The sequence below is a fragment of the Hippopotamus amphibius genome, chromosome 2, assembly GCF_030028045.1.
Source record: "Hippopotamus amphibius kiboko isolate mHipAmp2 chromosome 2, mHipAmp2.hap2, whole genome shotgun sequence".
In the NCBI taxonomy this organism is placed as follows: domain Eukaryota; kingdom Metazoa; phylum Chordata; class Mammalia; order Artiodactyla; family Hippopotamidae; genus Hippopotamus; species Hippopotamus amphibius.
This window is the reverse complement of record NC_080187.1, coordinates 199,789,258-199,933,436: the sequence shown is the minus strand read 5'-3', so window position 1 is coordinate 199,933,436 and position 144,179 is coordinate 199,789,258. Positions and strand designations below refer to the sequence as shown.

Sequence of the window (144,179 nt, the reverse complement as noted above, 5' to 3'; positions counted from 1 at the left end):
ATTTGTTCATTACCTTTAAACCTGGGTAAATAAAAGAAAAAATAAAAGAAAAAAAACTCAAGAATTTACGCTGTTCACCAATATGAACTATACCACAGGGTAAATAATATATGAGGTGAGTGTCTCCCTATAAATTTAATCTAGTTAATACACGAAAACAAAGTGATAGAATTAGACTGTCACCACTCTGCAACCTCCAATGAATTAATGGATCTAGGCATTGAGGAACAATGGCTGCTAATATGAAAAAAAAAAAAAAGAGTGAAAACTAGACATTATGTGCCTCCTAGTGAAAGAACACAATGTCACATATAACTTTGCCAAAGAGATTGTTAAAAAATAAATGTTTAACGTGCTCATTTGATTGATTGAGTATAAGAATGACTGCATGAACGAACAGATGAGAAGTCTAACAAGCTGTGAGGCCCTAAGAATAGCTTTCGATTCTGTGAGCTTTGATTCCCAGATTTGTGAAATGAACTGCTTAGACAATAAACTTGAGGCCCTTCCAATTCTGTCACTCTAATAGCTAATGCTTCCAATAGCACATCTGTTGATTACTTACCAGGTGCTAACTGCCTTGTATATGTTGTCATTGAATCTTCATAAAAGCCAAGGCTTAGAGAGTATGTAACTTGTCCAAAGACACTGAGCTTGTAACTGGCCCGCAGATCCCTAAAGTTACCTTGCTATGTTGAGATACTTTATGCTGAGATGCTTTGCTGAGATGCTGTGATAGTGATAGTTGTTTTGTAATATGGTATTCTTCCTAGATATCAAATTAAAAGTGCAATGGTTAGGAGATCAGATTCTAGAGACTGATCTTGTGAATTCTAATCCCATCTTCACTTAACAATTGCCTGACTTCGGGCATATAATTTATACTTGCTATGCCTCAGTTTCTTTGTCTGTAAAATGGAAGTGATTATGGTATCTACCTCAGAGGAATGTTGTGACAATTAAGTAAAGTGCCTCGCATGATACCTGGCACATAGTAAGCATTGTTCATTATTTTCATTAAATAATCCATTCTTATTAATTGGGCTCATATGTAATTGCTATTAAGTATGTCGAATTAGACCAGGGCTAAACTTTTGACTTTTAAAAATATCTAATAAGTTTATTCTTTACCCAGTTTCAAAGATACAAAGTTTTAAATTGCTCAGTTTTGTATTAGACAGGTTGACTTTAATAGCAACAGGATACTACTTTTGGTTCCACTAGCTGTTTCTCTATGGAAAAAACATTCAACTGGGCAGTTAAATGCATAAATTGTCCTTTTGCCCTTCTGTTTTATTTTGCATCTTGTATTTGGTAATGCTACTTGGATAGTGAACATTGGCATGATTTACTTGGGCTTTGATCCATTTTGCCCAGCACCTAGATAAAATTTAAAATTTTTAAATTTTTAAAATTTTATTGAGGTATAGTTGATTTACAATGTTGTGTTAATTTCTCCTGTATGGCAACGTAACTCAGTTATACAACTATATATATATATATATATATTCTTTTTCATATTCTTTTCCATTATGGTTTGTCATAGGATATTGAATATAGTTCCCTGTGCTATACAGTAGGACCTTGTTGTGTATCCATCCTATATATAATAGTTTGTATCTGCTAGTCCCAAACTCCCAATCCTTCCCTCACCTGCTTCGCTCCCCCTTTGGCAACCACAAGTCTGTTCTTGATATCTGTGAGTCTGTTTTTGTTCTGTAGATATGTTAGTTCATATTGTATTTTAGATTCCACATATAAATGGTATCATATGGTATTTGTTTTTCTCTTTCTGACTTACTTCACTTAGTATGATAATCTCTAGGTCCATCCATGTTGCTGCAAATGGCATTATTTCATTCTTTTTGATGGCTGAGTAATATTCCATTTTATATATATTTATATAAATATACACATATAGAAGATTTATATACATCAAGAAGATGTTTTTAAAAAGGAATCTACTGACTTATTAACTGTAGACCACTGATAAGTACAAAGCAAACAAAACCAGTTTTCTAATTGAAAGAAATACAAAGCATTTAATTAACAACACAAAAAATTGTTCAGTAACTAATCAAGAACCTAATTTTATTATCTTCTGCTTTATACTGTATATAAAAGCCCTGTCTCCTTGCTGCTGCCACTGCTCTCAATGCAGACACGTCTTGGGGACTCTGCTTCTATGAGCTAGAGTAGAATTATCCCCGCCAAGCGATTACAACTCTTTCGACCAAGTTTTAGACTGTCAAACCTTTGAATGACCTGAGAGTGCACTGATGTTTTACATGAGGAAAGTCAAATGTTGGCCCCTGCTCTAATCCAGTACTATATAAATTATGATCAGGAGAAATTCCTGTACAATAACTAATATTTGAATGTCACCCTTTACAAGTTTCTAGTGCTGATTCAGATTTATTTTTTAATGTTTACATCCCATTGATGATCCAATCACCATCTTACCAGGAGTTCATTTTACTTATCTTTATATTCCTTTTGCCCAGCATAAAGCCAGGCTCTTAGTCCTATACATGTTGAATGAATAAATGAATGAGTGAATGAATGAATGAATGACATCTGTAAGCAAATTTGAGGTGCTAACAGGAAAAGAAGAAGTGAAAAATATTGTGGGTACTCACTTTTCATTGTTTCTCATTGCTTCATGGTCCTGTTTTTGTGGAAATTCCACTCAATCTCAAAGGTGCAAGGAACTTCTAAGTTTCTCAAAAAGATAAATTACTAGACTAAAAAGGACACTTTGATGGAAATCTATAAAATACTCACTCAGCAGTGAAAGCTATAGGTGAGGGGATACTAGGGATCATAAGATAGTCTACCTTCTGATACAAGGAAACACCTGGGGGGAGTAGGTGGCAGCCCTTTTTCTTAACTTACCCTGTAAACAGATGCCCTGGCCTGGTTGACTCCTGGCTGTCACAGCAAAGCTTTCTTCTGCAATGCATCAAGCACCAGGTCTCTTCCTCCCTTCCCCAGACTGCTGTACATTTAGAGTAATAAAGAGAAACTATGAACATTTAAAATTCTTTATTCTTCCTTTATCTTGGCCTTAAACATTTGCTTGGGGTCCTATATCAATCTCTGCCCAACGTATCTCATCTTAATAGTTTGGACCAATACAGGCATCTTTAAAAATAAAATCATCAGGCGTACGAAAAGATTTTGCTTTAAAAAAAAAATAAGAAACACTTTGTGTAATAGGAGCACATTTTTCTTATGAAAAAGTTTCCTTCTTATTTTTAAAAAGATAATTTTGGATAACTTTTTTTAAGCATCATGCTTTATTACAAATTCAGTTCTACTTAAGACAATTTTTTTCCCAATCAATATTTTAGAACATATTTTTCACTGTGATGGAACATTTCCCCCACCTTATGCCACCATAATAATGGGGATTCTAGTCTTTTTAGAAATTCGGATAAATTGTCTCACCAAAGCTCAAGCACTTTCCATAGACTCATTTACTTATGCTTGGCTTTCATAGAGAATGTTTACTCTTATGTCTGACCTCTCCTTTCTGATGGTGACTGAATAAAGCCCACCTTGTGAGTAGACAGGTCCGTATTACAGGATTTCAGGGGTATCTAAAAGTCTTTCTTTCTCAAACATATTGCCTGCCTGCTCACTGATACCAAAATTCTTTTAAACAAAAAGGGGAAAACATCTTTCCACAGTTGTAATTAAGATTGTGGGAGAATATAACATTGATAAGTCCCAGTCACTACAAATTGGTGGTGGAGAAGGTTTAAACAAAAGCCTGGGGAGTGGGGGTGAGGAAGAGGGATTATCAGGGGAAAGGTAAGGGGCAGATATCAACGCAACCTTTGCATATTTCACCATACTGCCCTGGTCCTTAAGAGAAGGAGCAGTGAATCACCAGGTGTGGCAGAAATGGCTACCTGACTGGACCATCTGGGTTTCCATTTCCTATTTTCCCATCATTTTCAACTTTCTGTATAGCGTTGGCCAAAAAGTTCAGTTGGTTTTAAGTAAAAATAAAAGACGTATTTTTCATTTTCACCAAGAATTTTATTGAACAACATATTCACTAACTGAATGAACTTTTTGGCCAACCCAATATCTATATATGTGTATATACATATATAACCTCTTATTGCTGAGCTTCTAAATTGCATTGTACTCACCGTGCAAAGACACCATAGTTCATTGTGACTAACGATGTCATCTCAAGAAAGTCATAGACAACAAATTTTAAATAGTTCTTTTTTTAAAAATTATTTTATTTTTATTTATCGGCTGTGTTGTGTCTTCATTACTGCACACGGGCTTTCTCTAGTTGCAGCGAGCGGGACCAACTCTTCCTTGTGGTGCACGGGCTTCTCAGTGCAGTGGCTTTTCTTGTTGCGAAGCATGGGCCCTAGGCTCTCGGGCTTCAGTAGTTGCGGCACATGGGCTCATTAGTTGTGGCTCACGGGCTCTAGAGCACAGGCTCAGTAATTGTGGCACACGGGCTTAGTTGCTCTGTGGCATGTGGGATCTTCCCAGACCAGGGCTCAAACCCGTGACCCCTGCCTTGGCAGGCCAGTTCTTAACCACTGCACCACCAGGGAAGCCCTAGACAACAGATTTTGAAAGATATAAGAAAATGACAACAGAGGTACCAAGTGAACCAGTGATGAGAACTAGTAGAAGTAACCATGAACTGTTTACAAAGTTGCCAAAACTGCAAACAGATGGATATACTACTTAACAATGGAAATATCTGACAATTCTGTTAGACACATGAATTTAAAATTCTTTCATTTTATATTTCTGTTGTTTTTTTTCAAAAAGATTTTCAACAAAAATCTTTAAATAAAGATGACACAGAGACCCATAATATTGAACTCTGATGTTTGCCTCTCCATTTCATATACTGTCACAGAACACAAGTCTCAGAGGGCAGCTGACACAGCCTGATCTACCGTTATGTTCTGTGTTAGGTACCACTGTACATACCACCTCTATCTCATGTGTCCTTTTAGGTAAAAAAGTAACAGCCATCAGCTGCACCCAAACACCATTCCTTCAAATGCTGAGTTCAATGTAAATCACAGATAAGATTGAGTTTACCTGACATAACTATTAAAGATTTAGAAGGTTAGAAATAAAGTCTCAATATTTTATATATTTCTTAGTTTTAAAAAACTTGGCTGAATAATCTCCTACTTTGGTCTCATATAAGATGAGCTAACCACAAAATTATGGGGGTGGGGTGGGAGGAATTGGGAGATTGAGATTGACATATGTATACCATTGATACTATGTATAAAATAGACAACAAATGAGAACACACTGTTTAGCACAAACTTTACTTAATGCACGATGGCAACCTAAATGGGAAAAAAGTCCAAAAGGGAGAGGATATTTGTAGATATATGGCTGATTCATTTTGCTGTACAGTAGAAACTAATACAACATTGTAAAGCAACTATACTCCAGTAAAAATTAATTTTAAAGAAGTATATTAGGTTAAGTTTTCCTGTCATCGGTTCAATTCTTAAATAGATGTTTCTTAATTTTTAACATTAATTTCCAAAAGTCTAAAAGAAAAGGAGACACATGTAAGTATCACTTCATTTTTAAACATTTCTTCTACCTGTAGAAAAACTCTTACTGAAGATCTATAGCTACAGCCAGTTTCAAAATCCAAGTATTTGACAAGATAGGTAACAGGAATTTAAAATCTTACAGTAACCATTCTCAAAGTTTATAATTTTTTTTTTGCTAAAAACAAGTGTTTTAGTGCCTTTCAATTTTTAAAAAAAATTTTTATTGTGGTAAAAGTCACATAATATAAAACATAACTATTTTAACAGCTCAGTGGTACTAAGTACATTCACATTGTTGTGCAACACTCACCATCACTCATCTCCCGAATTTTTCATCTTCCTAAACTGAAACTCAGTCCACATTAAACACTAACTCCCCATTGCCCCTCCCCAACCCCTCCACCCCTCAGCCCCTGGCATCTACCATTGTACTTTCTAACTCTATGAATTTGACTATTTAGGTACCTCACGTAAGTGGAATCAAACAGGATTTTTCTGTACCTAATGTATATTGGAATGTATTTTTAAGGTTAACTTAATATATGTCCTGCAAACAGATTGTGCCTTCTTTTTTTTCTTTCCCCTGTGCTATACAGTAGGCCCTCACTAGCCATCTACTTCATACATAGTGCTGCACATATGTCAATCCCAATCTCCCAATCCATTCAATCCCTCCTCTTGGTGTCCATATATTTGTTCTCTACCTCCATGTCTCTATTTCTGCTTTGCAGATAGGTTCATCTGTACCATTTTTCTAAATTCCACATATATGTGTTAATATACGATATTTGTTTTTCTCTTTCTGACTCACTTCACTTTGTATACACTCTCTAGGTCCATCCACATCTCTTCAAATGACACAATTTCATTCCTTTTTATGGCTGAGTAGTATTCCATTGTATATATGTACCACATCTTCTTTATCCATTCCTCTGTTGATGGACATTTAAGTTGCTTCCATGTCCTGGCTATCATAAATAGTGCTGCAATGAACATCAGGGTGCATGTATCTTTTGGAATTGTGGTTTTCTCCAGGTATATGCCCAAGGTTAGTAACCATAATTTCTCCAGGTATATTGCTGGGTCATATGATAGTTATTTTTAGATTTTTAAGGAATTGCTATACTGTTCTCCATAGTGGCTGTATCAATTTACATCCCTACTAACACTGCAAGAGGGTTCCCTTTTCTCCACACCCTCTCCAGCATTTATTGTTCCTAGATTTTTTGATGATGGCCATTCTGACTGGTGTGAGGTGGTTCCTCATTGTAGTTTTGATTTACATTTCTCTGATAATTAATGATGTTCAGCATCTTTTCATGTGCCTTTTGGCCATCCATATGTCTTCTTGGAGAAATGTCTATTTAGATCTCCTGCCCATTTTTTGATTGGATTGTTTGTATTTTGATATTGAGCTGCATGAGCTGTTTCTACACTTTGGAGATTAATCCCTTGTTAGTTGCTTCATTTGCAAATATTTTCTCGCATTCTGAGAGTTGTCTTTTTGTCTTGTTTATGCTTCTTTAAGCTTTGCTGTGAAAAAGCTTTTGAGTTTAATTAGGCCTCATTTGTTTCTTTCTGTTTTTATTTTCATTACTGTAGGAGGTGGGTCAAAAAATATCTTGCTGCAATTTATGTCAAAGAGTATTCTGCCTACATTTTCCTCTAAGAGTTTTATAGTGTCTGGCCTTACGTTTCGGTCTTTAATCCATTTTGAGTTTATTTTTGTGTATGGTGTTAGGGAATGTTCTAATTTCATTCTTTTACATGTAGCTGTCCAGTTTTCCCAGCACCACTTATTGAAGAGACTGTCTTTTCTCCATTGTATGTTCTTGCTTCCTTTGTCATAGTGACATAGGTGACCATATGTATGTGGGTTTATCTCTGGGCTTTCTATCCTGTTCCATTGATCTGTATTTCTGGTTTTGTGCCACTACCATACTGTCTTGATTACCGTAGGTTACTGAATAATTTGTGGCCACAAATTCAAGCCACATTTCTCCATCCATCAAAAAGCTAAATTTAAAAAAATCTTTGTCTATAAAACTCCTGTGTCTTTTTTCTCCATTGGTTCTGAACTTTGCCTCCTAAAATCCCTGGTTTCCAGCTTACCTAGAAATCTTAAATAGATAAGCAAGGACTGACACTATGGAGTCTAAAATATCACGCAGTAGTTGAGGTACCCATGTGAGGCACTTTAGGACTTCATGTTTGAGGGCACATGGTTTTCACCTTTGACAGTTTGAGGGAATTTGTAGGCTGGCAAGTTTTTGCAGTTATGTGGCTGTTGGTAACTGGAAAGGGCCAGCACAGCCTTAGAAAGTATTTTTGGTATATGGTCCTTTATGGTGGACTTTGATGTGATCTAGGCAGGCCTAACTTTGGCCTAAACAGATTCAGTTTCGCTTCAGCCTGGCTGAAATGTTAAATTATTAAATTGTTATTAAATATTAAATTATTGGGAAATATGTCTTACAGATCCAGGGAAACTTTGCCTCAAAATAGGTAGAGCTTCAAAAGATGAGTGTTTTAGACATTGGTTTAAAGAACAATTTTAATTGTCTTTACTTAGTTTATTGGTGAGGTTAGTAACCATGATTTTAAACTAGAAAGATAGCTATTTCAGTTCTGCCTGAGTTACAGAACACTAATATATGAGTTTCTTGCCAGGCCCCGTTAGGAAGAGCCAGAGAAGCCCCTTTGTGTTCAACCTGTAACTAGGACTGAGAAACGTAGTGGTAGATGGCCTAGCCTCTTGGAATCACATAGTTTGTAGGCTCAGGTGATCTTAAGTTGGCTCTGATTTTGTTAGCTCTATCAGTTATGACTGTGGTTTGAGATCTGGCTTATTCCACCAAATGGCGGATGATTTTATTCATGAACAAATCAAAAGGAATAGAAGCTTTTCTCATACAGAGATTATGGTATGCTTCTTGGGTTGAGGAAGGGAAATAACTCAATGAAATTATTACAAACCTAAAGATTAGGAAGTAAATACAAAACGCCTGTATCTAGAATACCATTTTGGGAATAAAGTTTGCTTAGGAAATAAAGAAGGTATTGTTTGAAAAGACTAGGTGTGGATCCAGGCTTGGTGGTCCCTGCGGATACACAATTTGGATGCCTTCTTTGAGAAAAAGAATACAAAATTTTTAATACAAAATTAATGACGAAAAATTCTTAACTTTAAATGGGATTCAATTTATCAGTCTTTCCTTTTACAGTTTTTTTTATATCTTTTTTGAGAAATCCTTCCCAAATCCTAAGGTCACGAAGATAGTGTTTTACATAATGTTAGAGATGACTAATTTTGCTTTTTGCATTTGATTTTTAATCATCATGTATTTATTTTTCTGTCTGGTACAGGGTAGGAGTATGATTTCATTTTTCTTTACTTGACAATTGTTCTAGCCCTACTTGTTTCAAAAGTATCTCTTTTTCCCCACTGCTCTGCAGTACCCCTCGGTCAGTCCTCACATAGATCTGCTTCTGGACTTTAGAGGTCTATTCATTCTAGAGATCTATTTCTTTATCCCCAAACAAATATCACATGAACTCAATTACTATAGCTTTGTAATAAATCTTAATATGTGGTAGAGCAAGTCCTCTCATCTTGTTCATCTTCAAGACTGTCTCTGATGTTTCTTCATGATTCAATGGAGAAAGAACACAATACATCGGGCAAGATTCTGGGACTGAGAGCAGAAAGTGAGTTCAGGTGGAGAGTCAAACCCTGGCCCCAAAGAATGCCTTTCTTCAGAAATAACATTAATGAGAAGATTTTTAAAAATTAATGTTGAGGCTGAGTAGGGGGAAGTTGGAGGAGCTCGTGTCCTATGGTTTCGTCTTTCATGGCCAGACTTCCTCCCCACCCACTCACTTCTGCTTCCATCATTTCAGAGAAGTAATTCCTTTATGAAAGATCACCAGTGAACTTATAAAATCCTATAGCCCTTTTTCAGTATTCATCCTTCTTGGTCTTCCTGCAAAAACTGATGCTACAGACAACTCCCTTCACCATTTTTTTCTTAAGCAGCTAGGTTGAGATATAATTCACACATCATATAATTCATCCAGACAAAGTATATAAGCCAGCAGCTTTTAATATATTTACAGAGCTGTGCACTGATCATCACAATTCATTTTAGGACACATCATTACCCCAAAAAGAAACCTCATTCTCCTTAGTTGTCATCCCACTATTCCCCCACCTACCCCCTGGCCCTAGGCAACCACTAATTACTTTCTGTCTCTATGGATTTGTCTATTTTGCATATTTTATATAAATAGAATAATATGTGTTGTCCTTTATGACTGGCTTATCTTACTTAACCTGTTTCCAAGGTTCATCCATATGATAATGTGTTTCAGTCCTTCAAATTCCTTTTTACGGGTGAGTAATATTCCATTGTATGGATTTACCACATGTGTTTATCCATTCAATAGTTAATGGACATTTGAGTTGTTACCACTTTACAACTATTGTGAATAATGCTGCTTTCCTTCCTCTCCTTTTTTGGCTTTGATACCTCTGCATATCATCTTATTTTAATAGTTTTCTGTTACCTTCTGAATTAAAAAGGTAAGAAATAAAGAAGGAAGGAAAGAAAGAGAGAGACAGAGGAAGGAAGGGAGGAAGGAAGGAAAGAAGGGCCAGCTTGATGTTCAGTAATCTCCATTATATCAATCTGCTTTTCTGTCTCTATCTCCTGTCTCATCTCTTTAACTAGAGGCAAACTATATCCAGTGATTTCAAGCCTGGATTTTTAGATTTGTTTGTTTGTTTATTCATTCCTGCCAAAGCCATGGTTCCCCATCTTTCAAGAACCAAAAAGTTCTACCGAATCTTCAAGGTTCATCTCAAATGTCACCAAAAATTTTTCCAAAACCTTTCTAAACTAAACTTTTAATGCTTTATTTTTGCCACTATTATGTCACACACTTGACACTAAAACTATTTACATATTCACTGTCCTCCCTACTAAACTTAGTCCTTGAGGACAGGTACTATGTCTTATCTTCCCTACCAAAGCTAGTCTTTCAGGGCAGGTACTATGTCTTATCTTGGTATGTTTGTAGCACCTCCCAAACTTAACCTATTCAAAGTAGTGGTACAATAAATACTTTTTGTGAAAGTACTTAAGGGGAACCATGTGAATTGACTCAACATTTCAAAATGATATCTAGATAATTGGAGGAAAGCTCTTTCGGAATTCTGAATTATCCTGAATCAAAAACTTCAGTTATCTTTAATTTAAGGCATGACCACAGAGAAGATGATTATTGTCTTCTGAATAATTCCTATTGTATTCTATTTGGGGAAATGACTCATTCTTTTAAATATACTTGACTGAGCACTAATTCTAACTAAATATCTGTATATGAAATGAATGGTGAGTGACTTAAAAAAGTAGTTGATTCACTAGAGTTAGGGGCATCATAGTTTCCAAAACAATACTAGATCATAGTCTTTAAACACACACACACACACACACACACACACACACACACACAAAACAAAGAAAACCCAGCCACATCCAGTGGTAATGTAAGCTAAAGGAGTTATGTAGTCAACCACAGGGAACTACCACCAAGATCATGATGTGCCTCGGTTTGTGGCAGAGGAGGATTTCTGAGACTGATTTTCAAATAAAGATACATCATTAGTCATCCTCAAAAGATTATTAACTCTAGCACCACTTATGAGTGTTCTTGTCTATAAAATTTGACATGAATGTAATCAAGGCTTAGGTCCAATTTATATAAAATGTGGGAGATAGGGGAACAAGTTCAATAACAGCATGAATTCAGAACAGCAGTTGAATCCAGAGCAGAAATCATTCCATGACACAAGTAACATGTTTGTTTGTTTTTAATAAATCGATGTCATAAAGTAAAAAAAACAAACAAAAACAAAACAAAATAACAACAAAAAAACCCACGAGAGATTGGAGACTATTTTAAAATAAACTTAAGATACACAGTAAAGGCAACATGTGGGCCTTATTTGGATCCTTATTTCAACAAATTGACTGTAAAAAAATACCTTTAAGATAATCAAAAATGTTTACATATCAACTGATGTTAGATGATATTAAGGAATCACTCAATTATAGGTGATATTAAGGAATCACTCAATTATAGGTGATATTAAGGAATCACTCAATTCTGTTAGGTATAATAATGTTATGGTGATAAGTTAGAGATGCATACTGAAGTATTTACATGTGACATAACATAATGTCTAGTTTTGCTTTAAAATACCCAGGAACAAAAAGTGTTGAGAAAAAGGTAAAATGAGTTTGGCAGACTGTTAACACATGTTGAGCAGTGGGTAATGGGCATGTTAGGGTTGGTTAGAATTCATCTTCTCCTTTTGTGTTTGTTTGAAATTTTTCATTATAAAATTTTCTTTTAAAAATTACAAATAGGACAAATTTGGATTTAAGCAAAATATGTCATGTACTTTCTATAGGAAAGACCCTGTGCTAGGCTTAACACTTCCATAAACTCTACCTTACACAATTCTCAGTATAATCCTGGAAGAGGTATCCCTCTCCCCATTTTATATATGAGGAAGCAGAGGCTCAGAGAGATTAAAGAATGGACCTGGGCTCACAGAGTTGGTAAACAGTGGAATTAAAATGCAAATCCAGATCCTATAATTCTAAATCCAAAACTCATGGTTACATCACAGCCATTTCATAATCTTATCAATAATTTTAACATGGTTTAGCCAGATAAATTAACTGCTCCTACCCTTATGTTATGATGGGAAGACAGAAAAGAAAAATATGAAAAAATTCAGAGGTTTATTTCTTTCTGTAAGAGGATAAAGTCTTAGAAATAAAAGGTGAGGAAGCATTGAGTATTATTGATCAAAAGGGATATCTACTTTAGGGAAGGCAAAACAAGAATATCTGAAGTCAGTGAACTCTGAGGAAACATAAAGGATGTCAGACGAGATAATTTTGAAGATTGTTGATGTTGAACTGCACTGACTCCTTTCCCGATGGCCTGGTTACACCCCCCTCTTCTTATGTTAGTGATATTTTCATTTTATCACTTGCAAAACATGACTAGGGGCCAAGCAACATGTGATCTAGCTATCTCCACCTTGGGGCAGGTCTGCAGAGGGTGTTGCTGAAGTTTTATGCAGTGGAGAAAAGATGAGACCACAAGAAGATGAACTTGATTTGTAAGTCAAAATAATAGTCATGTAGCTGCAAGCCTGAGGGTCTCAGGGTCTTCAATGCTGTTGTCTTTTCCACTGTTGCCATCATAGTCAATGTAGACAAGCTCAGTGTTTGTGAATCCACCTTGCCCCCTCAGCTAAAAATAGGCCACTGGGGCGTAGGGAGAAATGCTAGCATTGGGCCACTTTCACCTGGTCTACTACTCTTTGAATTAATTTATCAACGACTGATGGTAATTTGCTTTTGTTAGCTTGGGTCATTAGTAACTAATAACTAGTGGTAGCCTGCTGCCTTAATTGCTTAGCCTGCTATTTGTTGCTACCAAGAAGTGTCAAGACCCCAGCATTGTTATGACAGACAGCAGGCTGATTAGAGCTATTTGATTAAGCCATTGCAGGAGCTTGTGCTGGTACATCCCAGGGCTGACTGATATACAAGATGTGAACCCAGCATTTCCTTGCCGTAGTGCCAGCACATTCTTAGCTGCTCCCCCCAATCTCTTTTCTTTTTTAATTTTTATTTTATATGGAGCACAGTTGATTAACAATGTTGTGTTAGTTTCAGGTGTACAGCAAACTGATTCAGTTATACATATACATGTATCTATTATTTTTCAAATTCTTTTCCCATTTAGGTTATTACAGAACATTGAGCAGCGTTCCCTGTGCTATACAGTAGGTCCTTGTTGGTTATCTATTTTAAATATAGTAGTGTGTACATGTCAATCCCAAACTCCTAATCTATCCCTCCCCTCCCCCACCCTTCCTCTCTGGTAACAATAAGTTTGTTCTCTAAGTCTGTGAGTCCATTTCTGTTTTATAAATAAGTTCATTTGTATCATTTTTTTAGATTCTGCATATAAGTGATATCATATGATATTTGTCTTTCTCTGTCTGAATTACTTTACTTAGTATGATAACTTCCAGGTCCATCCACCCCCCACTCTATTCCTCCCCCAATGCCTTCCCCCTTGGTAACAACCAGTCTGTTCTCTATGTCCACAATTCTGTTTCTATTTCATACATAGATTCATTTGTGTCGTATTTTAGATTCCACATATAAGTGATATCATATGGTATTTGTCTTTTTCTTTCTGACTTACTTCATTTAGTATGATAATCTCTAGTTGCATCCCTGTGTCTACGAATGGCATTACAGTAAGTCCCCCACATATGAGCCTTCAAGTTATGAACATTCAAAGATGTGAACGTGTGTTCGTGTGTCCAATCACATAAGTTAGTTCACATGTCTGGTGTACATTGTCACGTGCATGCATCCTCTACAAATGGTTGTGCTTTTGTGAACTTTACTGTACAGTACTGTATAAAGTACAGTAGTGCAGTATTTTTATTTCAAGCCCAGGATGTTCGGAAGCAAGCATACAAGCAGCAAGGATGTAGCTGGTAGTGCTAAGAGGTGCTAAACGATAACAATGGAAACAAAAGTGAAATAATTGAGAGAGCGGAGCGAGGCAAAAAGATGGCAGACGTTGCTCGTTCTTATAACATGAATCGTTCAACCATCAGCATGATTCTAAGGAACAAGGACAAGATCATGGAACATGTGAAGTCTGCCGTGCTGATGATGTCAACAGTGATACTGAAGAAGCATGAAAAAGTAATGGAGGAGATGGAGAGACTTCTCAGTGTGTGGACGCAGGATCACCATCAGTGTCAAGTCCCGCTCAGCTTAATGCTGATTCAAGAGAAAGCTAAAAGCCTTTACGAAGACTTGAAGAAACATGGCAAAGAATCAGAGGGCGCATCTTTTAATGCCAGCCATGGCAGCTTTCATCAGTTCAAGACTAGAGCCGATCTTCACAATGTAAGAGTAAGTGGCAAGGCAGCGAGTGCAGATACGGTAGCTGCCAGAGAATTTCTTCAAACACTTCAAGAAATTATTGATGAAGGTGCATATTTTCCCGAGCAGGTTTTTAATGTGAATGAGACAGAACTATACTGGAAGAGGTTACCAGCCGAAGTTATATCGGTAAGGAGCAAAAGTTGATGCCAGGCGATAAAGCAGCAAAGGATGGGCTAACTGTTGTTTGGTGGCAATGCTTCTGGCAATATGAAGTTGAAGCCTCTCTTAGTTTATCATTCAGAGACCCCAAGACCCCTTAGAAACATAGCCAAGGACTCTCTTCCTGTTGTGTGGAAGAATAAGTCAAAGCCTGCGTTACACAGACCATTTTCCAGGACTGGTTTTTCCAACAGTTTATTCCAGAGGTAGAGAAATATTGCTTGGAGAAGGACATCCCATTCGAGCTTCTTTTGTTGCTTGACAGTGTTCCGGGCCACCCCCCATTCACAGAGAACTTTCATCCCACAACACAGTAGTGCATCTGCCACTGAATACCGCATCACTCGTCCAACCTATGGACCAGGGAGTTATAGCAACTTTCAAGAAATATTTACATCACACTTTTCATCAGGCAGTAAAGGTGAGTGATGAATCAGGAACAAACTTGGGACAGTTTTGGAAGGATTATAACATCTACAAGGTCACAAAAAACATTGACTTTGCTCGGCATGATATTACAGCTGTCACCATGAATGGGGTTTGGAAGAGCATTTGCCCGCAGTTTGTTCACGATTTTTGTGGATTTGAGAAGGAGGATGAGGAGTCCAAAGAGGTCTTCAGTGACTTAGTGGCCCTCAGTGAGAAGCTGGAGCTAGATCTGCAAGCGGACAACTTCAGTGAACTCCTTGTTGTGCAAATCGAGGTGCTTACTAATGAAGACCTGATGGAATTGGAGGCCCAGAGAAAGGACAAAGAGAGACAAGAGGAAGAAGTAACTGAAGAACCAAGAACTCAGGAAATGGCCAAGGAATTTTCTTTATTTGAGGAGGTACTGTCAGCTTTTGAGGCACAGGACCCAAACATAGAATGGTACATGAGGTTTGCAGCAGCCGTTCAGAATACAATCCAGTGCTACCGTGTCATCTATGATGAGGAAAAAAAAATTACTACCCAGACATCACTGGATCATTTTTTCATGAGGGTATATAGACTTGAATCCAGCAAGGAACCAGAACCTGTGCCATCAATGTCAGGTGTGAGTGAAGTTGCAGCTTGCCCTCCGTCTCGTACTGCTGTCGATCCTTCAGCTCTACCATCTCCCACCTCCTCTCCCTCCTCCGGTCAGTAACTCTTCTTGCCTGTACACTTGATGCCAGCCCCCTTGCCAGCTGTTGTACTGTACTACTGTACTTTTCAAGGTACTGTATTGTAAGATTAAAAATGTTTTCTTTATTTTGTTTGTTTGTTTTGTATGTATTATTTTTGTGAAAAGTATTATAAACCTATTACAGTACAGTACGATATAGCTGATTGTGTTAATTGGTACCTAAGCTAACTTTGTTGGACTTATGAACAAATTGGGCTTAAGAATGTGCTCTCAGAATGGAACTCGTTCACATGTAGGGGACTTACTGTATTTTGCTCTTTTTTATGGCTGAGTAATATTCCATTGTATGTATGTACCACATCTTCTTTATCCATTTATTTGTCGGTGAAAATTTAGGTTGCTTCCATGTCTTGGTTATTGTAAACAGTGCTGCAGTGAATATTGGGGTGTGTGTATCCTTTACAACCATGTTTTTCTCCAGATATATGCCCAGGAGTGGGATTGCTGGATCATATGGTAGCTCTATTTTTAGCTTCTTTTTTTTTAATAAGACTTTTAAAAAATTAATTAATTTTTATTGGACTGCATTAGGTCTTCGTTGCTGCAGAGGGGCTTTCTAGTTGCAGTGAGAAGAGGCTACTCTTCATTGCAGTATGTGGACTTCTCATTGCAGTGGCTTCTCTTGTTGTGGAGCACCAGCTCTAGACCCATGGGTTCAACAGTTTTGGCTCACAGGCTCTAGAGTGCAGGTTCAGTAGTTGCGGCGCACAGGATTAGTTGCTTTGAGGCACATGGGGTCTTCCCAGACCAGGGATTGAACCAGTGTCCCCTGCACTGGCAGGCAGATTCTTAACCACTGCACCACCAGGGAAGTCCCTATTTTTAGTTTCTTATGGAACCTCCATACTGTTCTCCATAGTAGCTGTACTAATTTACATTCTCACCAACAGTGTAGGAGGGTTCCCTTTTCTTCACACCCTCTCCAGCATTTATTGTTTGTAAGCTTTTTGATCATGGTCATTCTGACTGGTGTGAGGTAATAGCTCATTGTAGTTTTGTTTTCTTTATTTTTTATTTTTTAAAATTTATTTATTTATTTATTTATTTAATTGGCTGTGTTGGGTCTTTTTTTGCCATGCGCAGGCTTTCTTTTAGTTGCAGTGAGTGGGGGCTACTCATTGTTGTGGTGCATGGGCTCCTCATTGCCATGTCTTCTCTTGTTGCAGAGCACGGGCTTTAGGCATGTGGGCTTCAGTAGTTGCAACACATGGGCTCAATAGTTGTGACTCACGGGCTTTAAAGCTCAGGCTCGATAGTTGTGGCGCACGGGCTTAGTTGCTCTGAGGCGTGTGGGATCTTCCTGGAGCAGGGATGGAACCCATATCACCTGCATTGGCAGGCAGATTCTTAACCACTGAGCCACCTAGGAAGCCCTCACTGTAGTTTTGATTTGCATTTCTCTTATAACTAGCAATGTTGAGCATGTTTTCATATGCCTTTTGGCCATCTGTGTGTCTTCTTTGGATAAATGTCTATTTGGATCTTCTGCCCATTTTCTAACTGGGTTGTTGTTTTTGGGGTTTTGGGTTTTTTTTTTTTATTATTGACCTATATGAGCTATATGTATATTTTAGAGATGATTAATCCCTTGTCAGTTGCATCATTTGCAAATATTTTCTCCCATTCTGTAGGTTGTCTTTTCATTTTGTTTCTGCTTTCCTTTGCTGTGCAAAAGCTTTTAAGTATTAGGTCCCATTTTTTATTTTGTTTTTGTTTTCTTTAGGAGATGGATCGAAAAAGATGTTGCAGCAATTTATGTCAAAGAGTATTCTGCCAGTGTTTTTCTCTAGGAGTTTCATACTATTTGGGCTTACATTTAGGTCTTTAAGCTACAAGGGTGAATCAAAAATTATCCACACTCTGGTTATATTAAAACTTCTGTTGCCTGCACTGTCTTATCAGTGCTTTCCATTCAAGGCTACTGTCTCCCCAGTCACTGCTGTGCAGGTGTGAACATGTTATATCCGTTCATTTGTAACTGTGGTGCAAGCAAAAATGGATACCCCACTTGTGATTTGTACGAAAGAAGAGCAGCATGCAGTGATTTATTTTCTGTGGTCTGAGGGTGAAAACGTCCACACACTTCTGCCCACACTGTCAGCACTCTGCAAACACTTCGTTTTGAGATGTTAAAGCATCCTCCCTATAGTCCTGATCTTGCTCCATCGGACTTTCACCTGTTTGGTTCCCTGAAAGCAGCCCTATGAAGATGAAGATTCATTTCTAATGAAGGAGTGAAGACAGTGTTGCGTTCATGGCTCACAACCCAGCCTAAAACATGTTTTAATGAGGAAATATGAAAACTTGTTGACAGATGGACAAAGTGTATTGAAAAGCAAGGAGATTGTGTCAAAAATGATGTATTTGTCTTTTCTAAAAGTTAATTAAAATAAATTCTACGGCCAGAGTGCAGGTAATTTTTGACTCACCCTCTTATATTGAATTTATTTTTGTGTGTGGTATTAAGGAATGTTCTAATTTCATTCTTTTACATGCAGCTGTTCTGTTTTCCCAGCACCACGTATCGAACAGACTGTTTTTCCTCCATTGTGTATTCTTATCTTCTTTGCCATAGATTAATTGACCATAGGTATGTGGGTTTATTTCTGAGCTTTCTATCCTGCTCCATTGATCTATATTTCTGTTTTTGTGCCAGTACCATACTGTTTTGATGACTGTAGCTTTGTACTGTAGTCTAAAGTCAGGTAGCCTGACTCCTCTATCTCTGTTTTTCCTTCTCAGTATTGCTTTGGCTATTTGGGGTCTTTTATGTTTCCATACAAAGTTTAAGATTTTGTTGTTTTTGTTCTAGTTCTGTGAAAAATGCTCCTGGTAATTTGATATGGATCACGTTGAATCTGTAGATTGCCTTGGATAGTATAGTCATTTTGACAATATTGATTCTTCCATTTCAAGAACATGGTATATCTTTCCATCTGTTTGTGTCACCTTCAATTTCTTTCATCAGTGCCTTATAGTTTTCAGAGTATAGGTGTTTTGTCTCCTTATGTAGGTTTATTTCTAGGTATTTTATTCTTTTTGATGCGATGGCAAATGGAATTGGTTCCTTAATTTCCCTTTCTGATCTTTTGTTGTTAGTGTATAGAAATGCAATAGATTTCTGTGTATTAATTTTGTATCCCACAACTTTTCCAGATTCATTGATGAACTCTAGTAGTTTTCTGGTAGCATCTTTAGGATTTTCTACATATAGTATCATGTCATCTGCAAACAGTGACAGTTTTACCTCTTCTTTTCCAGTTTGGATTCTTTTTATTTCTTTTTCTTCTCTGTTTGCCATAGCTAGGACCTCCAAGATTATGTTGAATAAAAGTGGCAAGAGTGGACATCCTTGTCTTATTCCTGATCTTAGAGGAAATATTTTCAGCTTTTCACCATTGAATATAATGTTATCTCTAGGTTTGTCATATATGGTGTTTATTTTGTTGAGGTATGTTCCCTCTATGCCCACTTCCTGGAGAATTTTTATCTTAAATTGGTGTTGAATTTTGTCAGAAGCTTTTTCTGCATCTATTGAGATGATTATATGGTTGTTATTCTTCAATTTGTTCATGTGGTATATCACACTGACTGCTTTGTGGATATTGAAAAATCCTTGCATCCCTGGGGTAAATCCCACTTGATCATGGTATATTATCCTTTTAATGTATTGTTGGATTTGGATTGCTAGTATTTTGTTGAGGATTTTTGTGTCTATATTCATCGGTGATATTGGCCTATAATTTTCCTGTTTTTGTGTATGTGTGTGTCTGTGTGGTATCTTTGTCTGGTTTTGGTATCAGGGTGTTGATGGTGGCCTCACAGAATGAGCTTTGGAGTGTCTTTCCTCTGTAATGTTTTGGAATAGTTTGAGAAGGATAGGTGTTAACTCTTCTAAGTGTTCGACAGAATTCACCTGTGAAGCCATTTGGTCCTGGACTTTTGTTTGTTTGTAATTGTTGCTGTTGTTATTATTGTTGTTGGGAGTTTTTAAATCACAATTTAACTTTCAGTAGTTGTAATTGGTCTGTTCATATTTTCTGTTTCTTCCTGGTTCAGTCTTGGAAGATTGTACCTTTCTAAGAATTGTCCATTTCTTCCAGGTGGTCCATTTTATTGGCATATATTACAATACATATTGTATTGCATATGTATTGCTTGTAGTAGTCTCTTATGATCCTTTGTATTTCTGTGGTGTCCATTGTAACTTCTCCTTTTTCATTTCTAATCTTATTGATTTGAGCCCTCTCCCTTTTTTTCTTAATGAGTCTGGCTAAAAGTTTATCAATTTTGTTTTTCTTTTCAAAGAACCAGATTTTAGTTTCATTGATCTTTTCTACTGTTTTCTTCATTTCTATTTCATTTTTTTCTGCCCCGATTGTTTTGATTTCTTTCCTTCTGCTAACTTTGGGTTTTGTTTGTTCTTCTTTCTCTAGTTGCTTTAGGTATAAGGTTAGGTTATTTGTGTTTTTTCTTGTTTCCTGAGGTAAGATTGTATTGCTATAAACTTCCCTCTTAGAACTGCTTTTGCTGCATCTCACAGATTTTGGATTGTCATGCTTTTGTTTTCATTTGTCTCTAGGTATTTTTTGATTTCCTCTTTGATTTCTTCAGTGATCCATTCATTGTTTATTAGCATATTGTTTTGTCTCCATGTGTTTGTGTTTTTTACAGTTTTTTGTTTTTGTTTTTGTTTTTTTGGGAGTTGATTTCTAATCTCATGGCATTGTGGTCAGAAAAGATGCTTGATGTGATTTCAGTTTTCTTAAATTATCGCGGCTCACTTTGTGGCCCAACATGTGAGCAATCCTGGAGCATATTCCATGTGGACTTGAAAAGAATGTGTATGCTGCTACTTTTGGATGGAATGCTCATATATATCAATTAAGTCAATCTGGTCTAATGTGTCATTTAAAGCCTGTGTTTCCATATTGATTTTCTGTCTGGATGATCTGTCCATTGAAGAAAGTGGGGTGTTAAAGTCCCCCACTATTATTGTGTTACTGTTGCTTTCTCCTTTTATGGCTGCTAGCATTTGCCTTATATATTGAGTTGCTTCTATTTTGGGTGCATATGTATTTTCAATTATTATATCTTCTTCTTGGACTGATCCCTTGATCATTATGTGGTGTTCTTGTCTCCTGTAACAGTCTTTATTTTAAAGTTTATTTTATCTGATATGAGTGTTGCTACTGCAGGTTTCTTTTGATTTCTGTTTGTATGGAATACCTTTTTCCATCCCTTCACTTTCAGTCTATATGTGTCCCTAGATCTGAAGTGGGTCTCTTAGAGACAACACATATACAGGTCTTGCTTTTGATCCATTCAGCCAGTCTATTGTTGGGAGCTTTTAATCCATTTACATTTAAGGTAATTATCGATATGTTTGTTCCTATTGCCATTTTCTTAATTGTTTTGAATTTGTTTTTGTAGGTCTTTTCCCTTCCCTTCCTCTTTTGTTCTCTTCTCTTGTGATTTGATGACTAATTTTAATGTTTGGATTCCTTTCTTTCTTTTTTTTGTGAGCATAGCTAGTGTGGATTTTTTTGCAGTTAAAATGAAGTTCTGATAGAGCAGTCTATATATAAACAAGATTGTTTTAAGTTGCTGGTCTGTTAATTTCAAATGCACTTCCAATACCTTGCATTTTTTCTTTTCTCACAATTGCTGGTTTTGATATCATACTTGTATGCAGGTGATTTTCTACCTTTACTGTATGTTTGCCTTTACAGGTAAGCTTTTCCATTCATAATTTTCTTGTTTTTAGTAGTGGCCTTTTCTTTTCTGCTTAGAGGAGTTCCTTTAGCATTTGTTGCAAGGCTGGTCTGGTGGTGCTGAATTCTCTTAGCTTTTGCTTGTCTGTAAAACTTTGGATTTCTCTGTCAAATCTGAACAAGAGCCTTGCTCGGTAGAGTACTCTTGGTTGTAGGTTATTCCCTTTCATCACTTTAAATATATCATGCCACTCCCTTCTGGCCTGCAGAGTTGCTGCTGAGAAATCAGCTGATAACCTCATGGGAGTTCCCTTGTATGTTATTTGTTGCTTTTCCTTTATTGCCTTTAATATTTTTTTTGTCTTTAATTTTTGTCAGTTTGATTACTATGTGTCTCAGTGTGTTCCTCCTTAGGTTTACTCTATCTGGGACTCTTTGTGCTTCCTAGACTTGGGTGACTGTTTCCTTTCTCATGTTAGGGAAGTTTTCAGCTATTATCTCTTCACATATTTTCTCAGGTCCTTTCTTTCTTTCTTTTCCTTCTGGGACCCCTATAAATCTGAATGTTGGTATGTATAATGTTGTCCCAGAGGTCTCTTAGACTGTCTTAATTTCTTTTTATTCTTTTCTGTGGCAGAGATTTCCATCATTTTGTCTTCTAGCTCACGTATTCATTCTTCTGCCTCAGTTACTCTTCTATTGATTCCTTCTAGTGTATTTTTCATTTCAGTTATTGTATTATTCATCTGTGTTTGCATGTTCTTTAGTTCTTCTGTCCTTGTTAAACTATTTCTTGCATCTTCTCGATCTGTGTGTTCATTCTTTTTCTGAGATCTTGGATCACCTTCACTATTATTACTCTGAATTATTTTTCCAGTAGATTGCCTATCTCCACTTCACTTAGTTGTTTTTCTGGGGTTTTATCTTGTTCCTTCATCTGGGGCATGTTCCTCTGCTGTTTCATTTTCTCTAACTTTCTGTGATTGTGGTTCATGTTCCACAGGTTGCAGGATTGTAGTTCTTCTTGCTTCTACTGTCTGCCTTCTGGTGGGTGAGGCTGTCAAGAGGCTTGTGCAGGGTTCCTGGTGGGAGGATTCCTGCCCACTGGTGGGTGGGCCTGGGTCATGTCCCTCTGGTGGGCAGGACCATGCTCAGGAAGACTTTAAGGAGGCTGCCTGCTGATGGGTGGGGCTGTGTTCCTGCCTTGTTGGTAGTTTACCCTGAGGTGTCCCAGCACTGGAGCCTACAGTCTGTTAGGTGGGGCTAGGTCTTGGGGGGTAGATGGCAGTCTCTGGGAGGACTCATACAAATGAGTACTCACCAGAACTTCTGCTGCCAGTATCTTTGTCCCCACAGTGAGCCACAGCCACCCCTCCCCCCCACCTCCACAGGAGACCCTCCAATACTGGCACGTAGGTCTGATCCATTCTCTTATGAGGTCACTGCTTTTCCCCCTGGGTCCTGGTGTGCACCCTCCAAGAGTGGAGTTTCTGTTTCCCCCAGTCATGTGGAATTCCTATGATCAAATCCTGTTGGCCTTCAAAGCCAGAGTCTCTGGGGGCTCCACTTCCCAGTGCCAGACCCTCAGGCTTGGAAGACTGACATGGGGCTCAGGACTTTCACTCCTGTGGGAGAACTTCTGTGGTTAATTATTTTCCAGTTTGTGGGTTACCTATGTGGTGGGTATGGGATTTTATGGAGATTGTAGCCCTCCTACTGTCTCATTGTGGCTTCTTCCTTGTCTTTGGGTGTAGAGTATCTTTTTTGGTAGGTTCCAGCTTTTTTTTGTTTTTGTTTGTTTGTGCGGTTTTTTTGTTTGTTTGGGTTTTTATTGGACGATGGTTCTTCAGTAGTTAGTTGTAGCTTTGGTGTTTTTGCATACATCCCTTCTACTCTGCCATCTTGCTGGCCGATCTCCTCCCTTCTTTTCTTTCTGTTCAGGTCCTTTATTGACTCCCTGGAAAAGACCAAGTTATAGTTCTTTTCAAGTTTTAACTTTATTTTCAAGTTTATAAGAAATTTGGAAGTTAACCCAAAGAAAATGTTCTCATCAATGTTGGCATTTTCCAGCAGATCCACTTTCTGGGTCCCCTGGGGTTCTGTATTGCAAATATTCTGTGTTGCATATATGCATTGTAGCTCCTGGTAAGTTGATGACTGGTTGCACATGGGGCCTTCAGGGGGCTTTCATTCTCACATACCTTCACCTAGAACTCAGCAATCCAGCTGAAAGCCCAAGAGGATTTTACAAGCTACCATATTTCAACCAAGTGTCTATATATGTCCCCTACTACCCAGGACAATATCCTTGGGAAATTGTGAGGATTTACATAACTCTAATTAGGGACCACAGCTCCTACCCAGTAGACATGTCAATATAATCTAAATAGTCACATTAAGGGCTGAATTGTGTCCCCCACAAATTAAAATTTTGAACCTAAGCCACCTCCCTCAGAATGTAACCAATGTTTGGAGATAAGGCCTTTAAAGGAGGTGATTAAATTAAAACTGACACCTTGATCTTGAACTTCTAACCGCTGAACTATGAGAAAAATAAGTAAATAAATTTCCGTTGTGTAAGACCCTCAGTCTGTGATAGCAAACTAATATAAGACATCACTTATTTTGTTTACTTTAATATGATCAAAGAGAGAAAGAGATTTTTCAAGTACCAGACAATGTGAACCCTTAAATCCTGGTTGGGAAATTAGACTGTTAGAAAAAAAAACAAACAGCTGTACACATATACACACAAATGTGTGTTGTTAAACTGCCATACTGATTTCATAATTATTTATCAATTGCCTTTATGTTCCTGGAATTGTGGTGATAATGATGTCTACTGCTTACATAGCAGTTAGTATGTTCCAGGCTATGTTTTAAGTACTTTATTTTTATTAACTCACTTAATCCTAATGATAAACTCACAAGATAGATATTGTTATTACATATATCTCAAAGGCTCAGGGAGGTTAAATAATTGATCAAGGTCACAGAACTCACATGAGGCCGAGTTACGATCTGAATCCAAATAGTTGGCTCCAGAATCTGAGTTTTTTTTTATCTTTATTGGAATATAATTGCTTTAGAATGTTGTGTTAGTTTCTGCTGTACACCAAAGTGAATCAGCTATATGTATACATATATCCCCATATCCCCTCCCTCTTGAGCCTCCCTCCCACCCTCCCTATCCCACCCCTTTAGGTCTTCACAAAGCATCAAGCTGATCTCCCTGTGCTTTGTAGCAGCTTCCCACTAGCTGTCTATTTTACATTTGGTAGTGTGTATATGTCAATGCTACTCTCTCACTACATCCCTGCTTCCCTCCCCTCCCCCCCAACCAGTGTCCTCAAGTCCGTTCTCTACGTCTGCGTCTCTGTTCCTGCCCTGCCACTAGGTTCATCAGTACCGTTTTTCTAGACAGAATCTGAGATTTTTTTTTAAGCACCACGACTTCCTGCCAGATTCTGACAGTGTGATAGAGAATGATTGAGATGCTGGGGCAAATGTTCACACACAGCTAGTAAAAACTTCTACATATGAAAAGGCTTGGCAGCTAAGATCAGAGTATCCACCCACCCTTGTGAGTATCATCTGTCAGTTTGTCACTGTGTGGTTAAAAACAAATTATATGGTATAACTGACAAATGCAGTTTGCCTTCAGTTACTACTGTTGTAAAGATATGGCCTGAGTCCTCCATACTTTCTGGCCCACAGTGAAAAGAACTCTGAATTTCAGCATCAAAATGCCTACCCTCAAGGCCCTGCTTTATCACTGTGAACTATTTAACCTTGAGCCTGTCAAAATACCTAGCTGCAAGGCCCACTTTATCCCTGTGAGCTCTTTAACCTTCAGCATGTCAATTCAGAGAAGTTTTCCTAAGTGTAAAACAGAGGTAAAATACTACCCGGTGGATTTATGTAAGGACTGAGTAAGGTAATGAATACAAAAGATCCTGATAGAAAGAAATTGCTCAATAAAGTAATTGTGAAAAAGCTGAGTCAAAAACTTACCAAGGTGAATTAAAATGCATGACAGTACATGTAAGATATTATTGCCAACTCCTCCTAGATAAATCTAGAGATGAGCCCAATATTTAGCAGAGAGAATGAAGCACAGATGAAGTGAAGGAAGAGTTTTAGTTCACTTTATTTTTGGCCTACATTGCTTTCCTAAATATCTTTTAGACTTTTACATTCTAGTACATATGCTAGACAATGGGTAATAGTTAATGAGTCTTGCTCTAAGTGGTAAATAATACTATGCACTTAACACTATACAAACAAACCAACTGTATTAATCAATGTGTTATCACTCCTTCAGTATTTACAGTCATCTTGGGTGTCAAAATAGTATGAAATAGTATAAGTCATATAAGTCTCGTAATTATCACCATTTCACTCACCTACGTTAAAAAGGCCAGGGTCTACCTCCCCAGCAGTTGAGATCCTCTTTCCCTCAAACATCTCCTCCCACACCCGCTATAAGACCCCAGATGCTGATGAGCCAGAGGCTACAGAAACTCTCGGTTATAAGACCGGCACCATGACCTTCATACTTGGAGAGATGGCAAGGAGTAGACTCCAACTAGGAGGAGTGTACCGTTAGCTAGTGGACATCAATAGGAAAGGATAAGGGCACCATGAAAAATGACTCTAAAAGTCCAAGATCTGGATATAAGGGAGCAGAGGAAAAGGTTGCAGTAGGGGAGGGTGGGAAAGAATCAGCTCAAGAATTTTGCTGTTCTGGGCTTCCCTGGTGGCACACTAGTTAAGAATCCACCTGCCAATGCAAGGGACACGGGTTTGATCCCTGGGCTGGGAAGATCCCACATGCCGTGGAGCAACTAAGCCTGTGGGCTACAACTACTGAGCCTGCGCTCTAGAGCCCTTGAGCCACAACTATTGAGCCCATGTGCTACAACTACTGAAGCCTGAGAGCCTAGAGCCAGTGTTCCGCAACAAGAGAAGCCACCAAAATGAGAAGCCCACACTGCAACAAAGAGTAGGCCCTGCTTGCTGCAACTAGAGAAAGCCTGCACGTGGCAACAAAGACCCAACACAGCCAAAAATAAATAAATAATAAAATAAATCTTAAAAAAAAAAAGAATTTTTCTGTTCTTGCTGCCTGTCACCTTTCAGGTACGTAAAAGTAAGAGAGCTCCTAAACCAAAATAAAATTTAAAGTTTTCCTAAGAAATCACAGATACTTTCCTGCTCTATGATTCCCACTGGCCTGGATAACTGGCATAGCCTGGTTTTCCCAGCCTCTTAGCCACCCTTCCCCCACTATCCTATTTCCATATCGACACCAGGGCTGTCTTTCTAATTCGAAATTCTTACACCACTTCCCTGATGAAAACACCTTCACTGGTTCCCTGGTGTTTTTAAGATAGAGTGCACTCCTTTGCATAACTGTAACCGTTATCTACTGCTGTATAAAAGATTACTCCAAAACCTAGCGGCTTAAAACGACAAAAATCACTTATTGTCTCTCATTTTTACCGTGGGTAGAAATTGGGGCAGGTACAACAGGAGTGGTTTGTTACTGTTCTGCGGTATCCAGGACCCTGCAGAGAGGCTCCCTGGCTAAAATCATCTGAAGGCCTGTTCATCCCACGTCTGATTGCTGATGCTGACTGGGGCCTGGCGGGGGCCAGGGGCCAGAACATCGACAGCAAGCCTTTCCTTCTGACCCGGCCTTCCTCACAGCCTGCTGACTTCTAGAGGCAAGGGTCCAGAGAGAGAGGGAGGGAGGCAGGTGGAGAGGGGGAGCAGGAGGGAGAAGAGGAAGCACACTGGGCAGAAGCTGTATTGTCTGTTATGACCCAGCCTTGGGAGTCATGCAGCATCACTCCTGCCACGTCCTATTGGTCAGGACGTTATAGAGGCAGCCCAGGTTCACAGAGAGGGAAGAGAGACACCGCCTCTGGATGGAGCAAAGTAAGATCCTGTGGAAGGGGAAATATAATTTTGAGGTCACCTTTGTGAAATGCAGTCTGCCACATGGCTTAACCTGACCCTTCGCCTCCAACTTAGCTTTCCAGCATCATTTCCCTGTGTTCCTTGCCACTCACTCTACACTTTCCATACTGATCTACTTTGTTTAGTTTTTTTCTTTGACAGTGACAAACTTTTCCATGCCTCTGAATCCTTGTATATGCTACCCCTTATGCTTGGAATGTCCTTCCTTCTCCCTGTTAACTCCCTAGTGAAAACCTTCTCATGCTTCAAGTTCAAATTCAAGCTGTATCCCTGTAACGCCTTCTTGTTCCACCCAAAGAAGGTTAACTATTCTCTTCCCCAGACTTCTGTACATGGTGTGTGCCTCTCTGTCTTACAGTATTATCTGGTTGAATTTTTATCCTTAACAGACTATGAGCAGCTCGAAGAAAAGGACCAAGACTTGTGCTTTACTTTTTGCTGTTCTTTCCCCCCCCCACATTTCCCTTGTTCTCTCCTGAATGCCAAATATTTATCTCAGTGCTTAACACAAGGGCCTCACTCGTTAAGTGTGGCTTGAATGGCTGAACAAAACTTTAAGGCAAACTTTGGAAAATTATCATTTCAAGGGCAAGGTGGCTCCCTTGACCTTCTATTGAAAACATTTTCTCCACTTCTATTATTGCCTGAAATACTTTACTTTTTTTTCAATAACAAAATAGTTTATTCGTGGGATCTTAAAAATCCCAGCTCGGAAGACACAGATTTGGGAAACCCCAAAGGAGTGTTTGAGGGAAGAGAAAGAATCAGGGGCTTATAAGGAGAAAAAGCCACAAGGTTGTTCAAAGTTGCCTGGTAATGAAATACTTTACTTTTTAAGCCTTAGATTTATGAACGAGGGTGGGGGATGGTGGGGGAGAGGAAGGGGAGATAGAAATCTGAGTAGAAAGTAGAGAAAGTAGAAAGTAGAGAAAGCTGGTCCAGGCCAAACACTGCCTCAGTCAAAGTGTGGATGAAGGCAACAAAGCCATTCCTATGCATCTAGGGAAGAAAGAGTTGAGAACAAGGACACGCTGGGGGGAATGAAGGGGTGAAGACACCAGCAAGGAGGGAAAGAGAGCAGAAAGGGAAGACTGTGAACACCAACAGCAAATTCTGCTTTGCTCACGATTTTGCCCTCAAGCAAATCTTGCTCATCTTCAGCTGTTTCTGGAGGACCAGAGGCTTCGGGCAAAAGTACACCATGTTCTGCCAGGTTCCTCAGCAGGAAGCCAGCCCAGGATTTTTCACCCTTTCTCACCCTTCCACTGCCTCCTCCATCCTGGCGGTTGTGCCCACAGGGCTGACGAGGGTGGGAGGGAGGCCCTCCCTGCCTGCATCACCTACTCCCAGAGCCCCCAGGTGGTCCTTATGTCAGCTCTAGCAGGGACACCTTGCTGAGATTGCCATGAGGTCTGCAGTCCCATTCACAGCTACCTTCCTTTCCGGTCCTTCCATTCTCATCCTGGCCCACACTTTGTGGACTTCTGCAACCGACATGTCTCTTTGGACTTAAGTTTCTTCATCAGGTCCCCAAATGACCTGAACAAGGGAATGCTCTGGGACAGCTCAAGTTGTTAATCACACAGACTCTGGGAAATGATCCAGCAGGCCTGAGAGAACCTAGAAATCTCCTATGTTTACTAGTGATGAGGAGAGTTTAGGAAAGCCTGGACTAGATGACCGCCAGTTCCCTTGTTGGGCTTGAAAAATGGTCTTCGCCTACATTTTCTCTTCTCTAACATGTGGTTATATGGTTAACCCTCCAAAGTCACAGCTCTGATCAAGGAGTTTGGGCTCCATCCTGAAGGCAATGGGAAGTCACTATGGAGAAGAGTAGTTTGATCGTGTTTAAGATGTTGAAAGGCCACTCTGTGTAGTGTAAAGGATCATACTAGATGAGAAGCAGTAAAGACAAAACTATTACAATAATCCAGAATTGTTCTTTTCCAACTAGTAGCTTGAAGAAGTCCTGCTTCCCATATACCACAGGAACTCATCTGGTATCACTTAACTTTAACTGGAATTCACTGTCATCGTGCACAGCTACAGATGCTATTCAAGAGGGCGGGAGGACCAGGACCAAAGCAGTAGCACTAGAGGTGGAGAGACGGGGCAGGACAGGGGAATGATAGTGAAATAGAAGATACAGAACTTGGAGAAGAAAGGGATAACAGAAAGACCAGTCTGTGCCTTGTAAGGCGTTGTAGCCAGTGGAGTGAGAGTGAGATCTTACCTCATTCTTAGCAGACCTTCAGGCATCTCACAACCCTTTCTTTTTTCTTTTTTTCTTTTTTTTCCTTAAGCTCTTTATTGGAATATAATAAAAAACAAAACAAAACACTGCTGTGCCAGTTTTTGCTGTACAACAAAGTGAATCAGCTGTATTTTTACATATATCCCCATATCCCTTCCCTCCAGCGACTCCTTCCCACCCTCCCTATCCCAGCCCTCTAAGTCATCATCCATCATCGAGTTGATCTCCCTGTGAGAGTGTAGCATTGACATATATACACTACCAAATGTAAAATAGATAGCTAGTGGGAAGCTGCTGCATCACAACCCTTTCTTTTTCATCATCTTGTCCCCTCCTCCAATGGCCCTAGGAATTTCTCTCATACCTGGGAGTCCTTTGATTCATGCATGGACCTTTTGAACCTTTTTCCTGCTTTTGCCTGGCTATTTACAATGCTGAATAGCAATAACTTACACATACCATTTCTCCAGGACTTGCTACAACCTAACACATATAATATCCCACAGTAAAAAGGTGAGATAGAGAGATGATTTACTCTAGCTCCCCATTCTACTAAATCAGCTGCCTAGCTGATCATCTAGGCTATGTCCTAGGCATTCCTTTACAAGTATGTTACACTTTTTTTCCCCACAATTTACTCCATTCTTCCTGCCACCATGCTAGTCTTGCCAACGTGCCCTCCTATCATGTAAGTACAGCACAAATGCCATCCTTCTGATTCCCATGGAGACATAACCACTTTCTCTTCTGATCTCTATAGCACTGCAGACCTGTTCAGCATGATGCCACAACTATGCTCCCTGCTGGCCTGAACACAGAGCTCCTTGTTGCGAGACAATGGTTTATGTACTTTTATAGTCCTCAGTTCCTAAGAGTGCTGTGCTTGTTTTTGTTGGATTATGAAGATGTAATGATCACATTTTACTTAAACCACAACTTGTTTAGCTCAAACATGCCCTAATTTTTTATTTTACAGTTTTGAGAATAGCTTTGTAACACAGATCAAAAATTGGAATTGTTTTCCTTTTGTAGTCAAAAAAAAAAAAAATGCAGATCTCCTAATTCAAACTTTGGCACTTTTCATGAGGATACAGTCACATTAGCATGGACATTGTCTATTGGAGGAATAGGGGACATTTCAGTGGCTCAACACAGTGAATAACGGAATAATCAGGACTAGAATTTGGGTTTCCTGAATCCAGATCCAGTGCCTTTTCCATACTGAAATAAGGTAACCAAACAAAAAATTATTACATGATAGATAAAACCCCAACAACATTGACTCAACCTGTCAACAATACATGAAAACCAATTTACAATAAAGAGCCAATTAATGTACTCAGCTCAAATTAAAGCAGTGTTTCTGGAAATACTTTACATACCTTTTCAGAGAAAACTTTAAAAATATGCAGGAGGATTCTCACAGCACAATCAACAACAAAAAAGCAGTGCAAACCAAATGTCTAACCAAGTGTCTCTGGAAAGTCCCATAGAACCAGAACAAAAAGAAACAGTGATCTCTTAAGCGCAGAGAGAAAAGCAGCTCCTTGTATCTGGGCCCACCCCTAATATCTGTGGGGTCTAGACAAAGAAGACAAATGAAGATCACCGTACATTTAAATATTTTACAATTTTAAAAATATATTTATTTGTTGTGCTGGGTCTTAGTTGTGGCACGTGGGCTCCTTAGCTGTGGCATGCGAACTCTTAGTCGTGGCATGTATGTGGGATATAGTTCCCTGACCAGGGATCAAACTCAGGCCCCCTGCACTGGGATTGCAGAGTCTTATCCACTGCGCTACCAGGTAAGTCCCAAATTCTTAAATATGATGTTCTCTTCTGCTTTAACTGATAGATCTTTATGATGGCAAAATGTTTAAGTATGTAAAGCTATGCTTTTTATTTGACTGAAAGTCAGAAAAATATCAAGACTACTGAATTTCATTATTGTTGGGTACGTCTTAGTGTTCTGTTGATGTGCCAGCAGTGTTTGGGTAGGTAATAAAATAAAGACATACATGACTTATTCCAGAAAAATGCACCTTTTCCTTTATTTCTTCAAAATCACTATATTGTTATAACCAAGATTTTCACATAATTTGATGATTTTGACAGTAATAATTTAAAAGTTTCTTTTAAAAAGAATTTGAAGTGTACACATTTGAATATATTTCATCAGAAATGTTAAATGAAAATAGACATTAAAGTATTTCTTATATTTTCAAAAAACATTTTTTCTAAAATATTTTAAATGTTTAAAGTTAAAAGCCAAAATAGAAATTAAAATTAATGTATCAAACTTAATAAAATTGTTTTAAAATGTATAATTATATCTCATACATTTTTATAAAAATAAAACTATTAGAAATTCTAGAGTTTAATGTCCATTTAGTTGCCAAGATAAAGCAGCAATATCACACTTAATATATGTTATGTCTAGACCTACATATATACAAATTTTAGAGTATAATAAATTGTTTAATGTTGCAAAATATTCCTCAGTTAATAGTTAGAACTGTTAAGAATACCTACCATGTTAATTTGTGACCTTAAAAACCATCAACTGGAACACAAAGAGAAGCAAGAAAAGGGACACTTGGCACTCTTGGGAAACAATACTTCTGCTTTCAAAGAAATCTGTTGCATTCATGCTATCTGAAAGAAAGGATCTGATAAGTGAATTCATTTGTCTTTCCTCTCATCTCTGTGCTTGCACTGACCAAATTCTGCCTGCACTCTAATGATGACAGCCACTCACCACACAAATCTTCCAGCATTCGAATGCTGTCTTTTGTAAGAGCTGAGGAAGTGCATTTCTTTGGGACCTGGGATGGTGTTAGTCGTGATTAGGTTTCCAAGCACTGAGAGTCAGATCCTGAATGACAGAGGTGTTTGTGTATTCTTTATTGAACTTGTTTTTTGTGTATTTGTAACTACGGGCCCTCTACAGCATGAGTATCAGGGCAGACATTTCTCTTACTCAGGTATTGCTTATGTGGTCTCCTCCCAGTCCCCCGAGCACACAAGATGACATTTTCCCCCTTCTCTCTCTCTCTTTTTTTTTTGTGCTCCTTACATTTAATGAGAACAGCGTGGGGAAAAGTTACACACATTGGCACGGTTTTTCAGATACTGAAGCGTGTTAACTGTCCTTGAAACACATTAAATCGTGTGGGCCTAAGTACATTTGTTGTCAGTTATGAATATTTTCCTTACAAGAATCAAGTTGTGAATTTCTTGAGGTGTGACCTTACGGTTTTCTTTTTCATATTCCCAGGGAGTCTTGCTAGTGCTAGGTACATAAGAGACCATCAATATTATACATGTGACTATTGCAGTGATTCACTTTTAGAATATTTGATTAGTGTGCACTTGATACTCTAGCAAGGATGTTGGCACTTTGCACTAGCATAATTGATAGTCAGAAATATGGTCTTTTAATAGTCCAAGTGTCAGCTTGAATATCAGGAGTAAAATAGAAGGGAGAAAAAAAAAGACTTTTAAGGCCCCAGTAGAGTAGTACACACGTCTTGAAATGCTCTTACCTGCAGACATAGGTCCAAAGTCACTTGTTTAATTCTTGCTTTGACGTGGAAGATATTACATGCATTAGAAGTGATTTCTGATTATTTTCCTCACATTCTTGCCACATCTAATTCTAGTGAATTCTAGCTCTTACTTACCTTTCCTGAAACTCACGGCTTTTTCATAATTACTAAAAATGCCCATTTCTTCATAGCCAGAGAAATAAAAACCCGGAATTTTAATAACTGAAAATATTGTGGAAATTCATTTTAGATTTCTGAATTATCTAGAATCCAAATATAACTGGCAGGGGGCTTCCTAGGTGGCACAGTGGTTAAAAATCCACCCGCCAATGCAGGGGACACGGGTTTGATCCCTGCTCCAGGAAGATCCCACATGCCGAGGAGCAACTAAGCCCGTGTGCTGCAACTACTGAGCCTGCACTTTAGAGCCCGTGAGCCACAACTATTGAGACCATGTGCTGCAACTACTGAAGCACCTAGAGCCTGTGCTCCGCAACAAGAGAAGCCACGGCAATGAGGAGCCCGCACACTACAATAAAGATTAGCCCCCGCTCACCACAACTAGAGAAAGCCTGCATGCAACAACAAAGACCCAACACGGCCAATAAATAAGTACATAAATAAATAAATAAGTACATATGTACATTTATTTAAAAAAACAAAACAAAACAAACAAATATAACTGGCGGGGACTTCCCTGGCAGTCCCACAGTTAAGACTTTGCCTTCCCATGCAGGGAGTGTGGGTGTGGGTGTGGGTTCGATCCCTAGTCCAAGAGCTAAGATTCCACATGCCTCACAGCCAAAAAACAAAACACACATACAAAAAACCCAGAAACAGTATTGTAACAAATTTAATAAAGACCAAAAAAAAAGGTCCACATCAAAAACAACAATAACGACAAATATAAGTGACCACTGGAACATCTAGTTCCCCAAATAATGTCTGGCCATATCTTTAAAGATATAAAATCACATGAATTTGGGATGATTTCAAAGTATATTATAGTAAATTAAAGGTTTTGTTTAATTTGCAATATTAATTTTCTCATTGAGCTTATTAGGCATTTTTAATGAAAAACTCAGGTTAGAAAAACTTAGTAATTTAAGATGACAATCTAGACCTGTACGTTTTCATATTGAAAAGTGTCTCTGGATATGTATTTCTTTTGCAATTCTGGTTTCTATATTTCTCTGGGAAGGTGGCTATCTCTGGACAATGTATTGTTTTTCCTAGGTTAGCAGGCCCATAAAATTCCTTAAGAGCATTGTAGTATACAGAAATGCTAAAACTGAAAGCTTAAGCTGTTTTAGTTATATAACAGACGCCTTTCTTTTGTCATAGGAGAAAAGTTTGAGTCTTTTCAACTGGCAAGCAGATGTTGCCCTGGTGCTACCTCCATATTCATTAGCCTGTAATGAATCTATTAATTGAATATGTAAGTTTGGCTAATTAGATGTAAGACATTTCTTCAGATTTAAAGGGTAATAATAAAAAATTTAAACTGCAACACCAGATCAAGCATTTAAGGGTTGATAAATGTGAACTGGAAAGTGCACAGTTCCAATATAAATTAGTTAATTGCCTCTGTTAATTTAGGTGAATTACATTAGCAGAAAGGTCAATCCATTTGAGGCTTGATGTGTTTTTCAAATAGTAAATTAAAAATAGCAAATCAAAGAGCACTACAAAGTGAGAAGCATGGAGTCTGCTTTTCCAATCCAGAAGCTGCAGAGTGGACTCAAGTAACCTCACAGAGTTAACGTTCTGTGGGTTAACCAGTGGTTCTCTAGCTGGGCTGTGTCTTATAGACACCAGGAAGCTTTGTGAAAAATATCAATGCCTTGGGCCCCACCTCAGACTAACTGAAATCTCTGGAGGGGGAACCAGGCATCCATATTTTTAAAAGCTCCTGAAATTATTATAATTGGAAACTGGGCTGAAAACCATTAGACTATTCCATGAATGTAATAGCAGGAGTAAAGTGACAGACAGATGGCAGGTATGTAAGCATTAGTCGTGTCAAACTTAATGCTCTCTTTCGTTCTTAAGTAGAGAAAAAAAATAAACTGCCCTTAGTCCCTACTGCATTTTCTCTTCTGGCTCGGTCTGTGCCAAAGAGTCTATTACTTGAAAACATTTAAGCAGGATTTGGGAAGTGGAAGGCAATCCCAGGCCAGGTATTTGCTTTGGGGAGTTCCAGTTTTACAAATAGTTAACTTACTGTTAGTTAATATTACTTACCTTTACACTACAAAATGTCAAAGGAGTTCTTTGTGGGCCATGCTTTGGAAAATGTTACCTTTGTCACTTGTGTCTTAGGTTCCCCATCGCACCCGGAAGAGTATAAGGCCTATGCAAAGCCCCAGCAAAAGTATTTGTAAGAGACTGTCTCCTTCCTGATACCCTCTTTCACCCTCATTCCGTACTGCATATTCTCACTTCTTTCCTGTCTCATACAGCCCTGGAATTGTTCCACATATGCAGTTACTGTCATTCTGCACACTTCTCTTTTGTTCTTCATAGACTCTCTGTCAGTGCTTGGCTCATAATGTATCATCAATGAATATTTGTTTAGTTGAAGCTATTTGATTGATAGAGGGAGAAAAAAAATCCAGGTTTAGCAATGTAGTCAAGGAGTCACAGATGCTCTGAAAGGGTGAATATGTATGTCTGAAGCTAGAGACCCTTCCTTTGTAGTCTGGGGCTGGATGTCCAAATTGGATGTCTATGTCCTGGCTCCAAATACCTGCCATTCTTGCCCTGCACCTTTCACAGTTTCAATGGTGTGGTTGAGAAGAAAGCAGCTGGTGTCCCCTCTGTTCTCAAGACATCCAAAGTGCTCCTTATTATCTTTTCAATAGCTCATCCCAGCATGTAAAGGAGAACAACGACTGTTCATTTAGCCTCATTTTCTAGTGAACAGGAACATGGACCCATGTTCCAAATATCACCAAATTTCATGTGAGGTTTGCTTATGTCCAAAGACCCTCTGGGTAAATGACTGTGTTAGGGCAGAAAGACTTGGGGAAGAAGTTTATATTTAAGAATGGGAGAATCTTAAAGTAAGTAGTAGTAGTGGTTAAGAGTTATGTGTAGACATGAATAATTTTTAAAAGAAAAAGAAAAATGCTAACTAAGGGACACAAGAAAAACAAAAGAGCAAATTTAATTACATGCCAAGCACTTATGTGGGCGAGGAAAAAAATAAATTCTGGGACTTGCCTGTTAGTAACTCTTCCTCACCCATGATGATAAAAATAGTTGTTTCCAATCTGAGACACACCCATGTGACTTGCTCTGGGATATTACCTTCTCTTAACTATCATGGGATCGGGACTGTAGGATTCTAAGTACTGCACCTTTTATGGTAAATTTGACTAATGAACCCTATCATTCTTTTCTTAAAAGTCACAAGGTCTTTTAATGAAAGTCCCACTCCTAAACTAACTGCAGTGTAAAATTTGTCTGGATAGCGAAGAGTTTTTTCCCTCTAAAATAATTCAGATTAAAACCGTAACATCTAACAAAGATTTCTAACCAGTATCAGATATGTACATTGAATCCAAGCTATTACTTTTTAAATGACAATATTCACTTGCATATACATCCCATCAACTGCAGAGGGAGCCAATGCCTTTTTCCTCAGGCCAGTCAGGAAATTTTAATTTCTCCCTATGCTTGTTAAGTGTGATTATTGATAATGTACTGAGTTCATCTCTGCACCCAAATTTAAGCCTCTAAAACATATATGAGGTGGAACTGGGCTTCACAACAAAGAGGAATCTAGTTTCCACTTTTAAAATAGTCTCCCAAGGTTCTCAAAAGTTGGAGGATATATTTTAAAAGGAAAGAATTGTTTTGTATCAAAACATGATTTTTGGAGTCATGACCAATTAAGAATCTACTCCCTGCAACCATAAATACTCTTTTTCATAGAATATAGTGACCAGAGGCCACATTGGGCATGAGACTTAATATGTAGAGAATTTTTATGGTTAATAAATGCCACGATCTCAGCCTCTTTTCTTCTAGATATTGGAAGGAAAAGAATAATTAAGTGAGCATTTAGATCCCAAATAAAAAGTTAACATTCACATTAAATAAAAATATAAGTGAATTTATTTTATAGAAGTTTTCATAATGGGTCCAAAATACTTCATTAAGCATTTTCTGGATAAAAATATGTAAAGCTCTTTATAAGCTTTTGTTAATATATTAAATGCCATTTCTCTATAAATATAGCTTACATTAAGCTTTCCTGTTAGAGTTTTCAGGAAACATTTCAAATAAAGTAGCCAGGCATATCCCATTTGAGATGAATGAGATCATTAGGAAACACATATCTGAAATAAGCACTGAGATCATTCTGCATACAACCCAAGGGCCCTAATTTTTAAAACATTTCAAACACCATGCCCCTTTCAAATCATTACACTTAGAGACATTTAAGCAACTGATTCAATTAACCCAGAAGAAGGAAATGCTATAATGTGTGATTTATTTTTGCAGATAAATTAAAATGCAAGTGTATCTGTTAGAAAAGGTAGGCTGTCATCGTGGTTAGTGATGGGAACAGGAAGGCAATTAAGCAGGGCCACCTGAGGCTGAAGTAGCCCCTAAACACGGAAACTTGAAGTTCAAGCTGGACATTCAGTTATTGTCAAAACCAAAAGTGTCCCTTCATTGGAAGGAATCTTTGTGCTCTACTTAGTTTCCCTCATTGATTTCTAAAACATATTTCTCGATTTAACAAATACTTTTCCCCCTTAGCTGTAATCTGTAAAGAAGCCTAAATTGCTATGGTTTCATACCTAAAGTCAAGCTTCACATAAAGCTGATGCCTGAAAATTACAAGTTTGCATTCTACTGTTTAGGTGAGGAAATATGAGGCAAGAATTTATTTTTCTCCTGTACAACTCCAGGATATTGGCTCCACCAGGCCTAATAAATTGTTTTCACAAGGAAATAAATAGAGCATGCTGTAGCTTACGTTCCCTTGTGCAGGGGGTTTTAAGCAAGATATATCCTAAACAATAAATAATTACAGATGGGGGAGGGTGGGAGAAAGAAACATTATAAGGGTGGGAAAAAAATGTTTCTTAGCCAAAACAGGGAAAAGATTGAAATTCAGAATGTTAGAAACCTGAAGATAAAGACTGCTACTTCAACCACTGTGAAATCTATGGAGGAAATGAGAGGACGATAAAACAAGATGATAAAAGAAAGACGAGGAAAAAAGAAGGATGTGAGAAGAGATTTTAAGGCAGCTTTGAAAGTAAGTAACAGCAGAATAAGTTCTACTAACAGAAACCAAGAAGACTGAAGTAGTTATAATTCATTATTCTTTTCTGCTAAATCTTGTCCCCCGTCTTAAATTTAAAAGTTTGGACAAAAAATGGCCACAATCATGAAGCCGAAGACAGGGGGAAAAGAATAATTACACGAAGAAAAAAAATCTTAGGAATCAGTGAACAGAAAAGTTTATAGTAAAAGATGGGGGAAAGCGAAACAAAACTTAAGATCAGGAAGAGAAAATATGTCCCTTAATCAGAGAGCTTAGGAAAGTTACCTTCATTTAGGGTTGAAGTACTCAGCGGAAATGGAAATGTTTAGGAGAAGAAGCCAAGAGATCCTAACTTTCTTGTCTGAACAAGAAGGGCATCTCTTTATCACTCTTCCTCAGAGTGTAACAAATGCTAATGATTCTATCATCCCATTCCTTCCAGCCATGGCGATAGAACTGGAGTTGGCACAGCAGACGTGTGTCAAGGGTGAACACCCCTGTCTTAGACTTTGAGGAGAATATAAATCAATGGTTTCTGGTTTGTGATAGTCTTTCTTGACAATACTCATTTATCAGTTTAATTTATACAGGTTCCCCTTTTCTCTTCCTCAGAATCTTTTGATGACTTGTCCTTCTCCGTGTCTCGAGAATAAAGTTCCCTTACAACCTTGAGTCAACTGCCTTGCCAGCCTCATCTGCTGCTTCCCCAGCACCACTGATGTCCCATAAAAAGCATTCTCACATCTCTACACCTTTGCTCTTGTGGACTCTTCTGCCTATACTGTGCTTCTCTCCCTTGTTGAAGCCTGACCTTTCTTTTAAGGCCTAGTTCAAAGGTCAGTGTCCCCAGAGAGCTGGCCTCTTCCTTGGTGGGGCAGCCAGATCATGTTGTTGATGCTGTTTTGTAACTTTTCCCCACTGCCTCTCATGGTCAGTGATCTCCCTCCCCGTGGGGAAGAGTTTATGCTCCCTAGCGTCCAGGGCTGTCTATCTCATTTGTAATGCAGTCTCTAGCACTGTGCCTTGCATTATGAAGGTGCTCAAAATGTGTTCGTAGAATTGTTCCACAAGCATCACTGGATTTCCCTTGCTACAGACTTCTCCCTCTCTCCTCAACTAACCTTACTTTTTTATCTCTCAATTGTATCTCTAACCCTCTAAGGTTTTCATCTATTTCATGAACATATACTGTTATTATTAAGGCATAATTTTGGGCCATAGAGATTCCCCGTAAATTGAAATCTCGCAACTGCCTAAGCTAAGGTCCATAACAAACAAAAAAACAAAAACCAAAAAACAATTCACTCTGGTAACCTTGTGTAGATACTCTGTGTTCTGAGAGGCTAGAAGTTATTTCTTTAGACCTATCCCTAAAGTGAAATACGTAGATCCATTTCTACTGTTGTTTAGTATCCAAGCACTGAACTTAGGGCAGTTTTAGTTACTGCAAATATCTAAGGCAAGATCTTTTCGGGCTGACACTTAGCATCCAAGGAATCAACAGGCCTCCGCCAGGCTCACACTAAGAGTGAGAAAGGGAAGTGACCTATAAAGGTCTTTTTATCTGGACCCCAGATTTAGCCCACGGAGCCCAAAGCCAATTCTGACATGGGGTCTCTGTGTTCTTGACGCAGACCTACATGCTGACCCACAAACTAGAAGATATGTTGGAGCTACAGAAACGCTTAAATTAGGGGGGGGGGGGGGTCTAGAAATGGGAGCTCAACCCCAAAGGGGCAATTAAGTGAGAAGCCCAATGTCTGGCGGGATGATAGCTGTTAGCGTGAAGAACAGCAGAAAACCCAAACTGCGGTATCCTTGTGTGTTTTGAGGAGAGGAGAGTACGGGCTGGAAAGAGGGATGCAAGAAAGACAAGAAGGGCCGAGGCAACCATCCTCCCGGCGCAGCGCAGACCGCCCAGGGCGGTCCCGGCCGACAGAGGGCAGCAGCTGGGCGACAGAGTCCTGGCAAGGGCCGCGCGGCGTCGGCCGGCTGGCGGGGATACTCATTTTGAGAGTGGGGCGAGAGACTCGCGCGCATCACTCCTCGTCCTCGACCCTGTGGCCACCGCGCACCTCGGGCCGCGTCTCGGGAAGTGGGTGTGCGCGGGGACGGGAGTCGCCGAGGAGGGTCCGGCGCCCTTGCCCGGGAAAGGAGAGCGGAGGGCGTCCCGCGGGTCCCCGGGAGAGAAGGCGAACCGGGCTTCGGCGGGCCCCGGGCGGTAGGGGATCTCTGCGCCCGCTGCAGCATCGGTCGCCCCATCCTCAGCCGGGCGCCCTCCGCGCCCCGGGCTTCTCCCGCCGACAGCGCGCCCCGCTATCGGGGCCGCGTCAGCGCCGGGCCGCTCGGGTCCCCCTCCAACCCGGCTCCGTTTCCGGGGCCAGGACCCGCACCCGCCACCGGCCAAGGGGTGCCTCCCGCCGACGCTGCCCTGGCCGGAGCGAGGCCAGCCCTGCCCGCCGAGTGCCGCGCGGCCCCGGCGCAGGTCTGCGCTCCCGCCGTCGAGGACTGCGGCGGCCGCGTGGGCGGGGGCAGGGGCGCAGCGGACGTGCTTGACCGCGGGCCCCGAGCGTCCGAGCCGCGCTGCGCCCGCGGCGGGCTTTATGTAAATCGGGGCCGAGCTGGGGCGTCCCAGGTAGGATGGACCAGCCCCCCGCGCCTCGGCCCTCACGTCCAATAAGAAGAGCCCCAGCTTGACACCTGCCTATATACAGGCGAGCGCGCCCCCGGCTCGCGGACCGCGCGCGCAGCCCGCACAGCCCACGCCGCGGGCGAGCGAGACCTCGGCCCGCCTCCATGACTTCCAGTGAGATCGAGATGCCCGGCGAGGTGAAGGCCGACCCCGCCGCCCTCATGGCGTCCCTGCACCTCCTGCCGTCGCCCACGCCCAACCTCGAGATCAAGTACACCAAGGTAAGGCGCCGCGAGGCCGTGCCGTCCGCGGAGGTTTTCTAGAACCTTCCCTCCGTGGTCTGTTAGGGGGAGAGGGCGGCGCGACGGGGTCTAGGGCCGGGGTCTCCCAGGCCAGCCTGTCGTCCCCGCGCAGCAAAGGGACGCCCCGTCCTCGGGGTTGGGGCTTCCGAAGGCCCGCCGGAGTCTCGGGACGCGCTGGGGACTTGCCCCAGCCTGCCGCGCGGCGCCGAGGGTCGCCGTCAACGGCTCCTTCCCAAACCGCATCTGCCGCTGCGTCCTGGGCCGAGTCCCCGGGTCCCGACCGCTGCGGGGACGGCGTCGGCACCGCCTGCGCGCCTCAAGCGGGGAGGAAGGGTTCCCCGCCGGGCTGGCCACGCAGCCTGGCCGTCTCCTCTCGGCCGTCCTGATTCAAGGGCCGCCGGGCCTCTGGCCCCGCTCGGGTCCCCGGCAGCCCGCGCGGCGCGCGGCGAGCGGCCCTCCCGCGGGGTCGTCCAGGCACGCAGCGCTCTGGCCGCCTTCGCAGCACTCATGGAAACCTGGCTGCTGAGTGCCGTAGATCCAATGTCAGCGTTTCGTTCGAATGTTGTAGGCAGCGGCAGTTTTCCTGGAAAACTTGAGAAGTCTTTAAATTCGTGCAAATTAACGGGTTCGCTTTTGAACTGAAAAAGAAAAAAAAAATTACTTTCTACAACGAACTGTGACATCTCTGGTTGGCCAAGCAGGAATTTTTTGTTGCACCACCACATAAAAAGGAAATGCGTTCGCTACCTTGATGTAAATAGAATTTACTTTCCACAGATTCGACATGGAAAAAAATGTATTGATTACACACACGGGGCGTGGGAAGTTATGTTATGGCATTGGGGTGGGGGAGAGAAATAGATGCGATTTAAAATAACGTTTCTTGGAGTCCCTTTTACAGTTGTCTCGTATGATTTCCTATTGCTTTTTGTAGGTTTCTACTACAGACATCAACCAATCAACTTAAACATATACTGCGCACACACTATACGGTTAAAGTTGTTTTCCGTCACGCTTATTACGAGATAAACTAAATTTTGTCCAGAAGTAAATTGCTTGGTTTTGGCTTAAAGGTTGAAAGAGAAATTTTTTTAAAACCCATTAGAGTGTTAAAATTTTACCTGCGAAGCTTTAGGATAAAAATCAGGTGATTCGTGTTTTGAATGCCAATTTAGATGGATTTAATGTACCTGTTAGCTTTTTAGATGGTGTGACAAATTTTGAAAGCCATTTTAATGAGAGGTCGTTAATGGTTACAACCATTTAGGCATTGTTTGCATAACAATGGTGCCAATGTGTGGCACTTCTTCTGGTTTAGGAACACGCAGGGAAAGCATGCAGCATAAGAGTTTTGTTTTATGAGGGTCCCTAACCTCTTCAGGCTCTCTTTAAAGATCTTAGGATGCGAGAGCTATGCTTGAGAGAGGACCTCAGGTTCGGGAGTGTTTGATTTTGGTCTTACTTTGGATTGGATTTTCCTGATAGCCCGTGAAAGGAGTTTTGGGTATGTAGTAGGTATCTAGGAATTTAATTTTGAAGCTCTTCCAGTTCTCTTTTTCTCTGACAACCCCCGCTCTCTTTTTTCTCTTGTTCTCCCCCAGTAGGAAAGACAACTGATTTATAGCTAATTGAAGCCTTTAATGTGGAGTCTTTTAGCTCAGGGGAGACTTTTATCCAGTATCCACTTTCCCACTTATTACAAAGAAAAGCAATCAAAAATGAAATAATGGATTGTAACTTGATTCTTTAATTTGTGGGGAGGAGGCACCTTATTTTAGGCTTGACAAACAATCCTCATAAACACTGAGTAATACTAATCTAAAGGCAAGCTCTTTTCACAAAACCTTGTAAAATCAGGTATCTGTGAACATTCCCAGCAGCTTTCCTCTTCTCAGCTCTTTAGTGAGACTTTTGAATTTTCTGAGACAAGCGGCACGGGCAAGCAGCATCTTCAACACGAAGAGCAGAAGCTGCTTCTTCGGTAGCCACGGGTAATGGGTAATGATTTTTTTTTAACTTAAAAGGAAAATAAGATTAATGGAGAGCTTTTAAAAATTCTCGTATGATCAGACGTGAAGGATATATTAGTGATTTTAAGCAGAAGAATGAACAAGGTACAATAGACATTCCTTTAGAACAGTGATACCACATTCATTAGGAATTTTTAAAAGGGTAATAGCTAAAATATTGTTACGCTAGAGGGCTTGTTGAATAACACATAGGAAAGGAATACAATATTTGTGTCAGAAAACGGTGCAAGACAAATATAGATGGATCCTTAATTTTTGTCTTGTTAAAATGAATACTCTTTAGTGAAGGATATATGATGATAGGATTTTAAAATATGACTTGGGGACCAATATAAAGTCACTGCTTACATGTAAATGGTTATATTTTGAGAATTTCAAGTAGCATGCATTCAGAAAACTTTGCACTTGTAATGTACTTTTCTGCATTTTTCACCATTTTCTTTCTTCTTCTAAAAGTATTTTACATTTTTCATAAAAGGGCAGTAGAGGAGATCATAAGAAATAAAAGTTACTGCTATTGTCCAGTGAAAATTTTCCAGAATTAAAGTTCAGTCCCCAAGAATGCTGAAAGGGCTGAACTTGTGGTTTTGTATTGACTCTTGGGCAATTGCATTTAGTTTTTAAAATAAGCCTACCTCTCTGAAGTTCCAACACCCACTTAGGGCTAATAATCAGTAGCAATACCATTTTTGGAATATGTCTGTTTTTATTTCCCTAATACAGCAAACTAGACCCCAAGTTTTAAAAATGATTTTTTTAAGGACTGTGTTTAAACAAAACAAAACAAAAAACTGCAGACTTCGTTAGTCAAGAAAGACTGATAACTCCACCAACATGAAGTAGTGAGGGGACCACTTTGGGGCTGGGAGAATGTGCACTCTCTTCCTTGTATCCTAAGAAGACTGCTCAGCAGCTAGAATAGGAGTGTGATTGTTTTTAGCTGTGCTTTTATGAGTTAAAGATTTTCTGAGTTGTTCCTATTTTATCAGTCTGGTTTTTAAATTTTTGTATATCTGAATATGTTATAGGAGTACACACATTATAAAATCAAGGCTTGCGCTTTGCTGACTATCCCTAACTGCAGGGGAGATCTCTTGCAGATTCCCAGAAGATCTTTGGAAACTTTCTGTCTTTATCCCACCCCTACTTTCTCTATTTTCTCTATCATTTTTTCTGGCTCTACTAGTCCCCCCCCCCCCCCCGCCCACTACACACACACACACACACACACACACACACACACACAAACAGAGGCATTGTGCTATTTCTGTTTATTGCTTTTTTAGTGAGAGTTTATGCCCATAACTAACACTAACGTAAAGGGTTTTGTTTTCCTGCAGCATTTATACTGTGGGGAGCTCGGGCATAGGGAAGAGAGGGGTTATGGAGAACTGACCCACTAAACTAGAAAAGAAAAAAATAAAAGACAGTTAACTGAAAATTAGAGCTAAGGTGCATTGGGTAACTACTATTTATTATTTATTCATTTAACAATCTTTTATTGAACATCTATTGTTTGCTAGGATCAATTTCAATTCAGTTCAAAGGATTTTTAAGTGGCCATCCTCCTAACAACAGTGCTTTTTGTTAAGCTGGTTGGGCTGCGGAAGCATCTGCCTCCTAGGAGCTTAGGGTCTTTTTAGAAAGATGGAAAGCCAGAATTCCGTTAGCAGCATGGAAGTAGTTCAGTTGATCACTGTAATAATAATGATAATCTTATAATGCCACTTATATTGTATATGGAACCTAATGGCTTACCTAGCACTTTCATATGTATCTTATTTGATCCTTGCAAAACCTTTTGAAGGAGACAGAGTAGGAGGAAGTAGGAATGATTGATAAGGAAGACCTTGGCCTTAACGTATAAAAAATTGATAGAGCTTTTGTCACCATACACTTTGCTTTTCCTAACAGTCACATACTTTTTTTTTTTTTTTGGAGATAAAGAGTTTTAAATCTTTATTTCTGTGTATTGCTTCTTTTGCAAACATGGAGAGAATATGAACTGGTCTACTCCACTTAAGAAGGAGCTACGCTTTGTGACTTCTGATTCCCTGACTTTAAATTACTATATTTGCTATTTCTGTGAGTCTGTGGGATTGTTTTCAGGTCTAAGGCAAGATTCTTGCCTATCCCAGGGATTATTTCTTAAAAGATGGTACAGGTTTGCTTACTTCCAAAGCTCTAATCAAGATTGTCTGCTTGATCATAAGTTGTTCATCAAATTTTGTGTTTAATGGAGACCTCAGGTTTTCAAAAATATACTTTTTCATAATTGGACAGCTTCTTGATGTTTGTATCATCTCCATTTAACCCAGGGAAGCCAAACTTCATTGTAGAACTTGAATTAGATCATTTTTCTGGGATCCCGCCTGATGCCTTCTCCTATACAGGCAGGAATCATGTGGAATCATTATTTGCTGAGGTGCTTTTGTTCTTTATTTCTATAAAATGAGGAATTATAGTTTCTCTGTGCAAGCATAGAGATTCTCTGAGGAGCGTGTTCTGTGAGGTCTGATTTCCTTGCATCCCAGCGTAAGAGAAGCCAGGCATGCATCATCAGTTCTCTGTTTCATTAGGCAGTGGTTAGCGTGATGATCAAACCATTTCCAAAACAAAAACATCTCAGATATCAACATATACAGTTCTTTCTCCAGTCTTTCTCTGTTGGATAGTGAAATACGAATACTGCCTAATTATTATCTTTTTAGTTATCTCAGTGACAACTTGTAGGGGTCAGCAAACTACAGACTGTCTGCTTGATTTTGTAAATAAAGTTTTATTGGAACACAGCCACACCCATTCACTTACATATTGTCTGTAGCTGTTACTATAATGGCAGAGTCAGGTAGTTACAACAGGACTGTATAACCCACATTTTAGAAAAAGTTTATAAGCCCTTGACTGACTTAGAAAAAAGAAAGGCTCTGAATTATACATAGACCTTTGTTCAAATCTAGGTCAGATTTGTACTTATTATCTATGTATGCAATTAACATTTATTTACCACACAATGCCAAGTATGGTGCCAGATTCTGGAGATGCAGTAGTAAACAGACTATGGACAGTGTCTCCTCTCAGGGAGTTTCTTCACTGAGTGTCAATTTCTACATCTGTCAAAATTCAGATAACAGTAGTACCTACCTTACATGATGGTTATGTCAGGACTAAGTGAGCAAGTGCCTGAAAGTAAGCCGCATGTAATGACAGTCAGCCAAGGGCTAGTTCCATTTCACTTTGGGCAAGTGATGAATGCATTTGTTGTTTCAAATTAATGGATGCCCATTTTAAGAAAGATCAGAATTGTGAGGTCAATACAGTTTTCTGAAACAGGCCATTGTTTATTTAAATATAAGAGTTTAATATTCTGGGTAGCTGTGGAATATGTATATGTTTACACTGGATTTCCATCAAATGGGATCTCTTGGAGGTTTCACTACCACGGACTTCTCTTTACTAAAAAGTTACTAAATCAAGCAGTTTCCTAGGCAGTATTTTAATAATCAAATTAGATATCTGACACTTGTGCCAAAATTCTGCATCAGTGTGCCTCAGTATACCCAATAGCCTGGGCCTAAATGTCAGATGGCAGAGAGTCACTTCTCATATTTTAAGTAGTTTGAAGAAAGATCTTGCCAAGTCATTGGTGCATAAATCTGGAAAGTATGGCAGGTATAGGAGGACATTCTCAGAAGCTAGATACCTTTTGGAAATGGGAAGGTACCTTAGTTTATATAACTTAAAATTGAAGAGTCTTTCAGTGGTCTGGATTGTCCAGTCTGGGGGCAGCTTCACCTTCCAAAAAGTAAAAGCACCACATAGTGACTGTTTTGAAAATCCTCCTAGCATTTCTTTAATTTCTTTATTTGCTGTGACAGGTAATTTCAAAGCCAGTCATTTCTCCCCAGACACCAAATCAATGCATAGAAATGATTGCCATAATGCCACGTTGGTTAATTTTTAATTGCCTTTTCAGACGTGTCTTTGAGCTTTATTCCATTTTACCGTTCAGATAACCCAAATGGGGAATTTCTTATCTTTGGCATTTGTCTATTGCTAGTTTGTCTGCTTGTAAGCTGATGGAGTTATGTTTAAATTGTTTTCCTTCAAAATCATAATGAGTTTATTTACAGCAAGTCTCTGTTTTGTCACATGATTTGAAAACACTTTCAGCCTTTGAAAATTCCAGTTGAAATAGTAATTGCATGCTTTCACCATGTAGACTTTTGCTGGGTTCTCAACAAAACTTCCCTGGGGCTGAACACCGGGATTTATTGACTTCTGTAGAATGTGGTTAAAAATTAGAATGTCGGTGGGTGAACATTCTAATTTTTATTATGGAAGGAAGCTTTCCTTTTACTGCAGTTCAGCTCTATTACCTCCAGAAGTAGATACCTGCTCTATTTCCTTTCCTTACCACAATCTGACCTTTGGAGAGCCAAAGTAGCTGTTTCTTTATCCCTAGATCTTTGGAAAGATAAAATCTACTGTCCAGTTGAAACTGGAAATACCTTATTTAGACAGAATTTAGGATATCATGGGTACCAAAACACTTTCCAGTATTGATTATAAACTTGAGGGGAAAAATTCGAAATAATTAAAAAGTATTTTTTATACAATTTCCTATACATAATTTTAATTTGTCTAGCCTGTCTTCGGATTTGAAGTCCAATGACTCAGGACATTTTGCCCCAGCTCATTTCTAGGGATTTCTAAGAGATTAAGCTGAGTCAAAAAACGGTATGAGATGTATGGCTCTTCCCATAGTAAGGATGGAGCCTACCTCCAGGTAAGTGGATCTACCAAAGAAGTGCGAATTTAGTAAACTCACTAATAGGCAGAAATCACCTATTTCCCTACTCCTCCAACCCCTGCCACTGACACACACCAAATATATGGACTGAGGTGTTTGTAATGATGGAGGGTTAGGAGGAAGGAAGAGGGGAAATAAGAAGACCTTCCCTGAGAAGACAAAATTATGAAATGTCTCTACAGATCTACAGAGGATAACTTAAAGTCTTATTTCCCCAGGTGTAAAAATTGGACTCCCTAACTGAATCCTTTTGGGGAGGAAATCAGGAAATAGTATTAGACTGATTGGTTGAACATGAAACTAGTGAATTCTGCCTTATCTATATTTTAGACTCTGATAACCAACATACCAGTATAACTTGGTTTTCACAGGGAAGGTTATCTAATTGTACTATCTTGGGGTTATTTTTACTTTAAACTGCTGTCAGAGCTACCCTTTTGCTCCCCTGAGTTTATTTACTTATTTCTTCATCTGATGTTTATTAGAGCCTCTTTTGTACAAAGCATTGTTAGTCACTGTCTGGCACAAAAAGATACATAGATGTGTACCCTGCCCTGAAGAGGCTGGAGAGGATTCCTATTTGGGTGTGGGATGAGGACATGCGCAGAAATAACTGTGGTGCATGATAGAAGGTGCTAAACTCTTGACGTGCATGACTTAAAGCATGATGATGATTCAGAAGGTAAAGAGCTGTCTCAGGCTCAGCACATCAACAGCACATTGTATTGTTAGATATGCTTGAGAGGAAATCAAATATTTTAATCATATAAATACCCAGATTTGTATACATATACCCAGATTTGTTTGTTCTTAACTGTTTGCACTATTTGCTTCTAATCTTTTTAAAGAAGTACATTAACACTTCCGCTGTGAACTTCTTCCATTCCCCTCTCTCCTCTCCTCCCTTGGAGGCATGTGGCATTTATCTTCCCCATCGGTGTGTGTACTCATGCATGTATATGCGTTCATGAGTGGTGTGTTGTTGTCTCACAAGCTGGACCTTTAATATAAACGGTACCTTGCTGTATAGATTCTTCTGCAATTTGCTTTATTTGCTTAGCATAGTATTTTCAAGATTCATCCATGTTGTTGGATGTACCTGTAATTCATTCGTTGTCATTGTTGCATAGTATTCCATTCTTTGAGTATATCCAATTTTTAATTCATTCTACTATTAACATGTAAGACACTTGCAGCATTTTGCTATTGCATTAAATACTCTTGAGCAGAGCTCCTTATCTGCCTGGGTGAGAAACCTTCTAGGATATACACTTAGAGTGATATTGTTGGTGCACGGATATATCTACAGTTTAATTAGGGATTGCCAGATTTCTGTCCAACACATTATACTCGTTTCCATTGCCACCAGCAGTATGTCAAAGTCCACATTGCTCTATATCCTCATTTATACTTGGAGTTCTCATACTTATTGAATATTGCCAACCTGATGAGTGTGAAATGTTACCTCATTGCTGGTTTAATTTGCATTTCATTGATTTCTTGTAAGGTTGGACATCTTTTCATATGTTTATTGGCCATTTGGCTTTCCACCTTTGTAAATTGGTTGGTATATCATTTGCTCATTTCTGTTTATATATGTGTGTGTTTTTACTGATTTGTAGCAATTTTTATATATTCAGGTTTATGATCCTTTTTACATATTCGGGTTTATAATCCTTTGACTGCGTGAACATTTTCTTCCCCCTTGTGCTTATTCTTCCTCCTCCTCCTTTTTTTGGCATAAATGGAAAGGAATTTTTCTGTCTTTTTTTTTTTTTTTCTCTTATGTGTAGTGCTTTTGGTGTCTTGTTTGAGAAATTTACTCTTATTCCAAGTTTTTCAAGGTATTCTATATAGATTTCTGAAAGTTTATTTTTATTATTAAAGATTATACCTTTTGCATTTGTGTCTTAATCCACCTATAATTGGTATTTGTATATAATGACACAGATAAATTTTAAGGACAAATAATGTAACATATAGGAAAGTCAAACGATATTAATGTGTAAAGAATTTTTAAAGTTGTATTCTGTGCAATTTTGGACTAAGACTAGGAAGTCCAGAATTCTTCACTGTGTGCTCTTTGTTTTGGGGACTGGGGAAAGGAGACATTTAATGGAAAGGTGACATTTAATATAATGTGAAAAAGAACTTCTGATAGACCTTTTTCTTGACTAATTCAATACTGTGCTTCATCCTGTTAGTTTAGAGAATTTAAATTATTCCTTAGCACCAGGCTTGAAAATAACGTTACTTTGATTTTGTTAATATTTGAACTAATTGTGTTTTAAACTCAAAGCTGGTGTTATACATTCACCTTTGTATTTGGATTTTGTAAGTTATTTGATCCGTACGTGAGTGCCTCTAATTCTAAAGAACCCACTGAAGAACGAAATTCTCCAACCTTAAAACTGAATCTAGCCCTTCTGTGCGTGTTACATATGTAGTACATAACAGAGTTGGCCCCACACTTATTTTTTTAGGATGAACATATTCTGTGAAAGCCGTTGTTACTAGTTTGCACTACTACTAAAATGTGCAGTTTTTGCCTTGTATTATATTTTTCTGTGTAATCTACTCCTAAACTGTACTAGATTATAAACTTTTATTCATGTTGGTATTTTGGAAGCGTCTAGTTCAGTGTCTTACAGTATAAATGCTTAGGAAATACTTGTTGAATGAATTCTTGTTGTATTTTATCATTAATAGCTACTAATAGCAATGGATTATCTTTTTATTAATACTTTAATTATTAACTAATAAATTATCCTTTCATTATTAGTACTGGAGTTTCCAAAGTACGTTTCACCTATGATCACTTTTAATAATTGTGACAGTCCTATTATGTGAATATTATATTCATATCCCCATTTTATAAGTGATACAATCAAGCATATTAAAGTTAATTAATTTTTCCAAGATCAGTAGCTATAGGCAGCAGTTGCAAGACTCAAATAAGCCTTTTCTTTCCCTCCTTATAGCAATAAGAACAAGCACAGAAACTACAGCAAAGGCAAAAAATTTTGTATTGTTAGCCTAAAGCTCTGCTAAATGTTTTACAGGTTAATCCCAAACCTAGTTCTCTGACTACAAATCCCAGTTAAATCCAGTTGGTGTTGTTGTAGCTGTCATTAGCAACAGTTTCAGCCTGACATAAAGATGAGAGTGTGTGTTCAAACAGACAAAAAAAAAGTTGATACAATCAACACTTTAGGTATGAATCACCTGGGTAGGTGTGATTCTTTAGGCTATGGGAAAGAACTGTATTTTTGGATTCTCACTGGTTGAGTAGTCACACACAGCCCTTAATAACACTTGCTTGTTTGTTTTTTCAGTCAAAAAGTGCTTTCTTTTGGTATGGTTATTCAGATCCACTTGGGAGTGAGGATTCATGAGACTGTTGAAAGCGAATATATTTCAATCTCTAAAACCTTCCTCTCCCCCCATAGGCCATCACTTTATGTTACTTGACTATAAGCTGTGTGGGAGAGGCACTTGCCAGAAAGAGTTGTGTGGATTTGTTCTATCTTGCCTTTTATGAGCAACCATTTCTCACTAAGGCCTAACTACTGTTAGATCCATCTGTTACATGTAACCTCAGTGGGGATGCAGAATAGGGAAATAGAGTGGTCCTCAGAAGTCCCTGCAGTGGCCAGACTGCAGCGTTTCAGTGCCAGAGGGTGGTGGTTGGGATGCACAATTAACGTTCATTGTAAATTGCTCAGGAAGCTCATCTGCAGAGACTACTGTCAGGTTATCCCCTTGAAGCCAGATTTTCGACTCCAGATTTCTGTCTTCACTTTTATAGAGAATACACTTCTCTTTCTCCTCTACTTTCTAGTCAGACATCCCTTTTCACCTTTTCCGTCTCTTTTTAAATTTTTACGCCCTTGTGCTCCTCTGCTCCTTCCCTAAGTATTTCTTTCAGACAGGCCCTGATGACCCTCATCCCTTGGTCAGACTCATTTACCTGTTTTCATAAAATGGTTAGTTGCGCCTGGGAACCTTTGTAGTCAGCTCTTCCAGCTGTTGGCCTGAATGGTCTCTAGGGAAACCAGAAGCAATGAACCTGGAATAACTACATTTGACTTCTGCGAGCCCCCTTGAGAATTTAGTAATTACTTAATGGATTGAATTGGTGACATATACTATTCCAGATAACAGCCTAGGTTGCATTAAATTAACCTTCACAAATGGGTATTTATTGGGTACTCTTAAAAGACTACATGTGTTGGCTGTAATTGCTCTTCCACGTTTCTCCATGCTGATAGGTATTTGTACCCAGTGAAAAGTTTCTCAGATTAAAGCCTGGGTGGTAGTTGTAGCCATTTAGTGATGTGTGTCATTGTGTTCTGCACATTGAGCATAAATCCTGTCTTGTAAACAGCAGGGAGACTAATGAGGTTTGCCCACAGTCTGGTATCATTACCAGGAATTCCAACAGAGAAAAAGAGAAGGAAGAAAGAAAAGTTCACAAAATGGAGTGATTTTTGGAACTCCTAATGATCCAAATTAAGGAGAGAGATGATTGCTCAACATTAACTATGGACATGTATATACAAATATGAGTACGTAAACTACATTTAGCTAAAATAGAAACTGAACATTCTGCTTTTACGAACACTGGCAAAGTCTGTGACTTAGTTCCGCAGAGAGCTAATGAAGGGCTTATTTATGAGTGTCTTTAATTGTGAGGGTGTAGCGGGACAGCTATTGAAATAATGCAGCTGTTAACATGATAGCGCACTTTTTGCTTTCTCGGAACTCCTTATCATTACAGCCAACTAAGATTTCACATCATTTTTTGTCTTATGATTTGTGGAGTGATTCCACTGTTATTTTTATGGTCATAAATGACTTCTGAACACACCAGCTCTCTTGTGAGAAACCTTTCAAATGTGTTTTTTAGGTATATTCCAGATCTTTATTATTATTGCTAAATAACTTGTGTGTTTGATAATGTCACATCACGGGATCCAACTATTGCTTAATGCCTGGGCTACTTATCTTCCTGGATTGAAGCTTTCGTGAAAGCTGATATCATCACACCTTTGGCACAGAGTGTGGTCCACACATCTTTATGTTTGAATAAATGAGTAGATGGATGAATACTAGAAAATAGTATTGTCTGATCTGTTTGCAGAGTTACTAATAGACAGAATGCTGGAACTAGAAAGTGAATTCCAGGGTAAAGTGTTTTGAAATAAATAGCTTTCTTTCTTTAAAGAAAGAGCATGCATATTCTCTCTCTCTCTCTTTCTCTTATGGAAAACTCCCCTCCTCCACTCCCACTTACTTACCCCTTCCTTTGAATTAGAATCCCCTCAGGGTGCATTGTAGAGTAGTGAACAAGGCAGTGGACTGTGCATTAGAAGACCTGTGTGCTGGTCCCAGCTCTGCCAAGGACGTATGCTCATTTAGCAGTTCCTTGTACATGTAGGCACACAATAAATACTCACTGAATTAATGAATGAACAAATTACTTGATCACTTATTGAGTACTTCCTTCTACACTAGGGTCTCAAGATATGAAAATGCTTTGTAATACTGGGTAAGTTACTTAAATTCCTTGGACATCACTTTTATTATTTACAGAGTGACAGGACAGAATGAGATGCTTATTTACTAACCCACCTAGTACTTATAAAAATGACCGGATTAGAAGAGTTGTAAGATTTCTCTATCCCACCGTGACTCTTCAGAACTCTTTAATTTCCTGGGTCCCAACCTGGGATTATGAGATCAGAAGGAAAATACCAAACTTGTTTGTATATCTAGTTACAGTCTTCCTGGGACCCAGAATTTTCACTCAGAACAGTGTTTTTAAAAAAAATATTTTCCCAAGGATGTCTTTATAATTACCAAAAAGTAGTCCACAGAAATCTCTGTTAATAATTCTCCTTATATAAATGAGTGATTAGCAGTGTCATAAAGATCCACTGGAAATAAAAATTTTTGTGTTCACTGAACACTTAGAGTACTGGAAATTAGAGCAGTGATTCCCGAGAGATTCCTCCTTTAAGTCTTAGGGAACATTGATTTTAATACGTGGTAATAGAGGTAGAAAGAAAAGGTTTGTTGGCACTTTTCCTCCAAACCATTTTGGCAGCTTCTTTGTCAACCTAAGCTCATGAAAACAACAGTGGATCGGGTAAACTCTGTGGAGAGGGAACTTGTCAGAAGCTTACGGCTTTTCACTTGAGTCTAATAGAGACTTAGCACTTTGCAGGTCAGTGCCACTGCTATTTGTCTCTGACCCAAGAGATCTGGAGTTCTTCACATCAAAACCACATCTTGCTGAGCAGAGATCAAACGTAGGAAGGTAAGGATTCTGCCAGTGATTTATCATGCCAGGGAGAGTGATCAGGCCATATGGGGCCGCTGCAAATGAAGTTGACATTCCGGCAGTTTCTCTTATAAGTCTCACATGTAGTTATGGCTAGTTTTTCTTGTAGAGGAATTCCGGGTCAAGTGGCAGCTTTCAGTGGCATTTCTTAGCAAGCCTTACCTCCAACATGAGGTTTATTTCAAAATCACGTCCTAACAAGATTTTTTCTTATATTTTATGTAAATATGTAAATAGCAAAAAGGGATTTCTTTGCCAAATATTGGAAGGTTGATTTGAGCTTTTCATTTGATGTCTCCTTTTTTCCCCTTTTCTGAGAAGGTAACCATAAAAAAAGAAGAAGAAAAGAGAAAAGAAAGAAAGGAAAAGAAAAATTAAGGTGATTTGAGGTCTACAAAAAAACCTTTCTTCCTAAATATTAGATGTGACTTTAAGGTAATGAAATTGACTCTATAAGCTATGCTCAATTAGGCTCATTAGTTCACCACATTTTATTAACTCAGGGCTTTAGGAATGAATGACTACAAATATTACAGTCCAATTCCTGGGGCAGGGAAAGCATCACGTAGACCTTTCTGTATATTTGTAATGGCCAAGAGCAGAGAGGAAGCATTTAATCATTTAAGTACAAAATAGGTATAATTATGTTTGAAAGTATTTGCTAACATTTAAGTCAAGGACAAAAATTTTAATTTTAATTGAAAGAAAAAATTGAATAATCCGTCTGTTCTTTTAGCTATATATATCAACAGATACATGAAAGTACTTGTGCAGCATAAAATTCAGCTTGTTGTTTGTTTACTGTCACAAGCAAATGTTTAGTCTCCTGTGGAGAAATCACTCATTTATTGGTTCAAAGGCCTCTTCAACCTTAGGGTATGCACTGGGCTGTTTCAGCCCCTCTTTGCACAAGGTGTTTGCTTTGTAACATAAATGAAAGATGATATTGGCCTTTAGATGTAGTAGTTCATGACATTAACTTCTAATTCAACTGAAGACATTAGTTGTCCCTTTTGTGTTTTACTTTTTCTTAATGAGAAAAATTACCATAAATGGAATGGGCTTTGGTGGTTAGAACTAGGTCTCATCCTGTAGTCAAAATTCACTTGATTTCCTGAGATGTATGTCTGTTTATTAACTGGAAATTATTATTCTGACTGTTGAAGTACTTCAAATCTGCAAGAAGCAAGTTTAAATATGATAATAAAATGGACTTTCTCCCAGTTTTCACCTTTGGCATCCTTGAAGCGTGTACAACATCCACAACAACCTGGTAGGGTTGCCAGGTAAAATATAGGGCATCTAGTTAAATTTGGATTTTAGGTGAATAATGAATACTTTTAAAATATAAGTATGCCCCATGATTTGCCAGTGATTTTGGACATACTTATATTGAAATTTAATTTGTTGTTTTTCTGAAATTCATATTTAACTGGGCATCCTATATTCTTATTTGCTAAAACTGGCAGCCCTAAACTGTTATGCACAAGGTTTGTGATTTTTATCTGTGACCAGCAAATAAATATAATTTTAATGTAAAATTAATTGACAATAAAATCAAAGACCAAAGGAATCTTTTAGAATTATTGCACTTGAATGATGAAAAGGAGTGTAGTAGAAAGACTTTTTTTTTTTAAACCCTAGCAGTACTAGTAAATAAATAGGGCAACTAGGCCCATTGTAAGACAGCTTAATCTCCTAAATGAATTGCTCCAGCCTTTTAATTCAAAATCATACAAACAAAAACATTGAGATAAGCTGGGTGCTTTTTCAAATGGGGACCCCCATGGCTTTGAAAATAAACACTTCAGTCTCCTTCCACCACCACCACCCCCCAACACCCACACCTACACTCACTAGCCTTTCTGATGTCTTCCATTTGCAAATGAACAGACTGAATTCTGAGAAAGACAAAGACTGATTAAACCTAGGAAAGATAGGCAAAGGAACATTTGTTTCCAAGCAGAAGTCGAAAAGAAATCAAGTCACATTCTGCTTTCTGAAGACTGACAGGAGGGCCCTAAAGCCCTTCCTGAAGTTCCTTCTTCTCCAAGTGAATTTCCACAGCGCTGCTCAGAGCCTGTCAGGGCCAGGCTGCAGTAGTGTGTTTGAACCGACTCACATCAGTGTCTGTCTTCATGGCTGAATCAGGAAAGGGTCACAATCGGAAATTCTGACAGACCAGTCAGCATGTTGGATGACCTTCACCATCTTTACCTTCTTCTCCCATCCTTTTGCCTTGTGTGTCTCTCATGGTTTGGCAAAGGGATCTTACTTACTGGCAATAGAGAGAAGAATAAATGAACAAATAAACAAACACAGAACCGGGAGTGACTAGCTTTTTAAGAGCACTAATAAATTGCCTTGAATTGATGGTTTACATTCAGAATCAGAATCAAGAGTTTGCACACTATTGCCAGGCTTTTCAGTAATCCAATGCTTTATTTAATCCTTACCACCACTGGATGAGATGATTTTCATATTTTAGAGATGAGAAAATTGAGCCACAGAAAGATTAAATGACACACCTAAGTCACACCATTTAGTAATCTTTATACATGTAGAAATTTGATCCATAAAGAAATAGTTTGAGAGCAATGGGGAGGCAGAATTTGATCCTAGGACACCTAAGAAGACCAAAAAGACCTCCATGAGCCTCAACACAGGTGCTAGTCAAACCTGGTGATATGCCTAAGGGAGGCTGGGAAAATTTGACAGTTTAGGTCTGCAGTAGAGATACCCTGCCATAACCCTTGGGATCCTGAGTCAATTAGAACACTAGGTCTGCCCTGATCTGTGTCACAGGTTCTTGGAATTACCCCCAGGGCCTTTTAATCTAAGTAATCCAAGCAGCCTCATTCTGGGGAAGAAGGCACCTCCCTACCCCCCATACCTTGTCTCCCAGTTCATTTGGATCTAGCCTTGTCCCCTGAAGGCTGGCTAAACTGCACTGTCCTCTGGGGAACATGACTAATGGTCTTTTGTCTCTGTACTCTCATCAGTGTCCTTTCACTTTCAGAAACAGACCTTGAGGTTAGCTGGATATGTGAGAAGCTGGGTGGATCTTGGCTACCTAACTGCTCATGTCCTAACTTATTTCTGTTTACAACATTAACACAATTTGTGTAATCATTGCATGTTAGTGTAATATGTTGGGCATACGGCATTTATTTTAAAATACTCTGGCACAGTCAATTTAGATTAATATTTTAAGGCTATTTTAAAATGTTGCCTCTAGCTTTTCATTTCTTTGACCTTGTGCTATCTACATACTTTGAAAGTATAGCTTGTAGTCTTTTCTAGTGAACGCTTTTCCTTTTTCCTGCCTTTCAGCCTAGGACTCAGCATAAGTGAGATTCAGGGCATACAGTATTGGGTCTATTATTTAAAACTGTTAATTGATTAAAATTAAGATTGATAAACCAGTAAGCAGGCTTTGTAAAACCATGCTTTTTGCCGGTGAACGATTACACCTATTGAACAAAGGCTGTCTCTCGATAATACCAAAACATTGACTTTAAAGCATGAAATGCAATCAATCAGCTAGGTGTTTTCCTATACAATGCCATTTGGGTGTTTTTTCACTTTTTAGCCAGATGTTTTGGCGTGAAGGAAAGTGAAGAGTGGAAGACTAAAAAACCACTTTTGCTCTAACTATCTAGAGATTTCAGTAGGAAGCTTCTCCCCTCACCTTATGAGTGATCTGGACATTTGCTTCTTTGTTTTATTTTATATAGGTGGCCTCTTAATTAGAAGTAAAATAAAGTGGGTATTTTTTCATTAAAATTAAAAATACCTTTATTACCTTTGATTATAATATTTAAAGGCTACCAGCTTTTCAAGGTAGCCTACTAAGGTGATCATCAATATAATTTTTTGTAACAATAGAAATTTAATTTTATGTGGTTAAATGATAGCACTGTCTGTACTTTGTTTTCCATAAATCTCTTTACGGTACATCAGCAGCAACAGTGGAGCAATCTTGTGAAAGGAGATGACTAACATATGACAAGTCCTCAAACTACTTCTTTCCATTCTTAATTAAAACTAATTGAACTTTTCCATATAAATATAGATCAGTCTGGTTATTGATTTGCTATCTGGTACTCTCCTTTGATGAACCAAAAGCAGTTTAGTGGCAAGCCGAGTAAAATTCAACTCTCCAAGGCATAATCTACTACAGGATTTAATACAAATCGTTTGAAGCATTTACTATTAAAAAAACAAAACATTTTATTACTGAAATAAAACATGGCAGCTTTATGTCGAAGATTCATTGAGGATAGGAAATTATTTACACCTAACTCCTATTAATGCCTGCTGCTTTGAGAACTCCTCAGAGGTTTAGATTCTCCAATTAGAAATTCATGGCAGCCTCTCTGCATTGTCACGGCCACTTTGCTCTGTGCTGAAAGTGTGGTAAGCCTGATTTGTCCTGATTATCTTCCTGTTGCAGAGGTGGCCAAGTGATGTGGCTTGGCTTGCATGGCTAAGCTTCACTGTTTTTAATCTTTATCCAAGTGACTGCTGAGATTTATAAAACAAATTAAAGCAACTTTTAGAAGAATCAAATTTCTGTTGACAGCTAGTGTGAATTCCTTATCCCACCTTTGCTTCTTTCCCCAGTAACATGATTTATTAAATCTTTTGAAAACTGACTGCATGTTAAGTGCTGTGTTAGAATGTGGGTGAATCCAAATGATGCTGGGAGAACTTTCTTCAAGGAACTTAGAAAAGGGAGAAACATCCATTTTAGCCAGCTAAGCCTTAGGCACATTCTCATTTTATCTCACCTAATTGTACAGTGGCTCTGCAAGGAATAGGCCTTATTTCTGCTTTCACAAAAAAAAAAAAAGAAACAAAGCCCAAAGAGTTTGAAAGTCTGTTTAAAGTGGCTCAGGATTACACAAGTGGTAAAAGGCAGACTAATTTTAAATGGAGATCTTTCAACTCGAGAACTTCCATTCTAGTTTGTTCTATAAGGAAAATAAAGAAGTAAACGCAAGATTAATCACCTCAGTTCTCAGTGAATTTCCTACTTTTTTTTACATACATAGAGATGACCCTCATGATATTTAACCATTACTGTTGAATAATTAACCAACTTCAGTCTCTACACCTGTCTTGGGGAGAAGAGACTTGCATGTTATTTTGTCATCCCGATGGTGTCTTTTGAAAAAAATTGTATAAACCAACCCAGTCACCTTGAATTGGCTTTCAAAAAACTGCCTTTATGATCTTTACTGTTTATAGCTGGGGACATAACCACATATTTCATTCATATTTCAGGCCACCTGTCTTGAATGCTATGAGATGTCTGTTCCTTTCAGGTTTGGGAAGGGACACTTCTGTTTGGCGGAAGGCCTGTGGAGTATTGTCCTTGTTAGAGTTCTTAAAAGCATTCCACCAGGAAGGGAATAAAATTTGTAAGATGGGGAAATAGATGATATTTCCTGACCAGGTTCCCAGAATTCTAGGAAGCTATGAAATAATTACAGAAGGAAATTGTACTTACAGGTTTTTTCCAAATGCCTGTGTGGCATGTCCCTAATAAACTGCCATTATGAATTTTAATTTTAATTCCCTTAGCTGGGTGAGATAACTGAGAGCCGGGTAGCTGTGATCATTTCATAAAGACTGGCATTTGATTCCTGTTTTGATACCTAGATTCTGCAGAGAAAGGAACATGTGAAAAAGAAATCACTTTCATGCAGTGAATTTGTAACCAGCTCCTAAATCAGGCAAGGTTGGCCATTCCCTTTTTCTTCTGAGCATCCAAAACCAGCCCTTCTGTGGGAAGTCGTTAGGATAGGGACTGGTTTTGAAGTCCCCTTCCTGGACCCTCAAATATAGCCCTGCAGTTGTAAGAGCACAAAACTCTCCTTTAATAAGCCTAGGAAAACAATTTTCTATCTGAGGAACACAGTAGTGTGGCTGCTGTCCTTTGGCAGAAATTTCTGCTTCTGCGTGTGAGGAGAATGCAGAAAATGTCCCAGGAGCTCATCTCTGCATGGAATCCACTAAGAATGTAAATCACCACTGTTTCCCTAACATATTTTGCCTTCAAGGAAGAACATGAAAAAGTATTTTGCTGTCACCCATGTTGATTGTGCTGAAGGGAAAAAGGACTCAAACAAAATTCCTTGTGCTGAATAATTTTAAAGAGACATTATGAAAGAGATGCTCATATTTCCTGGTCAACCATCAAATCTTCTTTCTAAAGAAACATCAACAAAATTTAAATTTAGAAAAAGCCCTGGGATGGGAATTAGGATATTGGGTTCCAGTACCTATTCAGCCACTAATGGGCTGTATGACCATGGGCAAGTCATTGGACTTCTTTTGACACGTTTTTTAATATAACACTTTCCTCCTGCATAGATTGTATCTAAAGCCCTTTCCAGCTCTTTGAATCTATTTCTTCCTGATTAAAGCAGCCTATACTATATTTAGGCCAAGAAAAAAGATAATCATTCATTAGTGCCTTTAAAAATAGTGCTTTCATAAGACTTGGCTATTAAAGTGTAAGCTTGGCATGCTGCTGAGTTTCACAGTAAGAAACTAAAACCAATTTTTGGCGAGAGGTGGGCTGTTTCCATTTGTTCTTGGTGATCACTTTGCATAAGTTTAAAAATGTTTCTTATAGGACTTTTTTCCACCTAAGTTTAACTTTTTTCAAATGATACCTTTCTAGCACATTAGTTGCATGTTCAAGTATAAAACATAATTGGAAAAGGAGGCAGTAACTTTTGAACCCAGAGGATGGAGTCTGCCATGGGCATGGAGATATATTATTTACATAGTTACGAAACATCAACATGCACTTAGCAAAGGAACAAGGCAAACCTACAGTGTCACAGAGCCTCTGATAAACTCTCTTATTCAGCGCCCACTGGTGGTCACATGGGTTCTATATCCAGTACCTCAGGCCGAGTATTAGAACTAAGAAGTCTTTAGAGATGGCATCTTCCATTCAATTGGTAGTAACTTTCTAAAGTGCCATGTTGAAAAGTATTCAAGAGTTCGACTGGGAAGTGTCATGGTCAATTAGCAATGTCTGTGAAGGGGCTGGGCAGAAGATTTGTATCTCAGGTGCCATCGATGCGCCTGTCTTTGGTTATCAATTCTGGTATTGTCATAGATGAAAAAGGGCTAGGGAAGGTGGGAGACTTGCCAGACATTTAGTGTGAAACCAAGATCAGAACACAAGCACTTCACCTCCTCCTCCTTCTTTCTCTGTGGAAGAAAATAGGATTGTTAAAGTGGTATCCTCTTATAAATAAACCCCTAGGCATAGTCAGCCTAGATAAGGAACTATAAAGTGACCACACTACATAATTGGTAGTGGTCAGAGGAGGAGACTGCAGTTCCAGTTTGGCTTTATAGATTTCAGATCACTCAAGAGAATTCCAGTGTTATGGTCCAGTGCCCAGAGAAAAGTAGTTCCTTTTGAACCACCTTCATTGTAACGGTTTTTGGCAGGGTCCTGTGGTACAGCAGTCTTCTTAGGTGAGTGAATAACTCCATTGTCTTGGTGGTCACAGTGTGCCTCCAAAGCCATGTTCTGGATGAAAATTGATGATCTTAACCTCAATTCAAACAAGAAAGAGTAGGAAGCATATGGTATTCGTGAGGCACTGTTCAGTGCAGGTTGAGGGGCCAGCTCCCCTGGATAGATGAAAATGATTTCTAGCTTTCCAAGAACGTTGACTCCTGGAATTTAAAACATATATTGTTTTACTTTTTGTTTGAAGAGAGTACTTGCTTCTCATGCAATACATGTACATATCTAACATTTATTGAACAACTACTATTTCCCTGTTCCTTTTCTAGGTACTGGAGATACAAAAATAAAGATGACATAGTATTTGTCTTTAAGGAGGAAACAATCTAGTAGGGGACAGAGGTAAAATATTACAGGACAATATGATACTAGGCAGAAGTCAGAGGACCCACAGTTAGCACTGTCTGAAGGGATTTACCAAGGCTTTACCAAGAGGTTATATTTGAACTGAGTTTTGAGGGATGACTGAGATTCTGATATTTTGTCAGGTAAAAAAAAAAGGATGTTCATGTTCAAAGATCCTTGTAAAAGTTCATAGCATGTTTAGAAATAGATTTGGTTTTAGCCTAGGGAGTCATAGGGAGGAACTTAGACCCACAGACTTTCAATCATTATACCCCTCATTAGAAGGCACACTGCAAGACATTGGTCTATGCAAGACTCCTCCCGTTTTCCCCACAGGCACCCACTCCAGTCTATGTTTAGATACGGATATATCCTTGATGGGAAAATGGTGTTATTTTGTCTCTGTTTTTCATTTACATAAATGGTATTCTGGCTTAGATACTTAGAGGAATGGCCAGAGGTGAGACTAGAAAGATTGGTTGGGAGCAGGTTATGAAGGAAACTACCTCCTGGGAAGAAACACATTTATATAACTTATTTTGAAACAGTTCGCTTGGCCACTTGAAAGTTATGCAGCAACAAGGAAATTGCACCAGGGCTCTCATCTGTTACAAAGAGCTGGGTAGCAGACTGCATCAGTTTTGGATCCCAGCTCCACTGCATCCCTTGCTGTGCTCCGGTTTCCTTACATCTCTGAGCTTCCACTTCCTAGTCTATGACATGGGAATGATGATGGTGCCTACCTCATGTAGTAATTTTGAGGATCAAACAAGTTAATACATGTAAAGTGTCTGGAACAGTGCCTGGAACACAGTAAGCACACTCCCATGTTAACTTTCATTTGTATTCTCTTGATCCATTTGGTTCTTAATTCTGACTTTACAGTACATTTCCTGTGTTTTATTCTACTGTCTTTGGCCTACCTGAACACAGATCTTTAACTTAATGTTATAGCTTAGCAGAGAAAAGGGGAAGAAAACCAGTAATGTTAAGAGGAATTAAAAAGCTCTGTACTTAACCTCTAGAGACCTAGGTTCAAATTTTTGCCCTGTAAGGTATTTGCAGTATAAATTTGGACTTATAACAAAAATCTTAGTTTACTCATCTGGAAGGAAAATACCTACATCACAGATTTGTTACATAGATTAAGGGAAATAGTGAAAATGTTCAGTAAATGGTGGATTCCTAATAATGTTAATCTGAATTATTTTTTGAATGTGCATTATCCATATACTTGGGGTTAAAAGGAATTCCTTTTCGTAGGTGATCTCTCTGCAGGTTGTTTTGGTCTTCATGGTATAGTTGGGCCTGTGTAGATGTGCTCTGTTAGCACAGCTCTTGGAGAAGGACTTACTTATCAGACAATGCTGTTTTTCAACTGTGGGTGCAGAGATCTGGTGCTTTCTTTGATGAAGCCCAAGTCCTCTCCTCAGAAGGATGTTCTCTTGGCTTCTATCAGGCGGGTATGGTTCTTTGGTTGGATTTCTCTGAGGCACACAAATTACTTGTCTAGTGTTTTATAAAATTAGAATATAAAATCTCTTATCCTTAAAGCATATTCATAGTAGGTGTTCCATAATACTTCTGAACACTGTTACCACGTCGTATCATTGGCGCTGTTGCTGTGCTGGTCTTCCCCGCTACAGGGCTGAACACCTCTTTCAGGGGCAGGCACTGACTCTCTTTATTTCTGTGTCCCCAGTGCCTAGTACAGTGCTTACCATATAGTGATTGTGAATAACGGAAAAATTAATAACTTTAAGGGAGATAGGACAAAGATGCTCCCCTTCACACGACTGTCCTTTCTTTTTCTTCTTTTCCCTCTCTTTTCAGCTCCTCCCTTCCTCCCAATAACTAGTGTCATGAGTCATTTGCTAGCCTTAATTCACCTTTTTAGAAGATAATATTTCTTTCATTTCCCTTCTTCACAAAAATGAAAGGTGACATGTCTTCATATAAAGAAATGGCCTCAGCCAATTCTGGAAAAAACTCTGGTGGTTAATCAGTTACTTTTAATTTAAATATATATGCTTAATGCTGAATTACATTGTAAACTCCCAGGCTGATTTATGGTCTCAGTCTGCCTTAATTAACATCGATTCTAGGAGAATAGTAAATGGGAATGGCCTTCACAATTGAGGCTGAACAATGAACTCTCTGGGTGTTGTCCAATTTGTAACATGATTTACATGGAAGCCAGCCCTTCCTTTCCTGGGGTTATCCCTTTTTCATCTGGTGTTTAGGACGGGTTATATATAATCCATAGATAGGAACATTTGCTGTCAAATACTTTTGCTGATTTAGAGCTAGGCCACAGAATGGTCACTATTAATAAAGACGGAGAAAAAAACCTAATCTGAGGCTTTGCAGGGATTCCAGGTTCTTGCTATGTGTCATCGCTTGTCCAGTCTGTGGCATTTTTATGAAGTGGCCATAATGAAAGTCAGATTAAATGCACAGGATATATACATTTAATCAACAGCCATTGGAGTCTGTGGTGCTGGAACAGTTATAAGAGCCCCATGAATGCAAATTTATTGCAAAAGAATCCAAGGGGTGGGGAATGAATGTCTGCTGAATGGTACTACCTGACACGGGACACCAAAAAACTTTCCAGAGTGAGTGATTTAAGTGTAAGGTTTGGCTTGTAAAGCTGCCAGCTGCTTGGTCTCAGAACTTGAAACATTTCCAAAACATTGGATGAGGCACTTTATATGTGCACTAGAGTAAATACTCTGGTTTTACTGCCAATTTAAATGTGCTCAGTTTACAGTAATGAGCTTGTATAGGCATTACCTTGTTTATAGAAAGTGGAACAGGAAGAAATGAACATTAACCATTACCAGTAGCAATTCCCATTGCCTTCTGCCACATCACTGATGGCAAGCATAGTTCCTTCCAATTTGAGAATATGTCACAACTGACATTGGTGTGTACTTGGCTTTAATGTCATATTGCTTCAACACGTAACAGAGTAACAAATGCTGTAATTCATTGTGGCTCTGATAAGGCTGTTCAGACCAGTTAACTGTTTCTTACTACTTTTCCTAAAACAGATGTGAAAAGCATTTCCAGATATGGGAATCATGGGACAGTAGAGTAGGTAGGTACCGTGACTACACATAATTGAGTTTATTTTAACCAGGTCTGTTTTCTACAAGCAAGTCAGTAATGGAAGTCATTTATTTTCTCCTAAAAAATTATTTGGTTGTGTTTTGGTGCTCTACATGGAAGCACTGTCCTTTGTCTTTCGGGATGACTGGCACAGGAACCGCTTTAGCCCTCTCGTACTCTTGAGATCATATACTGGAGATAGGCAGATAGATTTAGCCTGAAAGTCGTAATCTGCTCAACCTGGAAAAGAAAGAAAATATAGAAATCTAAGGAGACACTGGTGAGCACAATGCCTAGAAGGGAGTAGGCATTCGATAAAATTTGTTGAAGGAGGTAAGAAAGGAAGGGAAGAAGGGAAGAGAGGGTGTTTAATAGGAAGAGACCATGGAAACCCATATTTTGAGAGACATACCCTCATGAGTTCAGCTGTGTTTAGACTAGACTTTTTAAAACAAAAAGTCCCTATTGATTGCCAGGGACTCCTTGTCTTTATTTCTGCGTTTCTTTGCATGGCTTCTGAGAAACTTTTGGCCCAAGTACACATATTTATGAATATCTGGATCATGCTCCCCAAGGAATACCACACTTCTCCTACAGTGTAGTTCCTGCTTCATTGTGTGGGATACTAGCAAAATGCAGAAATTGCCCAGAACCACAAGCGTATATGTCTGCAAATAGCAGGATTCTGATGATGCAAGTGTATGGCTATCAGATTGTTCTCATGCCACAGACAGTGCATGTTTTCTAGCTGGTCTTTCTTTAAATGCTTTTTCTAATTATTTTCATGGTGCAAAAAGAAAAGACAAGAAAGCTAGTCATTCAGCACTGAATAGTTCAAAATATTGAATACCTGAACTTTCATGGCAGGTGAGTTCCACCTCTGTCTATTTTCCCTTCGTACCCTCTCCCTTTCCCTCTATCCCCACCTCCTTTCGTCATTGGTTCCCTTCTCAGTTCATTGTTTCTCAGTTGAAGTCAGTAAGGCTTATTTTTCTCAGTCTCTTCTGTTCAAACAGAACTGTATTTTTTAAATAAATATCTGTTTTCTAATACCATTTTTCAATATTTGTTTCCTAATGTTTTAAAAGGCTCCTCTCCTTGTTTCCTCTACAGTTTTTTTCACTCCTTTTAATTGCCATTCTTCTTAGATGTGATTAATTTATATTTTTAAAATTCTCTCTCTTCTCATGTCGTCCTTCTTTATGTGACTCTTTTTGACTAGGTTTATGAGTCTCTGACCTATTTACTCTGACTCTGTGTATTTTCATGACTTTTTTGGCCCTGCTTGCCCGAAGGCACCCTGCTTACTCGGAAGACAGTGCTGTGGTAGAGGCCAGTGCTGAGAATCCCAGGGTCGCTCAACCACTGGCTTCAACCACTGGTCCCTCAACCCGGGGACTTTTAGGTGGGAAGGAGAGAAACTTGGATTTCTAACTTCTGTGTCATACATCTTCCACCCAGGTATCAGATAATCTTTGAGAGGAGCTGAAGTCAAGCAAGAGGGGCTGATGAGGCCAGCTGAATAATTTTATGAGGGATAGAGTTTCTTTCTTCTGCCTTATCCGTTCCCTATCCCAGGTCATACACCCTCATTATTTCTCCTTTCCCTGAAGTGTTCTTCTAACATGTCAGCCCGCACCGATATCTCCCTTCTCTGAAGCAAACTCCTGCAGTGCTTATCTCTACCATTCATCTTGGCACTAAATCATAGAGTGTCTTACATTATTTAACTTTGCTGAAAGTAATCTTGTCTTTGAAACATGATTATAAGCTCTAGGACAGCAGAGTACACATCTTCTGTAGATTTTCAGAGGTACCTACAAACAACTCCATGTTTAGAATAGGCCTTTAATAAACATTTTGCAGTTTTCTTCTGTGAAATGAAGTTTCTGCACAGCTATTCCTTTCCCATTTAGTTTGAACTCACACCACATTTCTTTTATCACACCTGTTTCATAGAGGAGGATTGAGAGGGTTTAGCAGCTCCCTCAATTTTATGAAGTGGTTGCACTGCAACTAAGAGCCATAACTCTTTTTCAGACTCTTTTTTAGATTATTATTTTTTAATTTACATCATTTAAAAGATTAATAGTTGCTGCCCAGAATTTCCACTTTTGGTATTAAGGTAAACTATCATACTCTAAAGGGTCCTTCAGTCACAATGCAGCTTGCTCTTGTATGAATTAATTTGTGTGTATGAATACATGCACTTGAATTTCAGTTTCCAATGATTTGCTGATAGTATATTGATCTTGTATCCTGAGACTTTGCTAAATTATACTGCTAGTAATTTTTTGGTAGATTTCTTAGGAATTTCTACACAATCATGTCATCTGAAAATAAAGAAAATATTACTTATTTTCAACCTTTTGGCCTAATAATATCAGGTATTATTACAGTATTAATTATAAATAGTGGGATCAGCTATCCTTGCATATATTATTTTTCATGTATTGCTTAATTAAAGGAACAGTGATCTGAAAATGAATCAAGGGGCTGAAGGAAAATGCAAAAGCTGGGTTTTCTCTAGAAGCAAAATGCCAATACTAGTTCCAGGAATTTTCTAGACTAGACCTCCATCCAGCAACAGCAGAATACACATTCTTCCCAAGTTTGCATGGAGCATTCAACCAAGTTAGATCACATTCTGGGCCATAAAACACACTTCAGCAAAATTGAAAGCGTAGAAAGCATATAAAAAATATACTCTCAGATTACAATGGAATTAAACCATAAGTTAATAACACAAAGATAACCTGAAAAAATCCCAAAATATTTGGAGATTAAACAACACGTTTCTAAATAATGCATGGATCAAGGAATAAGTCTCAAGATAAATTAAAAATATTTTGAACTAAATGAAAATACAACTTGTCAAAATTGGTGCGATGCAATGAAAGCAGTATTTAGAGGGAGATTTATAGCATTGAGTACATATATTAGAAAATAAATAGTCTAAGCTTCTGCCTTAGGAAACGAGAAAAAGAAGAGCAATATAAACCTAAGTCAAGCAAAAGAAAAATAATAATTATACTAGAAATCAATGAAATTGAAAGCTGGAAAACAATAGAGAAAATAAGTGAAACCATAGGGCTGGTTCTTTGAAAAGATCAGTAAAATTGATAAACATCTAGCCTGGCTAACAAAGAGAAAAAGAGAGAAGACAAAAATTACTAATATCAGAAATGAGAGAGAAGTCATCATGGACATTAAAAGGATAACAGAGGAATATTATGAGCAACTCCATGCTCACAAATTTGATAACTAATGGGCAAACTTTTTAAAAGACATTCCACTAAAACACACAAGGAGAAATAGATAATTTGAATAGCTCCGTATTTATTAAAGAAATTGAATTTGTTGCTAAAAAACTTTCTCACAAAGAAAATTCTAGGCCCAGCTGCCTTTGCTGATGAGTTCTACCAAATATTTAAGGAAAAAATAAGGCCACTTCTACATAAACTTTTCCAGAAAAATTAAAGAGGAGAGAATACTTCCCAACGTATTCTTTGAGACCAGCATCACCCTGACACCAAAACCAAAGACATTACAAATGTATATTTAAAATCCCAACATCTACCAAATTGGCACCCAGTCCTGAAATAGTCATCACTTCTTGCCTGCCCCTCCATGGTTCTTTTGATTGTAAGTTATCCTGACCCAGGACTTAGAGCTCAAATGGCCTCAAACCATACTGCATGACTTTCTGCTTCCTAGTTCCAGATGTTTCCACCCAAGGGCAGTCATTTAATTTACATCTGAAGACTGGCTTGAAAAGATGTACTGGAACCCAATCAACTGCCTTTCTCCTGAGGTTGACCTAAGAGACACAAAAGGAGGGAATAGTTGATGATGGGGGCTGAGGATGGGGACTCATATTGGCTAAGCCTGGATAAACCTGTATCAGTTTAGGAAATTGAATCAGTAATTAATAACCTCCCCCATTAAAAATGCATCAGTCCAGATGGTTTCAGTGGTGATGTGTACCAAGCATACCAGTTGCTACAATCTCTTCCAGAAAATAGAAGCAGAAGAAACACTTCCTAATTCATTTTATCAGTCCAGCATTACTCTAATAGTAAAACCAGAAACACATTGCAGGAAAGGAAAACTACCAACTGATATCACTCATTAACATAAATACAAAATCCTCAAAAATATTAGCAAATAAAACTAACAATATTTAAAAAGTGTTATACACCACAACCAACTGAAATTTATTCCAGGTATACAATACTGGTTCAGTATTCAAAAATCAATTATTTTAATCTGTCACCTCAACAGGCTAATGAAGAAAAATCATGTGATAATGTCTGTACACACAAAAATAGCATTTGACAAAATCCAATAACCATTCATGGTAAAAACTCTCAGCAAACCAGGAATAGAAGAGAACTTCCTCAATTTGATGAAGAACATCTGTATAAAACCTATAGCTAATAAAATATTTAATGGTGAGGAACTAGGTGCTTTCCCTCGGTGATTAGGAACAAGGCACAGTAGTCTCTCTTCAATGTTGAATCCCTATTCAACATTGTACCGGAAATCCCAGCTAATGCAGTTAAGATGAGAAAAAGAAATAAAAGTATACAGGTTGAGAAGGAAGAAATCTGTCTTTGCTTATGACATAATTTCTATGTTGAAAATCCCTAGAATTGACCGCCCCCCCCCCCAAAAAAAAAACCAGAAAAACAAAAAAAACCCTCTGGAACTAATAAGTGATTATAGATAGCAAGGTTGCATGACACAAGGTTAATATTAAAAGTCATTTGCTTTCCTATACACCAGCAACGAACAATTGGAATTTTAAATAAGAAGCACAAGGCCATTTGCATTGCCACAAAAAAGAGAAATACTTACGTACAAATCTAACAAAATAGGTACAAGATCTTTATGAGGAAAAATATAGAACTCTGGTGGAATTAATCAAAGGAGATCTAGATAAATGGGGAGATATCCCATGGATAGGAAAACTCAATATTGTCGAGATGACAGTTCTTTCCAACTTCATCTGTAGATTCAATGCAATCCCAATCCCAGTCCTAATAAGTTGTTTTGTAGATATCAATAAACAAATTCTAAGGTTTAAATGGAAAGGCAGAAGACCCAGAAGAGCCAGTAATATTGAAGGAGAAGAAAAAAGTTATACAATCAACAGTACCCAACTTCAGGACTTATTGAGCTACAATAATCAAGACAGTGTACTATTGGTAAAAGAAAAGACAAATAGGTCAATGAAATGGAATAGAGAGCTCAGAAATGAACCCACACAAATATAGTCAGTGATCTTTGACAAAGGCGTAAAGGCAGTAATTGAGAAAGGATAGTCTTTTTGACATGGTGCTGGAACAACTAGATATCCACAAGCAAAAATGAATCTAAACACTGACCTTGCATCTTTCACAAAAATGAACTCAAAATGGATCATAAACCTAATGTAAAATGTAAAACTATAAAACTCTTAGAAGGTAGTATAGAAGAAAATATAGATGAGCTTGGGTTTGGCAATGAGTTTTTAGATACAACACCAAAAGCATGATCCATGAAAGGAAAAATTGATATATTGGACTTCCCTAAAATGAAAAACTTCTGATCTGTAAAAGGGACTTCAACAGAGAAAGAAAAGACAAGCCACGAGCTGACAGAAAATATTTGCAAAACACATGTTAGATGAAGGACTTGTATCTGAATTATACCAAGAACTCTAAAATTCAGCACTAAGAAAACAATTCAATCAAATAATGGGCAAAAGATCTAAGACTCCTCACCAGAGAAGATACACAGACAGCAAATAAGCATATGAAAAAATTCTTAACACCATATATCATTGGGGAATCTCAAACCAAAGTGAGATGCCATTACACACCTTTTGCAATGGCTAAGATCCAAATAAAACAAAACAAACCTGACAACACCAAATGCTGACAAGGATGTGAAGCAACAAGAGCTGTCATTCATTGCTTGTGGGAATGCAAAATGGTACACTCACTTTGGAATAGAGTTTGGTACTTTCTTACAAAGCTAAGAATAGTCTTGCTATGTGATCCAGCAGTCACTCTCCTAGGCACTTACCCAAATGGGCTGATAATTTATGTTCACACAGAAACCTACATACACCTGTTAATAGGAACTTTATTCATAATTCCACCAAACTGGAAGTAACCAAGATGTCCTTTAAAAAGTGAATGGATAAACATCCATAAATGAAATATTATTTAGCATTAAGAAATAATGATCTGGTAAGCCATGAAAAAACATGAAAGATGCAATGTTTTTTATGCATTTCATCCTTAATGCAAATTGCTAAGTGAAAAAAACCAGTCTGAAAAGGCTACCTCCTATATGATTCTAGCTATATGACGTTCTGGAAAAGGCAAAATGAAGGAGACAGTAAGAAGATCAGTGTTTTGCCAGGGGTTTAGGGGGAAGATGGAGGGATAAATAGGTGGAGCCCAGGATATCCAGGGCAGGAAAGAAACTGTTCTGTGCTAAGTGATGGTGGATACATGACGTTATGCATTTTTCAAAACCCATAGAACTGTATAACACAAAGAAAAAGTGAAGCCTGGTACAGTCTATGGACTTTATCAGTACTGGTCCATCAGATGTAACAAATGTACAACACTAAAGCAAGATATTAAAAACAGGATACTGAGGAGGGGAATAGCGGGTATATGGAACCTCTGTTTACTGTCTGCTCAGTGTTCTGTAAACCTAAAACTGTTCTAAACATTGAAGTATTAATACAAAAACAAAAAGACCAGGCAGATTTGAAAAATAACAAAGAACTTTTCGAAATAAAAATACAAACATCGAGATAGGATCAAGATGGCAGAGTAGGAGGACGTGTGCTCACTCCCTCTTGCAAGAGCACCAGAATTACAACTAACTGCTGAACCATCGTCGACAGAAAGACACTGGAACTCACCAAAAAAGACACCCCACATCCAGAGAAAAAGGAGAAGCTGCAGTGAGATGATAGGAGGGGCACAATCACGTTAAAATCAAATCCCATAAATGCTGAGTGGGTGACTCACAAGTTGGAGAACAGTTATACTGCAGAAGTGCACCCACTAAAGTGAGGGTTCTGAGCCCCATGTTAGGCTTCCCAACCTGGGAGTCAGCAACGGGAGGAGGAATCCCCAGAGAATCAGACTTTGAAAGCCAGCAGGATTTGATTGCAGAACCTCCACAGGACTGGGGGAAACAGAGACTCCACTCTTGGAGGGCACACAAAAAAGTGTGCTCACCAAGACCCAGGGGGAAGGAGCAGTGACCCCATAGGAGACTGAACCAGACCTACCTGCTGGTGTTGGAGGGTTGTCTGCAGAGGTGGGGGGCAGCTGTGGCTCACCGAGGAGACAGGGGCACTGGTGGCAGGGGTCTGGGAAGTGCTCATTGGCGTGAGCCCTCCCAGAGTCCACCATAAGCCCCACCAAAGAGCCTGTAAGCTCCAGTGCTGGGTAGCCTCAGGCCAAACAACCAACAAGGTGGGAACACAGCCCCACCCACTGGCAGACAAGCAGATTAAAGTCTTACTGAGCTCCGCCCACCCAGCCCTACCCACCATCAGTCCCTTCCATCAGGAAGCACCCACGAGCCTCCTAGATAGCTTCCTCCTCAAGAGGGCAGACAGCTGTATCAAGCAGTATCAGAAGTATTTCTTTTTTTTTTAATTAATTAATTTATTTTATTGGCTGTGTTGGGTCTTCATTGCTGTGCACGGACTTTCTCTAGTTGCGGAGAGTGGGGGCTACTCTTCATTGTGGTGCGCAGGCTTCTCATTGCGGTGGCCTCGTAGAGTACGGGCTCTAAGCACGTGGGCTTCAGTAGTTGCGGCACATGGGCTCAATAGTTGTGGCTCACTGGCTCTAGAGCGCAGGCTCAATAGTTGTGGCACACGGGTTTAGTTGCTCCGTGGCATGTGGTATCTTCCTGGGGCAGGGATCGAACCCATGTTCCCTGCATTGGCAGGCGGATTCTTACCCACTGCGCCACCTAGGAATTCCCAGTATCAGCAGTATTTCATAATGTGGAACTGAAAACCACAGCTACAGATAGATAGAGAAAATGAAAAAGCAGAGGACTTTGTACCAGATGAAGGGACAGGATAAAACCCCAGAAAAACAACTAAATGAAGAGGCGATAGGCACCCTTACAGAAAAAGAATTCAGAATAATTATGGTGAAGATGATCCAGGACTTTGAAAAAAGACTGGATTCCAAGATCGAAAAGTTTACCAAAGACCTAGAAGAAGTAAAGAGCAAACAAACAGAGATACGCAACACAGTAACTGAAATGAAAAATACACTAGAAGGAACCAATAGCAGATTAACTGAGGCAGAAGGGCGAATAAGTGACCTGGAAGACAGAATGATGATAATCACTGATGCAGAAGAGAATAAAGAAAAAAGAACGAAAAGAACTGAAAACAGCCTAAGAGACCTCTGGGACAATGTTAAACGCACCAACATTCGCATTGTAGGGGTCCCAGAAGGAGAAGAGAAAGAGAAAGGACCCGAGAAAATATTGGAAGAGATTATAGCTGAAAACTTCCCTAACATGGGAAAGGAAATAGCTCCCCAAGTCCAGGAAGTGCAGAGAGTCCCAGGCAGGATAAACACAAGGAGAAACATGCCAAGACATAGTAGTCAAACTGACAAAAATTAAAGACAGAGAAAAGTTACTAAGAGCAACAAGGGAAAAATGACAAATAACATACAAGGGAACTCCCATCAGGGTAACAGCTGATTTCTCAGCAGAAACTCTGCAAGCCAGAAGGGAGTGGCATGATATATTTCAAGTAATGAAAGGGAAGAACCTACAACCAAGAATACTCTACTCAGTAAGGATCTCATTCAGATTCAACGGAGAAATCAAAAGCTTTCCAGACAAGCAACAGCTAAGAGAATTCAGCAGCACCAAACCAGCCCTACAACAAATGCTAAAGGAACTTCTCTAAGCGGGAAACATAAGAGAAGAAAAGGACCTACGAAAACAACAACAAAACAGTTAAGAAAATGGTACTAGGAACATACATATCGACAATTACCTTGAATGTAAATGGACTAAATGCCCCAACCAAAAGACACAGACTGGCTGAATGGATACAAAAACAAGACCCATATATATGCTGTCTACAGGAGACCCACTTCAGACCTAGGGACACATACAGACTGAAAGTGAGGGGATGGAAAAAGATATTCCATGCAAATGGAAATCAAAAGAAAGCTGGAGTAGCAATAGTCATATCAGATAAAATAGACTTTAAAATAAAAAATGTTACAAGAGACAAGAAAGGACACTACATAAAGATCAAGGGATCTATCCAAGAAGAGGAGATAACAATTATAAATATATATGCACCCAGTATAGGAGCACCTCAATACATAAGGCAAATGCTAACAGCTATGAAAGAGGAAATGCAAGGCAGAAATAGAGACACAGGTGTAGAGAACAAACACATGGGCACCAAGTGGGGAAAGCGGGGAGGGTTGGGGGGGAGTGAATTGGGAGATTGGGATACCAAATTGTACCCTCTAAGTATATGCTGTTTATTGTCTGTTAACTGTATCTCTAAAAGTTCTTTAAAAAAAATACAAACATTGAAATTAGCAGGTTAGATAGACCCTAGTAAAGAGAACTGGATGATAGATCTGAAGAAATTATTCAACTTCAGCACAAAGAAAAAGGGGGAATAGAAATAAATGTCTTTCAGTAGAGGGCTGATTGAATAAATTAAGCTATACTCATGCACGCACATGCATGTGTGCACACACACCTATATACATACACACAGAACTACACATTGGAGTCCAAAGAAACCATTAAAAATGTCTATAGCATGTTGTTAACTTTTTAAAAAGCAAATTCTGAAGCTCGTGCAAAATTGATCTTGTTTTGTAAAATTGTATATGTGTGTTTGTGTGTATCGGCCTAGAGACATGTCTGGAAGGTTGGTCATGAATATGTGAACTTTAGTTAATTCTGGATGATGAAATTCAAGGCAAATTTTTACCTTCTCTTTGCTTTCCTGTATAGTTTGAATTGTTTAGAAGAGTATTTTTTCACAAATTTACAAACACAACAAAGGTATATTTACATAAAAGATTTTTAAAAGAGATGGAAAATATGAATGGTTAAAAGACATTGAGGATGGACTGAAAAGGTATAACAGAGTTCCAGAGCAGGGAATAGGAAGAACGATATTCAAGGCAATGATGGTAATGATTAAGAATATCCAGAAATTATGAGACAAAAATTCACAGATGCTGCAAGGACAGTGCTTAACTATCAAAATAAAAAAGAAATTGATACATAGACATATTGTGATGAAACTTAAAACACTAAGGCAAAGACAAGATCTGAAAAGCAACCAGATAGAAAAGGCAAATCATCAACAAAGAGATGACAACCAGAGACTTGCAGCAGAGACTTCTTGTAAACACTATTGCCAGATAGAAAATATTAGAATAATGTTCTCAAAGTAATGTGAGAAAATGATTGTCTTCCGAGAATTGAGTAACCTTCTGGGAGTATCTTTTGAGTATGAGGGTGCATTAAATATATGTTCAGAATTGAGACTTTAGCCCCAATAAATATTCAGTAAATGAATTTCTAGAAATCATGAGAATAAAAATTTTAAAATCTTGTTAAATATAAGAAATCCTTTTCTGTATAAAATGATAATTTTATAACAAGCCACTGGAGAGGAGTGATTAGATTTTGTATTTCTAAGGCCCCTGTAATTGTTTTGGAGGAATGTTAAGGTATATGTTAACTTCAGACTTAATTTTGTTAGATATGAATGATAAAATATCATGGATAATCAGTGAAAGAATAGAAAGATCATGTACAATTTCCAAACCAATGAAAGAGGGAAATTAAATTATAAAATGAACAACACAAATTAATCAAATTGAAAAAAGAGGCAAGAAAGAAGACAGGAAGTAAAATAAAGCAAGACAAATAGAAAGCATTAAGTCTAGATATCACACCATGCATAAGTTAACACAAAATATAATCACAGTAGATGCAAATGTATTAAACTTGCTGGTTAAAAAAGATTTTCATATAGAATAAAATAAAATATAGCTGTACATCATGTAAAGGGACACATCAAAATAATAAAGATGTAATTGAGAGGAATATGATGGGATAAGATACATCAGGTAAGTACTAAAGAAAAGCTTAGGTGGCTTTACTAATATTAAATAAAATAGTCTTTAAGACACAAAGCTTTATTGGTAATAAAGAGGGTCACTTCATATTGGTGAATGGTTTTGTTTTACTAGAGGATCTAATAGTTTCACTTAAATTCACTAATAAAATAACCTAAAACATATAAGTATAAAAATGATAAAGCTAAGGGATATATTGACAAATCTACCACCAAAGTGGGAGATTTCAACACAGCTTTCTAATTATCAGTAGGACAAACAGATGAAATGTTAAGAAAGATTGATTTGTCCCATTCTTGGTGATGTTAACTTTGGTCCCTTGATTAAGGTGCTGTCTGCCAAGTGTCTCTAATATAAGTTACTATTTTCTACTTTGTAGTTAATAAGTATCTTAAGGGGAGGTACTTTGAGACTACATAAACATCCCATTTTTCATTATGCTTTTACCCACTAATTTTACCATCCATTGATGATATTTGCCTGAAGAAATTACTCTAATGGGGTTTGACACATGGTGATAATCTAGTTCCATTATTCCTTAACAGCTTTGAGTTTGAATTCTGTTAAGAACAGCTTTTCCTTATCCCCTGTTTATTTATTCATTAAAAAATTTATATCATTATGGACTCTTGGATGCCTTTTTTTGTTCTTTGGGTAATAATCCATTACTATCATTATTTATTTTGTTGCTTAAGTTATCCCAGTATTGGCCTTTGAGACCCTTTTCATGTTGGCTCCTGTGTTCGTTTGATATGTCCCCATCAGTTTTTGAGCATGTACGTGATTTCTGGCACCATAGTATTCCAGGGTCATCTTGTCCTTTCCCTCGACACCCCTGAGATGTATTGTTTCTTTAAGGAGCCCTGGTCAGAGAGGAAAACTTTAGGCAGCGTTCAAAACTTTTGAAATTGCTCAGAAAAGCTGAAAACCTTCAAGTATTTAGGAGGAATTTGCTTTCCTTTGTTTTTTAAGTGTCATAAGTCTAGGTCTGTAAAAATAATAGTGTAGTAAAAATATCAAATATTTTAACCTTTGCAGTACCAGGAAAAATAGTCATCACATTTACCATCTCAGCCCAATGGAGGCTATGAAGTTTTAAAACTAAGTTATTTTATGAAAAATTTAGAAAAGTGACAGTAAAGAGATAGTGAAAACAAGAGAACAGGAATTTAAGCATAACAAAACCAATTTTTCTTCCATATTTTCCTGGTATTGGAGGTGTATGTACATGAAATGAGCAATGGCCTTTGAATGCAACTATCTGCTGATTAGCCATCATGTTTGAAACTGGAAATATTTATGTCATAAATACTGATTGCAGATTTTAAGTGCATCTCTAATAGGTTATATCTTATTGTTAACCTCTGGTTCTTCTTGCATTTGCATTATCATAGTTGAAAAGTTCAGAGGCTCATAATTTTGTACAAAAGAGCATGGCCATTTTTCTTCCGTAATTACAAAAAGATTTTCATTTTTAGTTTTATAAATGTAAATTAGATTGATCAATCCAGTGAACTTTTTTATTTCTACCTAATATCTGTCCTTCCAGTCACCTTTGTGTATACACCTATCTTCAGCCTTTGTCCATTTATGAATCATATCAAGTAAATTTTTACCCACAAATATCATAAAAGATAAAAGAATTCTTACATGTTCTTTTATCAAAACAGGATGGTTTTAAATTATTAAGTCCTCCCTATCGAATGACTAGCTGGGTTAGACTATCATATTTCCTTTTTGTGTTTATAAGTGTCTTGTTTGCTCTCTGATTATTAATTTGGAGAAAATGCATTTATTTATCCTAAAGACTAATAGTCCAAGATTTTGCTTATACAATCAATTTCACCCTCATCAGCAGTCTCTAGTGTTTCTGTCTCTTTGCCTTCAGCTTCTGACTCATCTGACAGTTATGAAATGTCTTTTTCTATTAATTTTCTTCTCTTTTTCATTATGACAGAAACAAAAAACTCTGAATTCTTAACTGTGTTCAATGAAAGGTAAAAACACTATGACAAAGATGGTGTCTCCACACTTTTTTATTTGTACCCTTTTGAGACATAATGCATTACTTTGGATAATACAATAATAAAACCAAAGGATGATGAAATAGTGGTGATGTATTTACTTATTCATTTCTAGACAGTTCCATTGTGTTTTTTGTTTCCTTATTATTTTAAGGTTTTTAAAGCATAGTTGGAAATCATTGATGAGTGATGGTGAAATAATTCCTAGAATGATGAAATTAGCCATATGTTTCAAGATAGAAGAAGAGCTCACTAAGATCCCATAATGCATTTTAGATTGATAAAATGATCAGTGGACTAAATGATAACAGTAAGAGAATGAATTTTAATCTATTAAAAATATGTAATTTTTCTCTTTGATCTTTGGAAGACCTCTAAGAAACAATAAAAGTCATGAAATATTAATCCTTATGTTTAGAACTGTTCCACAAAGAAGCTTAAAAATTGTAATTGGATCTGATGATATTCCAAGTGTTAAGAGGTTTCAGTCAAATAGTGAATAAAAGGAATAAGGAATATTCGCAAGACCCATTCTCCCTTAAACCGGATAATCTCTAGAAGTGAATCTTTAATGAAACTAAGCTCTTAATTTTTTTCTTTTGTTAACCTTTGAGATCATATTGTATTTCAAAGGAGTATGCAGATTTGAGCTGTGAAATGTTAGAAAAGTTGTTAAATGGAGTGAAAAGAGAACTAGATCAGGAGTCCAATAACTATAGCTCTAATTTAGGCTTGGACATAACTAGTTGTGTTTCTTTGGGCTGAGCACTCCTGGAAGCCAGCATGTAGTGGAAAGAGCAGCAGAGTGAATCAGAGCCACGATGAGAATTTTGCTTCTTCGGACTTTTAACCTCTCTTAATGTGTTCATCTTCAGTTGAGATAATAAAATCCTGCTATTAGGGTTGTTGTGAGTATTTAATGAACTACTAGACTATTGACCCTGGAAGGCTGGAACCCTGAATCATCTTTGCCTCTCCTGTGTCTAGAAATATGTGTGCATTTATTGAATACATTATACAAATGAATACAGTATGTTAAGCATATATGTTTACACATTTATAGTAAAAACTTTAAAAAATTGTTACTGAATTGCAAGGTCATTGTGTTTGTGCTCAATACATTTCTATTAAGTGCTTTTAAAGGCTTAAGGTCTTTCTCCCCCGTTATCTTAAAAAGCCTTCAGGAAAAGAAGATTCCTTCAACACAGGCTCATTATTTTATCAAATCAAGGAAAAAGCAAAGCTTTGGCATAATCTAGAACTTAATATTTGAAATTGTAGATCTAGACTTAGACCCAACTGATTATTAAAATGCCAGGCAATAGCAAATCAGTTTATCATTGTGTTAGTTCTAAATTGACTGACTGCTGAATGGTTCAGAAGTTCAGAAGTTTTCATTGTTGTGCCATAAATTTTATAGAGTAAAACATCTTTGTGTATTCTTTGAGCTTTCTTAGTCCAAAAATATTAGTTTGGATTTCTCTCTTAATATCAGTAAAATTTTTAAATGTTTTTGCTTGTATTTTCACTCCTTTAGCTTCTGAGAAATTGACTTGAATAATTTCTTAAACCATTATTCTCTTTGCCATTTTAATATAATCTTCATTTTCTATATAAAGAACCCAAGGCTCTGTAGAAATCCTGGAGACCAATTTGAAAGTTACAGGCCTTTTCCCTTTGCTGAGCCATATAGCCTGTGTGGCAAAAGGAAAGAAATTGAACTTGGATTTACACATGTATGTTGTTTAACTCACCAGCTGGTTTGGTCAGAGTCATTGCTCAGTTCAGGATCTGACTATAAATTAGGTAAATGCTTATTCCAGCACCCTTCAGGTTTCCCTGTGAAGTCACTTATGCCTCTGACAGAGAAACTCGTAGCTAAGGCTGGATGACTGTCAGTTTGATCCACAGTTTACCTTTTTGGGATACTGGCCAGAGCTTGGACTACAATAAATACTTTCTCAACCTCATTGTATGGTTTGTACGTATGTGAGACTCTCTGTCCTTCCTCCCTTGTTAGACTCTCTCAGGAGTTGACAGGTTGACTAAAGGTAAGAATTATATTTAATCTTCGGATGACACTGAGGTAAAAACATCATAAAGGAAATTTCTGAATTGGGGGTGAGGCTGGTCTGCATAGTGATCAAGGGTTACTTGTAATTCTTCAAATTCTGTAATTATATATCAGCAAGCATCCAGAGCAGGTATTACCGCCATGGTCCTTCTGTGTCACACGGCACCACTGACTGACTTCCTGTCCCCTGTCTCATGGATCCCACTGTCTTGTCTGCTCCCGTAGATTTTTATTAACAACGAGTGGCAGAACTCGGAGAGCGGAAGAGTGTTCCCTGTCTGTAATCCAGCCACAGGAGAACAGGTGTGTGAAGTTCAAGAAGCAGACAAGGTATGTTCAATCTCAGAAGAAATTCTCCTATGAAATAACTACCTTCAGACAGCAAAGCACTGAACGTATGCTCTCCAGACACCACCACTGACGTTCATTCATCACCTTGTTTGTGAAAGCAGATGGTTCTTCTTTATTTGTAGCCACCCCTGTCTTCACTTGTGCCTCTTCCTCTCTAACAGGCAGATATAGACAAAGCAGTGCAGGCAGCCCGCCTGGCTTTCTCTCTTGGTTCAGTGTGGAGAAGGATGGATGCTTCAGAAAGAGGACGTCTGTTGGATAAGCTTGCAGACTTGGTGGAACGAGACAGGGCAATCCTTGCAGTAAGTAACCTAAGAAAACATCCATTGAAATTTAGATTCCTCAGTCTTTCTGAAAATATGATGTGAATCAGATCTGGGGAACAAACTAAGGTCAAGCTATGAAAAAACTAACATGATACACATGAAAAATGAGAGAAGTTTGGCTTTGGGGATCAGATGGGGACGTGAAGGACCAGCTGAGTGTCTCTTCTTACTGAATTTTGAAGAAAACCATAGCTTCCCGTGACTGGGAGGGACCTGTCGGCTTTCCTTGTCTCCCTTCCTCCCACCCTCAACAAAAAGAACAAAAACAGTCAAGCAATAGGAGAGTCACTGTGCCGCTTGCAGGAAACCAATGCTGAATTCCCGTTGGCAATCAAAAGAGTCTTACCTCTCCAGAGTTAGCCCCTGTTGACAAAGAGAATGCTTCAGAAGCAGTGGGCATGATATGGGCCTCTCACATACTTCTGCTCCCTTTGTTCTTTCGTCACTTTCTAGAGCTAATAGGAGAGACAGAAACTTTCTTTAAAACTATCATTTTCTCACATAAGGAACATCCGCTCTCTTAGTGGTTTGTTGTTGTTGTTGCTATTTTAAAAATAAAAGTCCATTTCTTAGAGAATGCAAACATTTTTGGAAACTGGAACCATTTAGGAATGCCTGTGCAATACACCAAAGATCTCCACCTGCATGACCCATAGTTAATCATTTCATATTTAGGCCATCCTTGTTGAGTCAGGGCGTGAAAGCCGTGAGTACTGTATTCTACCCTCTTCTTGGGAAATCAGATCACTGTTGGGTTTGCTTTGGAGAGGGAAGCATTAGTACCCTTCCGCAGTGTCATTTCTACCATGACTGTCCCTCCTACCGTCCTTCTTATGGGTCTGTTCATAGTGTGGAAACAAAAATGAATCTTTTATGGAGAGGGTTTAGATTTATTTATCTATAAAAACATTTTCTAGTTTGGTACTTCAAGGAATACTGTTTCCAATGAGGTATTTATACATATTGGGAAAAGGTGTTTCATGGAGATTCACAAGACACTTAGCATATTAAAGACTCTGACAAGTCCTCTCAGTGTTTCTCAAACCTGTTGGAGCCTCAACACTATTTTTCTGGCTAACCTATCAATATCATATAAAACAGAATTCTTTGGAGTACCTTGGGGGAATGCTTGTCCACATGCTGTCTCTTTACTGGATTATGATTTCTTTGAGAGTGAAAATTGTATTTTACTCCTTTTTTTTGTAATCCTAGTATAGTTCATGGCACATATATGGTGAATGGGGGCACATTGATGGCCTATAAGTGTCTGTTTAATTGAGTTAAATCCATACAATATTTATAACATTAGCAGTACTTACTAGATGATGATATAGTTCATTTCTGCAGTTATATTTTCATGTCATGAAATTCAAATGCCAGCCTTTCTCTGACACGTCTCACTGTGGTCAAGTCCTTTCTCCCATCACCCTTAAATGATATTTCTACTTTTAAACACTCCTAAGCCATGAGAGGAGTGAGTTTTGTTAAGAGATATCCTCTCAAATATAGGGGAGCTCCTGACCAGAATGCTGAAGTTAATACTGGACCCAGGTAGACACAACTGAAAATAAACCAAGGGCTGGCAGCTCTCAGATGAGCTTCGTTGGTGTCAACAGCTCATAGGGATGGACCACTTAGGTGGCCCAGATTCTGATTATTGACTGTACTTCAACCTGTGTTGTCTAGACCTTGGCTCTGTGCCCGCTGCATGGAGAATGTAATGCTCATCTCACAGACATATAAATATTCTAAAAAGAACTGGGAAATAACTTGATTTCCTTTAATAAAGGTGAGGCAATATTCAGTGAATAGGTCACATGATATTTTAATGGCTTCCATCATATACACATAGTAAGTGGATAAATTGCACTGTAAATAATATTTTCATGTCATTGAATGGAGAATATTTCAATTTAAGTTTTGTCAGCACTCAATTTTCGTACCAGTATATGTTGTAAAATGTCCTTGAAGAGAAGGACATGAGATTACAAACATATGTTTTTGTTTATTTTATTTGTTAAATATGTAACACCTTTACTATTTCTCAAGTCAAAATACTCTTCTCATTTTAGTGTGTGCATTTGTAATTCTTTATGTTACAGATTTACCCTATTTAGGAATGTGTCATTAAAATAATAACATTTATAATCTGAAACTGCTTAATAACTCTAACTCCATTTTTATTAAATGGACCCGATACTTCGCTCTTAATAGATAATGGTTGTTAACATAAATATTTACAAAAAACCAGCCCTCAAGTTGTTATAGTATGGGCTTCCCTAGAGGAGACCTTGTTTATTTGGTGGTAATAAATAAACTCGCTGTGCACCGTGGCTATTTCATTTCTCAGCAGGGGTCTTGGCAGCTGTGGAGAACGTTTTATATTCTCATCAGCTGCATAGAAGCCCATGTTCCTGCTTCTCTCTATGGATTCAGATTACTGGTGTCAACGCCGAAAAATCCCAGCGCAGCTCTGATCATTAATATAACAGAAGCTGGTTTGACAGGCAGAACACTCCTTTATCACTGGTTGTGTTTATATACTGGGATAGTAGTTACTGGAAACATACATACAGGCACAAGAACACGCACGTGTATATTCATTGTGGTTTTTACTGGAAGCTAGACTAAATGGCAGTACTAAAAATCTTCTCATTTGGGAAATCAGAGTTGACCAGGTATCCATCATGATTCAAATTCATTTGTATTCTCTCTATTCCTTTTTTCTTCTGTTCCAGGAGTTATTTAGTGTATCACTGGAAAGTTCTCTCTTTTTCTTTTCCTACAGACCATGGAATCCCTAAATGGCGGCAAACCGTTCCTGCAAGCGTTTTACGTCGATTTGCAAGGAGTCATCAAAACCCTTCGGTATTATGCAGGCTGGGCTGATAAAATTCATGGGATGACCATTCCTGTAGGTATGTGAAATCTGAGTACATTGAAAAGGGGAACATGAGGCTTCACCAGAAACACACTTTCACCACCAAACACAAACAGCAGTCATGTGGAGTACAGGTCTGAGCACACTTTTACAGCAGCTTGAACCGAACAAAGAACGAAACAGCTTATGTCACTAATTCTGACAGTATCCCTGTTTCAATATGTGAACAGTCCACACGTAAGTGTGGGGCAAGCCACATCAGGACGTCTCTCAGCTAAGGAACAAGTGTGTTTGTGTCAGGTGTGACGTGCTTAGCACTGTGCTAGGATAGGTGCTGGGGGTGTGGAGAGACGTTGGGTGTGGGAAGCCAGTGAAAATTCTGAGAAGATTAAGACTTGGCCCTTGCTCTCCTGAAACATAAGATCTTCTTGTTTGGAAGGAAATCCTCTAAAATGTTAACAGTTGTTTGGTGAGATTATGCATTATTTATTATTTCTTTCTCATATTTTTCTATATTTTCTGTATTTCCTATAATGACCGTGAATTACTTTCACAATCTGTAAAAACAACCACCATCCTGACACTGTTTTTTAAGATCCAGGTTTGGAGACAAAACCAGTAACACAAAACAAAGATCTCTACAGGAGTGTTACAGTTAGGTGCTAAGTCGTGTGGCCTGGCCTGTCAGTGCTGTAGCCCTTTACAGGAAAGGAAAAGTATCCAAGCTGAGTCAGTGGAAAGGTCTCGGTCTGAACATGAATACTAGCTGTAGCTAATGTCCAGTGAAATGCTTTCACAGCAACCCCAAGGGGAAGGCACTGTTATTAGCATCCTCATTGACAGAGAAGAAAACTGAGGCCTAGAAATGTTAAATAGTCTTCCTGATTCACCCCGCAAATAAATTGTGGAGCCAAAATTTTGACATTAGAGCCTGGTGAATCACTTCACTAGAGGATCTGTTTTAGGTACTGGGTGGAGGAGATACCACGACAGGTAAGGGACCAGCTGGAAGAGATATGAGGATATGGGCAGTGGTGAATAGATATAAAGAAAATGCCTGTTTCTGAGTGGCTTCTGGATGCTGCCGAGTAATGTGCCAGATGCTTTACCCGTGGTCTCTGGAAAACAGCCTGCTTTCCATGTGCATACTAGGAAGAATGGAAAGTGATGCTGGGAACTTTGGAGTGCCCAGTTGGGGCCTTCCTAGGCTGAGGAGGCTTGGTTTACCAGAGAAGGGGATGATTGGCTGTTCGTGTAGCTGCCTTAGAGCACTGCTTCTCAGACTCGAATGTGCACGTGTAGCACCTGGAATCTTCTTCAAGTGCAGGCCTAGGATGGGCCTGAGATTCTGTATTCCTGACCAGCTGCTGCGTGATGCCTATGCTGCTGGCTCTCTGCCTTGAGTGGTGAGGCGATGATACAGAGACAGCACGAACCATGTGGCCTTTGTGATGCCTCATTTAGCAGGAAGAGAAGTCACAGTGAGAAGGGAGAAGAGACAGGGATGAGACTTCAAAGGACCATTTTAAAATTACCTCCATGACTGATTGGGACATGTGGAATGTTAGTCTTTAGAAAATGGGTTTCCGGTTATAGGGACGTTTCCCTGCCATCCAAAAGTTTTCCATGTTCAGCAGACTCAGAGGAATGGAGAAGATTGGTCTTAAGGAATGTCAGAATCTTAGTCAGTCCTGGCTCTGGGGTATTACAGATCACTGTTCTCTGGCATCAGTTGTAGGATTGAGGAATGGCCTAAGTGAGGCAGAGTTATTGTTTGGTATAAGCATACCTGTGGGAGGGCCTGGGAATGAAAACCTTTGTGAAGAACAGGACATGTGTCAGCCTTTTTAGGTTGACCTCTCCTGTTTCAATGCAGAAAGGAAATTATCAGAATCAAAGGCCCTGATTTTTTTTGCACCCCACCCCATCTGCCATTTCACTAAGACAACAAATATGTTTCAGGGTATTTAAACACCTTTTCAAATGATTTACAGATATCTTGGAAATAAGGTGAAACAGAAGGCTGTTCAAGTACCTATTTGACCCAACAATATCTTGGTCTGTCTTTTTCTTTCTTCCTTCCTTCCTTCCTTCCTTCCTTCCTTCCTTCCTTCCTTCCTTTTCTTTCTTTCTCTCTCTCTCTCTCTCTTTCTTTCTAATATTTATTTATTTGGCTGCATCAGGTCTTCATTGCAGCATGCGGGATCTTCATTGCAGCATGCAGATCTTTCTCTGTGGCACGTGGGCTTCTCTCTAGTTGTGGCATGTGGGCTCCAGAATGCACAGGCTTAATAGTTGTGGCACCCAGGCTTAGTTGCCCCACGGCATGTGGGATCTTAGTTCCCTGACCAGGGATTGAACTCGCGTCCCCTGCATTGGAAGGTGGATTCTTAACCACTGGACCACCAGGGAAGTCCCAACATCTTGGTTTTCTTTTGCCTCCTTAGGAGAGAAGACCTTGATTGATTAGACAAAGATTTTTTTGGAGTTTCTGATAATGTTTGATTCTTTACTGTAACTTTATCTGGCAGTAGAGTTGGTTGGTCTGTAAGCCTCCCTGTTTTCATCTGATGCTCTTTGGAGGTTCTGAGTTAGAAATACAGGGCTTAGAAGAGGCTTTCACACCTTTACTCATAAACTGATGTCCAGCCTGTGAAGGAAAAAAAAGGAATTCTCTTAAATGCTAAGTAATTTTTGTTTTCCCAGTTTTTCCTAAAGTGAAGCTGGGGGTCTGGGATGTAAGATCTTTTGCTGTGGTGCCTCACACAGGTGAAGGAAGTATGAAGGCAAACGCGAACTTCACTGCTTTCCTTTCTGTTCCAGTTTTAGATACATTTGGGCATGCCTATAGGCGCCCCAGAATTCATCTCACAACCCCTTTAGCTAGTTCAGTGCTTAGGGAACCTGGTTGCCTAAACCAGGGCGGGTGATACTGGAAGATCAGGGAAGAAGGAAGGGTCATTATTATTCACTTATTTATTCTCAGATTTGTTCAGTCGATTCATTTGTGCTTTGTCATTTATAACTTTATAATTCAACATCAGCTTGACTTTTGTCTCTGTCTTCTTGGCTTTTTTTTAATAAAATCTGAAATATAGGAAGGCTGTTAGCCTTTAACTATGAAGTCTTTATTGTGTTACATACATTTCCCTGTGAAACACCCTAATTTTGTTTGAAATTATAATGTAAAGGATAATGTACTTTCTGTTTGCAGAGCACTTGAGCATGTAAAAGGTTCTTTCACATACAGGATGTGTGTGATTCTGTGTATGTTCCTGTGAAACAGGTCAGATTTTAAAAGGTATCGTACCCATTTTGAAGTTAAGAAAATGAGACAGCAAGGGTTTAGTGTCTTGAGCAAGGTCACGTGTGAGTAAGTGGCAGGCCTGAGAGTCAAACCCAAGTCTCTTTCTGCCTAAGCCATTGTAGACCCTCTTGTGGAGACCTGTTCAGCACAGGGGGGAAAAGGAAGAGGCCAGTCACCCTGGTGAAGTCTTTAACCCTCTGCAGATTTTTAGGTTAACATCCAGTTGATTCTCATTATTCGTGGTAGTTATGTTCTATAAAGTTGGCGTGGACATTGAGTTAGTGAATACTGAACTATTTCTCCTAGAGGAAATAGAAGGATGGAAAGCACAGTTCTGCCTGATCACCCATAAAAATAAACCTGAAAGTTTTTTTTTTTTAATATAAGACTGTTTTGTTATATTGACTCATACTCCATGGTTCATCCAGCTTAGTATCCCTGACACTAAAGAATAAGAACCAGAAAAAGTGGAAAGAATTATGCTGTTGTCTCTTGGACTCCTTTTCATTTAGAAAGGCTGGGCATTCTGCCTCATAATGGGAAAAGCTCTTCCTTCACCTGCTCTACCAGGCTTCAACCTCAATCTCTCAGGCATCCCCTCATTCCTTCGTACATTCATTCATTCAGCAGATTTTTTTGAGCACTTGTGTTAAGCACTGCGGTTACAAAGGTGAACAAGTAAGATGCCCATAGAATAGTAAGAAACACAAACAGACAGCCAAGTGCAATGTAGAGTGGCTTATTCACATATGGAAGTACAAAGTTCGGTGGTACTCCATAGGAAACTTCCTGGAGAAGAAAGTGGGATGGATGTACAAGGTGATACCTGTACAAGGGCAGGTAAGTGAAGATGGTGATAGGGCCATCGCCAGCAGTGGTAATAGCCTGTGCAGAGCATGGAGGGAGGAGAGTACAGTATGCTAGTGGATCTAAAAGTATAGCCAGGTTTAGAAGACAGTGGGGCTCTGGGCCTGGGGAAACCATGCTCCAAGTTTTATGTCACAGTAATGGTGAGTCACTGAATTATTTTAAGTAAATGAGTGTGTTCAAAATTGCGTTCTAGAAAGAGGTTTTGATTACATAATGGATAATCAGTTGGAGAGAGCAAGTATGTACTTTTTCCCCCTCCCCCAAAGGGTAGCCTCCATCTAGAATATTTGGGAGGAGGAGAAAAGGGTTATGGCATGACCACTTTTGAGTCATCCACTGGAGAGCTGCTTCTCCCTCTGAATTGAGAGATTCTCCCATCCCTCTCTGTTACATCCCACTCGAGGCCCACAGTTGGTTGTTATCACAGAATCGTGCAGTATTTAGTTTGATTCACAAGGGTCTTGATGTTCTTCCCTTTACAACATTGTCTATTATTTCCTGCCATGGTATTCAGTGGAGCCATTCTTTCTGACCATAAATCCTATGCTTTGACCCTTCTGCTATAGCATCTGCTAATTATGATGATAAATAATAATCATTATTATGATTTATTGTATGCTTTCTCTGTGCCCATTATATCTCTAATCCCATAGAAGCCCTCCAGGGGAAGTAGTTTTATCCCCATTTTGATTATTTTTAACCCATCAAAATTATCTGCTCCTTTCATGGCCACAAACTCCTTGTGATAGAGGAAGGAGCAAAGATTGGTTTTGGTTCACTGAATGAGAAACGGAGGGTAATTGATTTACATTACGTATGATTTTTCTCTGTAACAGTGTTGATTTTATTTGTTTTGTGATATGTAAGCAGAGAAAATGTAGTCCATGCTTTAAGCTGAATTCTGACATAAAAATAACCCTATGATACATTAGCATATAGAAAAGGTTAAAAAGCTACCCAGGCCATCTGTAATTTTTTTATCTACTTCACCTCCTTTCAGTTTTACCTGTTAAACTGAATAGGCTAAAAATGTGTAGAAATTGACTTGTATCCTAAGGTTTTGCCTTCAACAGCTCAATCTAATTTAGTGTTGTTCACAGAGAACCCATGTGGTGAGATCTTATTGTTCACTCAGAATGGCAATGAGGAGCTCCGTATTTGCTCTGCTCACCTAAGAACCCAGGGTAGATAGAGTTACTTGAATTGGTGTTGACAGGAGATCGCAAAGTCTGCTTCACGTGTAACTTCTTTGAGAGGTTAAGGCTGAAGAAGAACTCAGCGATCCCTAAGACCAGTCTCCTCATTTGTCAGACAAAGAAACTGAGGGCCAGAGAAGTAGCTTTTTTCCCAAGAAAACATAGTGGAGTAGTGGTAGGGCTAAGATACCTTCATAACCGACTCAGGAGCATGTCGTTGACTTCTGAGACGCTATCAGCAGACTCTTAGGACAAATAGTGTTAGCACCACTGTATACTAATGTAGAATCTCCAGTGTCTGTATAGGCATTTATAGAGTTTATCATTATAGCTGTAAAATGTTCAATGAGGTCTGTTCAGTCTCCAAATACCTAGGAGCCTGCTACAGGACATAATGAATTATGTAGTTAATCTAATTGTTTAATACTGGGGTCACCAAAAGGGTTGCTAGCTCCTTGGAAGGTAATCCTGTATACAAATTAGAGATTGGAAGATGGCCATCCATTCATTGAATCGTGTTACAGATTTTGATGCTATTAAATAAATTCATTTTTAGTGTGTAACCAGGTACATAAAATTTGTAGCAGTTCTTGAAATACTCTTAGTATTGTACTTGGGAGCCATTTCTTGAGGTCCATATTTGATAAATTTCTTCTCAATTTCTGGCACATTTCAGCTTCTTCTGATTCCATTGACCATACATATTACCTGGTCATACTCTGTCTAGTTTATGTATAGATGGTGTCAATGCCAGATATTCTTATGAGAATAATAATTGTGCCAAATTTTTTTTCAAGCAACTATAAAATCTGCTTTAAGAAGTAGTATTTACCCTGAAGGAATATTCCAAATACTTAAATTGTTCTAAATAACTAAGTAATTGATATCTGTCCTGTGTAATGAGCCCCCATCAAAGAACGTGGAACAGTGGCTCAACATTTGCAAATATGGAAGATGTTTTTCTGTTACTCATCTCTAGGGACAAAGACTCTTCTTAGTTTAATTCTAGAAATGGCTCAGTCTATACATGCTCAGTAAAATTTGATCCATAGTTCAACCAAATTCATAGTAAACTAATGTTTTTAATTGTAAGATTTTTATATTCTTCATAAAGGTGTATAACATTCAGGTATAAAAACACATCAGAGAAGTTGTCTCTGGATGTGTCTTAAGTAAACTCCTTTTAAGAACAGTATTTTTTACTTTCTTGAGTAAAATGGAAAAGGGGCTGTGAGATAAAAAGTTCTAAATGTGATTTAGTGTTTCTGTCTTTGTGTCTCATGTCTTCTTTAGTTTTCTCTACTGTAGTTGTGTGCTAACTTGTTGTCTCAGAATGTGCTATTCAGAACATTTATTTGGTATTTTCATCAACTGCAGTCCTCTCTTGCTGAGTCTGAGCTCTCTCTGTAATGCCTCATATTTGCTAAGAAGACCTAAGGTCATTGTAGCCTAAAATGGAGCATCTGAGTTTGCATGGAGATTTTTTTCTGTGTCAAGCTGATGTGCTTTATAGCACAAAGCTAGAGAAATGATGGGGACAATCTTTTTAATCATCTTGCCATATGTACAGAGCATTATTAACATAAAAGCTGGGGAAATGGGCTGTAATTTTTCTTCTAGGCAGAGGGGAGTACTCATTATGCATCATCTTAGGTATAGAAGAGAGAGAGGCAGACGTATCACCCTGCCGCCCCTTGGAGTCGACTCATCCCAGGTGCAGAGTCGCTCAGCCTTGGGCTCCCGCACCTGAGGGGAGGACTGTTGCTCTGCAGCAGTTCCTTTATAACTTAAGATAGACGCGTCACCTGTGAGTTCTCTGCCCACACACCACGTCCTCAAAGAATTGTCTTCACCATTCATAAAAGGGTTGTCTTTTTCCCCTATTTGCACTCCTTGACGTTACACTCCGATTCTATGGTTTGTGATATCAACCTAAATCTAACACCTTATTCACAAAAGAGCCTTTAATATATTTCCAAGGGAAGTGAACTTGAAGTCTGATGACCCAGATTCAAGTCCAGGAGCCACAACTTAGCCAGTGATATCACTTGAGACTTAACCTCTCTGTGCCGTGTTTTCTCTAATTGTAAATTTCTAATAAAAATACTTGCCCTCATTTTTGCATAGCATTGTTTTGAGCATGAAATGAGGCAAGAATGTGAAAATATTTTGTAAGGTTCTGTAGAAGTATGTATGTTTTTGTTCTTATTTTCCTATTTTTAAAGTGTTAAAAACATTGTTGAGATTCTCCTACACTTCAAACTCCTTTCAGGCAAATTAGTAGTTTTCAGAGAGGCAAAAAGTAAATAGAAATGAAGTCAGCAGCTGTAGGTCATCACAGTACCCATGGACTTCCCTTTACCTGCTTGGTTCCTCTGAACCTAACTACTTGGAGTGTGGTCTGTGGATCAGAAGCACTGGCATAATTTGGGAGACTGTAGAAATGCAGACTCTCAGGTTCCACCCTAGACTTACAGATTCAGAATCTGCATTTTAACAAGAACACCAGGCGCTTTGTGTACACACTTAAACTTGAGAAGCACAATATGTCATACCATGTGGCACTGGTAGCCTGCAAGATGATTCTATAGAAATGCAAATCAGAATGACCATCATCAAAAAGTCTGCAAACAATAAATGCTGGAAAAGTTGTAGAGAAAAGGGAACCCTCCTACTGTTGGTAGGAATGTAAACTGGTGCAGCTACTATAGAGAACGATACGGAGGTTCCTCAAAAAACCTAATAATAAAGTTGCCATATGATCCAGCAATCTTACTCCTGGGCACGTATCCGTAGAAAACGCTAACTCAAAAAGAATCATGCACCCAGTGTTCATAGCAGCACTATTTACAATAGCCAAGACATGGAAGCAACCTAAATGTCCATCAACAGATGAATGGATAAAGAAGATGTGAGATATATATATATACACACAATAGAATATTACTCAGCCATATAAAGAATGAAATAATGCCGTTTGCACCAACATGGATGGACCTAGAGATTATCATACTAAGTGAAGTAAGTCAGACAGAGAAAGACAAATATCATATGATATCGCTTATATGTAGAGTCTTTAAAAATTATCTAAATGAACTTATTTACGAAACAGAAATAGACTCACAGACATAGAAAACAAACTTATGGTTACCAAAGGGAAAAGGTGGGGGAGGTTTAAATTTGGAATTTGGGATTGACAGATACAGACTACTATATATAAAATAAACAACAAGGACCTGCTGTATAGCACAGGAAACTATGTTCAGTATCTTGTAATAACCTATTATGGAAAAGAATCTCAAAAATTATGTATATATTTATAACTGAATCACTTTGCTATACACCTGAAACATTATAAATCAGCTATACTTCAATAAAAAATAAAAATTAAAAAAGATGATTCCATATAGTAATGCAATAAGCATGTTTTATTTTAATTATTAGGTTTGAAGAATATTAGAAGAAAAATATTTTCTTCTTCATGAGCTAGCAATATGCTAGCTCATGAAGTCTGTTATTTCATAGATTTTCCTTAAGGTGAGGCTAACAAATAGCTTTTAAAAGATAGTTAATTTAAGAAATTATAAATCATAGGGTAAGTGATACTTGGATATGGCAAAAATTAAGAAGGTGGCTCTTGAATGATTGGCCTTTGGGTGACCTTAATATAGAAGCTTGGAAAGATTCAGAGCAGGGTCACAGCAGCTGTGCAGGACCTCTGAGCTGCCTCCAGCCCTGGTTCACGTAGGAAGTATAGTTCTCGTGTGTGCTGGGCACCCTGCTCAGACTAGGGGTGTTCAGAACCCTCTTCCACTAACCAGACGAGAATACAGACTGAGCTCAAGGTCTGGGACCCTATCTTTATCTGTTTCAGTCAGTGCTGTTTTGGGAAGAGTTCAAGCACCAAAATACTCTTTATTTATTTGCTGCTGAGAGGAACTTAGATGGAAGATTCTTTAATTTCTTTCATTGTGCCAGCCTTTAGCTGAGTGTTGAATCTGTGAACAGTTTATCCAAGAAAGTTTTCATTCGCCATAGCTTAGTTTCTCTTGGGATACAATTATGGAGTCGAGTTCACTTCCTTATGAGGTCAGCTTTTTAAGATCTTCCTACATTTTTTCTTCGTTTTCATTTCTTCAATTTTCAAAATTATGTAAGTAGTACAGCTAAACTCTTCAGCATTTAGAATGTAGAAGGGGGAAGTGCTTTATGAATTACCACGCTGTGCTTGTGCAAGTGCCCTGTGAGCTCTCTCTGAACCATTCTAGTGCTGCTAAAATAAACACCTATGTTGTTCTTCAGTTCATATTTCCATTTTTTTTCCTCAGCCCATTTGTACTCCATCTTGACATTGCACTCTCTGTGGTCTGTGATTAATACCTGAATCCATCATCTTAGCCAAATTACAGAGTTTACTTGGGAAGGATTTCCTTGCAAATGAAATTGTCTAGCCTATTGGTCAGTGTTTTTGCTCCCCATCAAAAACTTTCCCAGGAAGAAGAATCCAATATCGCATTTATATCTTCTGAGGAAAAAATGTGAAACATTAAAAAGTATTAATAGGAAAAAACTTTTTCAGAGATTTATAAATTGAAGAAGGGTAGTAACTTGCACTATTGTAAAGAAAGATATCTGTGAAAATTCTTGAATTATCTGCATACAAAGCTGAGATAGTTAACTTGATTTTTAAAATATTACTCAGACTTCTTATTGTCATCCTGTGAACAGTTTCCACATTTTGGCTATTTTTGTTGTTGTAGTGGAGATGCATTCTAAAATAATTTCCTTCCTACAGTTGCTGAGCTTACCTACTTCCTAAATTCTTCCATTTAAAGTAATATACATCAAACAAAATTAGGAGACAAGTAGCAGACTAGGGGAAAACGTTGCATATACACATGACAAAGGCCTAATTTCCTTAATAGACACAGAATTCTCTAAATGACTGAAAAAGAAGAATAACCCAGTAGAAAAAACGGGAAAGGATATAAACCTGAAGAAAAATATTTTAAATGGCCATTAAACATGAAAAAATATTCAATCCACGTGTCATCAAACACAAATCAAAACAGGTTGTCATTTTTTTTACCTATCAGGTTGACCAAAATTAAAGTGTTTGAAAAACCCCAGTGTTAAAAGGGTAGGGAAAAAAAGCATGTTATTGTTGGAATTATGAATTGTGTAATTTTTCTGAAGGGTGATTTGGCAGTATTTATCAAAATGTGAAATGCATGTATACTCAGACCATGAAATTTCACAGATATGCAGAGATATATAAAATGATAGTGTTACAGCATTATTTATGGTAGCTTGAACTGAAAGTCTCTTTCGTCCTTCAGGACAGTTTACAGTAGTACCATTATTTATTGAGCCAGCAGAATAACTTTCAGAAGCTTAAAAAATGTGTTAGATTTGTATGAAAGAAAGTGGGGAAAACCAAAGTATAGAAGACTGTGAATAATATAATCTCATTTGTATTTTTTTAAAAAAGAGGGGATAAAAGGATACAAAGTTATTTGAAAAGATGTAATAGCAACAGATAGCTATTAATTCTGGGAAGAATTAACATCTCCTCCTGTGGCCACTTGCATTCCCATCTCTAACAGTAATGCTCTTCCTGAGTATTAACCTGAGGGTCTTCACTCTCCGTAGCAAATGGCTTTTGAGAGAGAAAACAAGTATCAGTGAAGTGGCCAAAGGGTTGGCATTTGAGGGAAAAACAAAGACCCAATACCAGAAATGGAAAGCTTTATGCTAAAAACAAGCCACTCTTTGGCTATTTCAATTAGCCACTTAAAACAGTTCAGATAAACATAATAGTACTTTCCTAAAGAAGAATTTGGTTTGCATTTCCTGGGTATTTATTCCAGTTGCCCGTTGCTCCCACAGGGAAAACAAGGTTACTAAATTGTCCTCATTCCCATGGCTGGTTTGAGGGTGGAGGCTTTGGGTTATTGATGGGATCTTCTTTGAAGCAGACTTTTGCCTTCTTGAAATAGGCCTAGACATGCCTGTGTTCCCCCAGTGCCCGGAAGTGCATTTGGACACCAGGATAAAGTTGTGAAATAGATCTTACTTTTACACCTCACCTTTTCCAGTTGCCTAGCATTTTAAATTTACCCAATAGCACTTTACTTAGTTTCTTTTCTTTAATACTTTCAGAAAGCTATTTAAAATTTTGAGGTAACTCAGTTTTTAACTCAATTAACTGTTTTATATATAAGTATCATTTTAATATTTAATAAAGAATTTAGTATATAATATTTTCCAGTTTTCAGACCCCCCACCCCCATCCCTTCCCTAGCCTCCATCCCCAGGACTGCATCTACTGTCATATACTTGTTCTTTATTTTGCCTTCAAGGTCCTCTCACCAGTACTCTGTTTAGGTGTCTGGGAACTGTATCTGGAGAAGCCGTTTGCCAAGTGATAGCTATTCCACCAGTTTTCATACACAGTTGAGTAGGAACCATGAAAAAAAAGTTTTTTCAACTTTATGTCTGCTTTTTGTGCCACCGGAGTTCTCCCTCTGCATTTTTTCTTCTAATCTGAACTCTTGTGGTAGTGACTATGCTCGTTTCTTTCAGATGGAGACTATTTTACCTTTACGAGACACGAACCCATTGGAGTGTGTGGACAGATCATCCCGGTGAGTGTATCTCCTCATGCCTCATATTTATTTTCATTTGAACCAGTTCTCTTGAAGATACATAAAACATGGACCTCAGCAGTGTGTTTTCCATTACTGGGGGAAAAAAAACTGAGCTCATGTTGTTGACATATCTTTAACAGCCTCCCTGCAAATGCTTATTTGAACAGGTTAATAGGGTTTCAGCTTTGTTACCAGGAGTTGCGTTCTCAAGTCATGGAATTCTCATAATTAAAATAAGCAAAGCGAAGCCCAGTGTATTAATAACCTGCCCTTAGTTATGGATGTCCATTCTGCATATGGAAAATTAATGCTTTGTTATATTTCCTTGTTTATTTTTTAGAACTGTGACTCACCGTTTTTCCAGGCATATTGTTTTATATGGTCTTTTAATCCCATTCTTTCCCACTGTTTCTTTTCACAAGAATCTAGATAGAAGACTCTACAGAAGACACAGCAGTACAATTAACGTCACATTCATAATTGAAACCATGCCGGGCTGTTGTGTGTCTTGTACAGGGAAATAGATGTAGTGCTTAGTGTTTGGATTGGAACATTAAACATTGTCTTTTTTTCTGTCTCATACATAGCCTTGGCACTACACAAACATCATCGAATCTTCCAACAGAAGATTCTAGCTAATCGTTCTGGCAAGGATTTCAGGGGAGGCTCAGTTTAAATTCTTACAGTATAGACAGGAAGTTTTCTCTTCTCAAAATACAGGAGAATAATTCAAGATAATCTTTGGCTTTGGGAGCCAAAGATTTTTGAGAAGTATTAATATATTATTTTAAGGGTCCACAAGCTCTAGGTTACTGTGAAATTTATTAAGGAATGAAAAGGGAAGACAAGAGATTTAGTTTAAGTTTTTCTGCTCCTAAACCACCCAGGGAAACCCCACTCAGATCAGAGTGGGGTTGCGTCTGTCACCTTAATTGCAGGAACTCAAACCTGCTTTTCCTGCCCTTCCCCAGGCTCTGGGAGTTGCAGCTTTCACTGACAGGACAAGAGCCGCTTGTCAGCCAGCTCGGCTCAATTACTACACTCCAAGATTTATATACTGTAGATGGAATTAAAACATCACTGTGTACTTCCAAGTTTATAAACAACTAAGGGGAAAAGAAATTGGGTGTTTGGTGAAGGCAAGACACTTGTATATTTTTGCAAGCTTGCCAGGGCCAGTGAGAATCTTTTCAAGGATGGCAGCTGAGATGCTTCAGGCAGAAACACATTGTGGTCAGGGGCTGAAGCCAGGGGACCAGGATTTCTGTTTTCTTTCTTAATGAAATTATCAACGACACCTGATAGTACTGAGGCTCATGCTTGCACTTATAACAATACACACTTAATATCCTTTTAAAATCAGTTTAAACCATTTTAGGCCCCAGACTCAGATATTGACATATATTTTTTAGTTTCCCTTAGCTTATTTTGCAGCGGCAGGGAGACAAACTAAAACTTTTGTATACTCATCAGTAGATGCACTTTATTTTTTGTAGTCGTGTTTTGTGACAATATGTGTAGGTAAAGAAAAAGGTGCTGCCTCACAGTACACACTGACTTCTAGTTCTTCCACACTGAAGCGCTTTCATACCAGTCTGAAATCCTGGTATAAAAATCACAAATGCAGGAAAAAGTTTTTGTGCCCAAGAACTTACTGGAACCAATGGCTAATTTTAAAAACATATAAAGTAACAATAATGAAAAAACCAAAACAAAACAAAGAAAAAGCAAAGACCCTTTTTACCATGAGATTTCTTTTTGTGGCTAGCTGGAAAATAGTAATTTGCTGACCAGAGAGAAAAGGAGAGATTTTCAAGGTCAATCCTATTCTATTCTTAATGAAGTAATTAAAAAATCCAAACATCTATACTCTGTGGTGGGACAAGATTTATGTTGAGGACTAGTCTGAGAAATCTGAGAAGTCACAGCTTGAAAACAAAGTAATAGAGAAATATTTTTCCATCTATCAACCTTGAGTTTTTGCCTTTCAGTGGAACTTCCCGCTGCTGATGTTTGCCTGGAAAATCGCTCCAGCTCTGTGTTGTGGCAATACAGTAGTTATTAAACCAGCAGAACAAACACCACTCAGTGCGCTCTACATGGGAGCCCTCATCAAGGAGGTAAGAGAAACCAACTCCAGGAGTGGCTCCCACTCTCCTTACAGTTGGGGCCTACTGGAGCGTATCCGATTTAACGTGCTTCATCAGCTTTCACAAGCCACGTTTCCTCCAATTCTGTTTTGTTAGGCTGGCTTTCCACCGGGAGTCATCAATATTTTGCCAGGATACGGGCCAACGGCCGGGGCAGCAATAGCTTCTCATGTTGGCATAGACAAGATTGCGTTCACAGGGTCTACTGAGGTAGGTGCCTGAGAAACCATAGCTTGAAGAACAGTTCTGCAAATGAGTAGTGAATACTCAAAGTCTCAACGGGCAGCATTTGGTATCATAGCTAGAGGACTGATGAATGTCAAAGTAAAGGTGTGCGTTGACTACTCAATGCCACAGATCTCTGAGCTTTTTTGTATGCCATTTGTGTGAGACCTGTCCAGGAAAAACAAACAAAACCCTTTTATATTTTGAAATAAAAGGAACACATATCACAGGCAAAAACAAACAAACTGTCCCAGAAGAGTATGTCCCGGAAGCTGGGGTTCTGAACACTTTCTTGAATCAAGAACATAAATTAAGAACTGGAGATCTAAATTAATCTCTGGTTGAGATGAAAATGGAAATACAGCTTTCTCTTGTCATTATATCACCAAATCCTGTGGATGCAGTTTGCAGCTAACTATGGCCATGAGCCATAAGGGGTGATATAGAGTAGAGGTCAGCAAGCTTTTTCTGTAAAAGGCCAGATAGTAAATATTGTAGACTTTGCCGGCAATATGGTCTCTGTTGCAGCTACTTAACTCTGTCCCTGTAGCATGAAGTAGCTACGGATAATATATAAGCTGAGCGTGGCTGCAGGCCAGCACTCCATGTCCTGTACTGGCTTTGCTCTGGGGGCAGTCAGCTCTGCCTGCCTGCCTCTTGGCTCAAGCACTATTGAGCCACGCAGCTTTCAGGAGTAATTAGCCCTTCTGGTCAGATGGGGCTGGCAGACACTCTACAGTGGGTGGTGCCGTGAGTTAGCTCCTTGTCTGGGCAGGGCAAACTGGGCTCTAGGGCTGGCAAAAGTCCTCTTCGAGGAGCTGAATCAGGCAGATTTGCAGTCCTTTGTGTTCCCTGATCAGAGCGTGCCCCCGATTTGGTTCTGCAGATGAGTGAAGCCACTGGTTGGGATTACTGCTTGGTCTCTGCAGGTATGAATTCAGTCTGCCAAGATTTGTGTGTTGCAGGTCCCTACCCCTTCTCTGTCACAGTTACATTCCCAGTGGTTGAGCTCCGCAGATTCCCCTGCAGTCCCGTCGTGTGAGATCAGAGTCGTGGCTCCCACAGATCAACTCACAATTCTGGATTCTCTTTTCCCACTGGAGGAACCAGAGGATCAGGAGAAACTTCTCCACATGGTGCTGCAGTGGCTTGGGAGGAGGGGCGGTGTGGTCACGGTGTAGGCCGCTTTTCATAACCCTTCTAAGGGAGTCGGGGTCTCTGTGGTGCCCGGGAGTGCTTCAGGCTTAACCTTGTGCTCTGGGATTCTCTCAGTGATGTCTTGGTTTCTAATAGTTGTTAGTTATGCTTCTTTTGAAGGGAAGCAAAGTTTGGAACAACCTGTATTGCCATCTTGGTAACATCACTCCTCAGTATTTTCACTAGTACCAGATTGCTTTAATTAGTAGGTTTTAAAAGATGTGTTGCAATACGGTAGGCAAGATACCCTCTTATTTGGTTTTTCAAAACCTTTGGCTGTTCTTGCCCATTCTTTCAGATAAAATTTCAAATTAGTTTTCCAAGTACCTTACCTTCCTCTACAAAACTCTCATTGGAATTTTGATGGGCGTCACGTTACCTGTCTATATTAAATTGAGGGATAAGTGCTCTTTCTGGAAGATTGACTTCTCATCTAGGAACATAATATCAATCTCTTCATTTATTTGTCCAGTAATGTTCATCACTGATATCATTTACATCTTACACTTTTCTTGATAAATTAATTTCTAGGGATTTTGTTTTCTTCCAAGGATATTTCAGTTGAAAAACTGAGCATTCTTTTTTTTTAAGTCACAATATTGTGTATTGGAAAGTTATATTGAAAGGATGACCTAATCATCCTTTCAATCATCCTTTCAGGCCAGACAAGAAGTGGCATAGTGAATCAATAAGAACATAAGTGCTTGTTTCCAAGCTGAAGTATAATTTACATACAGTAAAATGCACTTATTTAAGTACCAAATGTACACAGTCACGTAACCATAGCCCAAATTAAGATACGAATATTTCCATACCCTAAAAAAATTTCTCATACCTTTGACCCCAGGCAACCACTGACCCTTTTTATTTTCTTATTCTATTAGTTCATATAAATACAGTATGTACTCTCCTGTGCCTGATTTCTTGTTGTTTGTTTGTTTCTTTGGTGATGGGGTTGTTGTTCAGTATTTAAATGAATTATTGTTATGATTGGGTTTGAATCTCCCATTTTGACTTTTATTTTCTACTTTCTCATCTGTTTTTTGTTCCCTTGCTCCTCTTTTTCTGCCTTATTTTGGGTGAATTGAGTACTCCATTTTATGTTTTATTTTGGATTATTAGGTAAGTCTCTTTTTAAAGTGCTTGCTTTAGTAATTACAACATGCATTTTAATCACAGTCTACTATTTAAAAGTATTATGTTACTTCATTTATAATGTAATAAAAGTACAACAGAATTCTTCTAATTTTCATCCCATCCTTCATGCTACTGTTGTTCTGTAATTCACTATTATGTGTGTTATATAGCCCATAGTACATTGCTACACTTTTTGTTTTAAAAATTCAAATATCTTTTCAAACATTTTTTAAATGAGAAAACAAGATTATTTTATATTTACTCATATACTTAAACCATTTCTGACCCTCTTCTTTTTTTTTTTTTCTTCTTGGTCTGTGTTTCTTTCTAATACCATTTTCCTTCTGTATAAAGAGCTTCTTTAACATTTCTTATAGTGCGGGTCTGTTAGTGACAAGTTCTCTCAGCTTCTATTTGTCTGAAAATGCCTTTGTTTTGTTTTCATTTTTTATGACCTTTCTGTGAATATAAAATTCTGATTCAACAATTTTTTATTTTGTTTTATTTTACTTTCAACACTTTAAAGATATTTTGTTTTTTTTATGACTTGCTCTGTTTCTGATAAGAAGTTAGCAGTCATTCTTATTTTTGTTTTACTGTATATAATGTTTTTTTTTCCTCTGGCTGCTTTAAAAATGCTTTCTTTTGACTGGTTTTTAACAAATTGATTATGATGTGCTTCTGTGTAGTTTTCTTTGTTTTTTTCTCGAGTTTCATTGGAAATTCTTGGATCTATGAATTTATATTTTCATCAAATTTGGAGAACTTTGTTATTTTTCAAATATATACGAAAATATATATTTTTCCACGTCTGTTAATTTTTGAAAGAATGCTGAACATTGTGACCATTACATTATTGAACACATGGATTTTTCCTTTCTTTAAAGAGTGCTGGACTTTTTTCTGTCAGGTGGTTAAATCCCTTGCAGTACAACTTGGCCCTTTTGACACTTAATTTTAAGCTTTGTTAAGAACTAGTTTATCTTTTACTAAGATACTAAAATTTATTAAGGTTACTAAGTTGAGATCCTTCTGGAGTTTCTACTGAATGTTCTCAACGTTCAACTAGGTCTTTCCACTCTAGCTAGTCAGAACTCAAATGTCCCCAACTCTGTATGAGCTCTGGGGATTATTCAGCATACAGATCACCTGGTCTTTGTTCTTTATCCAGTCTTGTGGGGTTTCACCATATGTATACCCAGTGTAGCCTTCAGTCAAAGACTTGATGGGACCCCCTATAAGATTTTTTGACTGCACTGTCTCCCTCTGGTACTAAGCCCGTCAGATTTTAACCACCTTATTCTCTCTAAACTCTGATCTATTTCATCAATTCAGTGAGACCACCATGTTCTACTTTGGTCTTCCCATCCCATGCTGCGGTCTAGAAAGTCTTTTGGCAGAAAGGTCTTCGCTCATTTGTTTCTCTTGGGAAAAGAATCACAGTCCCATTCTGCCTGATAGTCCCATTTAAAGAAAGCAATTTCATGTACTTTTCTAGTTGTTTACAGTGGGAGTGCAAATCCAGTGACAGTTTTTGACAAATAGACTGCCAGTTATTCCTATAGCCAAAATGGGCTTATTCAGAATCAGCAAAGAATTGCAATTTGGGATCTGCAGCCATGGCAAACTACATGCAAGTCCTTCCACAGCAAGGAGAGGACTCTTTTAAAGAAAGGAAGAAGAAATTGGAGGGCTGTAGTAAACAGAGTCCACTGGAGAAATTGAGAGTTCAAAGCAAGGTGGCTTTTCATTGGCTGAGTTGTGACAATCCCCTCTCATTGGATGAGCACTTGACAGGCAAAAAGAGGAAGTCTTTCTTTTTCCTGTTGAGCTGTTGTCATAGTGTTAGAGCTCCTCTTTCTGGTCTCCCAGTTCTAATTTAATTGAGGTTTCTGTTTATTAATTTTTACACTTTCCCCATTTGATCAAGACTTTCTGTGAAAGCATGGCTGATCAAGAGTCCATTTTTCTGGTTTCAGCAGCTTTTTGTCTCTCATTGCCAGAAAGGACCTTGGGTGTAGTTTCCCACGTCAGAGGGAAAGTATGCAGATTGAAAACCTATGGAGGTCACATTCTAGTAACAAGGAGGGGTAGGAGGAGAACTCTCAGGCACTTTTTATGTAAAATCCATGTGTTATTAAGATTGTAGACATTGGAGATCTTCTGAAGCGTTGTCATCATTAAAGGTCTGGGAGGCAAGCTCCCAGCAGGCCTGGTCCAGATTATCTTGGGAAAGCTGTTTCATCAGATGTCTGCTTCAATTCTAGGAAATCTTTACTTTCAGGTCCCCAGATGATGTGCAGGTCCAGTCAGGCTTTGGTGCTTTCTTTTAGTGTATCATGTGAATCTAGAAGTCTGTTCCCTGGAGTTCAGTGGCACAAAGGTTGGTTAGCAGTACCCAATAGGGATCTTTCCAGCAAGATTGGAGAAGGGCTTTCCGGAGGTCTTTTCCAATACATAGAATCTCCAGGGTACAAGGTGTGTTGCTCAACATTTTTGTCTCCCATGAGCATACTGTAAAAAGATTGCTCTACCAAAGCATGGTTATCTTTATTAGAAGCAATTAGGCCTTTGCAATATTGCAGTATCTGTCTTATCAGTGAGTTGAAGGAAGTAGGAACCAAGTGCATTGGGTATTCTATGACTGTTTCGAAGTGTGAGAGTTTATGAGTTCCAAAAGGGATGGATCTAAGATTTAGAAGCTTATGGCAATGCTTTTGGCCAGGGTGTTTTTAGGGACTCTGCAAATTTGCCATTGAGTCTTAATAATATCATTAGTGCATTTGACTAAACTAGAGGGTTGACAGTGATACATATGGTGAAAGTGTTGTAAAACTGGCCAGTGTACAGTTGTCCGAGTACCTGACTAGTAAGATGGGTTCCTTGATCACTATGAAGTTCAAGAGGAGTTGCCCAGGTAGGGATAATCTTTTTCAAAGGGACTTTAACTACAAAAGAGGCAGTAGCCTGTCTGCAAGAGATGGCTTCAGCCTAGTTTGAAAACATACAGACCAGGACTAAAACACATTTATATTCATGAGGTGGAGAAAGTTGTATGAAATCCTTTTTCCACACCTCACATGGTCATTAGGCAGTTTGAAATGTCTAGGAGCAGTGCGTACAGGCTTCTCTGGGTTATATTTCACATGAGTGGGATAAGTAAGGTAGGAACTTATTGCAACCTTCTTAATGTTTCCTTACCAATATCAATTCATGAATGCTATCATTTTGTCAGTAGACCAATGGGGAGCCTGATGTGGGAGCTTAGACCCCGGCTCCTCAGGGAGCATCTCTGCAATTGTAATTACCATCCTGTTTGTGGCTCGCCTGTCTGGGGGTATTGGTCTTGACTATATTGCATCTTCACCTCCATAATCCCTTCTTTGTATCTTTAGTTGTAGAAGATCTTTTCTGCTAGTCTTCTGGTCATTCTCACCAATAGTTGTAATTTTGGGATGCCTGAGAGAGGAGGTAAGTTCAGGGTCTTCCTACTCTGCCATCTTGGCCACTCCCCCTGTTTTATCTTTCTTTAATTATTTGTTTGCAGCAGTTAATCTTAAAACCTTATTTTGCAGAAAGGCAATTTTATAGGTTCCTGATAATGTTTGGAAGCCTCACATTACCAATTGAAATAGATGTTCCATTCAGTTTGGGAAATTTGGGAGCTGTGTAAGTTTCAGGATTTCAAAAGTTTGCCTTAATCACCATTGTAATTCTAAATTGCCTTTGGTTAGGTAGGTTTCAGGCAGATCACCTATTCTCATAGTTTATCATTGTCTCAAATTGGGTATATTATACTCAGTGAGGTTACAAATTTATATACTTCTGTTGATACAACGTCTTAAGAATGCAACCCTAATGATGTTTGGATTTGAAAGGCCTTGGTTTCTTTGGTGTAGAATATCTTTAAAGTATTTTAATCCCATAAATGACCAATTTATAATCTTTTGGGGTGAGATAATTTACTTATCAGTTTAGAGTTGATTTTTAGCTTTAATTTTTGAAGATTACAGTTTCTGGTCATATATACAGGTTTTGGGAGGGAGTTGGTTTGCATTCTCTCTGGATTCTATCCTTTAGTCATTCTTCTCACTACTACCCCAAGTAGTAGCTGATGTGTAGTCAGCATGCATTGTAAGTATTTGTTAGGTACACAGAGGAGGAAAGACTGAATCTGGGAAATAAGGCTTAAACTCAGAGCTAGAAGGTGATATATCAATGGAACACTTTCTTTCTTCAAAATGCCACTAATAGCTTAGGGTTTAATATCTTTTACTTTGTAGCTGTATAATTATGGACCACTTAAGTCTGTACAAAATTTGCTTAATAGTAAGCACACATTTCTCAGGATTGTGTGAATTAAATGTATTCACAAATGAGTTTTATAAGTTGTAAGCAACAAACAAATGTTAGTTTGTAATATGTCATTAGCATCCTAAAAAATGAGAGAGCTCTGTGAGTTGGATGGTCTGTCAAGGATTCAAGAGAAAGAGGGATTTGATACAGGTCTTATAGGATATGGGTAAATAGAGTGAACTGGGAAGAAGCAGTATTAATCAACAACTAGAGGCTGGAGAGTACAGGACGTCTTAGTGTAGTAGAATAGGGATAGAGAAGGGTTGGGAAGCAGATGAACTAGAAGGTAATATTCTGCAATTCAAACCATTGAAAATAATTCTCAGTTTAAAAATTGAGACCAGGGTATAGACGACCTTTCAGACAAAGATATCAGATGAAAACTATACACCAATATCCTTTATGAATATAGACGTAGGACTCCTCAGTAAAATACTAGCAAACTGAAATAAGCAACTTAAAGGATTTTATACCATGACCAAGTGGGATTTATCCTGGGAATGGAAGGTTGGTTTAATATTCAAAAAATCAGTCAATGTAACATTCCATATTGATAGCATAAAGGCAAAACCACACCATCATCTCTGTAGACATAGAAAAAAAAAACTTGACAAAATCCAATATCACATAGAAATATATAGCAATATTCCTAATTGCCAAAAGGTGGAAACAATCAAAATATCCATCAAGTGATGAGTTGATAAGCAAAATGTGGGTGTATCCATATCTATACAGTGGAGTATAATTCAGTCACAAAAAAAGGAAGTACCAATATATGTTTTGACATGCGTGAGCCTTAAAAACATGCTAAAGAAAGAAGCCAGTCACAAAAGGCCACACATTGTGTCATCCTATTTCTGTGAAGTGTCAAGAATAGGCAGATCTGTAGACAGAAAGTAGGTTAATAGTTTCCAGGGGCAGGAAAGAGGGGAAAATGGGGAATGACCCCTAATGGAGATGTAATATTCTGAAATGAGATAGTAGGAATCATTGTGATGATTGCACCATTGTATGAATATACTAAGATTGAATTTTACATTTCAAAAGGTAGATTTTGTCATATGTGAAGTGTATCTCAATAAAGCTGTTAAAATGGGTGATTTTTAAGGACTGTTTAAGGCTTAAAATTGTGGATATTAATAGCCAACATTGATTGAGCACTTACTGTATGCGAGGTACCTGCTAATGCTTTGCATGTGTCATCTCACTACATCTTTACAGCAGCTCTGGGAGGTACAGAGGTGAGCAAAGTGTGACTGGGGAGGTTAAAGCCCCTGTCCACAGTCACGTGCTGGTAAGCTGTGGGTGTGAGAATCATACCCAGAGCTTATACTTCACATGACAGTGCTGTGCTGCCTTTCTGGCTGAGGGGCTGTACGCGGTACCATAGAAGGAGGCAGCCATTAAAATCAGGAAGGACATAGCAAAGGGGATACTTAGGAAGGATAATCTCAGTGGAACATATTTTGTTCAAAGCGTGGTCAAAAATGTCTAATTCTGAAAGGTCATAGACACTATTCTAACTCAACTTTTTTTCCCTTTTTTTCTAAAATTTACTTTAGAATTGCATCTTTAGCCTTTTTAAATCTTATTTGATACATTATAGGGCTTCCATTGGACGTGCTCTGACAGAACTTAAAAGTTTTAAACCTAAGCTGTCTTATCAACTCCACAAACATTTATTGAGCACGTACTAAATATCAGGTACATTGTTAGACCTTAGAGAAATTGTGCAGTTCAGTCCAATCCAGTGATAGTCTATGAATATGTAACTAGTATGTGTGGTGTGTATGGGAGCATGGAGAAAGAGAAGAATAATTCTGCACCATTTCACTTAATATTTCCTTGTTTTGAAGATGTTTTCTAAGATCAAAGCTAGAACTAAAATTTGCTGCTCAACATGGTTTTCAAATGTATCTATATCTGTGCATTAAGGAGAAATATAATTTGTTCAAGGTATTTAAATTCAAACAAAAAGCTACTTCATTCAAAGGTAACACCATTTAAGAAAAAGATAACCCTACATCTTAATTCCATAGTCGTTAATATTCACAACTGGGGAAAATGTAGGTCTATCATCCTTTCCTCTTTAGAGAAAATGAAATTATGGTGGTGTGGTATGGGAGCCAAAGTATGCAAAGAACTTACAGGAAAGCAACCGCAGCTGTGGGGACCCTTGTGAGTAATATGTTGCTTGATATTGGCAAATAATCAACAAGCACTGGTGTCATTCAATTCTCAGAATCATTTTCCATGCCTGATATTAAGGTCCAGCACTTTCAAAAGGCTTGATACATATGTTACTGGAGTGTAAAATGGGACATTAGGTTTCACTGTTGCCTCTCAATAACAAATACAGTTTTTGTTTTTTTACATTTTAGTCAGCTCTGCTTTTAACAGGCATTTAAATTCCAGAGCTATAGATTTTATGCGCGGGTGAGTCAAAAATTATCCGCACTCCGGTTATATTAAAACTTCTGTTGGCCACACTGTCTTATCAGCACTTTCTGTTCAAGGCTACTGTCTCCCCAGTCACTGCTGTGCACGTGTGAACGTGTTACATCAGTTCATTTGTAACTGAGGTGCGAGCAAAAAATGGATGCCGCACTTGTGACTTGCGTGAAAGAAGAGCAGCGTGCACTGCTTCATTTTTTGTGGTCTGAGGGTGTACCTGGTACTGTTATTTATCGAAGACTTTGTGTGCAGCATGGAGAAAGTGTTTTGTCGCGAAGAAGTGTGTGTGAATGGATAGAGAAGTTCAAGGAAGGTCGCACAAGTGTCAGCCATCAAGAAGGCGCCGGACGCCTGTCCACGTCCATGGCTGATGACAACATTGAGCGTACACGTTAAATGATTCTGTTTTCTGGGATTCTCAAGGGCCTGTATTGGAACATTATCAGGAAAAAGTTTCAATAATCAACAGTGCTCATTACAGTGAGATGATTATTGAGGAGCTGAAGCCTAAACTTTAGATTAAACACAGAGGACTGCTATCCAAGGGCGTTGTGATATTTCATGGCAATGTACATCCACACACTTCTGCCCACACTTCCGACACTCTGCAGTAACTTCGTTTTGGGGTGTTAAAGCATCCTCCCTATAATCCTGGTCTTGCTCCATTGGACTTTCACCTGTTTGGTCTCCTGAAAGCAGCCCTACGAGGATGAAGATTCACTTCTGATGAAAGAAGTGAAGACAGCAGTGCATTTGTGGCTCGCAGCTCAGCCTAAAATAGGTTTTAATGAGGGAATATGAAAGCTTGTTGACAGATAGGCAAAGTATATTGAAAAGCAAGGAGATTATGTTGAAAAATGGTGTATTTGTCTTTTCTAAAAGTTAATTAAAATAAATTCTACAGCCTGAGTGCGGATAATTTTTGACTCACCCTCGTACTAATTCAGTATATCGTTAAAATCTCTTCTAAAGTGAAATGCCTGATAGCGATGGGGGGCAAAATAGCCCTGTGAATCTAAATCACAGCAGATGGGACTTGCTGAGGAGTTGGTGTGTGTCTGATTTCCTCATGCCCTGAACACTTGGTAGAGTGAGCTAGTGCTGGACACCAGATGTTCAGTCGGTGACGGCTGAACACATAGTTCCAGTGTTCTAATGGAAGTACTTTTATATTTAAGGGACACAAAAGTGTCCAAAAGTTAGGTGAAATATTAGGTTCTCCCCATACGCATTTTCTGTAAGTCATCTTTCTAATTCTCAGATTATATTACTCTCACCTACATTCAGGCCAAGTTAATTTCCACCTACAAAACTATCCAGTGGTTTATGATAAGCAAGGTAATAAGTGAGCTGAAGGTTAATAATCAACCTGATCTATTTCATGATCAACGAAGACCTCCTCACAGAGTTTTACATTAGTTTAGGGAATTTAGAGCTTTAATTTAGTTCACCTTGAATTTATTTCTTATTTCTTTCAGTCCTTTATTTAGAATTTCTTAAAGAAAAATAAAGCACTCCTCATGATTTTGCTAAAGTGAAAGCTTGAAAGAATGCTACATCATACCACCTCTAGAAAAACTAGAGGAAAGTATTTTTTCAGTAAGAAATTCCAAACACAGTCTTCATATCATACTAAAAGCAATCAAGATTAAATATCAGATCTATATCAGAAAGCTAGACATAATTTAAATCTCTCTAATGGTGGTGTGCATTTGTTCACAGTACATGTTAATATTTAATCTTTCCCACCCTCAGTTTCCTATCTATAGATAAGGGTTGATTGTACCTAATTCATCAGTTGTGAGTATGAAGTAAGCTAGTATATCTAAAGTATTTAGCACAGGGCCTGGCTGTTAGTAAAGTGTCAGTAAATATTAGCTGTTATTGTTTTCTGTTTATTTTTAAATGAAATTTATATAACAACATAGTCTTGGGAAAATGTGGCATAAAATAGAAGGTGGCTGGATTCAGCCAACCTTGGATCAAATCCCAGCTCTCTTTGGCACATTATTTAGTCTTTCTGATCTCTCATTTCTTCATCTATTAAGAGGGGTTATGAAGAACTCATTACATGTTTATTTGTGGATTCATGGTGATAGCGTATTTGAAAGTTCCAATCTTATTGCTGGCACATTGTAAGAATTCAGTGAATATTAGTTGAATCTGATTGATTCTAGTTGAATCTATTTGCAAAGAATATGTCTGTCAAAAACTAATTCCTGCTTTCCTCTAGAAATTTTACTCTCCTTTTGTTTGTTTTGTGACTTTTATACTTCACAGATATTTTTGTCTTCTAATAGATGTTTATTTTTGTTTTGTTTTGCTGTTCTATTTCACTTTTTTGGAAGATTGCCTGGGTGGTTGCTTGAATAAACTGATTTTGAATTCTTTTTTTTTTAAGTGTAATAGTGTACCCCACTTAGAGAGTAGTGTTGTAAGAGGACACTTGATACCTATAAAGGAATTCACTTATGATTTTGCTGTGGCCTAGATCAGGGCCACTCCTTCAACCAGAGTTTGCCAGAAGTGGATGGTGTTGTAGGGAGAAATTTCTCTGCAGCAAAGTATAATGTAGTTACAATTGTTTTTCAGTGTCATGTAGTTGCGATCATTTTTCAGTAGTATTACTACCTTACCTACAGTAATGGGGGAGGTGAGCTGGGGAAGAGAGGAGTGATTTGTTTAAATTCAGGTTCCTGAGCACCACACAAGATCTTCTAAATTAGAAAAGTTCAAGTGGGTCCAGGAATTGTTATTTTATTAAGCTTTCCTAGTGATTCTTATGGTTATTAAAATTTAAGAACTAGTATACACATAATTTGAAGCAACCTACAAAGAGGGGCCCATAATGATCCTAGGGGCATAATGATTCTGTACGATGGCATTGGAGCTGTGCTAGCTCTACGAAATCCTCTGGGGAACAGACCTGGAGAACAGAATTAGAGAAGACAGGGAGGATTAAGTTCCTGAAGAACTAAGGTGATTGTACCAAGAATCAGTTCAATGTTCTATATGCTGGGTGAACCCCAGAGTTCCTTCATTTGTAAAATAAGGAATGACTTAAGGGCATCTTTACCAGTGCCTGGAACACAGGAGAGACTCCAAGTGCTTATTGGGTGAAAGAAGAATCTTAGGTTGCTCACCGGAGCCCAGAGAAATCAGCTGATGGATTCATAGAAAACTTTACCCTATAGGCTTACCTGGTCAGATTTTCCTCTTAAGCAGTTTTTGTTGATTTAGCCCTTATCTGAATAAAAGCAGTATTCCTAAGGGAAGGTCCAAGGTTTATTTCAGCCGTAACTCCTGTTTTCTGAACATGGAAATTAACCACCATTTCCCACTTCAACTCTCCTCCCTCCCTATAAGACCATCAGTATAGAAGATTTTCTACCATAGCAACCTAATTGGTCCATTAAATTTTTTATTTACCAATATGAAAGTAATCAAGTGAGTCAGTCTGTGCAGTATTTCATGTAGACTATTTCCCTGAAATAACTCACTTATAGTTATGAACCTCTCTTTTGAGCTCCACACTTCCATTTGTAACTGTAGAGTGGACATCTCTACCTGGATTTTTTCTTCCCATGTTCTCTAGCCTTACCAGCCTGTTTGCAAACCCCCAAACATGACTTGCCTTTCACAGTTCTGTGACTTTGTACATGCCATTTCTTCTGACAGAAATGACCACCTTTTCCTTGTCTACCCAATGAAATCTTACCTCAGTGATTTTGTTCTACCATCTGTGCAGATAAATGAGAACTGGTCAACTTCTGTAGTGAGTATGCTGCTTTATTCTTATTTAGATTCACTCTCAAAAATTGCCACCCTTTTGCTTTCTTTTATTGACCTCTAATCTGTTCTTTATTTTCACCACCTTTTGCTTTCCTTTGAGTTTATTTTTTTTCCTCTTCACTTGTTCTCTTTCCCTTTCAGGCTTTAATTATTTTAAAATTTAATTAATTTATTCTAATGCATTTGACTTTAATTAAAACCATTTAACCATATTTTAAATAGTCATGTGAATTCAATATCATTTCCCCACCAATGATTCACAAAGGACAACAAAAAGATGTATGGCATAATTACTCTAATAAAGTAACATTTCTATTGCTTAATGTATCTTTACTAACAGCTTTATTGAGATATGATTAATATAAAATAAATTTCACGTATTTAAAGTGTACCGTTTGGTAAGTTTTGACGTATGTATCCACCTGAGAAACCGTCACCACAGTTCACATAGTACGTACATCCATCACCCTCAAGCATTTCCTACTGCCCCTTTGTAATCTATCCCCCATCTTTCACTCAAGTTCCTCTTCCCAGGCACTGATTTACTTTTTGCCACTGTAGGTCATTTGCATTTTCTGGAATTTTATGTAAATAGAAACATATAGTATATACTCTTTTTATCTGACTATTTTTACTCAGAACAATTATTTTGAGATCCTTGCATGTTTTTGCATATTTATCAAAAACTAATTCCTTTTTATTGCTGAGTAGTGTTCGATTTTATGGATACATCACAGTTTGTTCATTTCCCTGTTGATGGACATTTAGGACATTTAGGTTTTTTCCAGTTTGGAACTACTACAGATAAAAGCTCTTATGAACATTTTATGTGTCAGTCATTGTGTGTGTGTGTGTGTGTGTGTGTGTGTGTGTGTGTGTGTGTAGATGGATAGATAGATATATAGATTGATTGATTCTTTTTTCTCTTGGGTAAATGCCTATCAATGGAATGGCTGGATCTTATTAGGTTCAGAAACTGCTAAATTGTTTTCTAAGATGAGGGTATTGTCTTACCAGCAATGATAAGACTTCTAGCTCCTTCACATCCTCACCAACATTTGGTATGGTCAGTCTTTATAATTTTAGCCATTCTAATATGGGTATAGTGCTTTCTCACTGTTGCTTTATATAACACAGGACATTGTTTATCTTCACAGGAAGAACATTAAAAACTAAATATGTTATCTTCAACAATGCAGTTATCCAAATGGTGAGCTGAGAGAAAAGGGAGAGTTCGGGAAAGAGAATAAGATGCACGGTGGCCCCATGAGTGAGATAGCGTATAGCCGTGTGCATAGAGCAAGTTTCACCTAAAGGTTCCTGACAGAGTCTATTGATATTTCTCTCTCTAGAAGGGTTTACATTCACTAGGAGGGAACCAATCCCGTGGCATCTGGGATGGCTCCTAGTTTCTTCTCTGGGATGATATCATTGGCAGTTAATAGAGGACCAGAGGCAGAAGTATTTGACTAGAATATGAAAGCCAGGTTATAATTATATTCATGGTGGCAGGTGGAGAACTTTCACAGGCAAATCTAATGATCATGTAATCACCAAACCCCTTTATAGCTTGTAGTTTTTTACTTCTTTATTCATTTACCCTCTCTTAATTTTGTAGGCTACTTGGGAAATTGTACAGATTCTTCCAGAGGGTACATGTCACTTAAATGTGGATTTGAATATGGCTCCAGAAATGATTATCCTAGTAGAGGGGACCCGTTTGTATATCACAAAATGTCTGGAACAGTCAGCAGCAAGAAGCTTGTTTGATGTGGCTGCTTTCCATTTTACTTTAGCAAAAGGCCTTTAAAAAGAAAACAAAGTTACTCAAAGATAGGATTAATTTCTCCTTATGCAGCTAAATACATAAGCAATGAATGTAAATATTTAATAAGTGAATATGAAAGGGCTCTTATAAACACAGAGTCAATAAACAACCTCAATAAAGTACAGGAAAACAGTTTGCATTTTGCTTGGTATGATGTTTTCTTTATTCAGTTAGATTAACAAACCATGATTTCATCATTAGTCAACAAGATAGTAGAGAGACCATCAAAGCAAACTACAGGAGAGTCCAGATTGATTCGTGCCAAACAAATGTTTGTAGCTAACAGCTGTATTATCACTGATTCTAATTTACGCAGCCGGGGTTCTCCTTTCATTTCCTAAGTGAGATGAATGTCATCTTACATGATACAGACCCCCTCTCTGCTGCTTGAGTAATGAATCAGGTCAGCTCTGCCCTCTGGGTAGCCTCACCCCTCTTTGTAGGTGGGGGGAAGTGGCCTGCTAGAGCTTTCGTTATTTTTGTAAAATAACTTACAAGCCTCTTTCTAAGATTGTACAAGTCCATTAGTAAACTGTCCAGCGTGTGAATCAAAAATACCAGTTTGTGTCAAAACATTTGGATGTACAGGTTTTAAATTATTAGCTTGCTTCCTTTTCTTGTTTAATACTGCAATAAAAACTTGAGTACTGAAGAGTAAGAAGGAGTATGCTGTAGTCTCTGCTGAGTAGCTGAGATTCTTTGATTCATTCTGCAGTAGATTCATCTCCTCAGAGCTCAGGCTGAGTTCACGTGAACTGATCCCAAGAAGCCCATCCCTTTAGTTCACCTGGTTAGTGGGACATGTAGTACCTTTGACTTGAGGATTCCAGGCTTCTTCCTATCAAAGCAGAGCCCACCCCCACCCCCCCCAACCCCAAAATCAAAATCTTGATTTTTTAAATTTATTTGAAATAAAAATGGAGAGTCTTACGTAACAGAGGGCTAAGTGTACAGGGAAGTCGCTCTAGAATATCTGTTAGTTGTGGTAGTATGTTTAGCCATCAGAACTGTGCTCATAGCAGAGACTATGTAATCCCAGGAGAGGATGTGGAGAAGAGAAGCAGTCCTGGCTCTGCTGATCAGTGGGTGCCTGTCAGCAAGTCATTTCTTGACCTGAGTCATGTTTGTTTGTTTGTTTTCAGCTCTAAAATGGGGTAATAATTCTTGCCTCACAGGATCACCATGAGGATTAAATAATGTTTGTGAGAACAGGCAGTGCAGAATAGACGCTCAATAAATGCTAGTGTTCAACAATTGGAAAACAGAACCAACAACGAAAGGTTAGAGACAGTATGAGAGAAATGCGCTTAAAGATCTTTAATCCCATGGTTCTTAACCCTAGCAGCACATTAAACACCTGTGCCTGTGGGCTCTGCTGCAGACAAAGTGATCAGAATCTCTGGAGGTGGAGCCCAGACAAAGGAAAAGTTTTCAAGTGCTCCGGGAACTCCGATGTGCAGTCAGTGTCAGAACCATGAAGCCATCCCCTTCATTAAAGATGTGGATATTTCAGCCAAAGATAAGTAAGAGGAGGAAGGCTCAAGATCATTCTGCCAGTGGTGCCAAAGCAAAGCCTTGGACATAGGCACCCTGTGTTCTAATAGCTCACCTCTGTTTCCTTAAAGACTTCATCTCTGATTTCCAGAGACTTTAAGAGCAGCCGCCATGTCCTGGCCCACTGACTCATCAAATGCTGCTGAAAATCTGTGCGTGTGTGTGTGTGTGCGCACACAGGTGCACACAGAAGTCCCTCTGCTCACAGTCAGTCTAGTAGGGAAGACAGCTGTTAAACAAGAACAGTATGAGAATCATGTGGGATCAGAGAAATGGGAAAACCAAACCCTGTAGTGATGGTGGATCCAGAAAGCTAGCTTCTCAGAGGAAGTGGTAAAGGTAGGGCTGGAAAACTGAGTCAGCAAGGAGAGGAAAGGCATTTCAGGCAGAGGAAACAGCTGATACAGAGACACGGTCAAATTCCAGGAAGGGCAAGTGGTTTCATGTGCTGGAGTGACGAGTGTGTGGTGGTGAGAACGACGGTGGAGAAGATGGGCTGGAAGCATAGTCAGCATCTGCATTGGTTTTCACAATCTGAATTTCACAAAGTTTTGAAATTGCTGTCATCCCTTAAATTAAAGGAACTCCTTAGATGCCTTGGCCCTGTGACTTTCTGGTGCAAATCTCAACAGACTGATTTGGTCTCTTATTTCTGGATATTTCAGAAAGACAGGAAATGTCCAATTATACATAATTTGGGCATTTCTGTTTCTATCATAGTCAGAACCAGTAGCAAAATGAAAATCAAGAAAGGAGAGGAGGGAAGAAGCATAGAGTCAATCTGTTTGGGGTTTAAGAAATGAAAATATATTGAAAAAGGTAATCTTCAACCTGTTTATTGTGATCTCTACTAGAGATTTTTCCATTTTTTTTAAAAAGGTGGCATATCTCTGAGAAGGAATCCACCCCAATATGTGTGCTTAACTAATCAAGAAAAAGAAACATCTCTGAAAAGAAACCCATCCTAGAAATGTGGGTAAGCAACTAATGAATGAAAAGAAAAAATTTACCAGACTTTAGAAGCTCTGTTCAGGGAGCAACAGCCTTGAATAAAGAGGGCACGGAAAGCCTTCCATGGTCTTTTCTGTCCTGTATAACAAATTATTTTCCATGCAAAGCTCCAGATTGCATTTCCTACCCTGCTGCATTGCCGTGAGCATGATTCTGGTACATTGTGGCTCTTCCAGGGATACTCCCGATATCAATCTTGAAGACTATTCAAAGTGAGGATGGGAGTCAGGGTTGATTTGTGCCAACATTCCTGCTGAGAATTAGCCCAGTTCCATTATATGTGGGCAAGGCCCTGGTTCCCGGCCCTTGCCTGTTTGGGGTACACAGATACAGCTGAGAGACTCTGCAGCGAGTGCCAAGTTAAGACACCACATGATGGGAACACTGTCACTTACCCTTTCATAATGAGCTTTGTGGGAAACCAAAAATGATCAGGTTTATCTACCGTTCGGTGCAGCTGTGGTGCCTCCGTGAAAAGTGAGTTCTGCTCAGTAAGACAAGAAGAACCCAGAATAATTGTGGACAGACTCTCAGAATGAGCAGGAGCCCTGAGTCTTTTTTAACTCTTCCAACTAACTGGGGTACTAAGGGCCAGATAAACTGCTTGGCATGTGTCTTCACTCATCAGATGAAGAAATTGAACCCCAAGGACGTGAAGTGGCTGTCCCAAATCAAAGAAGCCAAGCCAGAGCTTGTAGTAGCTAGGTCATCTCATGCCTATGGGCCCAACTGTGGTCCATAAACCTGGTTACGGTTATAATTAGCTAGGTTGTCAGAGATAGGATGTATAATAAGAGTATATATATTGTGAAATCTTTTCTGATTTGAAAAAAAGTTATTGACGAACTTGGCCAAAATTTGGTCTCTGTGCCTTTATTTAACCTGTATTCACATACAGGATTTAATTTCTCAAACTGTGTATTTCTCTGTTTTATCTCACAGATTGCCTATTTATCAGAATAGGGCTTGGTGTTATGAAGTCCACCCTGTTGACTTGAACTACTCAGAAGACCTGTGTATCCTCGCAGCCTCATTTCCTCACTGCATGCTCCCACCTTCTGGTTGTGTATAAATATGACCAGCGTAGCACATACGTAGCCCCACAGAACTTTATTTTTCTATCTAAGATGGGCCAGTTAATCCCAGGCCTTCATTTGATGTCTGTACTTCTTTCTTTCCTGGACTTTCCTACCCCATAGATTTTAACTTTGGAAACCTTTATGTGGGGTTTGTACAAGTAATGTTTTAGGTTGGTTTGCAGAGGACCTGTCACATTCTGTAAGAGTTCGTTCTCACATGAACTCTTTACTTTTCAGCATTACTCTTTCCTGTTAAGAAGTCCCTGTTTTGGAGTTGCATCTATTCTTCCTATTGTCTCTTTCCCCTTATGGTAATGACAGTAAGGAGTGCCTCCCTTCAGGGTCACTTAACCTCATTCCACTCGCAGGGAGAATTCAGGAGTAGTAGTATGTTCTCCAGAGAGTCTGACCTGGGAACTGAGAATAGGGAAGGCATGTAATACCCAATCCCATAAGTAATGAAGGTTGTTGCATCCTAGCCCACATCTCTGGGCGAGGCCTAGAGGAGCCTGATTCTGGGTTATAACAAAATGTTGTACAACCATCGCACTGTTCAGATCTAATATTAAATCAGGCCCAGGTTTTTTTTGTACTTATTGAACACCTGTTAGTTTTACATGGGAATCCTCTTAGCTGTGAGTTCCTTGTGGATAAGGAACTGTGCCTAGCACTGCACTTGTCACATAGTAGGAAAGCCAGGAGTAAGTGCTGAATGAAGGGGATTGGTGGAAAACGGGGGGTTTTTCAGAGTATCCTGTCCTGAGGCCACTCCAGATGGAAGTGGTTCTCCTGTAGGGAAACACATCCAGTTCTTTCTTGAGGTTGGGCTGCAACTTGACTTTATTCCAAAGATGAAAAGGAAAAGCATTATTCATCTGAGATTTGCCTTGTGGTGTTTAGCACAAATTTGGTTTCCAAGGAAAAGCGAGCAAAGCATTGACGCAGGAAAAATTATTCTTAGGTATTCTTCTCTGATGACCATAGACTGAGCAAGATTTCTGTATAGTTACTGTAGCCATGAAAATACTAATCATTGGACAGCGTTCCTAGTGCCGCATATATCAGCCCATAGGGCACTTTGATGAACGTCAAGGAGCAGAGCTAACAGAAGTATGATGCCAGCGGCCCAGCACTCTCTATCAACTCCAGACACTTATTCAGTGTCTTCCTATGTGTAAAATTCGTGATTTCTCCTTGCTTTTGCTTGTTTTTCAAATGTCAGTCTGAAGGCAGAATATAAGTTTTGTAACTAATGAACTGTGATCATTATTTGTGTCTATAAAGAGTGATATTCCTCCTTAATTTTAAATCAGTTTGGAGGTCAAGGATAAGGTTTTGGTGCTATGTGGCATGCATTAGGTGCTCAGTAAATATAGAAAGGAAAGCAGAGTGTGGGGAGGAGGTTAAGGGAGAGAAAGAAAGTGATCCATGCTTGGGCCCTGGAGTCAACCTGCACAGAGTCCAACAGGCTTTGCCAGTAACCAGCCAGGTAACCTGGTAACATCCATTGACTTCTAACCTGAATTTACTGTTCTTTAAAATGAGATAATACCTACTTTGAAGGGTATTTGAGAGGCTTAAATGCATGAATACATGTAACTGTCTGATATAAATTAACTCTATAAATGCTAGTGTTTTGGCCTTTTTTTTAGGTTTTTTGGGTTAAGATTTATTTATTATTTTATTCATTTATTTTTTTGGCTGTGTTGGGTCTTCGTTGCTGCGCATGGGCTTTCTCTAGTTGTGGTGAGCAGGGGCTACTCTTCATTGCGGTGCACAGGCTTCTAATTGCCGTGGCCTCTCTTATTGCAGAGCTTAGGCTCTAGGCACGTTGGCTTCAGTAGTTGTGGCACTCAGACTCAGTGGCTGTGGTGCACAGGCTTAATTGCTCCGTGGCATGTGGGATCTTCTTGGACCAGGGCTCGAACCCGTGTCCTCTGCATTGGCAGGTGGATTCTTAACCACTGCACCACCAGGGAAGTCCCTGGCTTTTTAAAAAAATTATTTATTTATTTATTTGACTGTATCAGGTCTTAGTTGCAGTGCACCAGATCTTCGTTGCATCATGCAGGATCTTTTGTTGTGGCGTGCAGGCTCTTCCTTGCAGTGTGCAGGCTTCTCTAGTTGTGGCACGCAGGCTCAAGAGCACACAGGCTCAGTAGCTGTGGCACGCAGGCTTAGTTGCCCTGCGGCATGTGAGATCTTAGTTCCCTGACCAGGGAACGAACCCATGTCCCCTGCATCGGAAGGCAGGTTCTTAACCATTGGATCACCAGGGAAGTCCCTGCTAGTTTTTTTTTAATATAATTAATAATAATGTTCATGACTTCCAGTGATTATCTTCTTTGAGAAAACACTTGTCTCTTTATCTTCCTGAACTTTGAAATGAGTCCCCATCAGTTAATACGGATTCCTCAGGGCAGAGAGAGCCAAGCACAGTAGAATTGCTAAGAAGAACAGGCAGCTGCAGGCGACAGCCCCCTCAGGGATGCCCCACAGTGCCCGTTGCCTTGCTGCCCTCGTGTGGGTCCCCCCCTGCTAGGGGCTCAGGCTTCAGTCCTAATCTCACCTGACTGCTGCTCTCTTGCCAGGATGGAGGGCCAGATTCTCCTTTCCTTCGTAGATCCATACTTTGCTCTTGCAGGAGAGAGAGCACGTTTGCCTGAGAACGGGGCCTTTATTAGCCCATCTTCTTGGGGAGTTTACCCAGGAAGAGATAGAAGAGAGACAAGCCAGCTCAGTGGGGCAGGGCAGTCTGGCCATGGGCTGAGGTCCTCCCATTAATCCTCAGGGCCAGATGATAGTGTTTCTTAAACCTTTGATGAGCAACAGTATTCTTCATCTAAGAGACTCTAATTTTACCTCTTTCAGAGACATCACTATTTTTTTTTTTTTTTACCAGAGTTAGATTTCCTCAGAATGAGAGTGTATTTTCTAAAATTCTTTGCTGTGAGGTAGAGTAACAACAGAAACATAAAAAGCATTTAATCTAGCTTATGAGCAGTCCCGGAGACGCGTGGCAACTCAGAGAGTTTCCTCAGTGTTTCCCCAAGGTAATTAATATGCATAGACAGTGTGTGAACCCTGGGGGAGACCTGCTTTGGAAGGTCCTGTCCCTTACAACCTCCATTTCTCTGCGCTGAATGTGGAAGAAGGGGCCCTGGCCTCTCGTGCCTGCACGTGGGTAACTCTCATGTGGGCACTTACGGTGTGCCAGCCTGGGTTCTGAGGGCCATCGACCTTAAATCAGTTCATCCGCAGGACAGCTAAGTTCTGATGTAGATCTGTTTGTAGCTCCATTTACAGAGGAGGGAACAGAGGCTCAGGGAAGATAAAAAATTTCCCAAGGTCAGACAGTTGCTAAGTGATATAATCAGTCACAAAAACTCAGGCTCCAGCGCCTTTTCTCTTAACCACTGCTCTACACTGCTTGAGGAGTTATCAGTCCTCCCTGAGGATCTCAGTCAGGGACCAGAGGAGTCCAACATATATTTAGCATTTCTCCTCCCCAGCCTTTTAAAATACTTCATGTTCAGTAGGATTCCAGGCACAAGTTGCAGTTTTCATCTCAGCAAGGGCAGACTGCCTATCAGAGCCCTTTGCTGGCTCAGCACTTTCCGTAGCATGACCTCTGCCCTCCAGTAGGGCAGCACCCTGTCACAGGCCAGGTGCCCTGGAAGGGGATGCTGAGATGGAGTTTGCCATGCAGGGCACATGAAGGGCAGTTGGCACAACGGGACGTCAAGCTGCAATGCAGGCCTGATGGCCTCAGCCAAACACATCGGGGTCGTGGAACAGAGGTGGTCTCTCAGAGCTGCCTGGTGGTGGTCCCACCACCACCATCAGGCGGTGGATGTGGGGCACCCGAGGGAGGGGTCCCCTTGGGCAAGGAAGCTCTTCTCAGCTGAGGCGACTCTGAAGGCGCTGACAGCACGCCGAGTCCCTGAGGCAGTGCATTCTTCCTTGAAAGGGGCTCTGGGTGCTGCATCTACGTTTCCATCTTGACACTTTCAGTTGTATTAGCCATGTGAGTCTACACAGTGGGAAATGCTTTCTTCAAACTCAGCCTCTTATTTGCTTGAATTCTAGATACATAGGCATTGCATAAATAAAGACAGATCCTCAGCTTTCTGGAATCCTTTTACTATAGCCCTAGGCAGAACCAGAGGTATCACATCAATATATATATTTGGACCACGTGATTGAAGTCAAACCTGGCATTTTTGGAGACACTCGAAGAGTTTGTCTTACTCAACATGTCTTTTAAGTGGAGCCAATTGGCTTTTTTCTGGAGGCCAGAGTCCAAAGCTTTTAGCCACAAATGCAGTGATAGAAGATCTCTAATTACATTTTGCTTGCCAGTTGTCTTTAGAGAAATTTTTCAGTGATTAAGCTTCCAGGTTTAACCCTCTTTTCCTTGCTCCTTCCTTCATGAAACTAAAGCAGTCTTCCAGCTCACTTCAGCACAGACATTAAACTGCATCCCAGCTGACTTATATCTTGTCCACACAAGTTGACCACAGGAGCCGTTCCTCTGTATCTGGTGGGTGCTTTGCCCTGCAGGAGCCGTTACTGCTGTAGCGCACTGTTGCCCACAGCTGGCTTTGGCCACTGACAGTCTCAGCTGCAAGGTGTGCAAAACCTTTCTCCATTTCCCTTCTTTCAGGTTGGAAAGCTTATCCAAGAAGCAGCTGGAAGAAGTAATTTGAAGCGAGTAACTCTGGAACTTGGAGGGAAAAGTCCCAATATTATTTTTGCAGATGCTGATTGTAAGTCAACCCCAGGTCTCCTGCACATCCTGGCACGCTGCCCTGCGGCGCTTGCTGTTGTCATCTCCACTGGTGGCAGGACACCAAGAAGAAGGTCTTTGAAGCTAAGTGGCATTCAAGGAGAAAAATCTGGACCCTTGCTTTTAAGGAGAAAATAGTTTAATTTTGGGAAAGACCACTTATCAATTGACAATCAAATAGAATTTGTTTTCTACACATAATAAGCCATTTTGACTCTGATGTAAAGTTGGGTAGAAGATATGACGGCTTGGTCCGTGTTGTCTAGTGGAAAGAGCAGTGGTCTAAGCTTCTGAACACTGGAAATGTAACCTCTGCCTAGATTCAAGAAGTCTGAAATGTCTCATGTATGCCTGGTGGCTTTGTAGATCATTAAAAATTCTTAGTTCACTTGCCGTGCCAGCGTTGTCCCAAACCCACATCCTCTTCTCTGTTTAGCCATCCCCACCCCTTTCTGTTGCTCATCCTGGCTTTTAGTCAGGATGACAACGCACTATGATCAGTTCTGTATGAATAGACCTAAATTGGAGGTGATTACACTTTGGCAGTAGGACTATACAGAGGCTTGGAGCTATAACCTAGGAAACCCCATGTCCCCAGGCAGGATGCTCTCTAGTCCACTCTGCACGGGTGCGGTCCTCATGTTTGGAAAAACTTTCCGGGGAATGAAATTAGAAAACCTCTTTCAGGCATCCTTTTTCTTCTTCTCATCCTGCCAGGCAGCACTGCTTCCTCAGTTTCACTATTAGAGAGATCAGAAAACAGAAAGCAGATTGCCTGAATTTCAGCCCCGGCTTGGAATTTGCAAGGAGTTCAACCTCAGCTTTATACTAGTTATCAAGGGGATCCGAATTCTATACCTCAATTCCTGTTAAGCTGAAGGCACTCCACTGGCAGTGCATTGACTGGTGGATTCATTCAGTCATTTAGCAACCGGAAGACATCAGATTTATTAACACTATCTTGAAGTATAAGATATAAGAGATGATAGTGAGTTACCATATGCTATTATACATCCATGTAAATACAGAGGAAATTTAGTGTCTTCAAAGATGGTCGTTGCTGTTATAGTTTAATTCACCAAAATAGTAATTAAAAGTATAGCTACAGGGTCCTATAAATTAGGGGTTGCAAATTGGCAGTCTTTAGGCCAAATGCAGGGTATGGCTATGTTTACGTCTAAGTCTTACACAAAATATTGATTTCTGTTTTTCCTTAAAACTGGAAATCTGGCCGCCCTGGACTGTGTTTACGCATAGCAACAGCCAAATGTAGTGCTTTCCTTCTGAGTCTCTGTCACATTGCTTTACTACCATTACATTATCTGCCCAGCCCCTTTGATTATTGGGATTGGAGACTCCTTTTATAGATAATGTGGTCTCATCCCTCTTTTTACAGAAGAAAGGGATACCAAGAAGTGAAGATGTCCAAGTTAATACAGCCAATAAATCAGAGTCTGATTAGAACTAGAACCAAGTTGTGTTCTCAGTCCAGTGCTTTACACTGGGCTGCTCACGGCGCTGCTGTGCGGTGACCGCGATGTCAGCCTGGGGCTTTGGGGAGGGAAGAGAGTCGGCCCCCTAGACGGGCCCCTCTGCAGGCGGAGCAGTGTTGAGAACATGGCTGTTTCCTCCCGCAGTGGACTATGCTGTGGAGCAGGCTCACCAGGGCGTGTTCTTCAACCAAGGCCAGTGCTGCACTGCAGGGTCTCGCATCTTTGTGGAGGAGTCCATCTATGAAGAGTTTGTGAGAAAGAGCGTGGAGCGGGCCAAGAGGCGCGTAGTGGGGAGTCCCTTCGACCCCACCACCGAGCAGGGACCCCAGGTAGAGGAATCATAGACGTGCCCTTTGCTTAACCTCTGCTAAGCACAGAAACCAGACATTCCAGTGGAACCCAGCAAAGCACCGTTTTCCTTTCTCTGCTGCCTGCTCACTCTTCTTCCTCATCTGTCTTCATGGCTGGAAATGTAGCGAGTGAGGCATTGCTTGCTTATGTCTTGTGCTTCTCTTTCTGTTTCTAAATTTTATCTCTAAAAAACTAAGAGATTAGGACTGCCTTAAGGATATCTTGAACTTTGCGGGTAAGTTGGAGTCTCTTGGCTCCAAAGAAGGACCCAGGCATGGCAAGGTGGATCTTGACTAGAACCCAGTCCCAGTCCTTAACTGCTGGATTCAAGACATCCCCACGGGTGCCACACTCAAGGAGGGCAGGTATCTCTCATTCCCAGAAACCATTCATCCTTTTACCAGCTGCCAAGGATTCTCTTCACCAAGCTAACCTACTCCAGGGAGATCACTTGTAGCTTGTAAATGTGTAGGGAATGGAGAGCTGTCTGCTTTCTCCCCTGCCATATGGTTCTCTCTTACCCTGAATACCTCATGCACTGTGGTGGAGGAGGAGGGCTGAGTCACAAAGGTGTAGGCTGCACTCCTGAGCTCTGCAGGTTCTCTCTGGTCATCAAGGTGTATTTCCAGATGGAACTCTGGTTTTGAACTGAGAAATTTTAAAGGAATATGTAGACTAGATCTCACCTGGATCACTAGAGCATGGGTTTTCCTGATAAGAAACAACATCTCCTTAGTTTGGGAGCCATTTGAGAGAGGGTTGAAGTTCTAACAGCATTCAAACTCAGGTGAATGTAGGTTTTTATTTTATTTACGATAATAATTGAGAGATAATTCTATAACTTGGGGCCTTTCAGGGGGCAAGAATGACCTCATTTTATGGACTAGGGTGCTAGCTCTCTTTAAACTTAATCCTTTCCTCTGGTGGTATAACAATAGTTCTGTAAAAATATACCTCAGTATTCATTTGTTTATAAGGTTAATTTTTATTTATGTAAAGAGAGAATAATCAATTAGCCAGTATCTAGATCATTTAGAAACATTGCTTAAATCCTGAACTGGTACTTATGATTGGGCAGTATCAGCAGAGCAGTACATTTACTGGAATTCTTGATGTATTAGGTTGAACGTAGATAATTGCCCTTTTTCATAGGTCAAAAGTGGTTAATTAACAGCAGTTCCATATGATTTGACGAGGTATAATGAAGCTTTGGGAGAAAATCACAAATGAGAGATTCTTGAGCATATGCATATTTCCATTTTCATGGAAGATTTTACCTGGAGTCATTAGACACTTTCTTTGGTAGATTGATAAGAAACAGTACAACAAGATCCTGGAACTCATCCAGAGCGGTGTGGCCGAGGGCGCCAAACTGGAGTGTGGAGGCAAAGGGCTGGGCCGAAAGGGATTTTTCATCGAGCCCACGGTGTTTTCCAACGTGACCGACGACATGCGGATTGCCAAGGAGGAGGTATCATGTAGATTTTAACAGCAGCCACATCTTCCTTGGGACGGCTTCCAGCGCATTTCTAGGAGACAGTGTTAGAGATTTAGTTCTTTGTATTTTATATACATTGTACAATAGCAATAAACATGCTATGAAAATCTCCGTTTCAAGAAAAAAGTTAGACAAAGAGGCAAGCAAGCTAGATGGAGGCCAGGGTGATGTGTTTTATGAGGGCAATTATTATTAGCCAACAAAATGATCGTTAAGAGCCAATCCCTGGTCTCAGTAATACACTGACAACAGTTCAGTTCTCCCAAATGTGGGTCATTAGGCTGTTAACTAGGAAAGAGAAAGCACCTAAGCATCCTCACGCTCCTGCCAGAGAGGACCAGTTGCAGGTCAGCCAGCAGTCCAGAGCAGTAGTTCTCACTTCGGGAGCAGTGCCTGGGGACTCATGGAGAACGCAGCTTTAGAATACGCTGTGGAATCAAGTGACGCCCGGCGGGGCAGGGGAGTGGAGGAGTTAAACTCTAAGGGTAGACTTATGTAATCTTATTCTGGGAAAATTTGGGATATTTTTACAGTTATGTTCTGCTAAACTTAAACATTATTTAAATCAGCAGTCCCCAACCCCCTGGTCGTGGACCAGCGGCAGTCCGTGGCCTGTTAGGAACCGGGCCGCACAGCAGGAGGTGAGCGGTGAGCCAGGGCGCAAAGCTCCATCTGCTGCTTCCCATTGCTCACATCACTGCCTGAACCATCCCCCTGCGCCCCGCTACCCCATCCATGGAAAAATTGTCTTCCACTAAACCGGTCCCTGGTGCCAAAAAGGTTGGGGACCACTGATTTAAATGATGAAGGCAGAATAAACTTGCCTTGAAATATGGAAAAGAGGTGAAAGGATGGCCAAGCAGCCATGTTGGGTCAACCTATTTCATTGCAGATCTTTGGCCCCGTTCAGGAAATTTTGAGGTTTAAGACTATGGATGAAGTTATCGAAAGAGCCAATAACTCAGACTTTGGACTTGTAGCAGCTGTCTTTACTAACGACATCAACAAAGCCCTCACGGTGTCTTCTGCAATGCAAGCTGGGACTGTTTGGTAAGATCAGAGTCAGTCTCGTTCGGGCCATAACACATTCCATAGGCGGGGGCGGGGGGTGGGGGGTGGGCGCTTGTGATTCTGCAGAGCCTGTGTGAAATCAGAACATATGCTCTGGCAGGATGGGGGAGATGGAAGACGTCACCCTGAGAAGGGACACTTCCTATTGGCTAGATCAGGAAATCAAAGTAAATCTTAAATTATAAAATTTTCATGTGATAAAAAGAAATTAAATATAGAACTTGTAAAAGAAATATCATGCCAGTGGGATTATTTCTGTGTAAGCAGAATTCACACTAACAGTACCGTGTTTTCTTCTTTCAGGATCAATTGTTACAATGCCTTAAATGCCCAGAGCCCCTTTGGGGGATTCAAGATGTCTGGAAATGGGAGAGAAATGTAAGTGTCCAAGGTTTGCTGGTGCCTGAAGAAAAATAGTGTTGTGAATAGCAACACAGAGGGGTACTCACGGCATCAGTGACTTCTCTTATTCTCCTCCATTCACTAAACAAACACTTTGTTGAAAACATACATCTGTAAGTACAGCACACATTACAAAGATGAATAAAACACAATAATACCCTTACCTTAAGTGGGAATGGAGAAAAATTCAAATAATTCCATGTAATAGGTGCTGTTATACAAGTATGTCAAATATCTTGTTAAGTAAGAGGGAAAATCCATTAATTTTACCTGATGAGAGTTACGGAAGACTTCACAGAGGAAATAGCATTTCAGTTTCTTAGGAGCAGGCATTCCAGGCAGAGGGATAGCAAGAACAAAGGCATGAAGGCACAGCAAATATGGAGTAGTCCAGACACAAAGCAGAGTTTGATGTGTTTAAAGCAGAGGTCGCTAACTGCCCATCCAGGGATAAATCCGTCCTAGAGAAATGTTTCGGTTTTTTTTTTTTTTTCACTGATAATGTTTAAAAATGTTTACCTGACATTCAAAAATGAGGAGGAGGCTTTCCATAAAATCTAGATTTCTTGCTTATTTTCATTCCCCTATAGCAAAATTGCTGCAACTGTGAGCTCTGTAGTTGGCCCTATTCACCATCACTCCTGCTTCTGGAAACTGGATATTGGTGGTTGTTAGTTTTACACACACCCAGTTCACTCACTGTCACCTGCTGAGTGCTTACAGGATCTTTGGGTCTGGGGCTGCAAAGCTAGGGCACAGGATACATGGAGGGGACTTGCTGAAGATACAAGTGGAGAGGTTGCTTTAAACCCAGTCTCAAAGGGCTGTAAAGGGCATACTCTGGGAGCTGAGGAGATACCAGAGTTTTTTAAGGCCAACATTCTTGGTGTTTAGAGGATGTTTTGGCAGAGATTGCAGGAAGATGACCCATTACAAGGATTTTGCAATAACAGTAATAGGTATTAATTAAATGCCTGCTCTGCATATGGCTTTATTCTGCCTTCTTACCTAACATTGTCTCATTTGCTCTTCACAATGATGCTGTGGGATAGATACATTTATCTTTATCTTACAGGTGGTTCAGATGAGGAACTTAGGGTTGGAGTGGTTAAGTAGCTTGCCCAAGTCACACAGCCAGTAAGTGGCAGATCTGAGCTTTGAACCTAAATTTTAGTGGCTTAGTTTCCATGACCAAGGAAGCATGGGAATCAGGTATAAGGACTCTTCCAGGTCAGAATCAGAGCTGGGTCACCCTCTTATAATGCTAAGGACCTGAAAAATGGGACTGTGGCAGAGGAATACTAGGAGGATTGCATTTGCAGCTTCATGTATAAATGGATATTTAGAATCGCTTTCAGAGAATAAATGGTAGCTAGGGTCTTCCTGAGCTTCCCCTCATCCTCAAAACTTCCATTTTCCGTCATTTTGGAAGGAGCTGGATCTGTGTTTTCTAAATCCTGTGACTCATAAGAGGAAACATCTTCCATGCCCGTTCCCTCTGACATTACTGAATGCATCCTTTTTTGAACAAATGCTTAGTTCACAATTAATCTGCTAACAAGTATTGAACACATACTTTGTGCAAAGCATGTTGCTTGGTCTGTGGGGGAAGCTGCAACTCATTAAATTACTTAAAATGTTGTTGCATAAATGAAATACACAACATTGAAAGAATCAAAAGAATTCCAGAAAAGCCTGTGAAGTGATAGAGGAATTCAGGGGTGATAGAGATCGTTGTGAGCTGGAGAAGTCCAGGAAACCTTTAGACGTGATCTTTTACAGGGATTTGAATTCGTTTTTAAAGGAGAGGAACAGTTGAATAGATGAAGAGAGAGAAATAGTTTTTCATGGTTGATGGGCAAAACAAGGTAGCAGTGAGCAAAGACACTGTGGGAGAAATAAGTATGGTGTTTGGGGGGAAGTGCAGTGAACCCATGACTAGCACAGGGGATTTATATCTTCAGATACTGTAGCTGGTAATTTCTAGTCTGGAGCCATTAAACCATGAAGTAGGGTTAGCTTGGAGTCTAAGAGCAGAGTTTCTAGAATCACACTGCACAGATACATACCCTGGCTTTACTGCTTAATACCTGTGCAGCCTTGGACAAATCACTTAATCTCACTAAGCCTCAGCTTCCTCATCTATAAAATGGGAATAATTATAGTACTGACCCCACAGGGTTGCTGTGAGAATTAAATGTTAGAATCAGGTATGCAAAACATGCATCAGGGTGTCTGGCAAGCCTTCAGAAAATGTGAACTACTATCATCATTATTGATCAAGTAAATGACTGTTGTGTAGGCGATCCTTCTTTTTCTCAGTAAATGTATTACTTGAGGAACGTGGCAGAATTTTTCCTAAATTTCAGCTAGTGTCATGAGCTTACTTTCTGATTGTGGTAACACCAGGAAGAAACTGCTCTTGCTTGAACCTTTGTTTCTGGCCTTCAGTACCTCCCACTGGCTTTCTAGCCAGAACCCATACCCAATCTTGATCCTTTTTGCTAAGTTGTGAGTATTCCTTCAGCTTTTATAAAGTCTTCATGTACTCTAAGTATCTCTTCTTAACTTGCACATGGCCTTAACTTTCTGCTTCCACTTTTCAAGGTGCATCAACTTATTTCATTTCCTGCCCCTATGTTTGCACGCTCCCAGTCTCTGGAATGTTGGGGCCATCGCCGGCTTTGGGAATGCTGCTCACATTGGCGATTACAGATCATTAACAGGATGTATCGTGGGCGTAAAGTACACTTGTAATAAACAATTGCTGGCTGATGGTTTCTCATCTCAGGCTAGCCCTGGACAGTCATCACGGGCAAGCCTCCTACCAGGATTCGGGCTCGTGACATTGTTCAGGTGCACTCTCTTCCTGTCAGAAACATCGCCGTTGCCTGGAAGGAAGGTCCAGGAGACAGTTTGGCTGTCTCAGAGCCACACAGAATGGTGGCCCCTCGACTTGGATCGTGGGCACTGATAGTGATTTGGCCTTCCCAGTGCCATTAAAAAACAGTCTGTAAACAGTGCTGTTTGATGAGACTCGCTTCATCTATCTAAATTGCAGTATGAGTCTTTGTCCCTGTTTGCCCCCAGATGATGTTTTGTCTTCCATGCCTTAAATGACCCTGAGTGGTAGGAAATGCTTCAAATAAAAGAACCTGCCCTGTCCTGGTCCCCCACTCTTCTTCTCATTTAATGCAGCCCCAGAAATGCTGCTTAGCCTTCTACCTGGACAGAATTGTTTATCTCATGGCCTGCAGGCTCCATGCAGGTTTGGTCCCTGACATCTCCTTGCCCACCTCCAAAGAGGGCTGTCCGAGTCCCTGAGTGCTCCCCCACAGAGAGCTGTGGAGAGGGCTGCCCTCTACAGGTTAGCTGATGGGCTGGCCTCTAATTCCCAGGGTCAGACTTGGGCTGAGTTTCTCTCAGTTCTGCTTGTCCAGCTGATTCCATCTATTGCAGTCTTCCCATCCTTTTCTGTCTCGTTTAAGCTCTCCTGAGACAGAGCCCAAGCTGTAAATATGTGTCACAAACCTAGGGGATGGGAAGAAAGCTGTGAACCTCAGCATCTTAGGAACTAAGGACATGTGCCTTGAGTATGAGAAGTGCTGTCTGGGTGCTCCGCGCCTGTGTGTGCGCACCGCGTGCGTGTGCACAGACGGTCACCTGCAGGCTGGGAGGGGGGCTTGCGAAGTGTGCCTGGCTGGCGATCCACTCGCAGAGATTCTGATTTAGTAGATCTGGGCTAGGGCCCAGGATTGGCATTTTTAACAAGCTTCTGGAATGATTCTGGTGTAGGTGGTCTGGGGACCTGCTCTGCGAAATGCTGCTGTAAGCCGAAGAAAAGGGCAGGGAATCATACACCCTAAGCAAAAGTCCCTGTTTGTTTTATGAGTGAGTCTGAGTGATTTCCTAAAATGGCTAGCTGAGATACCAGCATTTAACATCTTACACCTTTATGTATGCCGAGTTTGTTTCATCTTTGGGAATATAACCTAGTCTGGCCCAGAAGCAGGAATACAGGCTTCTAAATGTGCTGTGCCCTGACACATGGCCCAGCTGGAAAGGGGACCGTACAAAGAGATTGAGGCATGTCAGTAACAATACGTTTGCCTTTTGTGCAGCAGTGGGCTTCTTCCTCAGCGGTGGAACTGTATGTGCCACAGAATTTAACTGGATTAAGAAAAATTTAAGTAGATTTGAGAGAAAGACCCTGGAATGAGATGGTGAAATAGCTGAAGAATCCAAACATCAGAGCTTTCAGAGACCTTACAGCAGTGTTGCTCAAAGGGTGGGCTCAATATCCACCCATCTCATGGTCTTTTGGGCTCCTCCCCAGACCTACTGGGACAGAGTCTTCCATGGGGGCTGGTCAGGAGCTTACAATTTAAGCAAGCTTCATGGCTGGTACTCAGGTTCAGGAAATAATGTCAGAGAGAGGACTGGGTGCCCAGAGGAAGGACAGAGTCGGCTGGAGTCATACAGCCAGTGAGTGCAGGGCCGAGTTGGCACTCCTGTCTGCTGGCCCCCACCCTCGGTGTTCTGCTCCACACACTGCTCTGAGACCTCTCACTGGCTTTCCCTGAGGCCTGGCCCCATGGGCAGTATCTCCTTTTATGGCAGATTTGAGTCCACTCCTCTGTCTCGGAGCAGGCTGTGTGCAGGCCATGCAGCAGATGGCTGCCTGGGCCCTGAGAGAGAAGCACCTCCAGTCCAGCAGGATTTTCCATTGCTTTGAGCACCCAGGGATTTGGGATCTGACAGTCATACTCAAAAGGAAGGTTTCTGGCTCTGTAGACTTTCTTACGTTTCTCACAACCTAGTTAGAGATCTGAGTGGGAGGGAAGTGGTTTAGGGTCTGCCCCAAGTGCGTGCACAAGCAAGGGAACAAGAGGGGAGTCGCCACACTTCAAACAGGAGGCAGATGATGTCTGTGATGAAGAGACACATGCACAGTTGCCCAAGGGCAGGAAAAAGTCCAGCAAGAGCCAGGGCTGAGCCAGTAATAAAGAGACAGCCTGGATGGAGCCAACAAGGGAACCATGTACTGAGTGGGGCAGTCCCAAGTTTATTCTTCTCATTCCTGCAAGCAGGATGGCCAGTGCAGATGAGAGAGCGGCTCGGTGCCGAGCCTCTGCTGTCCCAGGGGCTGTGGGGGGAGGAGGTGGGCATGACAGCTCAGGTGCCCTGGTGCTCAGAGGAGCTGCTGGTAAAGCGAGGGGAGCCTCATGTAGGGTCAGGGAAGCAGAATGAATCCTTTACAGCAGGTCTTCACTGTAAAGCCCAGTTACAGTAACTTTGTACCTTTTATGTAAGGCTGTTTCTAAAAACAGCCTTTCTTAATCCTTATTCAAATATGTCTCTTAAGTATTCTTTTTTTAAATGTTTTTTTCTGGCACAGATGGTCTGTCAGGGTAGAACTAGGGAAGAGGGAACGGGAAGAAGCCTGTCCCCCTTCCTTCCTCCCACAGTTATCAAGGGCCTTGTTTGAGCCTGATGCTGTAGGCCATACACTAGGTTTGGGGGAGGACAGAAAGCAAGATCAGTAAGATACAGGTTGGTGGGAGAGACAGAGGTGCTCAAGCAGCCCCCACTGTCCCTCCCGATGTGACAGTGCTGTGGTAGAGGGGGTACAAGGTGCTCTGAATGCAGAGGAGAAGGGACGCCCCTTCTGCTGAGAACCTGAGGAGAAGCTTCACAGAGGAGTGACTTTAAAAAGAAAAGAAGGAAAAAAAGTTTAAGTATTTTACAGAAAAAATTAAGGGCACATGCTTGATATCACAAAGAAATAGAGAAAAGAAAAAAAGGCAATTAAAAAGAGGCAAAAATGAGAAGGAACTGGAGAAGAGAGGTGAAGAAAAGGAGCATCGTAACCATGAGGCTTTTCTACACCCGGCATCCTTAAAGCAGTGGTTGGAGGGGCTGTGTCTCCTGTGGCCACCTAGACGGGTAACCTGGCTCCCAGCCCTCCCTCTCAGGCCCGACCGCCTGCGGGCTCTTCAGAGGCTGGGACCAATGTTTCAGTTTCTCTTTCCCCCAGCCCAGCACGGTGCTGCCCCATAGTAATAGTGCAGGAAACTGTGTGTTCAGCAGATGGTAGACAACCCCTGGTCCATGACCAAGATCCCAGAGGGTACCATGAGCCAGGAGGGGACGTAGCCAAAGGGGAGTCTTGGGAGACAGCTTACTAACACTTCCCAATTCCTTTTCAGTCAATTATTTTGATTTCCTGATTCCTTCCCCTGACTCTGTGGGGGCCGCGGGCAGTATTTATTCAGAATTCTGTTGTTAAGGCATTGCAGGTGACTTGTACTCTTCCGTGGTAGGCCTTTGGGTATTTGTTTCCACTCATTAAACCTAAGGACCAGTGAGAAGGAATGTAGAATACCAAGCTGAAAGGACCCTTCTGGTTTTCTTTCAGTGAAAGTGGACTAGACCTCTAGGAGAGAGCCATTAGAGTACAGACACATCCTGGGTGTCCAGTGGTTGGAATGGGGTTTTTGAAGAGGAAAGCCTGTGTCGGGCTGTCTGGGGCTCTGGTACCTGATACAACCCTTTTCTGTTTTTCAGGGGAGAATTTGGTTTGCGAGAGTACTCTGAAGTTAAGACTGTGACAGTAAAGATCCCCCAGAAGAACTCTTAAGATGGCCAAGAAGGAAGGTGAAGGCCAGCCTGCACGACTCTCCCCCTCTGCTTTCCCTGTGGGGCCCAGATCTCAGGAATCCAAACTTGATATTCAGTCCTTATTTAACGACTTAAATGACAAAATGTAGGCCAGTCCGTTCGCTGCATACTGAAAGCAAACCGGCTGGGTGTGGTTCCTCGGCAGTCTGTGAGGGTCACCTTAACGACACCAAATATTGGGGAAGGTGGGATAAAGGCACGAGGAGTAGCCGTGGGGCACAGCGGGGTTTCTTGCTGGGGCGAGGGGCTGAGTGAGGGAGCTGTACTGTTTGATGCCTTCTGTCACAAACGACTTTGCTGGTGAGCAAAGGTAGCCTTTCCATTGTCTTCATTTCCCCCTTCCAGGCTCTCCCTGCTCACGCACCCCTCCCGCTCCTCCAAGGGGATCTCAGCTGAGCTCATTTGGGGCAGATGTTTGGGCCGGGAACAATTTTCCAAGGTTTTGCAGCCAAATTACCGTTTCATGTTATCCATTTCTTCAAAGCAAAACATGAAATGGTTTTAGTTAGAGCCAGACCAGACTGAAAAATGCCAGGAGCTGGTACCCTGCAGATGTACTAAGGAGAAAGAACTGGGGATATTCCTGACCCAGTCTGGCTTTCTTACATCCACGAACAACATGTGTGAGAGATGGGGAGATGCAGCTCCAGAGAGCATTGTGTGTAGTTCACAGCCTCGGAACTCCCTGCGTGGTGAGGGTGTGTGAGAGACAGAGGTGTGTGTGCGCACGTGCACACACACGTGCACACATCTGTGCATTTGATTCCTTCTTGATTATTCTGGAATAGGTCAGGGGGTGGGTTGTTTTTCATAGATCGATAAAATCTTTTCCAAAGCTTGTCTTTAAAATCAACCAAAAAGTGATCTGAGCAGGTTTGAGAATTTGGAAAAAGGTAATGCTGGGTGCTTTGTAGAAATAACTCCCTTTCCAGTACTGCTGACAATTCACATCAAGTGAAGTATCTCTGCAGTTGGAATCTGTAGCTTCTTCTGCTCCCCCCAGTCCCCAGCACGCGCCACCTGCTGGTCCCAGTGCTGTGGGTGTTACTGTGGCCTCCCGTGCCCTCCATCCACTGGCAGGAACCTTGGAAAATCTGGCCAGGCCCGGAGGTTTCCTTCTCCATTCATAGAGTTCCAGTGTGCTGCGATTGCCACACTCCACCAGAGCACCACTTGTCACACACGTGGCTCACCCACACACCATTCTTGCCTCTTGGCCTCCCAAGGGGGAAGCGTGAAGCAGGCCGGCCCCCTTTCCTCCCAGCCGTGTACTCCTCTTCTGCTCCATTTGACACGGGCAGTGTCAGATTCCTTTCCTTTTTGCCTCTTTCCAGCTGCTGAATCCAATTCATTCTCTAACCTAGATGAAGATCATTTATTTAAAAGTACCAAACATAACCTAGAGTATATGAAATATGGGCAACACATATATAGCCTTCTGTATTTAATGGTTTTCTGCTTTCTAACCATACCGGTTTTTCTATTTATAACCCTTGTCTATTCATGATGTTTTAAAGAAATCTCTACTTGCTGTTATTGACAAAGGACAGTGGCCGGATGCCTTGAGAGATGCCACATTTTGAGTTCTTTCGTGTGAATGTCATGCTCTCCTCCTGTAGCCTGTGTCCCAGTGAACATATCCATTAACCAGCTAGTTACCTTTGAACTGCAATATAGAATGTGAAAATGAAGATTTATTTCTTTTAATTTACTTAAAAAGAAACCTCTGTGCTAGCAATAAAGCATTTATATTGTGTACTCCTCGGGCTGATTTGGCTGTGTTTATCAGTGTCTTTGTGTCATACTGAGTCCATCTAGGTCCTTCTCTCAGCTGCTGGGCTTTTCAGGTATGTTGCTGCCTGTGGTTACTGAGCAGTGTCGGGGAGGGTATTCTTGCCATAGGGTAAACAAGATCCTTCTTTCTGACACTATTTAAAACCCATGGATACATACAGTTCTGTGTGGCAAAAAAGTATAACCATGTATAAAACATATGAAATGACAATTTTCATTCAGAGTAGGCTCTGTAAAAGCTAACACGTAGAGGAATATTTAGGCCTTGTTCTCACAAACATGGACCATGTGATGAGAGCTCACATATAATGGCATTTATCAGTAGCTTTATTTTTATTTATCGAAGTGAAACAAAGTAAAAAACTGACAACCTGATGCAATATTTTTGCAGTTGTAGAAAGGAAGCTGTAAATGGTGACTGTAGGACCAGCCAGAGCTTGTTTGCTTTCTGTGTGTTCTTCGGGTTGTGCTTTTGAAGAGCAGTTTCCACCCTTTAGACCTGCACATCCCCTCCTTCCAGCCCTGCTTCCCCACCCTAGTCCTGGTCAAGTGCAGGAACAACAAAAACTGATGACTTAGACACAAAGGAAGTGAGACCCAGGGAGAGACATGTTACTCTGGTCTAGGACTCCTTGCGCTGACTGCTGGTATCTTGTTCCTCAGAGGAACAAATGAGCATGGGAGAATGCCATCCCTGGGGCATGGGGTGAACTCCGAAATGTAGGCTATAGGCTCTCTGCAAATTTATCTCATGTTCAATACTTTGGGCCATCAGGAAGAAAATGAGAACAAGATGGACACAGAGAGATCATGTAAAAGTTCTTTCTTAGGTGCCAGTAGAGGTTATAGATAGCAGGAACCTGAAATAAGACAATCTGTTAAGTTCTTCAAGCATAAAGTCCCTCAGACCTCCTCCGTTTATGATCCTGACATAAAGGAAAATGAAGACAGATTGCATTACAGGTGTCATTAATGAAACCAACACAGAGACACTCATTGGTCATTTGTCATCAGCACTACATAATTACACTCTTTTTGTTAACCCCTGAGATTTCCATTGTACCTTTTCCTCCAAAACATCCTCAGTGCATTCACATTGATGCTATCGTTCTTTTTGGCCACATTTTAGATAATAAAGGACAAAAATATTACAATGTAGGGGGTAAAGAACAGCAAGAAATGGTGAATGTACTGGAGTGTGTAGTTAAAACAGGAAGGCACCCAAGAAAAGAGGACAGAGACAAGTTAATGGAAGAGGTGGGTGGGTTTTGAACAAGGCTTGAGGAAGGGATGTAATTTCAATAGGCAAGGGAGCAAGAAGGTGGCATTCCTGGTTAAAGAAGTAACCTGCAGAGGCACAGGGGGGATGGATAGGGGATGGACCAGCAAGAGCAGGTACCGCGTGCTGCAACTTGGTCAGATTGCAGAGGGCCTGGGGGTCAGCCAGAGAGTTCCACGGCACTGCCCTGCCCCATGCTTCCGCCGGCCTCAGAGCCCCTCAGAGCTCACAAGTGGCACATACCGTCTTCAGTTACAAGAAACTAGAGCTGGATTAGCTGTCTGAGTTCAGGGAGGAGGAAACTGACTGTGGAATAGGTATTCAAGAGAGTAGAATTTGGAAAGGTGTGAAGAGGAGGGCTAGCAAGACTGCTGGGAAGAAACTCTCCCACAGAATTTGTTAATGTCACATGGACCGCATTCTTGCCGGGGGGATGCAAATAGAATAGAAATGCTCATTGTTTTATACATGTGTTTATATAGCTGTTTATTCGCTTTTCTAGGTTTTTCTTGGGGGGGGGGGGAATGACTAACATCCCAGAAATATTTAGCCACACGAATGCTTAAAGTATAACAGAAAAAATGAAAACAACAAAATCACATTAATGAAAAGTGGGAGTAAAGAAAAAAAAGTTGAGAAGCTGATGCAGCCAGAATGAGACCAGAAAATACACATTCTACAAAGTCCTATCACTCATCTTGGGGATCTCTGATAATCTAATGAGAGAAAAGCCAACACCACAGACCAGTGATCCTAAGAAATTAACCTCCCTTCCTCCCTCCTGTCCTCTTCCCTTCCCTCCCTCCACAGATGTTCACTATGCCGGACACTGGTACAGGGGCTGGGGTACAGGGTGAAGCAGGCATGGCTACTGCCCTCGTGAAGCTCATGGTCTAATATGGCAACTCAGAGCCAAGAGTTGCTAGTTTTCTTTGCTATCTCACTGTAACTCCTTGCCAGGCATATATTCAATTTATGGAAGGATAATGTAGAACCTTTCCCAGGTCCTCTTGGTAACAAGAGTGACAACTTTGCACACAGCCAATTAGCAACATGGCAGAGCGAAAAGCACGTGGCATCAGAGGGTCAGAGAAGTGATCAGAAGTCCACACCTGGAGTCCCTTATTGGCCATTTGCAAGTTGTGTGTCTTTGTGTAAGTCACATAACTTCTGTGGGCCCCCCGTTCCTCCTCTATAGGATGCAAGATGATCAGTCCTGCCTTGTCTACCTCACAATGTTGTGTGAGGATTAAACAGCATCATGGATGATGTATCTCTTATGTTGGTCTGTGATATCCTGCTGCACACACACAATTCTAAACAACTACAAAAAGTACAAACACAATGACTTTGTTTCTTTGCTGATCAGTCCATAGGACATCAGAGTCCATCATTTCTCATCTGGTGTTGAGGCCATCATGCAGACCCTGACTCTTCAGGACAGGTTTCCTGTGGTTTCCAGGAGGCCTCCTTCCCAGAGGTAGACCTCATCTGAATTCCTCAAGCCAGCTGGGAGTAAGGGGGTGAATGCAGCTCCGTTTCCCAGGTTTTCATTCTGTGTATTCGGTACATTGTTCAGACATTCTATAGGGTGATTACAAGACCGCACGCTCTGGCCGGTCTGTGCCACCATGAATGTTTTACATAACAACTGCTCCTCACTGGGGACCAGCTGGGAATGAGAATGCAGGAAAGTCCACCCTGGAACGGCATGAAGTCCTCTTCCTAAACATGTACATTGTCTAATCCTCACTTGGTTACTGGACAGATTAAAAGGAAAATCTGCCTGCCATTTAGCCTTTGATGTGAAACTCTTGGATAATGTTTCCTTTGGCCATTTATGTAGCAAGGAGGAACCTGAAACCAGCATGGCCCGGGCCCCATTCCTGCTGGAGCGTGAACGCCTCTGAATGGTTTCGAGGTCTTTTGGCCCTGCTCTTTTGGTTTTGTTTCTCAAGAGCAGGTTCCTGTCCTGCTTCTCATAAAATGAAATATATGTTATTTACCAAGTCTGCTCAAGTTGACTAATTCTTTACAACATGGTTTTGTTACTTACCCTCCCAAGTCAGTCCCCAGCAAGGATCCTTCTGCCCAGGGTCATCTGAACCAACAGAATGAGACTGAGCTCGGTTTAAGAGCAAAGGAAAACTATTCTTTGATCAGAGAAGGAAAGCGTGTGAGCTCCGGCTCCAGCTCCAGCGTTCAGGCTCCCCTGACCAGGCTGTGGGCAGGGCTGCTTTACAGGATCCTGTCCGCTGGGAAGGGGCGGGGTTGCAGGGGGTGGGGGTGGGCGGTGGAGAGCGCAGGCGCAGTTCACGGGGCTCCAGCTCACAGTGTCCCGCGCAGCCTCTCAGCGCGGGGTGCCGCCGCCATCTTGAATTGCCGTGGTTTGTGTGGTGCGTCCGCACACGCTTCTGCACACGCCCCAGAGCTGAGGTGCTGGCGCAGCTGTTTCACACCAGGAACTCGGGTGTGAAGGGCCAGGTGCGAGGCCTCTGTATGTGGCCCCCTCTGAGCCAGTGAAACCAGACTAGGCAGCGAGGAAAAGAGAAAAGGTTAGACTTTATTACCCAAACTCTGTTTTTATTTTCTGGGAATGGTTCATGGGGTTTCTGGTGACACGTCCTTCCTCTGTCTTTGGTCCTCATTCTTGGGGGTGCAGGTGCGTTGTCTGTAACTGCTTTCGGCTGACTTGGGATGTCGTCATAACCCCCGGTGGAGGAGCAGCACTTCTCCCCAGCTGCTTGGTTGTCCCAGGCCTTGACCCTGACTGTTCCCATCCCTGAGCCACCACCTCGTGTCTAACCTGTTGGAGACAGAGGACACCAGACAGTTTAATATAGCAAGAAACTAATGGTAGACGTTCTCTTATCACCTAGATTCCATCTTATTTATCCCGCAGACCCCAGTGGGCTTTGCCAGTGACCATTTCCCCAGTTTGTTTTGCAGAAATGTGTAGCTGGTTTCATATTTTATATTCAGAACAGGATAAAAAGTACACCAACCCAGGCACCCCTGAGCCAGAAAGAATAGAGACCCCTCCAATCCCTACCCCTTCTGGAGCCAAACCCGGGGATTCCAGGACCTTGGGAAGACCTCTCTTTCCAACTCCAGGCAGATGCATCCAGTTTATGGAAGGATAATGGACCTTTGCCCAAGTCCTCTTGGATGATAACCTAGAATAAGAACTCTCAGGGCTCCCATGGGGTAGCCCATGGATAGCAGTGACTATTAACCCAAGTGCTTCGTTAGTTTGCAGAGCTTGGCAAACCCAAGGGAAGGGTCTGTTTGTTAAACAGCTGGGATCCTAGTCTTCATTTCCCAAGTTAGTTTCATTCATAAACAACACAGTGTTCGTGTAAAATTGAATAAATTCCAGATGCCACTTGTTAATACAATTAGCTCATGCTCCGCTAGTGGCCCTGAGGGAGGTGTAATACCCAAAACACTCTCAGAGCCTGCAGCCATGTCCACTCCCAGCCCCTGATTGTGTGTGCGAAAAGAAATGCCAGGGGCAGGTGGGGACAGCAGCTTGTCAGGCAAAGGCTGGGGACCAGGGGCGTCTGCGTGTGTGTGTGTGTTTGTAGAGAGAGTTGTCCATCCATCGTGTGTCTAGTTTTTTAAATTCAGATCTGACACACTAATTCCGGAAACGGAAGCCTGTTAGTAATATAAAGAGCTTCTCCAGTGGCCAAAGGAGCAGAATCCTAAAGTGTTCCACAGCTCACCAGCTGTGTGCCCTTGGAAAATTAGTTAGCCATCCCAAACCTCAGTTTCCTCACCTGGAAAATGGGGTGATAAAACTGTCTACTTCATGCAGGTGTCATAAGAGTGGAACAAGAAAGTACATGTAAAGTGTTTAATAGCTCCCATTGTAAGAGCTCAAAAAAAAAAAAAAAAAGTAGCAGCTAATGAAAATGAATAAATATGTAAGTATTCACTAGAGTTACAGTCCCAAAGAAGTTGTCAGTTTCATGTTCCCTTGGCCTTGGTCTAGCACATCATGGCTTTGGGTTCCTATGCAGAAGCCAAGCAGGAGCACACCTGAGTTAAGGTGGCCTTAGATGGTGGGATTGGAACCAGGAATCTTGGTGAATGCTGGGAGGTTGGAAGGGTAATAAGCATTTAAAATCACATCTGTGCCCAGTCATTTTTGCTGAGTCACTGCGATCTAGGGATTTCTTAACACAGAAGGTGTCCTGGCTCCCATTTGTTTAAAAGCATAGGTAATAAGAAGGGGCACATGGGTGAGACAGGCCAGTGTTAACTTAGAAGAGCATTTCACCGCCTTGTGCTGAATAAATTTCAGCTGTGTTAACATTATTATTCTATTATATATAGAATAACAGAAAATAATAGAATATTATTAAATTATTATTGCTGTTATTACTGTTCTCTAATTCAAGGAGCATGGTGGGGTTTTTGCCTGTGAAGGGAATCATGTGTCTGGTTTGAATATTTAAATTGAAGCTCGGCAGTGGTTCTCAGGAAGGGAATGGTAACACCTATGGAAGAGTAACAGTCTGAAAGATCTCCTCTCCCCTGAAGCCGCAAAGTATGACTCTCTGCAAGCTCTTGGCCCTTTCAGAGGAGCTCAGGCCCAGATGTTGAAAACAGGAACCCTCTCCCAAGCAGGGGCCTACATCAAATCAGCTAAGCCTGAAAGACCACAGAAAGCAAACCTGAAAAATGCCCAGAACACATTCTTCTGCTGCCTGTTTGTTCTGTTCCATTCCCACAAGAAACTGTTATTCTTACAAACTGGTTACAGCACTTACCCACAAGAAGAGTCGATAACCTTAAAAAACCTAGGGGAAATAAAACCACCCTCGAAACTCAATCTCCAGGGCTTGGCTTGGGGCATTATGACCCAGGATTCTGATTTGGCTTTTCTTTTTTCCTTTTCTCAAAGATAACAAATAAATGAATGTGCAAAGCCACATCCATATTGGAAACACTTGTCTTTTTTTTTTTTCCACTTACCCTCAGCGATATCAAGGGCTTTGTAATAAATAAGCTTGTCAGGAATTCTTTTCAGGAAACTCAACCACAATTTCAGTCTTGTCTATTCAACACATTGTTCAGAAATGTTTTGGTAACCTTTAAAGTCCTACTCTAGGAGAGAGGTTCCCATACCCTTCAATTAAATTTTTTCCTATTTTGAAGGTCATTAAGACTTTGGAAGGTATTCTTATGTGTGAGTTTGAGTCACAAATCTGTATCCTCAGCTGAAGAGACAGGAAGGTCCACGCTTGTGAGGAAAACATTCCACAGAACCACCAAATTGTGCTGTTCCAGGCCCTTCCTGGTTGGGAGGGAGAGCCAGGGGTGTTGGACGTGGCTGCCAACTAGCAAGGGCTCACTGGTGGGTGAGGCTCCATCTGCTGTGGTAGATGCCAGGGTGTGAACAGACCTAAAGCAATAAAGGGTGGGGAGCTGCTCCGTGGGGAGGCTATGAGGAACCCTAAAGTCGGGAGCTGATCCTCCCACTCCACCAAAACCTGGTCGTAACAGGGACTCAGACAGATATTTATACACCTGTGTTCACAGTAGTGTTATTTACAGTAAAGACAGAAGCAATCCAAGTGTCCTTGAGTGGGTAAACAAAACATGCTATATACATACAATGGAATATCATTTAGCCTTAAAAAGGAACGACATTCTGACACGTTACAACATGGATGAACCTTACAGACATTGTGCTAAGTGAAATCAGCCAGTCACAAAAGGACAAATAGTGCATGATTCCACTTATATGAGGCACCAGAATAGTTAAATCCATAGAGATGGAAAGTAGAATAGCGGTTGCTGGCAGTGGGGGAGGAGGAAATGGGGAGTTATTATTTAATGGGTTCAGAGTTTCAGCTGGAAAGGATGAAAAAGTTCTGGAGATGGATGGTGGTGTTGATTGCACAATTATGAATGTATTTATTGCCATAAAAATATACACTTAAAATAGTTAAAATGGTACATTTTACATTATGTATATTTTACCACAGTTTTAAAAACACTGCTCATAGAAAGATTTGATAAGTTCATATATACTGGGGTAAGTATATGGCTGATAAGACTTAGAGTATTGGCTCTCAGGACACTTGCATTTTAGCAGGAGAAAAGCCTTAGATCAAGGCTCCTTATCCCAGCTGGTACAGGGGGACCTAAGGGAATGAAAAATAGAACATCTCTTCTTGAGCATCCTTTCTCAGACACATATCTTCCTTCTCCCGCAGCAGAAGCAGAAATCACTAGAGATCAGGCGTGGAAGTGCTGACGTGCAGCTTCCTGTGCTGGGTCTTCTCCAATTCTAATAGGCTGTTTTCCATCTTTAACTTTTGTTTGGTTTCAATTTCTTTTAGTGAATCCCAAGCTATTCCTCTTTCTTGTGATCAAGACTGAATTTGCACTGAATGGTCCCCTTTGCCACCCACCTAATCCTGAAATGGCTAAAACAAAGTTACTTGTGCTCAGAGCTACAAAGTATTCAGTTACTGAGAACTCTTTTCCAAAAGGACAATTATATCTTCTAATGCCTATTGTGGAAAATATAGACTTAAACAGAAAAGACAGATTTAGGCAGGGATTATATAATAGAATTTTAAGCTTTAAAGGGGACCTTTGAGATTATTCGGTCTAATGCCCTCATTTTACAGATGTAGAAAATGAGCCAAAAAGAGAGATGACTTGCACTCGGTAAACCTTTCAACCCAGGTCTTGAGACTTAAGTCTGTTTCTTTTTCTCCCCTGCCTTCTGGGATAGAATTTTAGAAAAATTATTATACTGAATCCCCCATATTACTTTACAGTCATTGATTGCAAATGTTTCCAGAAGAGTTCATGAGTGTTTCAGTAGAGCGTATTTGCCCATTAGTACCCACTAAACACATCATCACTCGGTTTACCAGATTAGCTTGAAGGAAGCAGGGTTTGAAGGGCAAGGGATCTGAGCAAGAAAAGTCTTTCTTGTGTAGAGAAGTAGAATCGAGAGGAGAAGATGCTGGGGGCCATGGGGTGAGGGTAAGGGACGACATGTTTGAAGATCTGGGCACTGGAAACCCGGATTTTACTTACTGTTCTGTTTCTAAGCAATGGTGTGACTTGGCCCCATCCCTACCCTTCTTAGAACTCAGTTTTATCTGTAAAACAGGGTCCTTCATTAGGAGGGAAGAGTCATCCTGGAGGATAGGAGTCCTTGAATCTGCCATCAGAGTCATTCTGGAGAACTGGTTAAAAACACTGTCCCATCTCCTCTGGACTCAGGTAGGACCTGGAAATCCATATTTGTGGTCCAT

The 144,179-nt window shown here is 39.8% G+C and overlaps 1 protein-coding gene across 2 annotated transcripts; it reads left to right on the top strand.

Annotated features, from left to right (window-relative positions):
* Positions 1-41,456: 41,456 nt before the first annotated feature.
* Positions 41,457-135,546, top strand: ALDH1A2 (aldehyde dehydrogenase 1 family member A2). Of its 2 annotated transcripts, XM_057724806.1 has the most exons (14): positions 41,526-41,657; positions 81,394-81,498; positions 81,681-81,821; positions 84,634-84,763; positions 96,462-96,554; positions 96,685-96,746; positions 98,741-98,869; positions 98,996-99,109; positions 122,199-122,301; positions 123,959-124,143; positions 125,472-125,636; positions 126,556-126,713; positions 127,038-127,112; positions 133,704-135,546. In XM_057724806.1, the coding sequence occupies exons 1-14, from the start codon at positions 41,541-41,543 to the stop codon at positions 133,774-133,776; spliced, it is 1,650 nt and encodes a 549-aa protein (XP_057580789.1). In that variant the 5' UTR covers positions 41,526-41,540; the 3' UTR covers positions 133,777-135,546. The 2 variants fall into 2 exon arrangements, with proteins under 2 accessions (XP_057580790.1, XP_057580789.1); XM_057724807.1 differs by lacking the exon at positions 96,462-96,554 and having other exon boundaries at positions 41,457-41,657.
* The last annotated feature ends 8,633 nt before the right edge of the window (positions 135,547-144,179 follow it).

Bases quoted from the DNA above. Each gene is read 5' to 3' on its own strand.
- ALDH1A2 (XM_057724806.1), top strand. From the start codon at position 41,541: ATGACTTCCAGTGAGATCGAGATGCCCGGCGAGGTGAAGGCCGACCCC. The intron at 84,764-96,461 runs GTATGTGAAATC...TTTGCCTTCAAG, and splicing joins TGGGATGACCATTCCTGTAG to GTCCTCTCACCAGTACTCTG. The intron at 127,113-133,703 runs GTAAGTGTCCAA...TCTGTTTTTCAG, and splicing joins TCTGGAAATGGGAGAGAAAT to GGGAGAATTTGGTTTGCGAG.